Genomic DNA, 113701 nt, shown 5'->3' with positions numbered 1-113701 from the left:
GCTTCAAGCTCAGTCACGTGACAAGGGTACCACTGTCACGTGTCATGAGTATGTAACACCTCCCTCCAAAAAAAACATTTCTGGTCTGACAAGAACAAAAATTTCAAAAATTATTTACAAGAAAAACAAATCTATAAAGTTTATAACATACACAATATACAATATCATCATATAACATCTTACAACTCACAATACAGTAGGAGTGTTACAATTGTAAAATAAAATTCCATTAAAAAAATTACATTGTACATTCAACATCAAGATAGACAATCACCCACATTATCTTTACCTTTAATATGAGTTATCACAATATTGTACTCTTGTAACATCAAACTCCAATTTAATAATATTCTGTTTTTGTTTTTCATCTTACTACTCAGAAAAACTAACGGATTATGATCAGTGTAAACAATAAATGGTTTTTGGGTTGTACTAACATATAAGTCCAAATATTCCAAAGCTAAAACAAGAGATAACAATTCCTTCTCTATTGTCGAATAGTTTCTTTGATGCTTATTAACTTCCTTAGAAAAGTAAGCTACTGCATGATCAACCTCATCACCCTCATTCCTTTGCATTAATACTGCTCCTGCAGCCTCATCACTAGCATCTACAGCTAATGAAAAAGGTTTTCCAAAGTCAGGTGCCTTGAGCACAGGTTGTTGACATATCATTGTTTTCAATTTTTCAAATGCTTCTTGACAAGGCACTGTTCACACAAACTTCACATTCTTCTGCAAAAGGTTAGTTAATGGAAGGGCAACATTAGCAAAATTCTTACAAAATTTTCGATAATATTCTAACATTCACAAGAATCTTCTGAGAGTATTTTTCCCCGTTGGAGTGGGAATCTCTAAAATTGCCCAAACTTTTGTCTGAACAGGAGCTACCTTACCTTGACCCACAACATAACCAAGGTAAGTCACAGTGGCATGTCCAAATTCACTCTTAGCTAAATTAATAGTTAAGTTAGCTTTTGAAAGCCTTTTAAACAATTTCTCCACCACAATAATGTGTGCTTCCCAAGTATCATTTCCTGTCACTAAATCATTAATATAAGCATCAGTATCTTTCAATCCCTGAATCACAGAGTTAATCATCCTCTGGAAAATACCTGGGGCATTCTTCATCCCAAATGGAAGAACATTATACTCATATAACCCAGATGGAGTTACAAATGCAGAAATCTCTCTACCTCTGTCCGTTAATGGAACACACCAATACCCTTTCAATAAATCAATCTTTGTAAGGAACTTTGCCTTTCCAACTTTATCCACACAATCATCTACTCTAGGAATTGGATAGGCATCTGTTTTCATTACAGCATTCACCTTCCTATAGTCCAGACAAAACCTAATACTTCCATCTGGTTTTGGCACCCTAACACATGGTGAACTCCAATTCGAGTTAGAATATCTAATAATATTATTCCCTAACATATATTCAATTTCTTTCTCAGCAAGTTCACATTTTTCTATGATCATCCTGTATGGGTGTTGTTTGATAGGTTTGGCATCCCCAACATCTACATCATGTGAAGCTATAGTAGTCCTTCTCGGAACATCTGGAAACAAATCCTTATATTTAAAAATTAATTCCTTCATCTGTTGTTTCTGCTCTAGCTGTAAATGTACTCATTTCTCATCAATATTTTCCAGAATGGTTGAATTTGGTAACCTAACAGAAACAATGTTGGATTTAGAATGAAAGTCAGATGAATCATCTATTATGTTCCTGGTTAAATCAAACTCATTCTCACTAACCACAACAGTCACAGTATCAGATTGTTTCCCAAAATATGGTTTTATCATATTTCTATGGCAAAGTTGTGTTGACCTTCTACGATCTGGAGTTTTAATCACATAATCCACATCATTGATTTTAGACACAATTTCATAAGGACAATGTAATCTAGCTTGTAAAGGATTTGTTTGCATTGGGAAAAGAACCAACACCTTATCTCCAGGCTTAAACATCCTCATCCTAGCTTCTTTATCATACCAAGTTTTCATTTTCTCCTGAGCCAATTTTAAATTTTCCTTGGCTAAGCTACAAGCTTTATGTAACCTGTCCTTAAATTTCAAAAAATAGTCCAACGAATTAGTGTGTATTTCCTTACTAGTCCACTGTTCTTTTAATAAAGCTAAAGGTCCTCTAACTCTATGCCCAAACACAAGTTCAGATGGACTGAAACCTAAAGATTCCTGTACCGATTCCCTTAGTGCAAATAAAAGTAAGTTTATACCCTCATCCCAATCACTTTCATTTTCCACACAATTTGTCCTAATCATATTCTTGAGGGTAGAATGAAACCTTTCCAAGGCACCTTGTGATTCTGGATGGTGAACAGATGAAGTGATTTGTTTAGCTCCCAATTTATAAACTATCTGTTGAAGCAATCCAGACATAAAATTACTGCCTTGATCAGTTTGTATTTCCTTAGGTAATCCAAAATAAGTGAAGAATTTTATAAGAGACTTTGGCACAGTTTTAGCTTTTATATTCCTAAGTGGTACTGCCTCTGGAAACCTAGATGAAGTACACATAATAGTCAACAAGTACTGATAACCAGTTTTTGTCTTCCGTAATGGACCAACACAATCTACAATAACTTTAGAAAATGGTTCACCAAATGCTGGAATAGGTTGTAATGGAGCTACTGGTGTAACTTGATTTGGTTTACCCACAATTTGACAAATATGGCATGTTTTACAAAACATCGCCACATCTTTTCTTAGACCAGGCCAGTAAAAAATGTTTTAAAATCTTGTCCACAGTTTTCCTTACCCCTTGATGTCCACCTAAGGGCACATTATGAGCTAAAGTCAAAATCTCATTTTGATAAACTTTAGGGACAACTACCTGGTAAACAACATTCCATTCCTCACTTGCAGGAATTGTAGGTGATCTCCACTTCCTCATCAACACTCCTTTTTCCAAGTAATATCCTACTGGCACCTTCTCAATTTCACTATCTAGTAAAGCTTGTTCTCTTAATTTTATAATCTCAGGGTTTCTATTCTGCTCTGCTATCATCTCCTTCCGAGACAGAGATAAATCTTCATAGTCAGACTTACTCCAAGAACCTTGTTCAAACAACGAATGTAAGAAAGTCTCTGACACATCCTCAAAACTCGAATCCTGAGTTGAACAGTCATGATTAACAACATCATTCTGCACATCAATTTTTTTAGCCATAGCTCCAGGCACAACACAGGAAGAATCTGTGTTAGAATTCATCTCTGGTTCCTCTGACTCCATTGTCAAATGCACTTCAGGAAAAACTTGTCCACCTGCCAAGTCATTACCTAACAATAAAGAAGTACCCTTCACAGATAAGCTAGGTTGTAATCCTACTTTAACAAATCCTGTAACTAACCCTGACTTTAAATTTACTTTATGTAAATGTACAGGCATAAAATCACTCCCAACACCTCTTATATACTTTACCTCACCTGTATCAGACTCTTCATTAAACTTCAATACACTGTCAAACATCAGTGATTGAGAAGCTCCAGTATTCCTAAGGGTTTTTATTGGCACCAGAGTAGATCCTTCTTTCAAGGATACAAACCCTTCAGTTATAAAATGATCATATCCCTTTCTAACTTGGTCAGACTCTAACAAAACCTCATTTGTGTTTATCAAACCCTGTAATTTTACAGGTGCTTCAGTATGTTGCACACAAGCATCTGGAACTGCTTCCTTCTCTTTCTTTTTCAATCTGAAACAGTTAGCTATTATATGGCCAGGTTTCTTACAATAGTTACAAATAAGATGAAACTGTCTTTCCTTCACTGGTTTTCCTTCCTCCTTACCTTTTTCATTAACTTCTGATTTAATTTCTGATTCACCTTGAGTCTCCGTGTTATTTCTCCTCTTAAAAACTCTGCCCTGAGGAAATTTATTTGTATGGATTAAAACATACTCATCAGCTAATCTAGCACAGTCCTGCAATTTATCAGTATCCCTCTCATTTAAGTAGATCCTTACTTCAACAGGAATGCTTCTTTTAATTTCCTTCATTAAAATCAGCTCTTTCAATGTATCATATTTACATTTTTAGAAGAAACCCATCTCTCAAAACACACAGTTTTATCATAGGCAAATTCCGCATAAGTTTTTTCCACAGACTTCTTCAGGAGTTCTCTATATGCTTCTGGGACTAATTTGTATGCCTTTAAAATATGCATTTTCACAATTTCATAATCAAATGCTTGCGCAGCAGTTAAAGCTATGTAAACTTGTTGTGCTTTGCCTTTAATTACACTCTGTAACAACACTGACCATTTATCTTTTGGCCACTCTGACATCCGAGCAATAGTTTCAAAATGTTGGAAATATCTTTCCACTTCTGTTTCACTAAATGGAGGGACCAATTTAATTTCTTGACTAGCAACAAACGGCTTTTTAGATCCAGAAGACTAATTCCCAGACCTTAATTCCGTCATTGCATATTCAAATTCCCTCTGTTTACTTTCAGCTTCTAACCTACAACTCTCCAATTCTGCTGTACTTTGTACCAACTTCATCTGTTCGATTTGCAACTGCATCTCCAGATTACTTATTGGAAATGACTCTAAAATCAATTCATCAAAAACACCCGAATCCACATAGTGTGACGTGATTTTTCTCTGTATTACAGCCTTTGATGTAGTCTGCAAAATACCTTTAAGTTGCAATTTACTAGCTATCTCATATACCTCAGTTTTTTTTCGCCTTCGCCAACAACTCCGCACCTGGTGAAACCAGAAACTCATCAATATTCATTGTAGCCGAATGCCACTCACAAGCCAATCAAACAAAAGAATCAAGTATTCCCCTCTTCCAAAACACCGATCCAAAAGTTAGCAAGCATTTAAACACAAACGATCCAATCAGGACACAGCCCCCATATTTATGTTACGAATTCAGGCAACTATAAATATATGAGTTAGGCAGGGGTTTTTATAACAAATAACACATTTATTAAACACTGAAAACAAACCCTCCAATAGTAAACAAATCAGTAACGGAACTGGAAATCAGCTGCTGTGCGGCAGCTTAAACTGTTCTTAAAGCAATGAAGCTTAAACAGTTCTTAAAGCGATGTTGCAAAAACAGTTCTTTTAAGTGGTATTGCCAAAAGTTAAAAATGCTCACAGTCCATTTAAGGGAGAGACTTTGTAAGACAATTTAAATTCTCTTTCACGACGTGTTGCTTCGGTTCCCAAGTAGAACTTTTTCCCACGAAGAATTTACGAAACGAAACGGCTTAAAGGCACTGACCTTTCCTTTACAACACTGTCCTCAATCCTTTCTGCTATTTCACAGGGATTAACACGAGAGCAGTCAACGAGATCTTTCCAAATAAGGATCAAACAAGGTCGATCCCGTTTCACCGTTAAAATCGATTCTCCTCGATCTTTAACTCCCGAACTCTGATCTTCACTCTCCACTGATTCTCAACTAGCAGTATTGTAACGAAACTGCTGGCAATGACCTTTTAAACTTTAGGCATTAGATAAAACTTCATCTTTCAACTAAACTGGGTCATAACATTAAATCACGCAGTAGCATGAAGTCAACATGGCAAATCCAGCCACGAACTACCCCTCCTCACAGGGAGGGGTCCTCCTTTTATACCCTGTAAAAAAAACCTGTCACATGACTTCTACTGGCGGGAAAATGATGTCACTCCACCATCACAAGACCATTACCTCAAGTCCAGTATAGCTTCAACACCTGTCACGTGACAAGGGTACCACTGTCACGTGTCACAAGTACGTAACAGTGGCTACGGGATGTTATGGCATGCTTAAATTTAGAAAAGATTTGTGTTTCAATTTCTGAATCTAACCAAGGTTTTCAAAATTTGTGGGGACTGTTTTTGAATTATTTTCAAAATCTTTCATTCCCGTTAAAGTACAGATGCTGGTTAATAGCATATTTCACTACCGGATAAGGTTTTCTCTTCCCTTTTTTTTCTTTACCAAACAGCTTTGGCTTTGGTAGTGGGTATAGATTTTTTGATATAAATATAAAAAATTATTCATATCTCAACATACAAATTAATCTACATGAATATAGGGTAAGGAGTTTGTTAATGTGATTCAAATATAATGTATTTGGTATTATATCTTTCTTTTGTTGTATAATATGTATTTTCTTGAACTCTGTATTCTTCTATGTAAAAGCATGACATAGCACGCCAAAGGTTTAAAAAGGAGAGGAATTTTTCAATGGTTATTTAAATCACAGCAAGAGGCGAAGAGGGAGAGGTAAAAGGAGCTGTGTTTTTTAACTGATCAGGGCAAAGAGGCTAGACTGCACAGGTGCATGATGTAGCACGCCAAAGGTTTAAAAAGGAAGACCGCCATATACAGCAGCCATCGGCGTAGCGACCATTGTCAGAGTGGACTGAGGCAGAGTGGGTTGGCTTTGGCTCAACCAGGCTTCGGCGAGAACAGGCAGAGGCGAGGTCTGAACGGGGCATGACTTCACAAGCGTGTGAAAGTCGGCCCGTGAGGCAGCGTGAGAATTTTAAAAGTGAGCAGAGGCTGAGTACGAGCTTCACTCCAGGTGAGGTGAGGCCGGGTAAGCTCCTTTAATTAATCTAATTAGCTTAGGAGTAGGTAATGGAGGCAGCAGTTAGGGCAGTTGAGTGCTCCGTTTGCAGTATGTGGGAAATCAGGGCGAGCACAGTTGTCCCTGATGACTACACCTGTAAAAGGTGCATCCAGCTGCAGATCCTGACAAACCACGTTAGGGAACTGGAGCTGGAGCTGGATGAACTTCGGATCATTCGGGAGGCAGAGGCAGAAATAGACAGGAGTTTCAGGGAGATAGTCACCCCTAAGAGTTAGGAGACAGGTAGCTGGGTGACTGTCAGGAAAGGGAAGGGGAATAGACAGGAAGAGCAGAGCACCCCTGTGGCCGTTCCCATCAACAATAAGTATACCGTTTTGGATACTGTTGGTGGGGACGACCTGCCAGGGACAAGTTGCAGTGGTTGCGTCTCTGGCACTGAGACTGGACCCTCAGCTCAGAAGGGAAGGAGGGAAAAGAGGAGAGCAGTAGTGATAGGGGGTTCGATAGTTAGGGGGACAGATAGGAGGTTCTGTGGAAGAGATCGAGAATCCTGGATGGTCTGTTGCCTTCCTGGTGCCAGGGTCCACGATATCTCGGATCGAGTTCTCAGTATCCTCAAGAGGGAGGGTGAGCAGCCGGATGTCGTGGTTCATGTAGGGACCAATGATGTGGGTAGGAAGAGTGAGGAGGTCCTGAAAGGTGAGTTTAGGGAGCTAGGTGCCAAGTTAAAGGACAGGACTTCCAGGATAGCAATCTCAGGATTGCTTCCAGTGCCACGTGTAGGTGGGTTTAGAAATAGTAAGATAGTGCAGATCAACACATGGCTGAAGACATGGTGCAGGAGGGAGGGCTTCAGATTTATAGATAAATGGGCAGTTTTCCAGGGAAGGTGGGACCTGTTCCGGTGGGACGGTTTTCATCTGAACTGGAGGGGGACAAATATTCTTGCAAGTAGGTTTGCTAGAGAGGCTCCAGTGGATTTAAACTAGATACGAGGGGGGAGCGGAACCAGAGTGTAGGAAAAGATCTTTTGGAGAAGGAAGAAAAAGAAGACAGTAAAATTCTTTGTACTGTTAGAGATAAACAGAGAGAAAGAGGCGGAGAATTTCTTAAATGCATTTATTTTAATGCTAGGAGCATTGTAAGAAAGGTGGATGAGCTTAGAGCATGGATTGATACCTGGAAATATGATGTTGTAGCTATTAGTGAAACATGGTTGCAGGAGGAGTGTGATTGGCAACTAAATATTCTTGGATTTCGCTGCTTCAGGTGTGATAGAATCGGAGGGACAAGAGGCGGAGGTGTTGCATTGCTTGTCAGAGAAAATATTACAGTGGTGTTTTGGCAGGATAGATTAGAGTGCTCATCTAGGGAGTCTATTTGGATGGAATTGGGGAATGGGAAAGGTGTAGTAACACTTATAGGGGTGTATTATAGACCACCTAATGGGGAGCGAGAATTGGAGGAGCAAATTTGTAAGGAGATAGAATATTTGTAGTAAGCACAGGGTTGTGATTGTGGGAGATTTTAATTTTCCACACATAGACTGGGAAGCCCATTCTGTAAAAGGGATGGATGGTTTGTAGTTTGTAAAATGGGTGCAGGATAGTTTTTTGCAGCAATACATAGAGGTACTGACTAGAGAAGGGGCAGTGTTGGATCTTCTGTTAGGGAATGAAATAGGTCAGGTGACGGAGGTATGTGTTGGGGAGCACTTCAGGTCCAGTGATCACAATGCCATTAGTTTCAATATAATTATGGAGAAGGATAGGACTGGGCCCAGGGTTGAGATTTTTGGTTGGAGGAAGGCTAACTTTGAGGAGATGTGAAAGGATTTAGAAGGAGTGAATTGGGACAATTTGTTTTATGGGAAGGATGTAATAGAGAAATGGCAGTCATTTAAAGGTGAAATTTTGAGGGTACAGAATCATTATGTTCCTGTTAGGTTGAAAGAAAAGGTTAAAAGTTTGAGAGAGCCATGGTTTTGAAGGGATATTGGAAACTTGGTTAGGAAAAAGAGAGATATCTACAATAAATATAGGCAGCATGGAGTAAATGAGGTGGTCAAGGAATATAAAGAATGTAAGAAGAATCTTAAGAAAGAAATTAGAAAAGCTAAAAGAAGATACGAGATTGTTTTGGCAAGTAAGGTGAAAATAAATCCGAAGTGTTTCTACAGTTATATTAATAGCAAAAGGATTATAAGGGAAAAAATTGGTCCCTTAGAGAATCAGAGTGGACAGCTATGTGTGGAGCCAAAAGAGATGGGGGAGATTTTGAACAATTTCTTTTCTTCAGTATTCACTAAGGAGAAGGATATTGAATTGTGTAAGGTAAGGGAAACAAGTAGGGTAGTTATGGAAACCATGACAATTAATGAGGAGGAAGTACTGGCGTTTTTAAGGAATATAAAAGTGGATAAATCTCAGGGTCCTAACAGGATATTCCCTAGGACCTTGAGGGAAGTTAGTGTAGAAATAGTAGGGGCTCTGACAGAAATATTTCAAATGTCATTAGAAATGGGGATGGTGCCAGAGGATTGACGTATTGCTCATGTGGTTTCATTGTTTAAAAAGGGTTCTAAGAGTAAACCTAGCAATTATAAGCCTGTCAGTTTGACGTCAGTGGTGGGTAAATTAATGGAAAGTATTCTTAGAGATGGTATATATAATTATCTGGATAGACAGGGTCTGATTAGGAACATTCAACATGTATTTGTGCATGGAAGGTCATGTTTGACAAATCTTATTGAATTTTTTGACGAGTTTACAAGGAAAGTTGACGAGGGTAAAGCAGTGGATGTTGTCTATATGGACTTCAGTTAGGCCTTTGACAATGTTCCGCATGGAACATTAGTTAGGAAGGTTCAATCGTTAGGTATTAATATTGAAGGAGTAAAATGGATTCAACAATGGCTGGATGGGAGATGCCAGAGAGTAGTGGTGGATAACTGTTTGTCAGGTTGGAGGCCAGTGACTAGTGGTGTGCCTCAGGGATCTGTACTGGGTCCAAAGTTGTTTGTCATATACATTAATGATCTGGATGATGGGGTGGTAAATTGGATTAGTAAGTATGCAGATGACATTAAGGTAGGTGGTGTTGTGGATAATGAAGTAGGTCTCCAAAGCTTGCAGAGAGATTTAGGCCAGTTAGAAGAGTGAGCCAAAAGATGGCAGGTGAGGTTTAATGCTGATAAGTGTGAGGTGCTACATTTTGGTATGAATAATCCAAATAGGACATACATGGTAAATGGTAGGGCATTGAGGAATGCAGTAGAACAGAGTGATCTTGGAATAATGGTGCATAGTTCCCTGAAGGTGGAATCTCATGTGGATAAGGTGGTGAAGAAAGCTTTTGGTATGCTGGCCTTTATAAATCAGAGCATTGAGTATAGGAGTTGGGATGTAATGTTAAAATTGTACAAGGTATTGGTGAGGCTAAATTTGGAGTATTGTGTAGAGTTCTGGTCACTGAATTATAGGAAAGATGTCAACAAAATAGAGAGAGTACGGAAAAGATTTACTAGAATGTTACCTGGGTTTCAGCACCTAAATTACAAATTAGGTCTTTATTCTTTAGAGCGGGGGTCGGCAACCTGCGGCTCCCGAGCCATTTGTGGCTCTTTCACCTCTGTGCTGCGGCTCCCTGTGGCTTTGGGAAATAATTGGTCAGTATTTAATTAAAATGTATTTTATGTTAGTTTGTTAGCTTTTGAAATGTAATTCTAAATTTGAAGATTATGGTGATCTTGTACAATCTAAGTGTGGCGACATCCGAAACGGCTCACAATTAGCCAGCATTCCGGCTAAGGGAGATAGCCTACGGGGGTTTGTGAGTACGCGTCTTTTGCAGCATCTGCGTCCATGGGGGCTGGGTTGAGAGAGGCTTAAAAGCAAGGCTGTTTAGTTCGAATAAAGCTATCTTTGACTGCAGTTTACTGACACCGCTACAACGTGTTTTTATCGCTGGCTGTCCAGACGGAAGGTGCTGAAACGCTTTGTCGCGTGTCTGGAAGAAGTGAAAACTTTCCTGGGCAGCAAAGGGCTCACCTTTCCTGAGCTGGAACAGCCAGAGTGGCTGGAAAAGCTACACTTCATGGTAGACATGACAGCGCACCTGAACACGCTGAACACAGCTCTTCAGGGGTAAGGACGTACAGCCCTGCACATGTTGGAGGATGTTTTGGCATTCGAGCGCAAGTTGACAGTGCTTGCCAGAGATTTACAGAAAGGCACTTTGTCTCACTTCCCCAATTTGAGAGAGTTCAAACAAGGTCACGACATGATAATTTCGGAGTATTTACATTCTGCAATCATCGCAATGCAAACATCGTTTGGGAAACGCTTCTCTGAGTTCAGAGAGGAAAAAAACACATTATCCTTCCCGGTCACTCCCTTAAGCATCGATCCTTCCCTACTGAATACGACTGCATTGGCAGGTGTGAGTCAACCTGATCTTGAGATGGAACTGGCCGACATAGCCGACAAAGACATATGGGTGTCCAAGTTTAGACGCTTGACAGCAGACCTTGAAGATGTTGCCCGTTCTTGCTCAGAAACACAAATGGAGTGATATTGAAAACCTTCCAAAACCGGACAAACTTGTGTTCGAAACATTTATGTAAACATTAAAAAGTATGCGCTTTGAGTCCTGTCGATCTTTGGATCCACATATGTAAGTGAGCAGGTGTTCTCCAACATGAACTTTATTAAAAACAAACATCGCGCACGCCTCACAGATGACAGCTTGCGATCCTGTGTAAAGATGAAGGTGACGTCATACAGCCCTGATGTGCAGACGCTGTGCGCTGAGGTCCAGGAGCAGAAATCCCATTAACCAAGTATGATAAATATTTTAATTGCCTATTATTTTATGTGTATTCATATTTTTTTCATTGTTCAGTGAAATAGTCCTTTTATTTTTCAGGCTGACAGCTGGCTGATGTTATTTTTGGTTTGCTGCTGGCGGAAAATTTAAGTTCGGCGTTTTTCATAAATACAAGAAGGACTCAAATAGACATTGAGTATTTTACTTTAAAGTAACTTTCAACCCAACGTCTTTTTTTCGGAGTTCAAAATGTTTTTGTTGCATGCAGAAATGTAATTTCGTTTTCTCTACAGGAGTTCATCAATTTCATAAATGCAACACATTATAGTTTGTTTATACATAGCATAAAGGCAAAACAAAACGTTGTATGCAGTGTTATTTCATTTTAAATGTCAAACGGGTTTTGCGGCTCCCAGTGTTTTCTTTTCTGTGGGAAACGGGTCCAAGTGGCTCTTTCAGTGGTAAAGGTTGCTGACCCCTGCTTTAGAGTGTAGAAGGTTGAGGGGGGACATGGTAGAGGTATTTAAAATTATAAGGGGATAGATAGAGTGGACATGGATAGGCTTTTTCCATTGAGAGTAGGGGAGATTCAAAGAAGAGAACATGAGTTGAGAGTTAGGGGGCAAAAGTTTAAGGGTAACAAGAGGGGGGGATTTCTTTACTCAGAGAGTGGTAGCTGTGTGGAACGAGCTTCCAGTAGAAGTAGTAGAGGCAGGTTTCATTTGGCATTTTTAAAAAATTGGATAGGTATATGGACCGGAAAGGAATGGAGGGTTATGGGCTGAGTGCAGGTTGGTGGGACTAGCTGAGAGTAAGCGTTCAGCACAGACTAGAAGGGCCAAGATGGCCTGTTTCCATGTTATAATTGTTATATGGTTATAAATTAATAAAAATATTGAAAAAGAAAGAAGAGCTTGATCAGGAGCTAGAGGAGAGCCAAGATCTCCATGTTCTCCAGAGCGAACGGGCAGTAAACAAATTGCATGCCATCCACGAAGGGCGGGTGGGGAGGAGCTGTTGGAGACTACACTGACCCTCTCTCTCATGCAAATACATGAAGCTCCGTACACAGCCACCAGATGGCGCATGCTGCCTACACACTTCAACTCCTCCATGTGGAACTTCTGTAACTAAGAAAATAGTTGAACTCTAATCATTCCTTTATATTTGAAAACATTTCCATTCCCAACCCCAGGTAATCAAGTTTTCCAAATCTTTGGAAGGTGGAGAACAGGTCCAGAGTTGGGGGCGGGAAGAGATAGCAATGTAAATGTTTTGAAATGCTTCACTTAAGGCACAGTGATTCAGACTCAGATTAGATTACTGTCATTACACACCAGACCGCAACAACATTCTTTGCTCATGTGAGATTTGCAGAGTAAATTGAATACAAAATAATAATAAATAAATGGGAACTTCACTGTAAGGTGATCGGTGTAGAGACGAGTTGTTTAAAGGAAAATTCTTTACACAGTGAGTGGTGGGTGTTGTGTTCTTTATATTCATATGTACCATGGGTTACTAATAAAGAAACATCTTCTGGAAGAAAAAGAACTTTTACTTAACAACAACCACCATGTTCTTACAATGCATGCTTCTTGAATTTTGTATCATTTCTGAGCATACTCAAAACTCTCTCCAATCACATTCTTACACGTCATATCACCACGTCTGACTTTCCTTAGCAACATTGACCAGAGCAAATGCATGATCTAACATGTCTCTATCAGTCTCTTTGGAGGTTTACGAACACGAGTAAACCTTCTAAGTGGTTCACACAGTTCTTGTGTTTTGTTGAAATTTCCATGGTTTGTCTAGTTTGCATCAGTTAACTGAATCTCCGAAGCTGGCTCTTTCTTGAGGTCTTTGCAATTTCTTCTTAACACTGATCCTTCTTCTGTTTGGACCATGTATGATCTGGGTTGTACTTCTTCAAATACTGTAGCTTTCTGTGTCTAGGTGTTCATTTTGTCTTGTATCCTTACTTCATCTTCTTGGTGTAGTTGAGGTAATGGACGAGAGCATCTGTCAAAGTATGTTTTCTGATTTGATTTGTGTTCATCGTTCCATTTTTTCACGTGTTCACCTCCCTCTGTTCTCAGAAGGCTCTCATCTATTGGCAGATTGGATCTCAAACGGCATCCCATCAAGAGCTGAGCAGGTGAAAATCCACATTCAAGTGGAGTACTACAATAGGCTAATGAAGCTTTATAAAAATCACCTCCACTATATTTTGCTTTGTGCATCAGTTTCTTGATAATTCCTACCGACTTCTCAACTAATCCATTGGACTGAAGGAAAATGGATTAGATGTTGTATGAACAAAGCTCCATTCATGAGCAAAATGTCCCTTGCATTCACCATTGATTTGTAGACCATTGTGAAAACTTCATCAGGTACACCATGTCTGGAAAAAACTGATTTCATGCATGGAATTACATTCTCTGCTGTTGTTCTGCTCAAACCACACACTTCGGGATACAATGAGTAGTAATCTGCTATTAATAGATAATCTTTGTTGTCAGTTACAAGAAGATCAATGCCTACCTCCTGATAAGGTCTCTGAGGACTAGGATGTGGATGAAGGGGCTCCTTAGGGTTGCTAGGTTGGTATTTAAGGCATATTTGACAAAAAGACACCAATTCTGCAATTTCTTGATTCATCCTGAGCTAACACATCACTTCTTGCGTCCTCTCTTACATTTTTCAATACCTATGTGGCCTTCATGAATTTTCCCAGGCATTTCTTTTCTGAGACTTTTAGGAATCACAATTCTGCTACCTTGGTACAATATCCCATCCACAACAGAAAGTTCTGATCTGTGGTTCCAATATTCCAGTACTTCTGAGGTACAGTCATGCTTATTATCTGACCATCCATCCATCACCACTTGTATTATCTGACTGAGAATTTTGTCCTTCTCTGTCTCAAGATGCAGCAGTTCCAACTTTTCGGGAGCAACAGGTACTGGCTCTATCATCATATCAACAAATGCCTAAAGAACATCAACAGTGTCCCTGTAACTGTCTTTTGTTGTTGGATCCACAGCTCTGGAATGTGTGTCAGCCATGTACATGAATTTTCCAGGTGTGTATGTCACATTCAATGCTTATCTTTGCAATTTGATCATCATTTCCTGAATTCACAAAGGACATTCGCATAAGGGTTTGTGAAATGATGCAATCAGAGGATTATGATCGGTTTCAACATTAATAGATTGCCCTGACACAAACTGATGAAATCTCTTGCAAGCAAACATAATGCTGAGCAATTCTTTTTCAATTTGAGCATACCTTGTTTCTGGATCGGATAATGCACAAGATGCATATGCCACTGGTAGCCATTCCTTATCATGTTTCTGAATTAATACTGCCCCTAAGCCTGCTTGAGATGCATCACATGAGATTTTGATGGGTCTCTCAGCATCATAGAATTTCAACACAGGTTCTTTAGTGAGCACTTCCTTGAGATTTTTCCATGCCTTCTCCTGTTCATGATTCCAGCTCCATTCGTTTTTTTTTCCCCATTAGCTGCCTCAATGGAGCAAGCTGTTTGGAAAGATTGGATATGAATCTTCCCATGTAGTTGACCATTCCCATGAACCTTTGAACATCCTTTTTACATTGCGGTCTTGGCATGTTCTCAATAGCAGAAACCTCCAATGGATCAGGACGCACACCCTCTTTGCTGATGATATCACCCACAAAGGTAAGTTCAGTCACTCCTACCTGACATTTGTCTTTATTCAATTTCAGGTTTGCCTTGCGTGTTGCCTCGAAGACTTGTCTGAGTCTGGTGTCACGCTCTTGTTTAGATGATCCCCAAACAATAATATTGACCATGGAAGTATCCACGCCCTCAATGTGCTCATATAGCATGTGAATGGTTTTATGGTACACTTCAGGAGCTGATGCAATTCCAAACGGAAGCCATTATCTGGGAAAAAGTGTGTTAAAGGTACACAACTTTGAACTCGGTTAATCTAGTTTAAGTTTCCAGAATCCAGAGGATGCATCTAATTTACTAAAGTTCTTTGCATTAACAAACTGTGATATAATTTCTTCATGAGTAGGCAATTTGAAATGCTCTCTTTTAACGGCTCGATTCAAGTCTCTTGAATCTAAGCAAATCCTCAGTTTTCCATTTTTCTTATCAACAATGACAAGCAATTTGACCCATTCAGTCGGTTCATCAATTTTTTTATGACTCCTGGCCATTCCATTCTGTCAATCTCTGTTTTCAGTTGATGACATAATGCAAAAGGCACTTTTCTACATGGATGTACTAAGGGTGGCACTGTGTTGTCAACTTTAATCGTGCACTCTCCTGGAAGACAACCAAGCCCTTTGAACAAGTCCTCATACTCTTTCATCAAGTTACTGTCCAGGACTAATACTCTTTTCACCAAATTCACTCTCTCACAGACAGATAAACCCAGTATTGAATGTACTTTCCTTGGCACCACCACAAATGAAAGCATGTGCAGAATATTTTGTGTGATACTTTTGCCACACATGTTCCTTTATCTGGAATGTCTGCACCTGAATACCCAGTCACTTTTATATTTGTCTGATGTAACCTGGGTCTTGGCTTTAATGCATTAAACTCAGATACTGTAAGATACTCAGATACTTGTGCTCCAGTATCCAGTTTAAACAGAATATTGTTTTGGTTCGCTTGCAATGGAATAGTCCAGTCATTCTTACCTTATTTTCACAAAGCACGTCGATATAAAACTCCTCAAGTTCATTTCCGAGCACTGGATTTACTTGTTTTATTTTCTTTCTACTTCTGCAACAGCGTGAAAAATGATTACTCTTACCGTAGTCACTGCACATTTTCCCATACGCTGGACACTGTTCTGGCCGATGCTGCTGCCCACAGTGATCACATAGCTTTTTTCTCTCAGATGACATCTTGCCCTCTGTCAGTTTAGTTGTTGTTTTATTATTTTTTAAAATATGTTCGCACTTTCTCACAGTGTCTACGTCGCAGTTCTCAATGAAAAGTTCTTCAGCATGTAATGCCATGGTTTCTGAAGCTTTGCACAGCATCGAAGCTTCTTCCAAGTCTAAGTCTTGTTCTCTTAACAGTCTTTCTCTCAGACCATTATCCAGAATGCCACAAACAATTCTGTCTTTAATGAGAGAGTCTGTCAGTTCTCCAAACTCACATGTTTTATTCCGGTGTCTCAAGTCAGTAAAATATTGATCAATAATTTCACCAGCTCTCTGCGTACATGTAAAAAATCTATCACATTACACTTCGGTAAACAAAACGCTTTAAATTTGTCCATTATCGATTTTAACTTTGAAATATCTCCCATTTTCAAAAATAAAGTAATTATATATCTCAATTGCGTCGTCACCTATTACGTGGAGTAGAAGTGCAGCTTTCATTTTTTCCGGTTTTCTATCCACTTCCATCACTGATAAATACGATTCAAAACATTGCTTAAATTTTCTCCAGTTCAAGGCTACATTCCAACACAACTGAAGTGTCAGTGAAGGCTGCAGACCTTCCATTTGTAAAATTGTTAGCAACACCAAAACAGTTTGAAATATTTTTTCAGAAAATTATCTTCAATTCTTCTGTATCAGGAAACATATTATTTTTCCAGACGAACTTCTGACACCATGTGGTGTTCTTTATATTCATACATAACGTGGGTTACTGAAAAGAAACACCTTCTGGAAGATTTTCTGAACATCTTCTAAAACAACTTTTATTTAACAACAACCACCATGTTCTTACAATGCATGTTTCTCGATTTTTCTTTCATTTCTGCGCATGCTCAGTACTCTCTCCAATCACATTCTTACACGTCATATCACTACAGTGGGTTCATGGAACGTCCTGCCAGGAGTGGTGTTAGAGGCAGGTGCATTAGGGATATTTATGAAAGTCTTAGATAGGTACATAAATGATGGAAAATGGAGGGCAATGTAGGAGGGAAGGGTTTGATTGATCTTCAGGTATTTTAAAAGGATGGCACAACATTGTGGGCCAAAGGGCCTGTACTATGTTTAAATGTTCCATGTTTTACGACACTGAGTGCAAACCTACAGAATGGTGGAAAGATTGTAATGCAATCTGAAACAGTGCAAAGAGAAGTGTTCAAAGTAATAACCCAGAGAGGTAGAGTTTAGAGTTTCACAACATAGGAACACCACATTATAAATTAGTTAAAAACTTCAGTAAAACCCCAGGAACTATTTACGTTAAGTTTTTAAATAGAATGATAACTGGTTAATGTCAAGTAAAGGAATGACACTACTGCAGAATTTAGGAACTTCAGGGTAAGCTGATAGAGTTATGCAAGATCATAAGGGTGTAGACAAGATGAAAGCATGTTGTCTTTTCCTGGGGTTGGGGCTAAAAACAAGAGGGCATAGAGTTAAGATCAGAGGTCAGACATTTAAAAGGAACATTGCGGCAGCTTCTTCCTGCAAATATGATGCAGAGTTGGAATGAGCTGCCAGAAACAGTGGATAAGCGTACACATCACCAATATTGAAAAGTCATCATGATAGATACATGGATAGGAGAGGTTTAGAGAGCTCTGGGCCAAACGCGAGCAGATGGACCAGCATCTCGGGAAAGACAGTCGGTGTGGACTAGTTGGGCAAGGAACCTGTTTCTATGCTGCATGGCTCTTTGACTCTATGACACCAGGAAGGGGGTTTCAAAGGGGTGATTAGTTCAGAAGTCAGATAGCAGTGTGGTACTGGGGTAGAAGATGTTCTTGTGTCTGGCCTATTGGGCTTTTCAATTTCCTGTAACTTCTAGAAGAGAACAAAGGGAATGGTAAGGGAGCAGGAATCCTTGACAATACTGTGAGCCTTCTTGAAGCAATACGTTATGAAGATGGATTGGATGGAGGTCTCTCTCATGTTTCAATCTCTGCCCATCAACAAAGTTCAGGAGGTTTCAAAAATGCACCAGGTTATATAACATGGTGAGGCAAAGCCTGGAATTCCTCCTTACAGAGCAACTCCAAAATAAAGGGAAATTTGACGGAGTGTGTGAGTGTGTGTCCTAGTCATGGAAAGATTCAGCATGAAACTCCCTTTCATCGAGTCTGCACCAACACATTTACATTAATCCCATATTTTATTCTCCCCACATTCCTATCAACTCCTCCCAGATTCTCCACCCCAGGGACAATTTCCAGTAACCAATTAACTAAAACTCCCCTGGTTTTGGGATTGTGGCAGAAAACCGACATTTGTGGGGAACGTGCAAACTCCCCACAGACAGCACCAGAGGTCAGGATTGAACCGGAGTCTCTGGAGCCGGGGGCAGCAGTTCTGCCTCCTGCACCACAGCGCTGCCCTGGAAAGCAACTGCCTGGGGAAGCAGTTCTGCCATGGAGGTGAGAGAGATTGCAGTGGGCAGAGAGAGAGATACAGAAAGGGAAATTGAGTTGTTCACCAGTCACAGACATGCAGGTAAGACAGAAACCCATGAGGAGAAGGAATTCTCTCCTTCAGGAATGAGAATCCTTGCTGCATTAAACAATCCTTTCAGGAATTTCATGATCTCCCCAGGGATGCCAAGGTGAGATAGACACCAACAGAAATATTCCTGCCTCACACACACTTACTTGCACCAAGTGTTAATCACAAATTATGATTCCATCCACACCATCCAATGCCCCTTCTCACCGATGGTCTTCTCTCACTCCCCCTCCACAAGACGATGCATCCTGCAAGGATCATTCAGAGCCCCTCACCTTCTCCATATATAATAAAGCAGTGAACTGACTCTGACGGTGGTGTCTGAAAAGAGGATTCTGTCCAAGTTGCATGCCATCTTGGACAATGACTCCCATCCACTCCATAATGTACTGGTTAGGCACAGGAGTACGTTCAGCCAGAGACTCATTCCACCAAGATGCAACACTGAGCATCATAGGAAGTCATTCCTGCCTGTGGCCATCAAACTTTACAACTCCTCCCTCGGAGTGTCAGACACCCTGAGCCAATAGGCTGGTCCTGGACTTATTTCCACTTGGAATAATTTACTTATTATTATTTATGGTTTTATATTGCTATCTTTCTACACTATTCTTGGTTGCTGCGACTGTAACAAAACCCAGTTTCCCTCGGGATCAATGAAGTATGTCTGTCTGTCTCTCTGTCTGTCTGTCTGTCTGTCTAGCTAGAAGGGAGGCCACTCCAGTGGGAGGGGGTCTCCCCAGGCTGAAGGAGGCATGGGTGGGGGCACCGAGGTACAAACTTCATCTGGAGCAAAGCCCATCAGCACTACATCATTGTGAGTACAATATCCTATCGATGAACAGCACATATCGTCGCTACCCTGTGCACTGAGGCGTCACCATCGGCGGAGGTTTGCGTGAAGTTTACGTGCATAGCTGCCTGTTGTTTTGCCTTTGCAGGGAATGAGGAGAGGCTCCCTGTTTCCCACTTGGTGGAACAGCAGGACAGGCGGGACCAGATGCTGTCGGATAAGGAGCAGGAGGGAGAGGAAACTGTAAAGCCTGTAGGTAAATAAATCTCTCTGACCAGACAGACCATACCCCAAGGTTCTGAAAGAGTTAGCTGAAGAGATTTTGGAGGCACAGGTAATAGACTTTCAAGAATCATTAGATTCTGGAATGGTTCTGGAGGAATGGTAATTTCCAAATGTTCCACTCTATAGGAAGTGGGGGGGTGGAGACAAAAGACAGGAAGTTACAGGCTAGTTGGACAAAGTCAGCATGGTTTTCTTCAGGGGAAATCTGTTGGGATTCTTTGAGGAATTAATGGGCAGAATTGGATGTTTATTTGAATTTTCTGAAGCCCTTTGACAAGGTGCCACACCTCAGGCTACTGAACAAGATAAAAGCTCATGGTATTACAGGAAAGATACTAACATGGATAAAAGAATGGCAGACTGACTGGAGGCAAAGAGTGGGAATAAAGGGGGCCTTTTCTGGTAGACTGACAGTAACTAGTGGTATTCTACAGAGGTCAGTGCTGGGACTGCTTCTTTTCACCTTATACAGTATGTCAATGATTGAAATGAAGGAATTGATGCTTTGTGGCCAGGTTTGCGGACAATATGAAGATAGGTGGAGGGGCATGTAATATTGATGAAGAAAACTGTCTGTGGGACAGAAACATTGGGAGAATGGACAAAGAATTGACAGCCGGAATGTAGTTTAAGGAAGCTAGGGAAGTGTATAGTCATGCACCTTGGCAGAAAGAATAAAGGCATAGACTATAGAGGAATAGAATTTATAAGCAAGGGTGTAATGCTGAGGCTTTATCAGGCATTGGTCAGACCACAAGTGGCATATTATGAGCAGTTTTGGGCCCCTTATCTAAGAAAAGATGTGCTGGTATTGGAGACGGTCCAGAGGAGGTTTGTAAGAATAATCCCAGGAATGAAAGGGTCAACATATGAGAAGTGTTTGATGGCTCCGGGCCTGTACTCACTGGAGTTTTTCAGAGGGGGGATATATAAAATATCAATATCAAATATTGAAAGGCTAGATAGAGTGGATACAGAGAGGATGTTTCCTATAGTGGGGGAAGTCTAGCACCAGAAGACACAGTCTTAGGAAAAGGGATAGCCATTTCGAACAGAGATGAGGAAAAATTTATTTAGCCAGATTATGGTGAACCTATGGAATTCTTTGCTGCAGATAGCTGTGTAGGCCAAGTCATTGGGTATATTTAAGGCAGGGATTGATAGTTTCTTGATTAATCAGGGATCAAAGGTTACGGACAGAATTCAGGAGAATGGGTTTGAGAGGGATACAAATCAGCCATGACTGATTGGCAGATAAGACTCGATGGGGTGAATGGCCTAACTCTACTTCTATATCTTATGATCTTATGGACGAATGGTATCTCAAAGTCAAAGTCAAGTTTATTGTCAAATGCACACGTCCATTTGTATGTTCAGATGCAATGAAAAACCGACTTGTAGCAGCATTGTTGGTACATAGCATCATATACATCGCAATCACAAGAAAAACATAAATTAAACATAAGCTTACTAAAATCTTACAAACGTAAAAGATAGGACTCAAGTAAAACAAAATAAAACAAAGTCCATTTTAGTACCATGTGATTGAAGTGGTCATAATGTGGCCAAACTTTCATGAATAGTGTGGTGTTCGTTGGTTCAAGAACCAAATATTTGAAGTATACATCCTTGAAACTGATGATGTGGGAATTCAGGCTTCTGTACCTCCTGCCTGATGGTAGCTGGGAGAAGATGGCGTGGCCCAGATGGTGGGGATCTTTGAGGATGGAAGTTGGTTCTTGAGGCAGCGCCTCCTGTAGATATTACCGCCGGTGGGAAGAATGTGCCCAAGATGTATTGGGCTGAGTGCACTGCAGGTACTTTTGATAGCTTCTCACATTCCTGCACATTCGATTGGTTCAGTGACATTGATGTGGAGGCACTGATAGAGGCTCCACTCAGTCTTACCCTGCCCCAGCCACAGGTCTTGCCTCTGCCACACTGGAGCAACCTGAAGCTCTAAGTCACCAGGGAGCAGGTTGCTGTGCTAACTGAGCAGAGAGATACCATTTGTCCCAGGTTCCCTCTCTCTATGGATATACTCTCTCCAGGAGCTGATGACAGAATTTAGCTCTACTCTATCGGGGAGATAGAACGGAGAACTTCAGACCATGATGTGGTGTCGACGTTCCTAACCCCTCCCTCCCACATAGCCCTCCGTTTCCTTTCATCCACTGAAGAGTCTCTTAAACATCCCTGATGTATCCGCCTCTCCCACTCCCTCTGACAGTGCATTCCATTGCCTACCACTCTGTGTAAAATACCTATGTACCTCTGACACCCCCCGCTATACTTTCCTCCAATCACATGAAAAGTACGTCATCTCATATTAGCCATTTCCATCACGGTAAAAAGGTGCTGGCTGTCCTCTCTATCTATGCCTCTTATCATCTAACAAGTCACCTCTCGTTTTCCATCTCTCCAAAAAGACCTAGCTAAACACAGCACAATCAGAACTAAACACAACAGCCCAAGTATAGTCTATTTTGGGCTTTATAGAGCTGCAACATTACCTCACAGCTCTTGAACCGAAACCCCAGATTAATAAAGGCTAGGCTAATGCATCCTATCTTCTTAATTACCCTATCAATGGGTGGCAAATTTGTTATGATATGAGGCTTGAGATGATCACTCTTCTACACGAGCAGAGTTAACTTGAGACACAATAAATTCTGCAGATGCTGGAGATCTTGAGCAACACACACAAAATGCTGGAGGAAGTCAGCAGGACATGTAGCATCTATGGAGGGAAATGAACAGTCCATGTGTTGGGCTGAGATCCTTCATCAGAACTGATTGACCATCTTTCCTGTGGTAGAGCAGGGAGTAGGATTTCTTCAGATCATACACCCCCTGAGTTCTGTGTGGAGAGAGACAGATGGGTGACTCGGGTGAAGAGGAAGAAGGCAGGGAGCAGGATGCTAAGATCCGGGGTCTATCAGAGCTTCAGCCCAGGACTGAGGATTGAAATAATGGTGGGGCAGTTGGAGTGCTGGATAATCATTGTCTAGCCGGCCCCCAGGAGATCACCTGGTGTACAGGTTCAGCACGTTGAGGCTCCCAGTTCATCACTCCAAGCCCTCTCAGGCAGTGAACCTACTCAAACTAAAAGAAGAACATCTGCAGACACTGGAAACCAAAGCAACACACAAAGTGCTGAAGGAACCCAGCAAGTCAGGCAGCATCCATGGAAAAGAGGAAACTGTCAATGTTTTGGGCTGAGCCCCTTCATCAGGACTGGAATAAAGAGAGGAGAAGTCAGAGTTAGAAGGTGTGGGGAGGGGAGGAAGAAGTGCAAGGTAGTAGGTGATAGGTGAAACCGTAAGGCGGAGGGGTGAAGTAACGAGCTGGGAAGTCAATTGGTGAAAGAGAGTGGGAATCTGATAGGAGAGGACAGAAGCCATGAAAGAAAGGGAAGGGGGAGGAGCACCAGAGGGAGGTGATGGGCAGGTAAGGAGATAAGGTGAGAGAGGGAAATGGGAATGGGGAATGCTGAAGGAGAGGTGTGGTGGGTTGCAATTATCAGAAGTATGAGAAACCATGCCGTCAGGTTGGAGACTACCCAGATGGAATATAAGGTGGTCCTCCAACCTGACCTGAGTGAGGCCTTATTGCAGCAGTAGAGGAGGCCATGGAGTGACATGTCGGAATGGGAATGGGAAGTAGAATTGAACTGAGTGGCCACCTGGAGATCCTGCTTTTTCTGGCAGATGGAATGTTGGTGGTTGGCGAAGCGGTTTCCCAGTCTACAGAGGGTGACGGATTCTTCGGGGCACTATAGACATCAATGTGTGGATTCAAAGTGAAAGGGACACTGTAGACACACAAGTGAGACTGTGACATGGTGTGAGGATATCAGTACCCACCTGCCAAATCAGGAAAGGCACTTCAACACGCAATTGTTAATGATGTTTTGATTTGGAGGTGGTGATGCAGCTACTAGTTTTGCCAAAAGTGATTCCATTTAATGTAATAATATGTAATTATGTAGAGATAAGTTATAATGGTGTGCTTTTCTCATCACTGGAGCCTCTGACAGGACTCCCCAGGAAGATAGCGTGTTCAAAGCAAACCTTGATCTGGGCATTCAGTGAAGTGAACTCATCAACAACACAGTTGTGAAATATCTTGGCAATTTTTCTATGACCTCCCCTGTCCCCGCACCCAAGGTCCTGCAATGTTTATGTTATGCGCAATGTGAAGCTGATAACTATCTTATGATAAGTATCCCAAGTCCCTTCAGTCCACAGTTCTTGGCAATTGATGGCTCCGATGAGATAAACTGACCAGACAACCTTGTTTGCTGCTTTTCCCCGTGGTCACCCCAGTTTTGTGCTACAGTTATGAGGTGCAAAAATACAAGGATTATGCACTCCTAGATAAAGCATCGGCCATATTTAATGAAGTTGTCTACTTTCTTGGAAACACCTAATCTGCTGCTTCCAATGTGAGATGTCAATGTTTGATTTAACTGAACAAATGGTTGCAAACTACTTTTTGTAAAGTACTATTCTAAATCACTCAGATGTATCTGTAGAACCTGACCCTGCTTACTTACACGCACAACAGTATCACAAAGCTGGGGTAACCATGGGGATAAACTGTAAACTAAGTGATCTGGTCAGTGAGTAATTGGGAGCAGTTAGTGAGTGAGAACAGAGAGAAAATAAGTAAGAGTTGTGAATTGTAGACCAGGAAAACAAGACTGACAGGCCTTTCTGGGTGTGTCCTGCTCTCCCAATGAGGGAAAAGAACGTGAAGACTGAGACAAAATCGCAGATCAACACACACAGAATGAGGGAGGAGCTCGGCAAGTTAGCCGGCAGCTCGGGTGTCCTGATGACTCACTTCACTTGGCCCGAACCATCAACTGTTCAATTCCCTCCATACATACTGTCTGGATTGATGGGTTCCTCCCACTTTGTGTGCTTTGATCCATATTTCTAGCACCTGCACTCTCTCTTGTGTCTCTGTGAAATCACAGATGGTTGGCTGATAAGTTGAGATATCAACTTGCCTGAAATTGTAGAATTCAGTATTGACTCCAGAACACTGCAATGTGCTGTCCCAGTGTTCTCACTCTGAAAGGTGCTCAACTCGCCCCTTCCCATTTCCCAGAACACTGCAATGTGCTGTCCCAGTGTTCTCACTCTGAAAGGTGCTCAACTCGCCCCTTCCCATTTCCCAGAACACTGCAATGTGCTGTCCCAGTGTTCTCACTCTGAAAGGTGCTCAACTCGCCCCTTCCCATTTCCCAGAACACTGCAATGTGCTGTCCCAGTGTTCTCACTCTGAAAGGTGCTCAACTCGCCCCTTCCCATTTCCCAGAACAAAGCCAAGAAGTGCCTCCTTCCTCATTGGTCTACTCTAACCAAATGCTGATCACATTAATATAGTTCAGAAACTCTTCCCTTAGCTACAACATTATTCTAATCCATAGTGTAGGAGCTGAGGACCCTCAGTATCACAGGTCCTTACAATCTGGCGATGTCCTTGCAGGTTCCCTCCTTTCCCTCACTCAGTCTGTGGTGGCCTCGGGAACCTCCGCAGTCATGTATTACCTCATTCACACCTAAGCAGGTGGCTTCACTCGTTGATCTCTTAAAGCAATTCGAAGGAGATTTTCCTGAATCAGTACTGTCACTTCCCTCTGCCTTTTTTTTCTGTCAAAGTTCAAAGTAAATTTGTTTTCAAAGTACATATATGTTACCAGAAATAACCCCCAGATTTGTTTTCTTGTGGGCATACCCAGTAAATCAAATAATGACAACAGAATCAATGAAATGCTGCACCCAACAGGGTGGACAACCAGTGTTCAAAAGACAACAAACTGTGCAAATAAAAAATGAAAAATGTGAAATATAAAATTAAAAAATTAATAAGCAATAAATATTTAGAACACAAGAGAAAAAGTTCTTGAAAATGGTCCATACAGTGTGGAAATATTTCAGTGATGGGGCAAGTGAAGTTGAGTGAAGTTATCCCCACTGGTTCCTGAGCCTGATGGTGTGAATCCTGAGGCTCCTGTACCTTCTTCCTGAGGGCAACAGTGAGAGGAGTGCATGACCTGGGTGGTGCACCAGAGAGAGGTGAAGGGCGGGCAAGGAAATCAGGTGAGAGAGGGAAAAAGGGATGGAGGATGGTGAAGGAGAGGGGGTGGGCATTACCGGAACTTTGAGAATCGATGTTCATGCCATCAGGTTGGAGGCTACCCAGACACAGTATAAGGTGTTGTTCCTCCAATCTAACTGTGGGCTCATCACAACAGTGGAGGAGGCCATATATAGACATATTGGAAAAGGATTGGGAGGTGGAATTAAAATGGGTGGCCACTGGGAGATGCTGCTTTGTTTTGCGCAAAGAGCGTAGGTGCTTGGAGAAGCAGACTCCCAATCTACGTCAGGTCTCACTGATATACCGGACCCAGTACACGACCCCAACAGACTCACAGCTAAGAGTCACCTCACCTGGAAGGGCTGTTTAGGGCCCTGAATGGTAGTGAGGGAGGAGGTGTAGGGGCAGGTGTAGCACTTGTTCCACTTGCAAGGGTAAGTGCCAGGAGGGATGAGTGACAAGGGAGTTGCTGAGGGAGTAATCCCTGCAGAAAGCAGAATGTGGCTGGGGAGGGGGGGAGTGGGGATGTGCTTGGTGGTGGGATTCCATTGGAGATGGTGGAAGTTATGGAGAATTATGTGCTAGATGCAGAGACTACTGGGTGGTAGGTGAGGACAAGAGGAACCCTATCCCTGGTAGGGTGGTGGCAGGATGGAGTGACAGTAGACATGTGTGAAATGGAAGAGATGCGGTTGGACACATCATTTCTTGAACTTCCCATAATGCCCACCCCATCTCCTGCAGCATTCCCCACCCCCTCTCAACTTCAGATTCAGATTCAGTTTATTGTCATTTAGAAACCGCAAATGCAATGCAGTTAAAAAATGAGACAACGTTCTCCGGAATGATATCACAAAAGCACATGACAAAACAGACTACACCAGAAAATCCACATAACATTTGGCAATCCCCAATCCAGAGTCCGGAGAGGCTGCTGCGTATTAATATCACACTACCGTCTTAGCACGTTCCCCGGAAAGGAGCTCCAAATCCACCAGACAAACAAGACCAAAAACTAAAGCTACAAGACCTGCACAAAACCACATAATTACAACATATAGTTACAACAATGCAAATAATAGCATAATTGATAAAAAAAAACAGACTATGGGCGCAATAAAAATAGTCCAAAGATGTTAAAGGGCTATAAGTTTAAAAGAAATCACCAGACAGTTTCCACAAGTCCCCAGGGTCCCAACAGACACGCCATCCCACACCTGCGGCAGAAGGGAATACCCCCGCTATGGACTTCCACGGCGCCGCCTGACTCAGTCTCGCAGAGTCAGCACATAACAAAAGCTCCGTGAACCCAGCCTCACAGACGCAGCACACAGTGAAAGCGACCTGACCGCAGCGGACTCCGTCCGTCGAATCTCCGAGCCGATGACCATCCCCTCCAGCACAGCTTCTCCGAGCACCATCCTCTGCCGAGCGTATTAAGACGGCCCCACCAATGGCCTTTGGCAACGTGACCCCGAGGACTGGGGGCCTGTTCTTCGCAGCAGAGTCCCGGACCTCACAGCAGCAGCAGCAACGAAGAAGGTCTTCCTGGAGATTTCCCGATGTTCCTCCATGCTCCCAAGTCTGTTTTCAATCGATTATGATTGCGCACAGCACCCCACTTCACAAATAACAGATAACCAGCTCCGGAGTGGCCGCTGCCAGCTGCGTCGCACCGCCATCTTGGAACTTGCTATGAACTCTGCTGTAAATTAGGGTTGCTCAGGAGTCAGCAGAACATACACGGGTGTAATCAAATCAAATTCAGACTTTATTCTTTCTTCAGGCTGTTTGGCCAAGCTCAGGAACTCATTCTTCCATTCCTGCTCCTCAGTGAGACAGCGGACATAATCAAAGACCCTCACACTCCAGTCATTCTCTCTTCTCCCACTTCCCATCGGGCCAAAGATGCAAAAGCCTGAAAGCACTTGCCACCAGACTCAAGGACAGCTTCAGTCCAGCTGCTAGAACATTACTCAATTGTCCTATTTTATAATAACGTGGACTTTTGACTTTGCAATCGTCACGGCCCTTGCACCTTGTTGTCTGCCTGCACTGCACTTCCTCTGTCACTGTAACACTGCATTCTGCAATCTCTTACTGCTTTTCTCTTGTACTGCTTTGATCAAGTGACCTGTAGGAATGGAACAGAAAGCCAAGTTCTTTGTGGTTCCTCGGTACAAAGGACAACAATAAACCAATTTACTGTATGAAATGAGATTTATTCTGATTAGAGTTACTATCTCAGCTCATCGGCAATTGCACTTCAGATTCAGACTCCGATGGATTTGCTTTACACGTCCTTTATTTTATATCTTCAAACAAGTTTGGAAACCAATATATAAGGTGACAACAATCCATTGTATAATTAAGCCATCACTCAGCTATATAACAGAATATGCAAATTAACACAATATTCAGAACGATTGGTCAAAACTAAACAATATGCTAAAAGAAATTGATTAGCTTTCAGTAAAAGTTTGTTCTGCTTGATTGCTGTAAGTTAAAAATCAGTTGGTGAATGAATACACTGACAGAATAATTGTCTAGGACCTACTTGGTAATTCTGAAGGCATTGCTTAGAGAGGAAATCTCATGGTTTGGTAGGTCCAAAGCATGATTGAATAATGTGCCCACTGGTGAAATTGGTGATGGGACAAGCCAAGTCATTGGGAATGGAGCCACCTTCATCCCACCTATGACTTTAAGGGATAGGAGCAGAATTAGGCCATTCAGGTCATCAAGTCTTCTGAACCATTTGAACATGGCTGATTTATTGTCTCTCTCAACCCCATTCCCCTTTTTTCCCCCTGTAACCATTAACCTGCCAACTAATCAAGAACCTATCAACCTTTGCTTTAAATACATCCAATGACTTGTTGTATACAGTTGTCTGTGGCAATGAAATCTGACTTGAGAAATTTCTCCTCGTGTCTTTTCTAAGGCGACGTTCTTGTATTCTGAGCCCGTGCCCTCTGGTTCTAGACTCCATCACCATTGGAAAGATCCTCTCAATATCCATTCTATGTAGGCCTTTCAATATTCGATAGGATCCTCTCATTTTTCTGTGACACTGAATTCCACAGATTCACCACCCTCCGGCTAAAAAATTCTCCTCATCTCTGTTGCAATGGAATGTCCTTCTGTTCTGAGGCCTTGTCCTCTGGTCCTAGGTTTTTCCACTGTTGAATTTCCTGCATGTCCAACCTATCTGCTCCTTTCAATATCTGGTAGGTTTAAAATGAGATTCCCTTCTCATTCTTGTAAAAACTCCAGTACATAGAGGCCCAGAATCATGAAATGCTCCTCATATGTTAACCCTTTCAACCCTGACATCATTCTCCTGAACCTTCTCTAGGCTCTTTCTATTGCCAACACATCCTTTCTTAAATAAGGGGTCCAGAACTGCTCACAATACTCCCAGTGTGGATACACCAGTACACTAATGCTTTTATATTCAAGTCCTCTTGAAGTGAATGCTAACATTGCATTAGCTTACCTTACTACCAACTCATCCTGCAAGCTAACATTTTGGAAATCCTGATCCACAGCAACTAGAATGAATTCCTACCCAATGGATGCTCAGAACACTCAACCAACACAAATCCTGCTTCACTATTAGCAAAAAGAAGAACCATCTTCAGTGATTTTTCCCCAAATCTTGGCAGATGGTTCCTGCTGAACCAGAGTTTGGATGCCAGAAGCTGTGGGGTCTTGCTCTGGAGCATCACCCAAAATATAACCATGAAAGTACGTTTGGAAGACTGTGCATCAGTAAGGATTTCACTCTTAAAAAATAATTACTACCTTGTTCACTTTCTAGTTCAAGAGTATCACTCCCTGTTTCTTCTGCATAAATTATATCTTGTGATGATAATGAGTGTGTCCATTCTGAAGTAAAGACATAGAAATCAGACATCAGGGAGATTATACTGTATCATTCTATAATGCAAAGAATAATTAACTACTTTATCTCTTTTCTGAAGGATCGTAGCTGCCAATAATTACTCTTTTGAGTGATGAGATCCCCCTCCCAACTAATGAAAACATGGTTTCAGCTACCAAAAAAGATTAAACAAGTAGAACACATTTATTTTGAGGAGTAGTTGTAATAGAGATTATGGATCAATAAAGGATTTCCAAACATAAGCATAATTCTTCACAAACGAGATGAGTTGCAGATGAGTAAGTTGCCTGTCAATGAAAGACTGGTCTGCGAAGAGATCCCTCTCAGATCGGGGATGAGGAATGGTCACTACACTTTCATGTTTGTAACTTCACTCCTTTACTGCTTTCTAATGTTTTTATTGGGGGTTTTTGCCCATCATCTAGTGATGCCCACATCTACATTTGTTAATTTCAGAACTACATCCATCAGGATGGACTGTTGGAGCCTCAGTTTAACACAGACAATAACAGGGAACCACGGTAGTGAAGTGGTTAGCACGATGTTATTACAGCTCAGGATGTTCTGGAGTTTGGACCTCATTTCCGGCCCCTTTCTGTAAGGAATTGCTGTATGGCCTCCCCTATGGAAAGTGTGGGTTTCTCCGGATCCAAAGACATACCCTGTTGGGTAGGATAATGGGTTATTGTAAATGTGATTAGGTTAGGGCTAATTGGGTTTGTCAGTGGTTGCTGGGGATCGAAAAGCTGGAAAGGCCTACTCCATGCTGTATGAATAAAGAAGTATTGTTTCTTCTGATTAGGTCATAGTCCCAATTAATTCAATGATAGGTTTCCTAACCTTGGACTGGATTGTTTCTCAAGAGGACTGGTAAATTAGTACGAGTTAATGATTAACAATAAAGATCTTTAATAAAAAAATCAGCATTTTGAATCTGAGTTTAGCAAAAAGCCTCCTGACCCCAGATGGTGAATATCCATCCCTATCTGGTTTTAACACAGAGTCGATATGGCAGTGGGCAGAGGGTAATTCCGAATCGAGCTTCCTTGTAGCTTGGTCTTGGCTCATTTTCCGGGAGAAACAACGTGAATCTTTGGAGCATGGACGTGAAGAAGATGAAGAGCTCTGTCTTTGCCAGTTGCTCCCCCAAACACGCACGATGACCTGTAGGGTGAAGGATAGGACAGGCTAGTATCACAGAAAAAGACTGAGAATCACCGCAGGGTCACGCTGAACAGAAACGACTACCTATTATAGTCTTGAAGTCCGAATATAATTCTGCCTTATCCAAACCCATCTCATCTCTTAGAGAAGTAGTACACTTCCAGACTTTATCATAGTTAAACAAGTGTTCATTCTATTCATTGTAGTTAGCTAATGCATGAAGTTCTCTTTCAGCACTGGGGTGGCGGGAAAGACTTTTGGGAGTTAACTTAAATTTAGAAGTTAATGAAGAGAATGCTACAAATGCAGGAATCAGCCAGCAGCCTCCCTCTCCAGAGCACGGGAGATTGAAGCTTGGATATCCACAATCACAGCTGCAAACGTTGCTACATTTGATGATCCACAAACCCTACATTACCTGCCGAGAATGGGATGAAAGCTTCTGGCCTCACAAACTTCCCATCGGAATCGAGGAAGTGTCCTGGATTAAACTGATGTGGAGTCAACCAAGTATCTTCATCAAACAAGGCAGAGGAAATGTTTGGAATAATCATTGTTCCCTAAATATTAATCGAAGAGATACATTAGGGAAACATTAGTAACAGACCCACAGAGCAATGAAGAGAATTATTTTCTGGTCTTTGGACTGAGATCTATGCCTTGTAGCCCAGTGATTGTAAGTCATCACAGACAGAAGATATTCAATCTAATTCCACAATATGCTTCACCTTCACTACTACTATGTTGGCAATGTTTTGAGAGGTTTGTTGGCTCAAAGTGAATAGAGCAGTCTTCACTCAGAATGTCATAAAGCACAGCAAAGGACCCTTTGGTCCAACTGGCCTGTACTAACCGAGGTTCTCATCTGAACTAGTCCCATTCATCCACATTTGGCCCAAATCCCTCTGAACCTTTTCCTATCCATGTACCTCTCCAAGTGCTGGTCAAGTATACATCACAGTGACCTGCATTACAGCTTAATTTCTCCAGTTATGAGGATAATTTCCAAGCAAATGCACTGATTTCATCATCACCTGCCCAGTGACTTCTTTAGGACCATGCCTATGAGAACAATAGTCTGTCTAGAGCCAGATCCCACTGTTGCAGACAATGAGCCTGGACCAAGAGGCCAGCAAGGTCAACTTGGACAGAGGAGGTATGAAGGTCCAAGAGGATTTCCTGGTTCACCTGGTCCAATTGATGTCCAGGGGGACATCTGATGTGGAATAACAAGGCAGGGAAATAAGTGATGACATGCCTGAGGATGTGGTGATGAAATGGGATTGTTCTGGATTGGGGTGTAATGGAGATTGAAGGTGAGCAGGTGGGGGTTCAAAGTAGGCATCTGGCAGAGCAGACCTCTTTACAGGAGATGGGGAGGGTGTAATTTGCAATGCTGGGTGGCAGAGGAAGGAAATTGGGATGGACTCCAAAGAGGAATGATTAAACATAGAACTTAGAACATAGAAAGCCTACAGCACAATACAGGCCCTTCGGCCCACAAAGCTGTGTCGAACATGTCCTTACCGAAAACATGACCAAGGGTTACACATAGCACTCTATTTTTCTGAGCACCATATATCTGTCCAGGAGTCTCTTAAAAGACCCTATCGTTTCAGCCTCCACCACCGCTGCCCTGGGTAAAAGCTTCTGACTATCCACATGATCAATTCCTCTCATCATCTTATACACCTCTGTCAGGTTGCATCTCATCATCTATCGGTCATAGGAAAAAAGGTCGAGTTTATTCAACCTATTCCCATAAGGCATGCTCCCCAATCCAGGCAACATCCATGTAAACCCCCTTTCTATGGTTTCCACATCCTTCCTGTAGTGAGGTGAACAGAACTGAGCACAGTACTCCAAGTGGGGTCTGACCAGGGTCCTACATAGTTGCAACATTACCTCTGGGCATTCTAAACTCTGTCCCATGATTGATGAAGGTCAATGCACCATGTGCCTTCTTAACCACAAAGTCAACCTGAGCAGCAGCTTTGAATGTCCTATGGACTCGGACCCCAAGATCCCGCTGATCCTCCACGCTGCCAAGAGTCCTACCATTAATACTATTGTAAGGGGATTTCTTCTTTTCCTTTGTTACTGCGTATGTTAATCAAAATGGCTTCTTTGTTTTGTTAAAAGTAGGAATGCTTCTTCGTCATAAGTGATTTTCTCGCAGTTTTGTTTGGGTTAAAATTACCGATAACGAGAATTATATTCATTTGTTAACCAATTGGGATTAATGTTATTCTCTCTCTTCTGTAAGCTATTGTTGGCGGGCTTTTGGGGAGTCGGCGCAAGGGGTTGAGAGAGAGAGGACGCGATGCTGTAAGCTGGGCGACAGAACGGACCCCGAGCGGGGGTCCGAGGCCAGGAGGTTCGGCGAGGAGAGGAGATGAAGACAGACGTGTTCGGTTGATCATTTTGGGTGGTCCTGAGCTGAGAGTCGAGGAGGTCTGAGGGGATCGAATGGTGGCAAGAAGAATTCGATATTTGAGCTCCCAACGGCTGTGCACGAAGTGGTTGGACTTTGATAAGTTTTGGTGCCTTTTCTTTATTTCATATATACTTTTATACTTTTCATATATACTTTATATTCCTTCATATGTACTGTATCATTATTAATCACTTAGTTCTAGTAATCTCTATAAAGTGTAATCATTTAATCGCATATGCTGTACTGTCTTTTACTTGGCGGGATTCGGACATCACACAGCATCCACACAAGCTGATTATCCAGTCTGGCGGGGCTGAAGGCTGCTCCCCCTAGACGGAAGCGAGTTGAGCGAGCTTGAGGCTAGCCAGGGGCTACATTATATTCTGTCATCACATTTCACCTGCCAAAATGAACTACCTCATACTTATCCGGTTTGAACTCCATCTGCCACTTCTCTGCCCATTTTTGCATCCTATCAATGTTCCACTGTAATCTCTGACAGCCCTCCACACTATCCACAACACCTCCAGCCTTTGCCTCATCACATTTACTAACCCATCCCTCCACTTCTACATCCAGGTCATTTATAAAAATCACCAAGAGTAAGGGTCCCAGAACAGATCCCTGAGGCACACCACTGGCGACCGACCTCCATGCAGAATATCACCCGTCTACAACCACTCTTTGCCTTCTGTGGGCAAACAGGTTCTGGATCCACAAAACAATTTCTCCTTGGATACCATGTCTCCTTACTTTCTCAATAAGCCTTGCATAGGGTACCTTGTCAAAAGCCTTGATGAAATCCATTTACAGTCGGCCCTCCTTATCCGCGGGGGATTGGTTCCGGGCCCCCCCCCCCCGTGGTTACCAAAATTCGCGGATGCTAAATTCCCTTATTTAACATGTATCAGTTCTGTGGTCTTTAGGACCCAGCGGAACCCTGGACTTTATTTAACATGTTTCCGTGCAGTGGACATTTGGACCTAGCGGCGCAGCTCTGAATCTGCAGTGTTTCTGTTCATGAAAATAATTATAATCGCGATTGAAAATAAGGTGGAAGTAATTAAGCAATCAGAAAGAAGTGAAATGCCTTCGGTCATTGGTAAAGCGTTAGGCTTCAGTCGGTCAACAAAAGGGACAATTTTAATGGATCATGTGAAAGGCTCTACCCCGATGAAAGTTACAATTAATACTAAGCAACGCAGTGGTTAAATTATTGAAATATGTATGTTTCTTAAGTGGTTTATATGCATAGAAAGGTACAATATGTACTATATACTAAGAAAAACGTCTGACTGACGCTAATTAATACCGGATGTACCTGTTCCGACTTCAAATCCGACTTACAGAAAAACTCAGGAATGGAACTCATTCATAACCTGGGGACTGCCTGTACTTTTAAGTCATTTCTAGGTTACTTATAATACCTAATACAATGTAAATGCTATGTAAATAGTTATTAGACTGTATTGTTTCGGGAATAATGACAAGAAAAAAATAGCCTGTACGTGCTCAAGCAACCGGTGCTGCAGAGAGAACTTTCGAGTTTTCCCAATCCACAGTTGGTTGAATCTGCGCATACGAAATCCACGGATAAGGAGGACTGACTGTACACTACATCTACTACTCCACCATCATCAATGCGTTTAGTCACATCCTCGATAAATTCAGTCAGGTTCATCAGACATGACCTGCTTCACAAAGCCATGCTGACAATTCCTAATCATATTATGCCTCTCCAAATGTTCATAAATTCTGCTTCTCAGGATCTTCTCCATTAACTTAGCAACCACTGAAGTAAGACTCACTGGTCTATAATTTCCTGGGCTATCTCTACTCTCTTTCTTAAATAAGGGAACAACATCCGCAACCCTCCAATCCTCCGGAATGTATTCCGTCCCCATCAATAATGCAAGGAGCATTGCCAGAGGCTCAGCAATCTTCTCCCTCACCTCCCACAGTAGCCTGGGATACATCTCATCCGGTCCCAGTGACTTATCCAACTTGATGCTTTCCAAAAACTCCAGCTTTTGAAGTAATAGCTCCTGCACATCTTCTTTCTTAATATCTACACGCACAAGCTTTTCAGTCCGCTGTAAGTCATCCATACAATCACCAAGATCCTTTTCCGTAGTGAATACTGGAACAAAGTACATATTAAGGACCTCTTCTTTCTCCTCCAGTTCCATACACACTTTTCCATTGTCACACTTGATTGGTCCTGATCTCTCACATCTTATCCTCATGCTCTTAACATACTTGTAGAATGCCTTGGGGTTTTCCTCAGTCCTGTCTGCCAAGACCTTCTCATGGCCCCTTCTGGCTCTCCTAACTTCATTCTTAAGCTTCTTCCTGCTAGCCTTATAATCTTCCAGCTCTCCATCATTACCTAGATTTTTGAACCTTTTGTAAGCTCTTCTTTTCTTCTTGACTACATTTACAACAGCCTTTGTACACCATGGTTCCTGTACCCTACCATCCTTTCCCTGTCACATTGGAACATGCCTATGCAGAACTCCAGAGAAAGATCCCCTGAACATTTGCCACATTCCTTCCATACTTTTCCCTGACAACAACTGTTTCCAATTTATGCTTCCTGATAGCCTCATATGTCCCCTTACTATCAGCTTTCCTAACTTGTCTGTTCCTATCCCTCTGCAATGCTATGATAAAGAAGATAGAGTTGTGATCACTATCTCCAGAATGCTCTCCCACTGAGAGATCTGACACCTGACCAGGTTCATTTCCCAATACCAGATCAAGTAGAGCCTCTCCTCTTGTAGGCTTATCTACATATTGCGTCAAGAAACATTCCTGAACACACTTAAACTCCACCCCATCTAAACCCCTCGCTCTAGGGAGATGCCAATCTATATTTTGGAAATTAAAATCCCCCACCATGACAACCCTGTTATGATTGCACCTTTCCAGAATCTCTGTCTCCCTATCTCCTCCTCGATGTCCCTGTTAACATCGGATGGTCTATAAAAACACCAAGTAGAGTTATTGATCCCTTTCACCCACAGAGATTCGTAGACAATCCTTCCATGGCTTTCTCCTTTTCTGTAGCTGTGACACTATCTCTGATCAGCAGTGCCACGCCCCCACCTCTTTCGCGTCCCATTCTGAAACATCTGAAGCCTGGCACTCGAAGTAACCATTCCTGCCCCTGAGCCATCCAAGTCTCTGTAATGGCCACCACATCATATCTCCAAGTACTGATCCACGCTCTAAGCTCATCGCTTTATTCATCATACTCCTTTCATTAAAATAGACACATCTCAATCCATCGGTCTGAGCACGTCCCTTCTCTATCACCTGCCTATCCTCCCTCATACACTGTCTCCAAGCTTTCTCTATTTGTGAGCCAACAACCTCTTCCTCCTTCTCTTCAGTTAGGCTCACACCCCCCAGCAATCCTAGTTTAATCCTATGGCCTTAGAAAACCTCCCTGCCAGTATATTGGTCCCACTGGGATCCAAGAGCAACCCGTCCTTTTTGTACAGGTCACTCCTGCCCCAAAAGAGCTCCCAATGATCCAGAAATCTGAATCCCTGTCCCCTGCTCCAATCCCTCAGCCACGCATTTATCTTCCACCTCACTCTATTCCTACACTCACTGTCCGAGGCACAGGCAGTAATCCGAGATTACTACCTTTGTGGTCCTGCTTCTCTACTTCCTTCCTAACTCCCTGTAGTCTGCTTTCAGGACCTCCTCCCTTTTCCTGCTTATGTCATGGGTACCAATATGTACCATGACCTCTGGCTGTTCTCCTTCCCACTTCAGGATATCTTGGACCCTGGCACCTGGGAGGCAAACTACCATCCGTGCTTCTTTCCTGTGTCCACAGAATCGCCTGTCTGACCCCCTAACTATAGAGTCCCCTATCACTGCTGCCATCCTCTTCCTTTCCCTACCCTTCTGAGCCATCAGGCCAGACTCCATACCAGATGCACAGCCACTGTTGCTTCCCCCAGGTAGACCGTCTCCCCCAACAGTACTCAAGCAGGAGTACTTATTATCAAGGGGTACAGCCACGTGGGTGCTCTCTAGCCTCTGACTCCTGCCCTTCCCTCTCCTGACTGTTACCCACTTATCTGTCTCCTGAGGCCCCGGTGTGACCACCTGCCTATAGCTCCTCTCTATCACCTCCTCACTCTCCCTGACCAGACGAAGGTCATCGGGCTGCATCTCCAGTTCCCTAACACGTCCCTAAGGAGCTGCAGCTCGACGCACCTGGTGCAGATGTGACTGTCAAGGAGGCTGGGAGTCTCCCGGACCTCCCACATCTAACACTAAGCACAAAACACAGGCCTCACACACATACTTCCTGTCTGTATTCTACACAGGCAACCTACCTCACCTCAAAGCGTTATCGCCTAAGCCCCGTTGAGCCAAAGCCTTCCTACTCTGTCTCCCTCTACTCTGTCACCCACTCCTCTGACCCCGCTCTATAAGGCTGTCTCCTTTTAAACTCTTCTCGCTGTTCTCACTGCCTGGAGGAGTAGTGGGATTCCTAACTAGACAGGCTAAGAGAAGTGAGATCAGAACACCAGCTGGGGAAGGGGAAAGTTGTACATGATCCAGAGGGAGTAAATGGGATTTCCAGTGAGCAAGTGGGAGATCCAGAATGAAATATGGAATAAAAATGTTTACTGACAAACATAAGGATGCAGGAAAATAGGAGTGGGAGTAGGCTACTCACTCTCTCAAGCCTTCTCTGCCATTCAGTTTGATTGTGACAGATCGACCCCAGGTCTTATCTCACCTCCTGCACAAATTCCTTGATTATCTCAATTATTTCCAATATTTACCTATCCCCAACTGAAAGTGAAGACTGTCCAACACTGTCCAATAAGCCTCCAGAAGCTCATTTATGGGGATTAAATTCCATCCTCCATTCTCTTCCCACCTTAGCAACTCATCAGCCTGACACTGTGGCCTGTGACGCTGCTGTAGGGTGAGAGGAAGGAGGGTTAAACGGGATCTGCAGGGGACATTTATCACCGTATCTGGAATAAGCTGCCAGAGACAGGAACTGTAATTACATTTGAGAGACCTTTTGCCAGTTAGTTGAATGGATAGGATTAGAGGGGTAAGCCATTTGTATTGCCTCATTATTTACTTTTGCACTTATATATTTTGTTAGTTATAGTATTGTTTTTGTCTTCCACTGCCACAGAACGACAAACTTCACAGTAAATGTCAGTGATTAAAGACCTTAAACTGAAGTACCTCCCCCATACCACTGACTCGTCCTGTCACTACGTACGGGCGCTGTTTCTGCTTACTGGGAAAGTGTCTTTGAGGGCTGATGTTCTCGTGGGTTTGATGTGTAGCAGAGTGGATATCATTCCTCTTAGTGGGTTGTGTGCCTTGTGAAATAGTTCACATTTTACTGCATAGTTCTCTGTGAACCACACAGATACTTTTCAGGTACTTCACGATAACCTCACAATTGTTTGTAGAAACTCCTTTGGGTATTATTTCCCACTTTGCACATGAACAACATCTGAAGCCCAATTTTTAGGTAACTGCTTTCAGATCATTCAGAGAATTGAAGGTCAGAAAGGGAACGATTAAGATTAGCTCCAGATTGTACCTTTGGGATGGTGTAACCCATGACTGTGGTATCTCTGTACGTTTCATGTGCCACTGAGATCGGAACAATATTCCCTAAGCGTAGTGTTTCATGGATAACAGCGTTAGTGAATGGCATCTCCTCCCGGTCTTCCAACCTTGGCCTTCGACCCTTCCCAATCACTCTGTCAATCTCCTCGTGAACCTGAGCTGCAGGAACAAAACAAGAACAGTTTTCAAGCTTTCACTGAAAGGAGGAACTCGTGTTTTACTCATATCTTTCATCCACTCAAAAGTCCCAATGTGTCCTATTACTGAGGGAAACTTTGGCAATGTCGTCACTGTTGTATGTTAGGATGTACAGCAACCAATCCATATGTAGAAAAGTCATAGAAATGCCAGGTGAGTAGCACTTAAACAATGGGTTTTCATTAACTTAGAGATTCAAATGCTGTTGTTAATATTTGGATCTTTAGCCTGAAAATTAATAGTTTTACTAATAACATTCTTCACCCTCTCTGGTACTGTTGCACCCTTTCTCCACACCTTCCATTCACACCAATGCATGGCTGGTAATGGGCCTGGCAGAGACGTTGTTCTACTTACACTGCACATCTGGATGTAACACCATGAAGAGCAAGCCCCAGCTTAGGGTGGTGGACGTGGTCTCTGTACCTGCAGCAAAGAGGCTTAGTAATGTCCCAATCATCTTGTTCTCCAGGAAGCTTGTGTTCGGTGTGTTCCTCACCTAAGATGCAGTTAGGGAAAGTAGTGTTAATGGATAGAACTGAAGGATTATTTTGCAGGAATAGTGCTGAAGTCAGTCAACCTGCTTTAAAGAGTTTCACATTGTGGTGACATATCAATGAGCGTGCAGTTCTGGTCAGGAATCTCTAGGAAAGGAAGGCAAGGAGAGATTGGATAGGCTTCCCAGATAACAGGATGCTGAGGGGTGATATTATAGAGTTTTATCAGGGCATTGATAAGGCGGATAGTCACAATGCTCCCCCCAGAGTTAGGAGCATAAAACTAGGGGACATTGGTTTAAGATGAGAGGGGAAAATTTGCAAGAGATTTTCTACACAAAGGATAGTGAGAATATAGAACGATCTGCCAGAGGAAGTGGTAGAGGTGGGTGGAATTACAGCATTATTTGGAAGTACAAGGAAGGAAAGGAATAAGGGATTGGGATTAGCAGAGTTGGGCATCTCGATCAGAATGGGTGAGTTGAGCAGAGAGGCAGCCTCTGTACTGTAGGACTCTGAAAGGTGAGTATGTCCTGGGGAGCTCACAAGGATGATTTCTTGTGGGTTTTCAGCCACAAAGTTTAGACAAGTGAGAACCTGAGGAAAGCTGATGTGGTCTTGCTACCTAAACAAGTACTGAGTGTGGGATGCTGCAGTGACGTTTCCTGCTAAGGACCAGCAATGGGAGAAAGGTGGGAAATACAAGGACACAAAACACTGCCTCTCGGATGCTTCAGTAATTACCACCTACCTTCTCCTGTTGTGTTAAGAAAGCATCAATAAAGTCCCTGGTATAATTTGGATCCCATGATTCCTTGTGACTTGTGATTATTTCTTGCAAAAATTGAGCCATTTTGTCCTGATTTTGAAATATTTTATTTTGCGGTCCTGGGAGGTAATACAGGAAGGGGAACGTATTCACCAACTGCAACAGAGACAGAGTTAGAAATTAAATACATCATCTTCAGCTCTCTGACGTTCCTTAAAATAATGAACAGAAATTTCAATTTTGACAGAAATACAGAATCAAGGCAGGATAAGATGAGCTGGATTGGGGAAGCCAGATACAATAATCTATCTGACTATTTGAAAAACTGACAGCTTAGCCTCTAGCAGATTCTCACAGCCCCTCTACATTCACTGGGCCCCAGTTCCCACCACACCTCTGACACATTGTGTCCCAGTTCCAACTGTCCCTCTAATACTTTAGGTCCTGGTTCACACTGCACCTCTGATATGTTGTGGCCCCAGATTTTACTACCCCCTGATATTTGGGGCTCCAGGTCTCACTGTCCCCCTCCCAGCCCCCAGATGCATTGGGACCCTGGTTTCACACTTCATTCCACACACAGAAGCTCCAAAATCCCACTTGTCTGTTAAACTCTCTGGAGCCCAGATTCATTTTCTCCCTTAAAGCACAAATCACAAGAGACTGCAGGTGCTGGAGTGCGGACTGAAGAACAAACTGCTGCGGGAACTCAACACGTCGTGCAGCATCCGTGAGGCAAATGGACAGTTGAGGCTTCCGGTCGTGACCTTCAGCTAAATTCAGCAAATGTCAGTGGATAGTTTGCCTCCCGAAGTGGAGACGGAGGGGCAAAGAAAAGGTAGAGAGGAGTGGGAAATAATTCCAGTTAATTTGAGGATAGGCTGGAAGTTGGTAGGAAAGTTGAAGTTAACAAGTTCTGCATAGGTGCAGGAAACAAACCGATACAGTTGATAACATAGCAGAGAAAGAGTTGGGTGGAGGTGCTTTGTGAAGTGTCTCGACTTGAAATATCAGTTACCATATTCCCTCCACAGATGCTGCCTGGCCCACAGGGTTCATTTATCAGCCTTTTGTTCCATTGAAACTCTTCCTCAGTTCTGAAGCCGGGTCTCGGTCCAAAACTTTGACTGTTTATTCACTTTCATACGTGCTGCCTGACCTGCTGAGTCCCTCCAGCTTTATGTGTGTATTGCTTTCCTGAATCCACTTCCTGCTCTCAGACAGACAGACAGACAGACAGACAGACATACTTTAATGATCCCAAGGGAAATTGGGTTTTGTTACAGCCGCGCCAACCAAGAATAGTGTAGAAATATAGCAATATAAAACCATAAATAATTAAATAATAATAAGATAATCATGCCAAGTGGAAGTAAGTCCAGGACCAGCCTATTGGCTCAGGGTGTCTGACACTCCGAGGGAGGAGTTATAAAGTTTGATGGCCACGGGCAGGAATGACTTCCTATGACGCTCAGTGTTGCATCTCAGTGGAATGAGTCTCTGGTTGAATGTACTCCTGTGCCTAACTGTGCCTCTCCCTTTAATCTTCACTGGACAAGTTATTGTGCCACATATATTTTTTGCAATACCCGAAGACTGGGAAAATCAATTAATCTGGCACCAAAGTCCCAGTGTGAGAGATGAAGGGAACTTTCTGCAAGTACAGCATCTTACCTCTGTGCTTGCATGGCAACATTTGTTGTATCTAGCTTAGGACAGTACAAACTTTGACCAACTGTCCAAAGGGTGAGTGCAAGTGGTGACCAACAGTGTGGACATTAAACTGAAATCTCCTTCAATATTTGTGTCAATCGGCAGAATACAGGCAGCTTGGAAGACGGCTCATTGAGGCAGCTGACTACAATCTTACTACAACAGTCTGGTGCTTCCCCTGGAGGGAGGATCCAGCTTTGAGTGACAGTTGGCACATCTAAAAAAAAGGCTGTTATTCAGTATACATTGAAAAGGCCATACTGCCTGTCCAAGTGACTGGAGCCCAAAATGGATAAACATAAAGAAAAATCCGGAAATGGGACGGGGTGGGTGGGTCCCATCAGCAAATCCAGCTCGGGGAGAAGGTCAGAGTAGATAAGGCTCCAACACCTCCAGTATGTGGAGAAAATGAAGTTTCAATTGACAGACAGAAACAACAGCAATGTTGGGAGAGGGATATCTCGTGTGTGGGTTGATATTGAGACCCTGCACTTGGACTGAAAGATTGAAGAGAAAAGGCTAGTAAAAGAGATGAACGGATGGTGTGGAGCAAGAGCAGGCAAATGTGAGGTGGATTTAGGTGAGGGATGTGGGTTTGGGTTGGTGTACGCAGATGGAGGAATAGGAAGTGGAGGTAACTCCCTTCATACAGTTTCTTTCCCTTCCTCCAACCAGTCCAACTACCCATATCTTGGGTCCTCTCCTCTTCTCTCCTCCCTCACTTGACTTTCCCATCAGATTCAATCATCTGTCACTTCCACTTCTCACCTCCCAGCCTCTGTGCATATTCCTACTCTTCCCTCCTCCAGCTGCCTACCTCACCACACTTCGATCTTTTCAGTGATGAGACTGATCTGAAATTTCCTACAACTGACAGCCATCTTCACAAAAAAAACTAACCCAGAGGCTTTACTAACGGACATCCATTTCATTGCCAACCATCTAAATATTAACTACAATCATCAATCTAATAGTGAATTGCAACATGTTCCTTTCAGCTACCAAGTTTTATGGCTTTTTAAAAATACATTAATTAGCTAACATGGATGAATTTATTACCATATAACAATTACAGCACGGAAACAGCCCATCTCGGCCCTTCTAGTCCATGTCGAATGCTTACTGTCACCTAGTCCCACCTAGTCCCACTGACCTGCACTCAGCCCATGACCCTCCATTCCTTTCCTGTCCATATAACTATCCATTTTTACTTTAAATGACAATACCGAACTTGCCTCTGCCACTTCTACTGGAAGCTCGTTCCACACAGCTACCACTCTCTGAGTAAGGAAGTTCCCCTTCATGTTACCCCTAAACTTTTGCCCCTCAACTCTCAACTCATGTCCTCTTGTTTGAATCTCCCCTACTCTCAATGGAAAAAGCCCATCCACGTCAACTCTACCTATCCCCCTCATAATTTTAAATACCTCTATCAAGTCCCCCCTCAACCTTCTACATTCCAAAAAATAAAGACCTAACTTGTCCAACCTTTCTCTGTAACTTGGGTGCTGAAACCCAGGTAACATTCTAGTAAATCTTCTCTGTACTCTCTCTATTTTGTTGACACCTTTCCTATAATTCAGTGACCAGAACTCTACACAATACTCCAAATTTAGCCTCACCAATACCTTGTACAATTTTAACATTACATTCCAGCTCATATTCTCAATGCTCTGATTTATAAAGGCCAGCATACCAAAAGCTTTCTTCACCACCCTATCCACATTAGATTCCACCTTCAGGGAACTATGCACCATTATTCCAAGATCACTCTGTTCGACTGCATTCCTCAATGCCCTACCATTTACCATGTATGTCCTATTTTGATTATTCCTACCACCTCACACTTATCAGCATTAAACATCATCTGCCATCTTTCAGCCCACTCTTCTAACTGGCCTAAATCTCTCCGTAAGCTTTGAAAGCCTACTTCATTATCCATAACGCCACCTATCTTCGTATCATCTGCAGACTTACTAATCCAATTTACCACCCCATCATCCAGATCATTAATGTATATGACAGATCCTTGAGGCACACCACTAATCACCGGCCTCCAACCTGACAAACAGTTATCCACCACTACTCTCTGGCATCTCCCATCTAGCCACTGTTGAATCCATTTTACTACTTCAATATTAACACCTAAAGATTGAACCTTCCTAACTAACCTTCAATGCGGAACCTTGTCAAGGGCCTAACTGAAGTCCATATAGACAACATCCACTGCTTTACCCTCATCAACTTTCCTAGTAACCTCTTCAAAAAATTCAATAAGATTTGTCAAAACATGACCTTCCACACACAAATCCATGTTGACTGTTCCTAATCAGACCCTGTCTATCCAGAGAATTATATATACCATCTCTAAGAATACTTTCCATTACTTTACCCACCACAGACATCAAACTTGCAGGCCTATAATTGCTAGGTTTACTCTTAGAACCCTTTTTAAACAATGGAACAACGTGACCAATACACCAATCCCCTGGCACCATTCCTGTTTCTAATGGCATTTGAAATATTTCTGTCAGAGCCTCTGCTATTTCTACACTAACTTCCCTCAAGGTCCTGGGGAATATCCTGTCACGACCCAGAGATTTATCCACTTTTATATTCCTTAAAAGCGCCAGTACTTCCTCCTCTTTAATCGTCATAGTTTTCATAACTTCCCTACTTATTTCCCTTACTTTACACAATTCAATATCCTTCTCCTCAGTGAATACCAAAGAAAAGAAATTGTTCAAAATCTCCCCCATCTCTCTTGGCTCCACACATAGCTGTCCACTCTGATTCTCTAAGGGACCAATTTTATCCCTCACTATCCTTTTGCTATTAATATAACTGTAAAAACCCTTTGGATTTATTTTCACCTTACTTGCCAAAGCTACCCCACATCTTCTTTTAGCTTTTCTAATTTCTTTCTTAAGATTCTTCTTACATTCTTTATATTCCTCAAGCACCTCATCTGCTCCATGCTGCCTATATTTATTGTAGATCTCTCTCTTTTTCTGAAACAAGTTCCAATATCCCTTGAAAACCATGGCTCTCTCAAACTTTTAACCTTTCCTTTCAACCTAACAGGAACATAAAAATTCTGTACCCTCAAAATTTCACCTTTAAGTGACCTCCATTTCTCTATTACATCCTTCCCATAAAACAAATTGTCCCAATCCACTCCTTCTAAATCCTTTTGCATCTCCTCAAAGTTAGCCTCTCTCTAATCAAAAATCTCAACTCTGGGTCCAGTCCTATCCTTTTCCATAATTGTATTGAAACTTATCACTGGACCCGAAGTGCTGCACAACACGTACCTCCGTCACCTGACATATCTCATTCCCTAACAGGAGATCAAAACATTGCACATTCTCTAGTTGGTATCTCTATGCATTGCTGCAAAAAACTATCCTGCACACAATTTACAAACTCCAAACATTCCAGCCCTTTCCCAGTATGGGCTTCCCAGTCTATGTGTGGAAAACTAAAATCTCCCACAATCACAACACTGTGCATACTACAAATATCTGCTACCTCCTTACAAATTTGCACATTAACACAAGTAACTCATTGCCTCATTAGAATTATAAAGGTCAAATTTTAAATGATTTACTGAATTTCTTTATTCAGAATAAATATTGATTGTCTGAATATCATTAAGATTCACAGGGTTGTCACAATAATTCCACAGACGGTGACACATTTCTCACACTCTGATCTCACATATGTTTGGGCTTCAACATATCAGCTAGTTTTGGATGTTTCTTGAGCGGTCGATCAAGTAATTAAGGGCAAGAGGCCTACAACAGTAACTATCACGTTAGTGGTAGCAGTACTTTCTTTATCTGGGGCAGACACCCCACGATCTGGACTGGATTATACCTGGACTGCTTTCACTGGAGCATCAGAGGCTGAGAGGAGAACTGACTGAAGTTTATAAAATTATGAGCAGATATGAGATTATGAGTATGTTTTCCTAGGGTAAAGATGTTGAAGGGCCTGTATCTAAGCTGAGAGGAGGAAAAGTTTAAAGATGTGCAGGATATGTTTAGTTTACAAAGAGTGGAGGGAGCCTGGAATGTACTGCTGGGGGAGGTGGGTGGGCAGTGTGGATCTGTTCCTTTGCCAAACTGTTCTATGTGTGCCAAGCAAACTATTCTCCTCTTTTGATGGGTGCCAGTTTGGAAGCTCGCCCCCCTGCTTGTAGTGCAGGTATCTTCTGAAAGCTGAACCTGAGGACAGCTCACCCCAGATAATTTGTGTTATCACCATCCTTCCCACCCCAACACCTTCAGGACACAGTAATGCATTTCTTCATTCCCCTCAGCTGTGAGCAGCACAAGTACAAGGACCGAGTCTCTTTACTCAGAAACCCAATTCTAACCCTGATGTCTTTCCTTTAAGGTATCCTTTCCTGACTTCTGCTCTATTTCCACCACTTGCTAATATTTCACAAGATATCTGTCTTCAGAACTTTGGAAAACTCAAAGTAAAACCTCCAGACGCTAGACATCCGAAATAAAAACAGATAATGCTGGAAACATTCAGCAGGCCGGGGTACTTTCAGAAAGGTAGACTTTGTCTGGAACTTAGAGTTGTGAAAGAGAGAAAACTTTGGTTTAAAATTGCAGATTGCAGAAATGATGTATGTACAGGTGGATTAATTGGGCAAAAGAAATAAGGTGAACTTGTCAACTGATGGTTTTATTGACTGTCATCAAAGCCAACTGATTATCAAGGATGGAGAGATGGAGAGAGACAGAGGGAGGAACATGTACAAATAGGAAATATCCAGCATATCAGACAGTGTTAGTGGTGTCAGAGAGAGAAAAATCATAAGTTTAGTCTTCCATTCTGAACAATCTGTCTGTGGCCTCCAACACTGATACATCAGCTTAAGGAATATCACCTCAACTTCCATCCAGTCCTGTTCCTACCTTCTGGAACCAACATCAAAGACAACAGTTTCAGATAACTTGCTTCTTCTGTTTGTATCAGAACTGGTGGGCTCAGCTGCAGGTTGTCCACCTGCATTAATGACTCCATTCTTTTCTCTGCACCACTACAGACTGATGGAAATTTAAGGCTGACTAATAAGGCAGAAGCCTACACTGTCCACAAGTGTTTGTGAATTATTGAATGAACAGTCCTTACCTGACCCCAAAATCCACCATCCAACACAAAGCTTTCTTCAAGTATGTGCAAAAGTCTACGGAACTTCTTATCACTGTATTCAAAGCGTTCACCAAAGACAATTGAGCAGATGATATTCGAGGTCGCATAAGTTAAATGGAAATGTGGATCAAAAGGGAGACCTGAATAAATGATAAGAAATTAGTTCTTTCAGCCTCTTTCAACTTTTGCAATCTCTGCCACTTTCTCCTGCACTATAACTCACTGGGAACTGTTCTTCTGCCCAATCTCCAGAGCCTTCTGCCATTTTCCTTATTACAACATAAGCTGCACCTTCCACTGCCTCAGTTCTATATTCACTTGGGCTACAGGAGAATCAAGAGTTAAGGGGATGCCTTATGAGTAAAACCCAACATTGAAATCAACTATAAGGGAGGGATATTCAGTTCCCTCTCTGTGTGTCCATTCACCCAGGTCATTTCCAGCTCTGAACCTCTGGAAACCTTTGATCCAGTGTTTGCTCACATTGCGTAATGTTCCTCTGTTGACTAATTTGGTGCTTTTGATCTGGGTACTCTCCTATGAAGCAATTTGGAGCTACTTCACTTTGATGGAAGGGCAACATCAATAGAAATAGTTGCCAGTTGCTTCTGAACACCAACAGAAGCAGCTGACAGAGCTTCATTCCTCTACAGGAGGGCCTGTTACACCTTAAAGGGACAGATTAAACATTAACACATCCTCCACCCTGGGTGATAGCTCTGATTCCAAAGCCCCTCTTTCCATTGGCAAAAACATTAGGAAACTGGAGATGATTTGAGCTGAAATGGTCAATCCCTTTGAAATGCCCATGTAGAGGACAGTGGAGAAGGCAACATTCCCTCTTGTCTCCCCTCCCACTGGGCAGATCTAACAGCCTGAAGGTACATACCTCCGGACTCCAGGACAGCCTCTATCTCACTGTTGTGTGTCTATTGAACGGGCCTCTCGTATCATCGGATGATTTCTTCATCTCACAATCTACCTTATTGCCTACCTGCACTGCACTCTCTGACACAGTAACACTACATTCTGCATTGCTGTATTTTCCCTTGGTGTGATGAAATGGTCTGTATGGATGGATGCAAGAAAGCAAAGTATTAGACTGTATCTTCGTACATCCCATAGAGAACTACAACACCCAAACAGGGCATTCAGCCCATCTAACCCATAGAAACCTGGCCTTCTGTCTAGTCCATCTACCTGCATCAGACCTCTGCCCTCCACACCCCTCTCATCAATTGATCTGTGCAAATGTCTCTTAAAAGTTGCAATTGAAACTACTTCTTTCGGTTTTCTGGTGACGTCATCATTAAGAATGGCAACTTAAGTCACTAGCTCCTCCGGAAAAACATGTATTAAGCCCCGTTAACTGATCAAATATAATATTTTTCAAAAATATATCAACTGATAAGAGGGGCAAGAATGAGGAAAAAGAACGGAAATAAAAAAGCGACACTGTGGAGCCTGCGGCCGAGAGGAGAGCAGCGAGTGGCTCTCCTACCCGACCGCGTGCTAGTGAGGGGACGCTGGGCCTCGTTCAGGCGAAGCAGCAAATATGATTGAAATTTTGAAAGAGATAAAGATGTTCCAGAAAGATATACAACAGCAGCTACATGATATTAAGTCAGAACTCACCAACATCAATCAAAAATTAGCAGTGGCAGAGATTCGAATTGAGAAGGTGGAAGATTGCGTTCAAAACTTGGAATGGATACTAAGTAAGACGATAAAAATATTACATCAACAAGAAGGCAAACTGCTTGACCTGGAGGGAAGATCACGATGGAAAAATATCAGAATATGCAACGTTCCCAAAGGAGCAGAGGGCTTGTCTATGACGGAGTTTCTTGGAAAGTTGCTGCGGGACATGCTGGAGCTTCCCTCGACTATGGAGCTGGAAATTGAGAGCGCGCATCGTGCACTCATCCTGAAGCCTACCCGAGATAGAGCAGATAAGCCACGCTCAATAAAAATTAAATTCCTTTGATACAGTACAAAGGCGGATATTCTACGAACGGCCTGGGGAAAGAAGAGGGTGTTTTTAGATGATAAATTAATATATTTCAACCTAGATTATCCCCACCCCGTGGACCTGCAGAAACGTAAAGAATACTCTGAAGTCAAGCAAATACTAAAACAAGAAAGGATTAGATTTCAAACTCCGTACCCTGCTAAACTTTGAGTGTTTTATCAAGATGGGATCCAACTGTACCAGACAGTGGAAGAGGTGACTCCAGACATGAAGTCCAGAGGATTGCCTGTCAGCGTGATCAAACCGAGGGAAAGCCTGGCAGCGGAATTAATGGCCTGCGGCCATTCCCATTAACAATCAGTATACCATACTGGATACTGTTGATGGGGATGACCTACCAGGAATGAGTTGTAGTGGTCCTGCCTCTGGCACAGAGGTTGAACCCTCAACTAGGAAGGGGAGGAGGGAAGAGAAGAGAGCGATAGTTTTAGGGGATTCTATAGTCAGGGGGGCAGATAGGAGATTTTGTGGGGCAGATCGGGAGTCTCAGATGGTATGTTGCCTCCCTGGTGCCAGGATCCGGGACATCTCAGATCGGGTGCAGGCTATTCTTGAGAACGAGGGCATGAACCCAGATGTAGTGGTCCATGTAGGGACCAACGATGTAGGTAAGGTGAGTGAGGGGGTCCTGCTTAGAGAGTTCAGGGAGTTAGGAGTGAAGCTGAAAGTCAGGACCTCCAGGGTGACAATCTCGGGATTGCTACCTGTGCCACGTGTGAGTGAGGCAAAGAATAGAATGATTATGCACATTAATACGAGGCTGAGAGCATGGTGCAGGAAGGAAGGATTCAGGTTTTTGGATAATTGGTCTTTGTTCCAGGGACGTTGGGATCTGTTTCGAAGGGACGGTCTACATCTGAACTGGAGGGGTACTAACATTCTTGCAGGAGTGTATGCCAGTGCTGCTCGGGGGGGTTTAAACTAGATGTGCAGGGGGCAGGGATCCAGAATACGAGAGAAGATGATATGATGAAGGATAAGGGACAGGTGGGGAATACACGTTTCCCAAATATTAATTGTGTAAAGGAGAAAGGTGAGACAGAACATGTGTTGGAAAAGTTACATGTACAGAGGGTTGGTCAGAAGGAGCATGGGGTTAAATGTGTAGAAGGTTTGGGTGATCTTGAGAAGGTCATCAAAATTCAAGGCGCAATTAGCCGGATGGAAGTTCTGGCTGCAAGGGGATCAGGCCTGGGAATTGAGTGTACCAGGGTATACGTGCTATCGTAGAGACAGAAATATGGGAAGAGGGGGTGGGGTGGCCCTGTTGGTGAGGAATGAGATTCAGTCCTTAGCAAGGGGTGACTTAGGAACAGGGGAAGTAGAGTCTGTGTGGATTGAGCTGAGGAACAGTAAGGGTAAAAAGACCCTAATGGGTGTTGTGTACAGGCCCCCAAACAGTAGCGTGGATATTGGGTACAAGTTGATTAGGGAGTTAACATTGGCATGTGCTAAAGGTAATGCAGTCGTTATGGGAGATTTCAACATGCAGGAGAACCCCAGGATAGGGAGTTTGTGGAGTGTCTAAGGGATGTATTTTTGGAACAGCTTGTGCTTGAGCCAACCAGGAACGAGGCTATTTTGGACTTGGTGATGTGTAATGAACAGGAATTGATAAGTGATCTTGAAATAAAGGAGCCATTAGGAAGTAGTGATCATAACATGATAAGTTTTTATCTACAATTTGAGAGGGATAAGGGCAGATCAGAGGTGTCAGTGTTGCAATTAAATAAAGGAGACTACGGAGCCATGAGGGAAGAGCTGGCCAAAGTTAAATGGGCGGATGCCCTGGCAGGAAAGACAGTAGATCAGCAGTGGCAGATATTCTTGGGGATAATACAAAAGATGCAAAAGCAGTTCATTCCAATGAGAAGGAAGGATTCAAAGAGGGGGAAGGGGCCACAGTGGTTGACAAAGGAAGTCAGAGATTGTATAGCATTAAAGAAAAAGAAGTATGCCAGGGCTAAGATGAGTGGGAATACAGATGATTGGGCAAGTTTTAAGGAACAGCAGATCTTAACTAAAAAAGCAATATGAAACAGATTGACATTAGGAAAGAAACTGTGATGAGTAGACTGATAGGACTGAAGGCTAATAAATTCCCGGGTCCAGATGGTCTGCATCCGAGGGTTCTAAAAGAGGTTGCTCAGGAAATTGCGGATGCATTGGTGATCATTTTCCAATGTTCCTTAGATTCAGAATCAGTTCCTGAAGATTGGAGAGTGGCTAATGTTATCCCACTTTTCCAGAAGGGAGGGAAGGAGAAAACGGAGAACTATCGCCCTGTTAGCCTAACGTCAGTCGTGGGGAAGATGCTTGAGTCCATTATTAAGGACGAAATAGTGGCACATCTTGATGGCAGTAATAGGATTAGGCCGAGCCAGCATGGATTTACCAAGGGCAAATCATGCTTGACTAATCTGTTGGAGTTTTTTGAGGGTGTAACAAGGATGTTAGACGAGGGTAAGCCAGTGGATGTAGTGTACCTAGATTTTCAGAAGGCATTTGATAAGGTGCCACATAGTAGATTGGTGAGTAAAATCAGAGCTCATGGCATTGGGGGCAGGGTTTCAACATGGATAGAAAACTGGTTGGCAGATAGAAAGCAAAGGGTAGCAGTGAATGGGTGTTTCTCGGACTGGCTGGAGGTGACTAGTGGGGTACCACAGGGCTCTGTATTGGGACCACAGCTCTTTACGATTTATGTCAACGATTTAGATGAGGGCATTGAAAACTATATCAGCAAGTTTGCTGATGATACTAAACTGGGCGGCAGTGTGACATGCGAAGAGGACGTTAGGAGAATACAGGGAGACTTGGATAGGCTGGGTGAGTGGGCAGATACTTGGCAGATGTCATTCAATGTGAATAAATGTGAAGTTATCCACTTTGGAAGCAGGAACAAGAGGGCAGAGTATTGTCTGAACGGTGTAGAGTTAGGTAAGGGAGAAATGCAAAGAGACCTAGGAGTCCTAGTTCATCAGTCAATGAAGGTGAATGAGCAAGTGCAACAGGCAGTGAAGAGGGCAAATGGAATGTTGGCCTTTATTACATGGGGAATTGAGTACAAGAGCAAGGATGTCCTTTTGCATTTGTACAGGGCCCTGGTGAGACCACACCTGGAATATTGTGTACAGTTTTGGTCTCCAGGTTTAAGGAAGGACATTCTGGCAATTGAGGAAGTGCAGCATAGATTCACTAGGTTGATTCCTGGGATGGCAGGGCTGTCTTACGCAGTGAGATTGGAGAGATTGGGCTTGTACACGCTGGAATTGAGGAGATTGAGAGGGGATCTGATTGAATTGTTTAAGATAATTAAAGGATTTGATAGGATTGAGGCAGGAAATATGTTCCAGATGTTGGGAGAGTCCAGTACCAGAGGGCATGGATTGAGAATAAGAGGTCAGTTATTTAAAACAGAGTTGAGGAAAAACTCCTTCTCCCAGAGAGTTGTGGAGGTATGGAATGCTCTGCCTCGGAAGACGGTGGAGGCCAATTCTCTGGATGCTTTCAAGAAGGAGCTAGATAGATATCTGATGGATAGGGGAATCAAGGGATATGGGGACAAGGCAGGGACTGGGTATTGATAGTGAATGATCAGCCATGATCTCAGAATGGTGGTGCAGAATCGAGGGGCCAAATGGTCTACTTCTGCACCTATTGTCTATTGTCTGTCCCGTTCCGCTTGGGAAATAGTACGAAAATCGAGATGGCAGGAGACGGGAGGAGGCCGAGAGAAGTATATCAGAAAGAGACCGGGGGTTTTCCAAAGACAGCCCTCACCCCCTCCAGAAGAGCCATAAGGTTTGGCTAACTTTAAAAACGTTGAGAAGCTAAACGGAAACAAACGTAGATGGTGATATACCTATCTCGAGAAATACTAATTATAATGTGGATTTTATATTACTTAGTTGTTATTCTTTATTCGCCCGCTTACTCCTTTTTCCCCACCAAAATGAGAATATATATATATATATATATATGTTTATGTATGTAATATATGTGTGTGTGTGTGTGTGTGTGTGTGTGCACGCGCGCGCGTGCGTGTATAGGAGGAGTACACAGGGAAATCTTTTCTGTGTAATGGATTTGTTCACTGACTTTTATGAATACTGCAATGGGGGCACTCAACTCACAAGTAGGAGGGGATATCCCCCACGGCTAGACATTTCCTCTAACTCAGCGCAGGGTCATCTACTAGAGACCTCAGCCTTGGAATCACAAGTTCGTTGCCATTTTTGCCATTATTTGCGTTTCTTGGTTCTTATTTGTTCAGGGAGTAGTTTTATTTCGCTAATTTCAATGATACATTGACGGATAAATACAGGTGGCTAAGGACAAAGTAAAATTCATTTCTTTTAATGTCCATGGGTACTTAATCAAACATAATAGAATTTTATCCAAAATTAAAAAAAAGAACAAGCCCATGTAGTATATTTACAGGAAGCTCGTTTCAGTGATAATGAGCAGAGAAAACTAAAGAGAATGGGCTTCACTAATTTGTTTTTCTCCACATATGAATCAGGACATAGGAGAGGGGTTGCTATTCTTATCTCACATAAACTAAATTTTGAAAATTTAAATGGGAGATAAAGAGGGCAGATATATTCTGGTAAGGGGGAATATAGACGGAAATTCAGTTACTCTATTGAATATATACGCACCCCCGGGAAGTGATATTGGTCTCTTTCAGAAAATTACTGATATTATGGTAGTGGAAACAGAAGGTCTCCTGATATGTGGGAGAGACTTAAATTTACAATTACAACCAAACAGACTCTTTGAATAGAAAAATCTATGAAACAAAATCTTTACATAAGAAAATTAATACACTTTTTGATGATGTTGGAGGGACCTTTTCCCCGACAGAAGGGTTTACACTCATTATTCTGCTCCACATTCGGTATATACAAGAATAGACTATTTCATAACATTTGGAAAAGACAAAATAAACACCTGTGGAATTGGGACAATAGATGTAAGTGACCATGCACCTATATATTTATCTGTTGATTTTGACCTACAACTAAAGAATACTATTTGGAAACTGAATTCAAGTCTACTCAATGATCCGTACTTTAAGGAACAAATTAAAAAAGAAATTGGTCTCTACTTAGAACTTAATGATAATGGAGAGGTTTCACCCCCCATTTTATGGGACACTCTGAAGGCTGTCTTAAGAGGGAAAATTATAGTGATATCTTCATATAAGAAAAAAATAAGGAATAAAACATTAGAGGAATTACAAAATAGGCTGAAGGAACTAGAGAAAAAACACAAATTGAATTTGGCACAGGATACTTTAGGGGAAATTTTAAAAAATAGGAATGAAATTAATAGTTTGGCTACACAAGAACTCAGGAAAAATTTAATGTTTCTGAAAGAGACAATATGAAAGTGGATCAAAATCTATGAAAATACTGGTGTGGAAACTGAAAAAAAAGATAGCAGAAAACACAATTCATAGAATTAGGGATCCTTAAGGAAGATATGGCAAGATGGAACCTGATTCCTTTTTTCAGTCTCAGTTCAAGGATTGAGTCTATTAATATGAATATACTGCCCAGACTGTTATATCTCTTTCAGACCCTACCAATAGAAATTAATCAATATCAATTCAATGAATGGAACAAGATGTTAGCAAGGTATATTTAGCAAGGTAAAAGGCCTAGAGTTCATCTCAAAACTTTGCAATTAGTAAAGGAAAAGGGGGGATGGGGTCTACCTTCTCTCAGAGATTATTATTTTGCAGCACAGTTGAGAGCTGTGATATGTTGGTGCAACCCATCATATGATGCTCAATGGAAAAACTTTGAGGAGTGGGTACTTCCCATCCCCATACAAGCAATTTTGGCTGATAACAACCTGCAAAGGTACATAAATACTATTGATAACCCATGGGTGAAATTGACTCTTAAAATAAGGAAAACTACTAGAAAAGAATATAATCTACTATAAAAGAAATTAATATAATATATTGCGTGCAGTTTTGGTCTCCAAATTTGAGGAAGGACATTCTTGCTATTGAGGAAGTGCAGCATAGGTTCACAAGGTTAATTCCCGGAATGGCTGGACTGTCATATGTTGAAAGATTGGAGCGACTGGACTTGTATACACTGGAATTTAGAAGGATGAGAGCGGATCTGATTAAAACATATAAGTTTATTAAGGCATTGGACACGCTGGAGGCAGGAAGCATGTTCCTGCTGATGGGTGAGTCCAGAACTAGAGGCCACAGTTTAAGAATAAGGGGTAGGCCTTTTAGAGCTGAGATGTGGAAAAACTTTTTCACCCAGAGAGTGGTGGATATGTGGAATGCTCTGCCCCAGAAGGCAGTGGAGGCCAAGTCTCTGGATGCTTTCAAGAGAGAGTTAGATAGAGCTCTTATAGATAGCGGGGTCAAGGGATATGGGGAGAGGGCAGGAATAGGGTACTGATTGTGTATGATCAGCTGTGATGACAGTGAATGGCTAGAAGGGCAGAATGGCCTACTCCTGCACCTACTGTCTATTGGCTATTGTCTATAATCTAGAGGGAGACATTGCAATTCTTAAATGGTGTGCATCTGACTCGGATTTTACACCAAATAAATTGGATGCTAGATTTAAGGACTGGACAGCTAAAGGAATAGCAGTTCTTTGCAACATAATGAAAGAAGGAACACTGTTCAGTTTTGAAATGCTTAAAGAGAAACACCTAGTAGAAAACAATATTTTTATCGGTATTTATAGATGCGACAATATGTTAATAAGATGCCTAAAAATGTAACCAAGGCAAGTACATGCTTGATAGAGCTATTTAGAAAAGCATATAATTCAGATAACAGTAGTAGAATCATTTCAAGCATGTATAAGGGGTTGTCAAATCTTAAAACACATTCAACTTCATACATTAAAACAAACTGGGAGAAGAAAGGAGGGATAATTATATCTGAGAAAGAATGGACAATAATATGGAGGTATCAATGGAAGTGTACTAGATCACAGAAATGGAGGGAGTTTGGATGGAAAAACTTGATATTTTATTACACCCTCTCAGAAAACCCATTTTGATAATAACCTCCCTGTTTGTTGGAGAAATTGTGGAAATCAAAATGCAAATCTTTATCATATTTTTGGGACTGCCCTATTATCAAAATCTATTGGAGGGGGATACACAATGCCCTGCAAGACATCTTTAAATGTGAAATACCCTTAGAGAGCAAGACCATATATTTTGGATATATACCTCAAGAATGGTTGTAAAGAGATAAATATTTAATGAATGTACTGTTGGTGGCTGGTAAAAAGACTCTTACTAGGAAATGGTTATCACAGGAGAGCCCAACTTTAAATACATGGATGGAAATTACAATGGACATTTACAAAATGGAGAAGATAACAGCATCTGTTAATCATAAACTGGAACAATTTGATTCATACTGGGGAAAATGGTTTAACTACATAATGCCTCATAGGCCTGATTTTATTCTCACAAATCAATGAATATGTTGTTAAAAAAAAAAGATCACTCCCTACTTGTACATAGTTTTTTCCTTTTGCTTGTTTTTTTCTTTTCGCTCTTTTCTACAAGTGTCTCCCTCAGATAAATACTTTGTGGAGATTTGTGACATATATGATTATATGATATATATGTACAATATCTGAAATACATCTTATACAAATACTTGTTTGATGATGAACTTCAATAAAAAGATAAATTACCAAAAAAAAGAAACTACATTTTTCACTTCTGCTAGCAGATCATTCCACACTCACACCATCATCTGAGTGTGACAATAATAAACCAATTACCCGAACTGCAGGTGCTTGCCCCTGCCCTGTTGTCCTTCTGTGACACACAGGGTTTACCAAGGTGCCAGACACCAACAGTAGCAGAGGACCGAAGAACAGCTGCTGCTTCCTCAGGATCACCCACCTTGTTCACTTTCAAAACCTTGAATTAAAAATTCAGCCTCTTCCACAATTCTCAATTCAAGGGACTTCTTTCCGAGCCCAAAGTTCTTCAGGGTCAAGAGTGAAAATTTCCTTTGCTGCTTCCACCAGTCTCCGTACTTTGCAAGCACGATACCTGGATGGGTGTAGCAGGAATGTCATTTATTCATCTTCATTTTCAAACAGTCCTTCAACAAGTATCTAAATGAGCACTTGAAATAGCAAGATAGAGGCTACAGACTAAGAACTGGGACATTGATGGTCACCATGGAGATGGTGGGCTGAGGATATAAGAAAGGGCGGAGCTACAATGGTGCTTAACCACGACTCCTTCGAGTTCATGTGCAGAAACAGCTTAATTTCGACCTTTGAGGCCTCTCTCTTTTTCCTTTTCAGGTTTGATGGGGTTCTGTCGGAGACCCTGACCTGGATTTATCCTCAGAATTTGGTTCTTTGTGTTGGTGAGACCCTCTACTGGGGGCTCACAACCGGATGGCTTCTGAAATCCCAAGGACGCGGCTTAGAAGACATGTGCACCTTCGAGATTTCAAGGGTTCAGGGCCCTGTGGACGAGCCAACTCTATGCCAGTGCCACAGACTGAAGTATCATGGGAGAAAATGGAATATTAGGAACAACTGAACAGCAGTTAGGGGCCCTATACTCGACAAATTGCATGCTCTCATTAAAACTATCATTAAAAAAGAAATACCAAGGCAACTGGGGAGAAATGATCCATTAGGCAGACACAGCATGGATTCAGCAAAGACAGGTTCTGTTTGACAAACTTACTGGAGTTCTTTGAGGATATAATGAGCGCAGTGGATAGAGGGGAACAGGTGGACATTATTTACTTGGATTTTCAGAAGGTATTTGATAAGGTGCCACAGAAAAGACTTATCCATAAGATAAGGACGCATAATATTGGGGGTGATGCATCAGCATGGATAGAGGATTGGTTAACTAATAGAAAGCAGAGAGTTGGGATCCATGGGTGATACACTGGTTGGCAATCAGTGGTGAGTGGTGTGCTGCAGTGGTCAATGCTGGGTCCATGACTTTTCATGATGTACATGAACAATCTTGAAGAGGGTACCAAATGTGGTGCTTATGTTACTAAAATGAGAGGTGAAGCATATTCTGCAGAAGATACGGAGAGTGTGCAGAGAGATATAGATAGGTTAAATGAGTGGGCAAGGGTGAAGCAGATGGAGTACAAAGTTGGTAAATGCAAGGTCAGCCATTTTGGAAGAAAAAATGAAAGAGCAGATTATTATTTAAATAGTAAAAAATTGCAGCATGCTGCTGTGGAGAGGACTTGGGAGTGCTTGTGCATGAATCACAAAAGGTTGGTTTGCAGGTGCAGCAGGCTGTCAGGAAGGCAAATGGGATGTTGGGCTGCATTGCTGGAGGGATTGAATTTAAGAGCAGGGAGAGTATGCTGCAACTGTACAGGGTACTGGTGAGGACACACCTAGAGTTTTTGCTGCACTACAGATCATGGTCTTTATAGGGGGTTTGCTATTGTTTGCTTGGTGGGTGGAGGTTGCTGATGTTTTTTTTTGCTGAAGTAAGTGGGGGTGGGGGAGCATTGTTGCTTTGCTGCTACTGGTGTGTGGGAGGGGGGACTAGTGGGGTTCTCTGGGGTTCCAGCAGTTTTACTGTCATTTATTCTTTGGGGAACTCCTCTGCTTTTATAGATATCTGTGAAGAACAAGAATTTCATGATGTATATGGTATACATTTCTCTGATATTAAATGGAACTATTGAACAATTGAAGGGCATCTTTCTCTGTTCATTGACTTCTAGAACTGGTTCATTTTAATTTACAATTAGATTATTTACCCAGATCCTAAAGAATCAGTGCAATATTTTGAGCTATCTGGGTTAGCATGCAAAAGACCCACCATAATCTATTGTAATATATCATCACCAGAAAATCAAGTGCACACAGGCAGCACTTGTTCAAGATCCCCCAGCTCTCAGCCCCTCTGGGCCACAGTATCTGGTGTATCCTGGGAGACTGGAGCCAGTGCATCCAGGGGAAATTCAGCTGGAAATCCAGAGACCGCAGTACCCGCAGCGGTACTGAACTCACTGTATCTGGTGACTGGTGTGTCCAGAGAGAAAGGGAGACAATATTCCGGGACCAATTGCCATTTCAATAATTTTTCATCATCCTGAGGACACAGCTGCTGATCCCCTCGAGAGCCACTGGCTGCATTTCCCTGGGCACAGTGACATTCCCCCAAAATGTTGGTGAGGTTTTGGGCTCATTACTCATTCACAAAGAACATTGAAAGTTCAACAGTTCCCAATCCCTCCCACCTGGTACCCAGAATAGTCTTTCACCCAGCCTCACACTCACCTTCCCCGTGCTGCTCAAAGAACTTTTCATAGATTCGAAAGTTGGGCCGGTCCGCAAAGTCTTCCGATTTCTTCACCAGAGCCTCTTTCAGGGCCTTGTAGCCACTCAACACCACCAGGTTTGTCCATCCAAACTCTAAACTCACCACATCGCCGTACTTCTTCCACAGCTGAAAGAGAAAGCAAGAGGACATTACAGTAACTCTCAGAGTCTGAACTAAGAAAGGAACAGAAACTGCACCAATGCTGAGTTCTCAGTCAGACCCAACCCCTATTCACTCTGCACCATTGCTGTTCTCAGTCAGACCCAGCACCTATTCACTCTGCACCATCACTGAGTTCTCAGTCAGACCCAGCACCTATTCACTCTGCACCATCGCTGAGTTCTCAGTCAGACCCAGCACCTATTCACTCTGCACCATCGCTGTTCTCAGTCAGACCCAGCACGTATTCACTCTGCACCATTGCTGTAATCAGTCAGACCCAGCACCTATTCACTCTGCACCATCGCTGTGTTCTCAGTCAGACCCTGCACCTATTCACTCTGCACCATCGCTGAGTTCTCAGTCAGACCCAGCACCTATTCACTCTGCACCATCACTGAGTTCTCACTCAGACCCAGCACCTATTCACTCTGCACCATCGCTGAGTTCTCAGTCAGACCCAGCACCTATTCACTCTGCACCATCGCTGTTCTCAGTCAGACCCAGCACGTATTCACTCTGCACCATCGCTGAGTTCTCAGTCAGACCCAGCACCTATTCACTCTGCACCATCGCTGAGTTCTCAGTCACACCCAGCACCAATTCACTCTGCACCATCGCAGAGTTCTCAGTCAGACCCAGCACCTATTCACTCTGCACCATCGCTGAGTTCTCAGTCACACCCAGCACCTATTCACTCTGCACCATTGCTGTAATCAGTCAGACCCAACACCTATTCACTCTGCACCATCGCTGAGTTCTCAGTCAGACCCAGCACCTATTCACTCTGCACCATCGCTGAGTTCTCAGTCAGACCCAGCACCTATTCACTCTGCACCATCACTGAGTTCTCAGTCAGACCCAGCACCTATTCACTCTGCACCATCGCTGAGTTCTCAGTCAGACCCAGCACCTATTCACTCTGCACCATCGCTGTTCTCAGTCAGACCCAGCATGTATTCACTCTGCACCATCGCTGAGTTCTCAGTCAGACCCAGCACCTATTCACTCTGCACCATCGCTGAGTTCTCAGTCACACACAGCACCTGTTCACTCTGCACCATTGCTGAGTTCTCAGTCAGACCCAGCACCTATTCACTCTGCACCATCGCTGAGTTCTCAGTCAGACCCAACACCTATTCACTCTGCACCATCGCTGAGTTCTCAGTCAGACCCAGCACCTATTCACTCTGCACCATCGCTGAGTTCTCAGTCAGACCCAGCACCTATTCACTCTGCACCATCACTGTTCTCAGTCAGACCCAGCACCTATTCACTCTGCACCATCGCTGAGTTCTCAGTCAGACCCAGCACCTATTCACTCTGCACCATCGCTGAGTTCTCAGTCACACCCAGCACCAATTCACTCTGCACCATTGCTGAGTTCTCAGTCAGACCCAGCACCTATTCACTCTGCACCATCGCTGTTCTCAGTCAGACCCAGCACCTATTCACTCTGCACCATTGCTGTAATCAGTCAGACACAGCACCTGTTCACTCTGCACCATCGCTGAGTTCTCAGTCACACCCAGCAACTATTCTCTCTGCACCATCGCTGAGTTCTCAGTCAGACCCAGCACCTATTCACTCTGCACCATCGCTGAGTTCTCAGTCAGACCCAGCACCTATTCACTCTGCACCATCGCTGAGTTCTCAGTCACACCCAGCACCTATTCACTCTGCACCATCGCTGAGTTGTCAGTCACACCCAGCACCTATTCTCTCTGCACCATCGCTGAGTTCTCAGTCAGACCCAGCACCTATTCACTCTGCACCATCACTGAGTTCTCAGTCAGACCCAGCACCTATTCAGTCTGCACCATCACTGAGTTCTCAGTCAGACCCAGCACCTATTCACTCTGCACCATCGCTGTTCTCAGTCAGACCCAGCACCTATTCACTCTGCACCATCGCTGCTGTAGGATTCCCGGCCCCATTTTCATTGAACTCAATGGGCCATTGTTTCCCCGCTCATTATTCATCCCTAAATGGGCCAATAACAAATCCTGCCACAAAGGCTGTGCTTCAAAGTCAAATTTATTGTCATGTAAAAAAAAATACAGGTGTATTGATAAACCTATTGCAGCAGCATCACTGGCAGCCTGCTTTTGGGAAATGTTCTCAACGCCAACATTCTGTGCACACTAGATATGCTGATCAGCCCCAAAGGTTTCTCGATTCACAGGATGGACCAAACTGCCGGTTCAGAAACGCCAAAAGGAGGAGGCGTGTGTTTTACCATACACTCCCATTGGTGTTCCGATGTGGTGGTTTTGTCAAACTCATGCTCCCCCCAGCCTTTAACAGCTAACGATCCAACACCATCAGTTCTGTTTATCCAGGGAGTTCATCCGTCATCCTCACCGGAGTTCTCATACCACCAGAGGCCTACTATAGTCAAGTGTTTGAGAGACTGCACGATGCCATCTCCAAACAAGAAACAGTCTGTCCCAGCACATTTCAAGTCATAGTTAGGGACTTCAATTTGTTTGAAGAAATCCCTGCCCTGTACCATCCGTATATAACCTGTATCACCAGAGGACCCAACACTCTACACCACTGTTTCCCTAAGATAACAAATGCCTACCATTCCATGCCCAGACCACATTCCAAGAAATCCGGTCACTTGGCTGTCCTTCCCCTACCTGCATACAGGCAGAGGCTAAAGAACAAAGTTTCCGAGATTAGCGCAACAAAGAGGTGGTTGCGCGATGCAGAGGAGCAACTACCAGATTTTATTGAATCGGTAGACTGGACTGTGTTCAAGGATTCATCTGTGGATCTGAATGAAAACACCACGGTTGTTACAAACACTATTAAAACAGTTGTAGATGAGTTTGCCCCACAGAATTATTCAGAGTCTTCCCCAACTGGAAGCCTTGGATGAACCATGAGTTCCGCAATCCTCTGAGGGTCAGATCAGAGGCATTTCAGTCTGGTGGCCAAGGAGGTTACAAGAGGTCAAGGTATGATCTCTGTAAAGCCACCTCAAAGTTCAAAGTTAAATTTGTTATCAGAGTGCACACACATCACCACATCCAACACTGAGATTCCTTTTCTGCAGGCATACTTAGTGGAAATTCTGGACTAAACTTAAATCAACAAGGGATGCTCCACAGTTGTGGCAGGCCTTGAATGCTCTCACCACTTATAAAGTAAAATCAAGTGACATAGGTGACAATAGGACTTCACTTCTAAATGAGCTCAATGCCTTCTAAGCTTGCTTTGACAGTTAAAACATGAAGGATCCGTCACAAACTCCCACAACCTTTGATGATCCTAAGATTTCAGACTCTGAAGCCTCTGAAGTGTGAGCATTCTTCAGGAAGATGAACCCCCAAAAAGCATACAACCCAGGCAGAGTAACTCGCCAAGTACTAAAGACCTGTTCTCATCAACTGGCTGGAGTGTTCACTCAGATCTTTAACCTCTCGCTTTGGCAGTCAGAGATACCTACCTGCTTCAAGCAAACTTCACCTACACTGGTGCCTAAGAAGAACGTGGTAACCTGCCTCTATGATTATTGTCCAGTAGCACTTATATCCACTGTGATGAAGTGCTTTGAGAGGCCGGCAATGAAACATATCAGCTCCTGACTGAGAAGTAACTTGGATCCACTCCAATTTGCCTGCCAGCATATCAAATTCACAGTAGATGCCATCTGATTGTTTATTCACTCAACCCTGGAACCTTTGGACAGCTAAGATACATACACCAGGGTACGCAGATGCTGCGAAAAAGTACGCAGATGCTGGAAATCCAAAACAACACACTAAATGTTGGAGGAACTCAGCAAGTCAGGCAGTGTCTATGGAAATGAATAGATAGTCAATGTTTAATGCCAAGACTCTTCTTCAAGAATGCGAAGGAAGGGGGGAGATGCCAGAGATGGAGACCCAGAGATCAAAAAAGGGGTGGGAGGTGTCAGAGGTGGAATTTAAGTGTGGGGGTGGAAGTTGATAAAATCGATCAGCTTAGCATAGGTGCATGAAGCAGCACCAATGCAGTCTTCAATGTAGTGGAGGAAGAGTTGGGGAACGCTTCAAACATGGACTGTTCTACGTAGCCAATGAAGAGGTAGGCAGAGCTGGGGCCCACGTGTGTTCCCATGGCTACCCTCAACCAAACATTCTAACAAACTTATACAGATTGTTACGTACCCCGTAACTGGGTCATTTACCAGCAAAGATAGAGAGGTCCGTTGAAGTCTGATGGTACTATTTTTAACAGTATTTATTGATAAAAATACACAAAAATATCAATGCAAACATACAGATGATATACGTCGTCAATACTAAATCTAAAAGCGCAGGTATAATAATAATCAATAAGAAAAAGCTCTATCATTGTCAAGGGGATAATGTATTGTCCGATGGAAATATAAAAGTCACTTTAGTTCATTCAAGCTGCAGCTTTTTTGGTTGGAGAGAAAGACGGGTTAAAACTTGCCCATTTCTTTTAAGAGATTAATCCCTCGAGAGTCGTTGGGAGTTGATTTCCCCGTTGTTAGCTAAAAACCATTCTTCCGTGGTAAAGGCCCACTGATTCCGGGGCAAATGGAAACGGACGCACATGGCCTTCCCACCGGCTTCCGCTATTACGGGATCGCTAGCGTTTCTTCTGGTGTGTCTGAGGGGCTGTTCCCACAGACCCTCTTTTATCCTGACTCACAGGGTCTCAGATGTCAATCAGGTTGGGATGATGCAATCCCTCCACCAACCTCCCCCTCGGTTCATTGCCTGGGGGCTTCGATGCATCGTACAGGATTCAATACACAAGTCCGTCTCCAAGAGACAATAGCCGGTATCAATGGGTCCGCCTTTCGGAGGCCAGGACACATTCCAACTCTTCGTGGATTCTGCATGTCTTTCTCTCATTTCCTGAGTCTCCCGAACTGACTCAATAGTGATCTTGCAATTCTCACAAAGGAGGGGGCTACCCCGCACCCTTCGGCCCCTCAGAGCTGTGGTACATTCCTAACAAGATAAACTGTTGAAAGTGTTCTGAATGGTTACATTGTGGTCTGGTACAGCAATTCGAATAAGCTGGAACAATGAAGCTGCAGAGAGTAGTGGACTTTAACCTTATAAGAAAGTAAAGACGTTGCAGAAATGTAGGGGACATGCAAAGGGCATGTGGAAATGCAAGCCAGAATCTTACTTAATTTTCAATGGATATTGTTTGATTTAAGGCATTGTTTTAATATTGATTTCATCATAGGAGTGTTCCACTCCTTATCTGAAGCAGAGAAACCAGCTGGCTGCACCTGGAGTGCTGGTGCATTTCTGGTCTCATTACTTGAGGAAGGATATATTGGTTTTGGAGAAGGTTCACCAGGTTGATTCCAGAGATGTGGGGGGGGGGGGGTGGGGGTGGTGGTTAGACTATGAAAGATTGAGTCACCTGGGACTGTACTCACAGGAATTCTGAAGAATGAGAGGAGATCTTACAGAAACATAAAATTATGAAAGGGAAAGATAAGACAGAGGCAGGAAAGTTGTTTCCACTGATAGTTGAGACTAGAACTAGGGGACATAGTGTCAAGATTTGGGGGAATAGATGTAGGACGGAGATAAGGAGGAATTGCTTTTCCCAGAGGTGGTGAATCCGTGGAATTCTCAGCCCAATGAAGCAGTGGTGGCTACCTCAGTAGATATATTTAAGACAAGTCTGGATAGATCTTTGCATAGTAGAGGAACTAAGGGTTATGGGGGAAAGGCAGGTAGGTGGAGGTGAGTCCTTGGCCAGATCATAGATGATCTTATTGAATGACAGAGCAGGTTATACAGACCATATGGCCTACTGCTGCTCCTATTTCTTATGTTCTTATGTATGGTTGTCACAAAGAAGAAAGAAATACAGAAATGCAAATTGAAAGAGGGCAATGAAACAATTAAATGAACTTCGAAATTCAATTATACAGGGAGCACAAAAGCATCTGACTGGAGGGTTGGTGTTGAAATTAGGAGGAGGATTGGGATTGCGAAATGCATGTTTGAGTGTTTAAGCAGGATACTAAAGAATAACATCATTTCTATGGGTACAAAGCTCAGTGTTGTGGTGTTACATTCATTCCACACTAACATATCGAAGCAGACTTTGGACAATATCAAATCAAAGTGAGGAAGTCTCAAAGGTGCAAAAATGTGTTTTTGAGAAGAATGATGAAAATGTCATGGACGGTCGGAGTAACAAATGAGGAAGTGTTGCAGACAGCTGGAATAAGAAGAGAGCTGATATCATCAATCAGGAAATGGCAGGCGGGATTTCTGGGACATGTACTGAGGAAAGAGAACCTGGAACATCTTGAAGTGATGCGAAAAAATGAGGGGAAAAAAAGTTGCAGTTGACAGCAATGACATTCATGAGCCACATCAAGGGATGGACAAGCAAAGGTTTTGAAAAGCTTATTAGAACTTTTCAGGTTTACAAAAAACAGATGGAAGACCGTGATCGCCCATGTCATGTCACACGGCACATGTTGATGGTGATGATTTAGGATCTGAGACAAACCTGGTTAAACAGGCTTGCGCACCATCGAACTGAACAATAGTATTTTGATCCTATTTAAATGAATAAAAGGAACTGTGGGCGAGTTCTCTAATTGCCAGAATTGTATTCCTGTGCAATTTATTCTCTGTACAATAATTTAAGCTGCGTTAACAACTGTGGGTTTGGAAATTCCAGATCAAGCTCTCTGCAGCGCACAATGGACCTTTGTAAGATCGATTGTCACCGGAGAGCGGCTGTGCGCCTCCATTCCCTGAGTACATTGAAGTCAGAGATTGCAGATGTTAAAGGAATGAAGCGCAAGACAGTGCTGCTGAAATAAAAGATCACCCATGACTTAATGAATGGTGCAGCAGGTAAAAGGCGCCAAATGGCCGACTTTGCTTTAAATTGACAATTCATATGATCTGTGAGGAAGCAACAGGAAGCCCACGGTCCTCAGCCCGGGTTACTTTAATGCCTGAGCCCTGATATTTTCCTCCTTTACCAAAGTGATTAGTGATTCAGCTCTAAATTATTCACGTCCCTTTCAGAATCCCCGTGCACGCGAATGGCGATGATGTTCTTGTACACGGGTACACGCATTCCCCCACTTTGCAGCGTGCAGCCGCGCTCTGCGGGGACCCAACAGGTTGCCCAGTAGTGACGGAGACGGCCAGGAAGGGTTAATAATTAGGATTAAAATTGTAAAGCTGGCTACGTATCCCATTACCTGGACGGACCGATAGCTTCACAACATTTACGGAATGTCGCGTAAGGAAAAGGTACAACAAATATGGAAATGGGGAAGAACGCACCCCAGATAAATATCGGAATAAAAAACAGAAAGAGAGTTGATTAATTGATTCAGAGATAACCAACAGAGACAGATTCTGACGAGAACTTAATGTTTTTAATCCAATTCGCTGCCTGACCAGCTAAATATTTCCAAAGTTCAGTTTTTACTTTCAGGTATCCGGTATCTGCAGCTTTTTAGGAGCAAACACACAAAATGCTGGAGGAACTCAGCGGGTCTGGCAACATCAATGGAAATGAATAAACATTGGCGTTTCGGGTCGAACCCCTTCTTCAGGACGGTAATCAATTGTGCGTTAATGCATATTATTTGGATTTTCTAAATAAATAAACCTTTGCTTTGAAACATTGTACGATGTTTGACCCGAAACAGGAGAGTGTGGGCCAAGGCAGTCAGAGCTCAGACTGGTATGGCACCCGGTGATGATGATGAAATAAATAAACATACCAAAGCCTTTCCTTTGAAACATTGTACGACGTATTTATATTGTGACTTGAACGCTGACAAACTGTAACAATAAACAATAGAAGTCGGCAGCACTTTGTTAATAAACCGCCAGCCAGCTTCTAGTGCGGACTGTGAACGTGCAGTCAGTCTTATGAATTCAAATGTAAGTCCAGAAACAGACTAGAGGTGGACCATTTTTCTTACTAATCTTTTATTGAAACATCAACAAATTACATTCAATACAACCAATTGCCAATTACATTTTGACTGTTTAACCCAGCCATCCCCCAACCTTCTTCACCAACCCTCCTCCACCCCTCATCCCCACCCCCGTCTTCCCCCCATCCCTCTCCCCTCCACCCACCAACTGAATAGTTGTGCATACACAGACAAAGCATTCCTATTTTAACAAAAGATCTTTTAAGTTAGATATCAAATTTGTCCACATCAAGATTGAGTTTGGTCGTGCATCATTTACTCTTGCTGATGGTAATTCCAGGTAAGAAATGTCCAGAATGCTCTGAAGCCAGTGAGTACTTGAAATATCATGGGGAGGTTTCCATCGCTGGACTACAATCTTCTTGGCTGCAGTGAGGCCTGCCAGCCAGACTTCGCGTGCTTTTCCCGTAAGGGAGAGTTGTAGCGATATCAGTTCTTGAAAGCTAAGGATAGTACTTGCCACATTAATACCTTGAAGAGTAGCAATACCTTTATCCTCCCAAGTTCTGTCAGTGAATCGTTTCCCCCAGATAGAAAATGATTATTGTTCCATAATGGAGATGATTTGCACCATATGCTTTTAAATTTTAGGAATTTTTCTGCTGCTCTAAACATTTGTAGCATATGGGTTAAAATTGGACCGTAATACAAATCACATTTTTTGGTAGACATACCTATAAGGAGAAAGTCCTTCAACCTTATTGGTGCTATTAGCTCTAGTTCCATATTTTTCCATAATGAAACTTTAGCCTGCTCCATCCAATAGCTAAGACTTTTTAATACAAATGCCCAGTGATACAAATTAAAATTTGAACATGCCAATCCCCCATTAGACTTTTTGAATTGTAGAGTTGATCACTTTATATTGGGTCGTTTACCATTCCAAACATAGCATTGTAGTAAGGAGTCCAGTTATTACCAATATCCTGCTGGAGGTGCAAGTGGGATCAGTGAGCTGATAAAATTAATGTGGGGTAAGATGTTCATTTTAATGATCGATATACAGGCTGGGACTGATGCTGGCAGGTGTCTCCGTCTATTAATATCTTTTTCTGTTTTTTTTTAAATTGAAGAGTAATTTGTTTTAGCCACAGATGATAGGGAAGTATTAACTTTAATACCCAAGCAGCGGACCTCATTTGTAACCATAATTTGGGGAGGGAGAGACACCTTACTTTTATCCGTATTAATCAGCATCAGTGCTGATTTTGACAAATTAACTTTGTATCCTGAAAGAAATCCAAATTGCTCCAGTGTTTTTAAAACATAGGGGAGAATTTGTTGAACATTTGCCATATAAAATAGCGTGTCGTCCGCATAAAGTGACATCGAACGTGAAGTTGTACCTATTGTAATAGGGGAGATCTGAGGACAGTTTCTAATTAACTGTGCAAGTGGTTCAATAGATATAGTAAAAATTAAAGGGGACAAAGGGACCCCTTGTCGTGTGCCCCGTCCTATGTCAAATAACTCCGAGAAACCTCCTCCTACATATACCCGGGCTGAAGGATTAGCATACAATGTTTGAATCGTATTGACAAATTTATCGCTGAACTTAAATTCTTTAAGAACTCTCCAAAGACATGGCCATTCAAGAGGATCGAACACATTTTCAGCATCAAGAAACAGCAGGCCACAGGCAGGTGAGATTTTATGTGTTGCACTCAGTATGTGTAAGAGCCGGCGAATATTATCAGATGCGAGACGTCCCCTGATAAAGCCCATTTTATCTGGGTTAATTATTTTCCCAACTACTGTCTCATGTCTACTGGCTAAAACTTTGGAAAATATCTTGAGGTCAGCATTTATCAAGGAGATTGGACGGTGATTGGCACTCTCCAATGGGTCCTTACCGGGCTTAGGTATAACTGTGATCAGGGCTGTGTTTAGATCTCTATGGAAAGTGCCATTTCCAAAAGCATAATTTAATGTTTCTAACCATACTGGTCCGAGAATATCCCAAGGTGCTAGGTAAAGTTCCACAGGTATGCCATCTATACATCTATTTGTAGCTTTGACTGCTTTAAGTAGCTCATCCAGTATAATAGGAGAGTCTAGAGTTTTGGTGTCCTCTAATGACAACGTAGGGAGGTCTAATCCACTAAAAAAAATCAGTGAAGTCAGTCTCAGAAGGAACTGATCCACTTGTATACAATTCTTTAAAGTGATTCTTGAATGTCTCATTTATTTCCTCTGTTGAAGATACTACTCCACGTTTAGCACATCTAATTGCTGGTATAAACCTTTTAGCTTCCTGTTGTTTGAGCGTTAGTGCCACAAGATGGCACGGTCTGCTGTCTTCTGCATAATACTTATGCTTGGTTATATGGATCATATATTCTGCCCTGCTTCTTAATAAGTCATTTAATTCTGCTTTTGTTTTGAGCTTGTTTTCTTTTGTTATGCTGTATCTCCTTTTGAGATCATTCTCCAAAACCTTACATTGTTCTTCTAGGGTGGAAATCTTTTGAAGCCGGCTTTTATGTAGCATATGGCATTATTTCGTAAGAAACCCTTGATGGAGGCCCAAATCACTGTCACATCTGAGACACTATTTTTATTTAAATTTCTAAATTTGTTCTCAGTTGTGATAGAAATTCGTTGTTTTTTAGAAGAGTGGAGTTAAACCTCCACCTAGCAGCCTTATTTTAAATTTTGCCTTAATTAAAAGTAGATATGACTGGGTTGTGATCAGATATGAGTGTACTAAAGGCAGCAGACTGGAGGATACAAGAATGTAATCTATCCAAGAGAAAGCTTTATGTCTTAAGAAGGTATAGTCTTTAACAGATGGAATATGCACCCTCCACACATCAGTTAAACTTAAATCCGTCAGAAAAAGGTTAAGTGCTTTGGAAGCAGATTCTTGAGAGCTTGATATAGTTGAAGAAGATTTATCGAGGTTAATGTTTACCAAAGCGTTCATGTCCGAACCAACATATCGTTGCTAGTCACTTAACTTCAGTAATTGTGAGGTAATTGAGGGAAAAATTCAACTTCGAATATAGTTGGGGCATATAGGCTAATGAATGCAACTTTTTTACTCTGAATGGATGTACAGCAAAAAGCTAGACGACCTTTATTGTTGTCAATTCCTACATTAATATTACGTCTCATTAATACCATAACTCCTTTGGTACGAGTACCATCAGCTGATGCCACAACGGGTTTATAAAAGCGGTTTTGAACCCTGGGAATGTCATTAGGTTTAAGATATGTTTCCTGTAACAGCGTGATATCTATTTTCTTCCTGCGTAAGAAATCCAAAACCTTTGAACGCTTGTAGGGACAGTTCAATCCTCTAACGTAAAATGATACAATGGTAAGATTTTCTAATTTATCTGTGTTGTTCATCTTCCCCTGGATCTGTTGTTGTAAGTTGCTGGTGGAGCCCTGAGTTACCCCCTTCCCACCACCCCTCACATTCAACCCTTTACTTTGTAACATCTGTGAGTGTCACTTAGCAATGTCAGACTCCGAACACTGACATTAACTGCCCCCCTCTAGCAACAACAAATTAGAAAGGTAAAGCAGTTCTCATAGACAATCATATCAAAGAGCCAAGAAAAAAACCTGGACAAACCTGTTAACCTATATAATTAAAACCATTTCCTTCTCAAATATAGTTTAACACTTTATCAAGACCCCAACAGCTGTCTCCCGAGAAACTGTCACTCTGACAGATCGTCGCTTGGCGATGGCTCCAGTGCTATCTTATCTGGTGCCCAGGATTGTGAACAAGTCTACTGGAAACATAACATTCTAAAGTTATTCAGAATAGACTGCTGTTTTTCAGCTTCATTCTTGATGAAGTATGACAATTGGGTATATTGAATATCACCTTAAAACTCTGACCTGCAATACTCAGAAACAAAATTGGCCCCTTAATTAACTAAATACAAAAGTGGTAAATACAAAATACAGTGCTAAAAGTGCTAAATACAAAAATTAACTAAATAGAAAAGCTGTGTTGGCACATGGCCTAGTGGGCAAGGCATCAAAGGTGCAACGAATGACTTTCCAGTAAAAGAATAACCAGAGAACGTCATATCTATAACGTTAACTTGCCCGTGCCTGTTAGATTGCGCAAACACGCTAGTCCAAGCTCTTAATGCAGTTCCATCTCCTCCTGAGGGGCATGTGGACTTTGCCCATGGTCTTCTTCCATATCTCCCAGCACCGATAATTTCAGAGCTTCTTTCGCTTCCTCTGTCGAGTTAAACGACATCTTCATGCCCTTGATATTCACTTTCAAAATCGCCGGGTATAAGAGGAATGAGTCGATCCCCTTCTGTCGAAGCTTAGCGCGCATCTCCTTGTATCCCTGCCATTCCTGCATCATGCCGGGGCTGTAGTTGGCAAAGAACTGCAGCTGAGTGCCACCAGAGAGAGTAGTGTAAAAAGGGTTTCTTCTTTTTTGTTAACGAGCAGGAATGCTAATTTACTGATAACGAGAATGGTATTCCTTTGTAAACCAAATGGGGATTAATGTTCTTCTGAGTCTGTAAGCTTTTGTTGACGGGCTTTTGGGGAGATCGGCGCGAGGGGGTCGAGAGAGAGGACGCAATGCTCTAAGCTGGGCGAGGATCGGACCCCAAAGGGGGGTCCGAGGCCGGGAGGTTCTCCGAGGAGGGGGGGGGGGATGAAGCTAGATGTGCTTGGTTGACCACTCGGAGGGTCCTGAGCTGTTTGGAGAGTCCAAGGAGTTCGGAGGGTCCTGAGCTGCGAGTCGAGGAGTTCGGAGGGGATCGAATGGTGGCCAGAAGACTTCAGAAATTGAGCTCCAACGGCTGTGCACGAAGTGGTTTGGACTTTGATAAGTTTGGCGCCTTTTCTTTAATTTTCTCTTCATATATACTGTATCGTTATTAATCACTTAGTTATAGTAACCTTTATAAATTGTACTCATTTAATCGCATATGGTGTACTGTCTGTTTTTGGGCGAGGTGGGGACATCACACAGCATCCACACCAGCTGATTACCCAGTTTGGCGGGGCCGAAGGCTGCTCCCCCTAGACGAGAACGAGCTGAGCGAGCCTGAGGTGACCCAGGGGGGTTACATTGTGGGGGCTCGTCCGGGGTTGATTTCTGTGGAAGCTGTGTGATCACCCTCTTTAAATTGTGTCTGCGGCGAAGAGCTGGTGTGCCTTTGTGGGTGTTCGATTGCTGGTTATCGCTGCGTGTGTGTTGGGTGGGGTGGCTGCTGTTGGTAGCCTCGAGGTCATTGTTCGAGTTCCAACTAGTGCTGACGAAATGGTGGTGGGACCATGGGCTGTCCATACTGTTTGGAGAGTGAGGAGTGACAGGTTGGGATGTTTCAGCAGTGGTGGGCTCCGCCCGGTTATTGGAATAATGTCCAGCCCTAAAGGGGCGGAAGCGTGGGCGGAGCGGACCCCTCAGTTGTTGGGTGAGTGGCAGTGCTTGGCTGAGGGAAAGCGACAGGGACGGGTTGAAAGTTTGAGTAGGCAGGCTGGTGACTTTGTTAGAACTGTCGGGCGCAATTACCTCGAAGTGACCGCTGCCAGTTCTGGGAAAGTGTGGGAAAATGCGTGTGGTTCGACTGGAAGTCAAATGCCGCAGCTGGGGGGCTTATCATATCCGTGGCAGGAGATTGGTGGGAAGTTTTTAGGGTATCCTTTTTTGCCTAGGGGGGCAGATAAATTGCTTGTGGTGCCAAGGGGATCTGTCAAGGGGATCAGTTGTTCCGTTGATTCGAGAGGTGTCGGGAAACTTAGAGGAGGCCCAGTGGGGGAAACGGCTTGGGGTCTCTGGGGGAGCACGTTCCCGGCAATGTACCAAGGAACTCCCGAAAGGAGCAGACCCTATTCCTGAAGGCTTAGAGGGGCCATGCGCACAGGTGTTGTTACGGATGGATGGAAGTCAAGTTAAAGCCATCCTCGGCACCGGGGCGCCGGTGAAGTTGCTGTACAGTTTGTTTCATAACCGTTATTGGCAGCATTTACCCTTGGCGACATTGAGGACACTGGAGATTCGGGGTACCAGTGCCGGTGATTATCCAGACGACGGTTGTTGGTCAGTGAAAATGGAGTTCTTAGAGGCAAATGTGGAGGAGACTGAGGTTCAGGAATCGTTAATGCTGATGTGTCCGGACCCTGTTGAGACGGGCAGCGTTTCTGTTCTAGAGAGAACCAATATCCTGTTGGTGCGCTTGGGGGCCTGCCCGGAGGAGGTGGGTGAGCGCTGTTTGGAGACATTGTCGATGCACCCAGGGTTTCGAGCTGCTTGTGCGGACGTGTGTAGCAGCATTGGGCCGATACCGAATTCAAACAAGAGCCAGTGGTGGTACGGCCTGGGGGAAGTATCTGAGGGTGAGACCCTCTTAGTGGACGCTGCGAAATACCACGAGGGAGCGGAGTTGACTGCTGAAGACACCTCGGAGAGAGAGAGGTTGCGGCGACTGGCCCCTGAAGCCGTGGAAGACGTAGGCAGCGTGTGTGTGGATTATATTGCGTTGAAGAGGCGCACTGTCAGTGACCAGAATATGGCCCTGAGGGCCGAAGAGGCGATGGCCTGTCTGAGTGGTGCGATGTGGTTTAAGGTGCTGGATCGGAGGAGTGGATGTTGCCAGATCCCGATGAGTGGGGCCGACAAGGAGAAGACGGCCGTTATAAATTCCCTAGGAGTCTTCGGGTCTGAAAAGATGCCACAGGGCATATCTGGAGCCCTTGCAACCTTCCTGTGGGGCAGGTGGAAGACCATAGGGGATGTGGAGGCGTTTGGAGTTTTGGTGTATGTGGATGATCTCTTGGTGTTTGGATTTGCCTCAGGAGAATATGAAGTGAGGTCGTTGCAGGAGCAGCTGAGAACTACCGAGTTAAAGTGTTTTCTGGACACGTGCCAGGGCTGGCGAAGGTCGCAGCTCGTGAGTGACTGTCTCTACGGAATCAAGTTTGAAATGAAGACGGAGAGACTGGAGAAAGTGATCTGGAACCATTCGGAAGACTTACAAGTTGGAGAGAATGAAGAAAGTTGTCTGACTGAGGGTAATAGCAAACTGAGAACCCGGAGAGGGGAGTTTGCGGAGGTGAAGAAATTACAGACGAATCTCAGCAGAGAGAAGCGGAAGCTTGAAGGGAACCTGAAGATGACCATCGACAGTTCAAATGAAGTGCAAAACCTGAAAGTTGATCTGGAAGAAGTCATGAGGAAGAAAAAGCTGGAGAGAAGTGCAGTGAATACTGAACAGGAGGCTGAAGAGACTGCGGGAGCAGTGCAGGCCACGTGTTTCCGTTTGGAGAAGATCAAACAGCAGCTACCGATCACAGGAATGTGGAAGAATACAGATTCGATGGATGATGTGCTGGATGTGTGGTACATGCTGCCTTTTGCTGACTTTCCCTTGATTGAGGAAGAGACCTTTGGCCCTTCTCCCATTGAGTCAGGTGTAGCGGGGAGGGTTAGCTCTGTGCAGTGTGGGGCATGAGTGAGAGGTTGAGAGAGGAGTTGGTAGTGGGCCCAAGGTATCCCCAGTTGTGTCCGAGCCTGAAGGGTTTAGGTGAGGGATACGGAGGCCTCAGAAGGGTTAGGGAACTCCCAGATAGTTGGCCTAAGTAGCGCCTGAGGAACAGGGCGTGTGGGTTACTGTGTGGGGAGGAGATGTCACTGTTTGTGCTTGGGTTCCGGTGTGTTGGCAGGAAAGGTGGCGAGTTATTTAGTAGTCATGAGGACATGACTTTTATTTGGTGGAGGGAGAGTGTAAAGAGGGTTTCTTCTTTTTTGTTAACGAGCAGGAATGCTAATTTACTGATAACGAGAATGGTATTCCTTTGTAAACCAAATGGGGATTAATGTTCTTCTGAGTCTGTAAGCTTTTGTTGACGGGCTTTTGGGGAGATCGGCGCGAGGGGGTCGAGAGAGAGGACGCAATGCTCTAAGCTGGGCGAGGATCGGACCCCAAAGGGGGGTCCGAGGCCGGGAGGTTCTCCGTGGAGGGGGGGGGGATGAAGCTAGATGTGCTTGGTTGACCACTCGGAGGGTCCTGAGCTGTTTGGAGAGTCCAAGGAGTTCGGAGGGTCCTGAGCTGCGAGTCGAGGAGTTCGGAGGGGATCGAATGGTGGCCAGAAGACTTCAGAAATTGAGCTCCAACGGCTGTGCACGAAGTGGTTTGGACTTTGATAAGTTTGGCGCCTTTTCTTTAATTTTCTCTTCATATATACTGTATCGTTATTAATCACTTAGTTATAGTAACCTTTATAAATTGTACTCATTTAATCGCATATGGTGTACTGTCTGTTTTTGGGCGAGGTGGGGACATCACACAGCATCCACACCAGCTGATTACCCAGTTTGGCGGGGCCGGAGGCTGCTCCCCCTAGACGAGAACGAGCTGAGCGAGCCTGAGGCGACCCAGGGGGTTGCATTGGGTTTGGCTTTCCTTGCACCCTCCAGGATAGCCTGCCGGTCAGTGTACCGTAGAAGCCTAAAAATTATGGTCCGCGGTCTTGAAGTGTTGTTGGAAAAGATCCTATGTGCTCTATCGATCTCCAATGGAGTGCTGTGGGAATTCTTGAGTGCCGGAATCCAATTAGGGAGATCCTTCTGGAGGTAACCTCTTGGATCGTCACCCTCAGCGCCTGTCGGTAGGTTGACCAACCGCACATTGTTTCTCCTGGATCTGTCCTCCAAGTCGTTTAACTTTTTCCATATCTTAGTCACCTCCGCGAGACAGGAAATAGTAACTTTCTCATTCTTGAGTAAGCAAACCTGAATGTTGTCTAGTTTGTTGAAGACCGTGCTAAATTTTTTAGCATGAATGTCCGCTTGCTCCTTTAACGACCAGAGAATGTTACCGTTCTCTGCCATATGCTTCTGTATGGGGTCGAGAGCCTTTTCCAGCGACTCCTTTAGCATGTGAGCTACCGTTTCTTGCAACAATTCCATCTCCGTTGTCATTGTTTGCTTAATTAGCATAGCTATTTCCTCGGATGAATCGCTAGCTTGGTGTCGTCTGCTGGTATCTTGTTTCCTGGTTGAGATAGAATCTTTTTTTGAGACCGTGTCTTTAGTAAGATCTTTCTGCAACTCAACCTTGTATTAAGACCATCTATGAGCCCTAAAGAACTTGGAAAAGGAGGGCTATACGTTAGCGCTCAGTGCCGTGCTGCCATCTTGCCTCGTGCCTCACCGGAAGTCCCGAGGTGGACCATTTTGATGATCTAACGAGGATGAAGATGTATATTTCATCTCGATGCCAAATGAATCTGGACAATGTTAATAAACAGTGGATTTATAAAAAAGACAGATGAGGTAAAGTTTATAAAACCTGAAAGATTTTCTTTGTTGTATTTCACTATACCCTTCAATTAATAAATAACAACGTGATTAAAAATGCAAATGAGGAAATCTGCAGATGCTGGAAATTGGAACAACAGACACAAAATGCTGGTGGAACACAGCAGGCCAGGCAGCATCTATGGGGAGAGGCACTCTCGACATTTCGGGCCAAGGCCCTTCATCCGGACTAACTGAAAGAAAAGATAGTAAGAGATTTGAAAGTGGGAGGAGGAGGGGGAAATCAGAAATAATAAAAGACAGGAGGGGTGGGATGAAGCTAAGAGCTGGAAAGGTGAGTGGTGAAAGTGATACAGAGCTGGAGAAGGGAAAGGATCATGGGACGGGAGGCCTCGGGAGAAAGAAAGGGGGAGGGGAGCACCAGAGGGAGATGGAGAATAGGCAAAGAGGGATGGGCAGAGAGAGGAAAAATAGGGAGGGAAATAAATAAATCAGGGAGGGGGTAAGAAGGGGAGGATGGGCATTAACAGAAAAAATCAATGTTCATGCCATCAGGTTGGAGGCTAGCCAAACGGAATATAAGGTGTTGTTCCTCCAACCCTCCTCCCCTTCTTAGCCCATCCCAGATTTATTTATTCCCCTCCCTTTTCTCTCTCTCTCTACTCATCACTCTGCCTGTTCTCCGTCTCACTCTGGTGCTCCTCCCTCCCCCTTTCTTTCTCCTTAGGCCTCCGGTCCCATGATCCTTTCCCTTCTCCAGCTCTGTATCCCTTTTGCCAATCACCATTCCAGCTCTTAGCTTCATCCCTCCCCCTCCGGTCTTCTATCATTTCGCATATTAGCCTCCCCCTCTAACTTTCAAATCTCTTACTATCTTTTCTTTCAGTTAGTCCTGACGAAGGGTCTCGGCCCGAAACGTCGACAGCGCTTCTCCTTGTAGATGCTGCCTGGCCTGCTGCGTTCCACAAACATTTTATGTGCGTTACAACGAGATTCTGTGACTTTCATTCTAAATATTCATATTGTGTCTATTACAGAAAAACACACACACACATTTAAATTACCGCACAGCTTTCAGGTTCCTCGGTATGTGGCTGGGAACGTGTTCCCCAGAGACACCAGGCCATTCCCTCACTGGGTCTTCACTAAACTTTCCCAACTATTCTCTCTGCTTAGGTGCCCGGGGCTCCCTCTCCTCGGCTGCCGGCAGCCCTCCACATTGTTCGTCCCCTTAGGGAATCCGCCCCTCCCCATCAGCTCCATCATATGGTGGGGGGGGGGGGGCTCACACCCGCTGGTAACAACCGGGACATCTCAATTCTCAACTCGGCCACAGTTCCCTCTACCACTCCCCGGGGCAACTATCCGTGGTCCCTTCACCGCAGGGGACCACTACCGAGGACTGTACCCTGCTGACGGAGGCCTCCCGCGCCTCCGGCTCATTCTTCTCCTCTCGCACTTCTCTGATCAGTTTAGCAAAAGAGGAAGGGGGCGCGTTTTCCGACTTCGCCGGAGACCCCAAGCCATCAGGTCCTGGGACTGGGCGCCCTTTGAGATCTGGTCCACAATCAACTGATCCACCTGAGCCGCCTGAGTGACCCCTGTGCGCCGCAAGTAATTTAGCTGCCTCTCCAGCCGAAAAATGTGGGGAGAAAGCTTCTCCCCCGCTCCTGCCGCATGTTCCGAAACTCCGTCATGAGCTCCCTGTAGTGCCAAATGCCTTTTCCAATGCCCCCATAGAATCAACGGCTTCAGTTACGGGGTACCGGAGCTTCACGGCAGCCCGCCCACTCAAACTTTCAACCAATCGCAATCGCTCACGTCATCAGTGCTCTGCCACTCATCTCACAATTTAGAGGCCCGCTCCGCCCAAGTCTCATACTCCTCCCCTTTCGGGGTGGGTGTTATTCCAGAGAATAGGTGGAGCCTACCGTAGCTGGGACTGGACACGGGCATTTTTTCATTTAATCGCCAGAGAAGTCAGGGCGCATACTAACTCAGAATTCTCACTCTTCCCTGGGAAACGGGGACTAATTAGACATTCCAAGTCGGACCGCTCCTTCCCCGCACTCCTCAGAAAAGAAAGAACCGTCTTTAAGTCTCCGTCCCCAGCTACGGGAAACTGGTTGAAGAAGAATTTAATGTAAAATGCTGTAATAATAAATGGAGCTCTGAAACATTCGATCACAGCCCAGGGAAAGATATGGAGAACTAAAACATGTATATGAAGGAAAATACGGAGCAAAGGAAAACTGGAGATAAAATTGAACGGGTGTAAAGGAGACAAAATTAACAGGATAGAAGTATGGGAGTGATGGTCATTCAATGGCAGATAAGAAACGGCAAGGGCTAATGGTGTCCTGGGATCTGGGAGCCACGATCTTAACACTACCTCATTCTCTCTCGATCTTTACCTTTGCGAATGACAGGTGAGGGTTGCTCAGATCCACCTGCAGGATGTTCCCGACGAAGGGTAAGCCCCGGGGTCCGGGAGGGTAGTTCCCACACGTCTTGCGCCTCTTCATGAAGTCAAAGACCAGGCAAAAGACCGTGCAGAACACGGCCAGCGCCGTGAACCTGTCGAAGAGTTTGAGCAGGAGCTGCGGGAAAGCGAAGATGTCCATGTTCTCCAGAGCAAACGAGCAGTAAACAAACTGCGCGCAGAGCACGAGAGGAAGGTGAATTGGGGGTGTTGGAGAGGTCTACACTGCCAGTCCACACTCACACTTAATGGAACGAGTGTGTCCCGGAGACCAGAGACTGTAATTACTGGATTCTGGATCAGGAGGGAAATCACCAGAGGAAGTCAGACAGCATTTCTATTTCTGGAGGGGAATTCAGGCGTGCGGGGAGCTGGCAAGCGGTTGGTGGAGCCAGCAGAGGAGGGGTGATTGGCAGATGGAGGAGGAAAGAGCAGAAACAGTAACAGGAACTGATTGGTGGAACTGGCTGGTGTGGAACCTGATAGTAGAGGAAAAAGTGGAGCGTCTGGCCAAATCAGAGAGTTGGGTGGATGGAAACAGCGGCAGGAGGGTGGGGACCTAATGGGAGGATTGTTTGTGGAGTTACGTACCCGTGACACGTGACAGTGGTGTGCTCGTCACGTGACAGGTGTTGAAGCTATACTGGACTTGAGGTAATGGTCTTGTGATGGTGAAGTGACGTCATTTTCCCGCCAGTAGTGGTCGTGTGACAGGTGTTTTTTACAGGGTATAAAAGGAGGACCCCCCCCCCCCCCCCCCGCTCTCTGTGAGGAGGGGCAGTTCGTGGCTGGATTTGCCATGTTGACTTCATGCTACTACGTGATTTAATGTTATGACCCAGTTTAGTTGAAGGATGAAGTTTTATCTAATGCCTATAGTTTAAAAGGTCATTGCCAGCAGTTTCTTTATAACACTGCTGGTTGAGAATCAGTGGAGAGTGAAGATCAGAGTTCGGGAGTTAAAAGATCGAGGAGAATCGATTTCGACGGTGAAACAGGTTCGACCTTGTTTGATCCTCATTCGGAAGGAATTCGTTGACTGTTCTCGTGTTAATCCCTGTGAATAATAGCAGGAAGGATTGGGAACAGTTTTGTAAAGGAAAGGTCAGTGCCTTTAAGCCGTTACATATCATCTTCGTAAAATTCTTCGTGGGAAAAGTAGTTCGACTGGGAATTGCAACAACACGATGTGAAAGAGAATTTAAATCGTCTTAAAAAGTCTCTCCCTTAAATGGACTGTAAGAATTTTGAACTTTTGCAATACTACTTTGAAGAACTGTTTTTGCAACATCGCTTTAAGAACTGTTTAAGCTGCCGCACAGCAGCTGATTTCCGGTTACATTAGAGATTAGTTTACTTTTGGGGGGTTTGTTTTCAGTGTTTAATAAGCATGTTATTTGTTATCAAAACCCCTGCCTAACTCATATTTATTGTTGCTTGAATCCGTAACATAAATATGGGGGATGTGTCCGGATTGGATCATTTGAGTTTAAATGCTTGTTAACTTTTGAATCGGTGTTTTGGAAAAGGGGAATACTTGATTCTTTTGTTTGATTGGCTTGTGAGTGGCATTCAGCAACAATGAATATTGATGAGTTTCTGGCTTCGCCAAATGCGGAGTTGTTGGCGAAGGTGAAAAAAACTGAGGTGTCTGAGATAGCTAGTAGATTGCAACTTAAGGGTAGTTTGAAGACTACATCAAAGGCTGTAATACAGGGAAAAATCGCGTCACACTATGTGGATTCGGGTGATTTAGATGAATCGATCTTAGAGTCATTTCCAATAAGTAATCTGGAGATGCAGTTGCAAATCGAACAAATGAAGTTGGAGCATTGTAGATTAGAAGCTGATCAGAAAAAAAGGGATTTTGAATATACAATGACGGAATTAAGGTCTGGGAATCAGTCTTCTGGTTCTAGAAAACCGTTTGTTGCTAGTCAAGAAATTAAATTGGTCCCACCATTTAGTGAAACAGAAGTGGAAAGATATTTCCAATATTTTGAAACGATTGCTCAGATTTCAGAATGGCTGAAAGATAAATGGTCAGTGTTGTTAAAGAGTGTAATTGAAGGCAAAGCACAACAAGTTTATGCAGCTTTAACTGCTGCGCAAGCACTTGATTATGATATTGTGAAAAAGCATATTTTAAAATCATATGAATTGGTCCCAGAAGCATATAGAGAAAGATTCAGAAGTTTGAAGAAGTCTGTGGAAAAAACTTGTGTGGAATTTGCCTATGATAAAGCTGTGTGTTTTGAGAGATGGGTTTCTTCTAAAAATGTAAATGAGGACTATGATACTTTGAAAGAGCTGATTTTAATGGAGGAATTTAAAAGAAGCATTCCTGTTGAAGTAAGGACCTACTTAAATGAGAGGGATACTGATACATTGCAGGACTCTGCTAGGTTAGCTGATGAGTATGTTTTAATCCATAAGGATAAATTTCCTCAGGGCAGAATTTTTAAGAGAAAAAATAACACGGAGACTCAAGGTAAATCAGAAATTAAATCAGAAGTTAATGAGAAAGGTAAGGAGGAAGGAAAACCTGTGAAGGAAAGACAGTTTAGTCTTATTTGTAACTATTGTAAGAAACCTGGCCATGTAATAGCTAACTGTTTCAGATTGAAAAAGAAAGAGAAGGAAGCAGTTCCAGATGCTTGTGTGCAACATACTGAAGCACCTGTAAAATTACAGGGTTCGACAAACACAAATGGGGTTTTGTTAGAGTCTGACCAAGATAGAAAGGGATATGATCATTTTATAACTGAAGGGTTTGTATCCTTGAAAGAAGGATCTACTATGGTGCCAATAAAATTCCTTAGGGATACTGGAACTTCTCAATCACTGATGTTAGACAGTGTGTTGAAGTTTAATGAAGAGTCTGATACTGGTGAGGTAAATTATATAAGAGGTGTTGGAAGTGATTTTATGCCTGTACATTTGCATAAAGTAAATTTAAAGTCAGGGTTAGTTACAGGATTTGTTAAAGTAGGATTACAGCATAGCTTACCAGTGAAGGGTATTTCTTTATTGTTCAGTAATGACTTGGCAGGTGGACAAGTTTTTCCTGAAGTGCATTTGACAGTGGAGTCAGAGGAACCAGAGATGAATTCTAACAAAAAATTCTTCCTGTGTTGTGACTAGAGCTATGGCTAAAAAGATTGATGTGCAGAATGAGGTTGTTAATCATGACTGTTCAATTATAAAATTGTACAAGGCATTGGTAAGGCCAAATTTGGAATATTGTGTGCAGTTCTGGTCACCGAATTATAGGAAAGATATCAATAAATTAGAGAGAGTGCAGAGACAATTTACTAGGATGTTACCTGGGTTTCAGCACTTAAGTTACAGAGAAAGGATGAACAAGTTAGGTCTCTATTCATTGGAGCGTAGAAGGTTGAGGGGGGATTTGATCGAGGTATTTAAAATTTTGAGAGGGATAGATAGAGTTAACGTGAATAGGCTGTTTCCATTGGGAGTAGGGGAGATTCAAACGAGAGGACATGATTTGAGAGTTAGGGGGCAGAAGTTTAAGGGAAACACGAGGGGGTATTTCTTTACTCAGAGAGTGATAGTTGTGTGGAATGAGCTTCCTGTAGAAGTAGTAGAGGCCAGTTCAGTTGTGTCATTTAAGGTAAAATTGGATAGGTATATGGACAGGAAAGGAGTGGAGGGTTATGGGCTGAGTGCGGGTAGGTGGGACTAGGTGAGATTAAGGGTTCGGCACGGACTAGGAGGGCCGAGATGGCCTGTTTCTGTGCTGTGATGGTTATATGGTTATATATGGTTCAACTCAGGATTCGAGTTTTGAGGATGTGTCAGAGACTTTCTTACCTTCGTTGTTTGAACAAGATTCTTGGAGTAAGTCTGGCTATGAAGATTTATCTCTGTCTTGGAAGGAAATGATAGCAGAGCAGAATAGAGACCCTGAGATTATAAAATTAAGAGAACAAGCTCCACTAGATAGTGAAATTGAGAAGGTGCCAGTGGGATATTATTTGGAAAAAGGAGTGTTGATGAGGAAGTGGAGATCACCTACAATTCCTGCAGGTGAGGAATGGAATATTGTTTACCAGGTAGTTGTCCCTAAAGTTTATCGAAATGAGATTTTGACTTTAGCTCATAGTGTGCCCTTAGGTGGACATCAAGGGGTAAGGAAAACTGTGGACAAGATTTTAAAACATTTTTACTGGCCTGGTCTAAGAAAAGATGTGGCAATGTTTTGTAAAACGTGCCATACTTGTCAAATTGTGGGTAAACCAAAACAAGTTACACCAGTGGCTCCATTACAACCTATTCCAGCATTTGGTGAACCGTTTTCTAAAGTTATTGTAGATTGTGTTGGTCCATTACCAAAGACAAAAACTGGTTATCAGTACTTGTTGACTATCATGTGTACTTTGTCTAGGTTTCCAGAGGCAGTACCACTTAGGAATATAAAAGCTAAAACTGTGACAAAGGCTCTTATAAAATTCTTACTTATTTTGGATTACCTAGGGAAATACAAACTGATCAAGGCAGTAATTTTGTGTCTAGATTGTTTCAACAGATAGTTTATAAATTGGGAGCTAAACAAATCACTTCATCTGTTCACCATCCAGAATCACAAGGTGCCTTGGAAAGGTTTCATTCTACCCTCAAGAATATGATTAGGACAAATTGTGTGGGAAATGAAAGTGATTGGGATGAGGGTATAAAATTAATTTTATTTGCACTAAGGGAATCGGTACAAGAATCTTTAGGTTTCAGTCCATTTGAACTTGTATTTGGGCATAGAGTTAGATGACTTTTAGCTTTATTAAAAGAACAGTGGATTAGTAAGGAAATACACACTAAATTGTTGGAATATGTTTTGAAATTTAAGGACAGGTTACATAAAGCTTGTAGCTTAGCCAAGGAAAATTTAAAATTGGCTCAGGAGAAAATGAAAACTTGGTATGATAAAGAAGCTAGGATGAGAATGTTTAAGCCTGGAGATAAGGTGTTGGTTCTTTTCCCAGTGCAAATGAATCCTTTACAAGCTAGATTACATGGTCCTTATGAAATTGTGTGTAAAATCAATGATGTGGATTACGTGATAAAAACTCCAGATCATAGAAGGACAACACAACTTTGCCATATAAATATGATAAAACCATATTTTGAGAAACAATCTGATACTGTGACTGTTGTGGTTAGTGAGAATGAGTTTGATTTAACTAGGAACATGATAGATGATTCATCTGAATTTCATTTTAAATCCAACATTGTTTCTGTTAGGTTACCAAATTCAACCATTCTGGAAAATGTTGATGAGAAACTAGCACATTTATGGCTAGAGCAGAAACAACAGATGAAGGAATTAATTTTTAAATATAAGGATTTGTTTCCAGATGTTCCGAGAAGGACTACTATAGCTTCACATGATGTAGATGTTGGAGATGCCAAACCTATTAAACAACACCCATATAGGATGAACATAGAAAAATGTGAACTTGCTGAGAAAGAAATTAAATATATGTTAGGGAATAATATTATTAGACCTTCTAACTCGAATTGGAGTTCACCCTGTGTTATGGTGCCAAAACCAGATGGTAGTATTAGGTTTTGTACGGACTATAGGAAGGTGAATGCTGTAATGATAACAGATGCATATCCAGTTTCTAGAGTAGATGATTGTGTAAATAAAGTTGGAAAAGCAAAGTTCCTTACAAAGATTGATTTATTGAAAGGGTATTGGTGTGTTCCATTAACAGACAGAGGTAGAGAGATTTCTGCATTTGTAACTCCATCTGGGCTATATGAATATAATATTCTTCCATTTGGGATGAAGAATGCCCCAGGTACTTTCCAGAGGATGATTAACTTTGTGATTCAGGGATTGAAAGATACTGATGCATATATTGATGATTTAGTGACAGGAAATGATACTTAGGAAGCACACATTATTGCGGTGGAGAAGTTGTTTGAAAGGCTTTCAAAAGCTAACTTAACTATTAATTTAGCTAAGAGTGAATTTGGACATGCCACTGTGACTTACCTTGGGTATGTTGTGGGTCAAGGTAAGGTAGCTCCTGCACAGGCAAAGGTTTGGGCAATTTTTGAGATTCCCACTCCAACAGGGGGAAAAAACTCTCAGAAGATTCTTGGGAATGGTAGGATATTATCAAAAATTTTGTAAGAATTTTGCTAATGTTGCCCTTCCATTAACTAACCTTTTGCAGAAGAATGTGAAGTTTGTGTGGACAGTGCCTTGTCAAGAAGCATTTGAAAAATTGAAAACAATGATATGACAACAACCTGTGCTCAAGGCCCCTGACTTTGAAAAACCTTTTTCATTAGCTGTAGATGCTAGTGATGAGGCTGCAGGAGCAGTATTAATGCAAAGGAATGAGGGTGATGAGGTTGATCATCCAGTAGCTTATTTTTCTAAGAAAGTTAATAAGCATCAAAGAAACTATTCGACATTAGAGAAGGAATTGTTATCTCTGTTTTAGCTTCAGAACATTTTGACGTATATATTGGTACAACTCAAAAACCACTTATTGTTTACACTGATCTTAATCTTAGTTTTTCTGAGTAAGATGAAAAACAAAAACAGAAGATTATTAAATTGGAGTTTGATGTTACAAGTGTACAATATTGTGATAACTCATATTAAAGGTAAAGATAATGTGGTTGCTGATTGTCTATCTCGATGTTGAATGTACAATGTAATTTTTTATGGAACTTTTTTTTACAATTATAACACTCCTACTGTATTGTAAGATGTTATATGATGATACTGTATTGTATATTGTGTATGTTATAAAATTTATACATTTGTTTTTCTTGTAACTAATCGTTGAAATTTTTGTTCTTGTCAGACCAAACATTTTTTTTTTTGGAGGGAGGTGTTACGTACCCGTGACACGTGACAGTGGTGTACTTGTCACGTGACAGGTGTTGAAGCTATACTGGACTTGAGGTAATGGTCTTGTGATGGTGGATTTATGTCATTTTCCCGCAAGTAGAGGTCATGTGACAGGTTTTTTTTTACAACGTATAAAAGGAGGACCCCTCCCTGTGAGAAGGGGCAGTTCATGGCTGGATTTGCCATATTGACTTCATGCCACTGCGTGATTTAATGTTATGATGCAGTTTAGTTGAAAGATGAAGTTTTATCTAATGCCTAAAGTTTAAAAGGTCATTGCCAGCAGTTTCTTTATAACACTGCTAGTTGAGAATCAGTGGAGAGTGAAGATCAGAGTTCGGGAGTTAAAAGATCGAGGAGAATCAATTTCGACGGTGAAACTGGTTCGACCTTGTTTGATCCTCATTCAGAAGGAATTCGCTGACTGTTCTCGTGTTAATCCCTGTGAATAATAGCAGGAAGGATTGGGAACAGTTTTGTAAAGGAAAGGTCAGTGCCTTTAAGCCGTTGCATATCATCTTCATAAAATTCTTCGTGGGAAAAGTAGTTCGACTGGGAATTGCAACAACACGACGTGAAAGAGAATTTAAATCGTCTTAAAAAGTCTCTCCCTTAAATGGACTGTAAGAATTTTGAACTTTTGCAATACTACTTTGAAGAACTGTTTTTGCAACATCGCTTTAAGAACTGTTTACAGTGAATTTCAGGCTATGTTAGAGATTTGTATACTTTTGGGGGGTTTGTTTTCAGTGTTTAATAAACATTTTATTTGTTATCAAAACCCCTGCCTAACTCATATTTATTGTTGCTTGAATCCGTAACCGTGGACGACGGGCAGATGGAGTGGACGGGGCAGGTGAAAATTAAAATTGGTAACAAAGGTCAGGTGTATTGGTTGAGTGGGTGTTGGAGGAACTGTGAAGTTCAGTGTGAGAGAGAAAAGGGGGCAGAGGAGAAAGCATTTTATCTAAAATTGGAGAGTTCAGTGTTCTTGATAGAACACCCTGGTGTAACAGGTGGCACTGTTCCTCTCGCTTGTATTTAGTTGGTGTCTTGACACAATGTTGTACACAGCCGGTACTGCAGCAGATGTGAGATCAATCACCGCTTCACTACTTTTCTTCAGAGTTCCTGATCAGGAGTCACGGGGATGTGTAAATGGCTGAGTGTGGTCTGAATCATGGGAATGCACACATGGATGACCGTGCTCTGGAGTCAAGAGGATGCGAAATGGCTGACCGTGGTCTGGAGTTAATGGGATGCGTATGTAACCCTCAGGTTCGGTCGACTGCGTTAGTCTAGGGGAAGACTCTCTCCGGCCCGCCAAGCTTGTGAAATCTCATTTGTGTGGATGCTGCGTGATGTTTTCCTGTTACAAATCAGTACCACGAAATAACAAACAGTGCACTGTATGCAATTAAACAATTGGGCTCTATAATTCTTACTTTGATAGAGGGTTAGTGAAGAAAACAAATAGAAAGGGCCCATTTTAATGAAACGGTCTAATTCGCACATTGGTCATTCTCCATTGATTTCCCCCGAACGTCGTCGACTCCCAACCCCATTCCACGCCCACTCAGTCCTGCGGTCTACCACCTCTCCGTTTTGGCGTCTTCTCTCTGCATCCTCCGCCAAACCAAATAACCCGTGAATACCTTCTTTCAGACACAAGAAAAAAACAACACACCTCTCATTGGATGGCGCACATCCGAGAGCCCCCGTTATCTCTAGTCATTACCCAAACACCACTGCTACAGAGAAACTATAACATTAGGAGTGAAAACTTACAGATAAACCTTTACATTAGCAGTGAAACCTAACCGAGAGCTATCACGATCTTGAGTCACGGGAGAACAGCTCGTCTCACCTGGTTTGGAGATCAATGCATCATTGATAAGGATGGGAATATTTGAATTTAATTTGTGTTAGTTATTGTTATTGTTTCTAGTGTTTTTATAGTAGTGTTGTAAATTTTAAAGATCTTGAAATAAACTTATTTGAAGAGACACAGAATATTACGTAAAACCCAGAACAATGCACCATGGGAACAGAGTCATCGATGTCTTAGCCAAGCACAATGGCAAACGAAACGAATTCGCTTTTGCATACGACTAATCCACATCCCTCTATTCCCCATATATTCCAGTGTTTACCTTATGAATGCCTCCATAGTATCTGTTTCAACCAAATCTCCTGGCAGTCCGTTCCAAGCACCTGCCACTCAGTGTTTATATAAAAAAAAATCCTGCACATCCCCTTTAAACTCCACCCCCTTACCTTAAACTTCTGCCCCTTTGTATGGAAACTCTAAAATAATCCTGGTAATCCTTATCCCAATGGTAACGCATGGAACAGATGAACATAGTGACAGCAGGGACCAATTGGTTAGAAGTGCATAAGATCATTTCCACCAATGCTGGAAAGCGGAGCATCAAGAAGGTGACGCCCATCATTAATGACCCACAGAGAGGAGGCACAGGAGTCTAAAAACTCACTCACAATTTTAGAAACAGCTTATTCCTCTCCTCCATCAGATCTCTGTACAGTCAGTAAACTCACAAACATTACCTCACTATTCACTGTTTATTTACGGAATGTAGAATGAAGACTAATGGCTGAAGTCATTTATTTAAGTATAAGTGAATTGTCTGATGATCGGTAAGAATTGATAAGAATAGAAACGAATAGATAAGACTGCTGAACGGATCCTGACCTGCATCTGGGCCGTACCTTCCCAATATCTGGACCTGACTTGCACTACCTTACATTCCCTTTTCTATATTCTAATCATGATTTTAAATTTAAATTTTTATTATATTTATTTCGATTTGTGCTTCAGGGAGCGCGACACACAGAAATAAATATCACTGTGTTGATTGTACGCTCTAGTATCAATTGTTTGGTGACAATGAAGTGTAAAGTCTACCCAAAACTCACTCTAACAATTGTGAGAATCTGGTGAGAATGCCAATTTCACCAGTCTGCAGCTTCCAAGCATTCAGTGCGGGAGGGGCCCTCGAAAATGTAGGGCCTGAGGCATATGCTACTAGGCTAATCCGGTCCTGCTCCTCCTGTGTGTGTGTTTGTATGCGTTTGTGTGTGTGCCAGCACACCCCCCGGGACAGGATGATGTCCTGGAGCCAGTGCGATCCCAGGACGTGGGCTCATTGACGGAGCTTGTAGGCTTGGCTGACACGGTGTCCATGGCCAGTGGAAGACTGGAGAGCATGGAGTTTACAATCTGGCCCTGCCTCATCCCAGCTGCCCTTCATCACATCTTTGTCATTCTTTATAACGTGCGGGGGGGCTGAATTTGCCCCTCCTTCTTCCCTTGGTTTTCTTAATCCAGAATTCCAGTAAACAGAGCTGCCCAGAGTTACACAAGCTATGGGGGACAAAAGAAAGAGAAGTTGTCATGGCCCTCCAATTCACCACTTACCTATACGCTGGGGCCAAATAAAGCGAGACAATTAAAAAACGTGCACTGGCCAACTGACCTATCACTCCTGTGTTTCTGGAGTGTGGAAGGAAACCAGAGGACCCGGGAGGGGGTGGAAACCATGCGGTTACAGGGATTCCAGAAAGCAGCTGAGGTTGGGGTTGAACCTCCCTCTGCAATTCGCTCCTCGACTTCCTAACCGGAAGCCCACAATCTGTACGGATTTGTGATAACATCTCCTCCTTGCTGACGATCAACACTGGTGCATCTCAGGGGTGTGTTCTTAGCCCACTGCTCTAGTCTGTATATACCTATGCCGGTGTGGCTAGGCATAGAAAGAGCTGATTGTGGACTTCAGGAAGGGTAAGACGAAGGAACACATACCAATCCTCACAGAGGAATCAGAAGTGGAGAGAGTGAGCAGTTTCAAGTTTCAGGGTGTCAAGATCTCTGCGGATATAACCTGATCCTAATATATCAATGCAGTTCTAAAGAAGGCAAGACACTAGCTAGGAGTTTGAAGAGATTTAGCATGTCAACAAGTACTGTGAAAAACTTGTTTAGATGTACCGTGGAGAGCATTCTGACAGACTGCTGGTATGGGGAGGGGGTGGGGCTACTACAGAAGCCCAAAAGAAGCTGCTGAGGGTTATAAATCTAGTCAGTTCCATCTTGGGGACTAGCCTACAAAGTACTGAGGACATCTTCAAGGAGAAGTGTCTCAGAAAGGCAGTGTCCATTATTAAGGACCTCCAGCACCCAGGACATGCCCTTTTCCCTCTGTTACCAGCAGGTAGGTGATACAGAAGCTCAAAGGCACACAGTCAAGATTCAGGAACAGCTTCTTCCCCTCTGCCATCCGATTCCTAAATGGACATTGAAACCGTGAACACTACCTCACTTTTTTTATATTCAGTATTTCTGTTTTTACACAATTTTTAATCCATTCAATATACATATATTGTAATTGAGTTATTTATCATTGTTATTTTAGTTTGTTTTTTTCCTTCTATATTAGGTATTGCATTGAACTGCTGCTGCTAAGTTAACAAATTTTACGCCATATGCCGGTGATAATAAACCTGATTCTGATTCAGAGGTGTGTGGTGGCAGCTCTACCTGCTGTGCCACTCTCCTGCCCAGGGAATGAAACCTGGGGGTGATTACTACTGATGGATCCTGGTGATCCTGGTGTCAAACCTTCCCTCCCCCCGATAAGTTATAGACCTAGATCACTTAATCTGCACTTGTTTGTATTTCTAGGTTGCAAACAAAATTGTTGTATCACTAAATCCATGTAGCCAAACTCCACACCAACAGTACCCAGTCAAATTAATGAATATTCTGTGCAGCATCACACAAATATTACTCAGTCAGCTTGTATGATCAAACAATAATGATCCTAATGCACGTTAAATTTCACCAAAACAGCAGGGTAAAGAAGAATAGTTTTCCTTTCACTCCACGACTTCCTTTAGATCAGGGGTTCCCAGCCTTGTTTATGAGATTAAGCAAGGGGTCCATGGACCCCAGGTTTGGAACCACTGTTTCAGATGGCTGTGTTGAAGCAAGAGCTATTTGGAAGGTCTTATCTCTTTTTAAACATACACACTCAAGATTTCCCCTTTGTCTGGGATATTTCCACGTCCTGAAATAATTGTAATCATCTGCCACCTCTGCCATGTTTTTCTATCTTGACGATTTTGCGATCCAGAGGTTTGGAAGTCAAGTAAAACTTGTTGCTCGCAGCTGCTTATTGAATGTAACAAAGAAGTCTTGGTCCTCTTATCTATTAAAATCTAGTTTCATCTAAAAAAAAACAACATTCTGGTGATAACAAAATAGCCACATTCAGGTAGCAAGAAGGTTCTAGAAAAATTCACAGAACAACTACTTTACACTTATTAAACCATGAGAAAAAGAACAATTCTATAGACCGATCCGACACTGGGCTGATACAGCAGCTTCTCTGGTCACCTCATGATAAGAAGGAAGTAAAAGCTTTAGAGAGGGTGCAGAGACTGCAGCCTGGATTAGAGACCATGCTTTTTCAGGATAACTTGAGTGAGCTAGGACTTTTCTTTTTGCAGCAAAGGAGGATGAGAGCCGGCTTGATAGAGGTGTACAAGGTGAAAGGACGCATAAATGAAGTAAATAACCAGAGAACACACACAAAATGCTGGTGGAACACAGCAGGCCAGGCAGCATCTATAGGGAGAAGCGCTGTCGACGTTTCAGGCTGAGACCCTTCGTCAGGACTAACCGAAAGGAAAGATAGTAAGAGATATCAAAGTAGTGGGGGGAGGGGGAAATGCGAAATGATAGGAGAAGACCGGAGGGGGTGGGATGAAGCTAAGAGCTGGAAAGGTGATTGGGGAAAGTGATACAGAGCTGGAGAAGGGATAGGATCATGAGAGGCCTCAGGAGAAAGGAAGGAGGGGGGGAGCACCAGAGGGAGATAGAGAACAGGCAAACAACTAACTATGTCAGGGATGGGGTAAGAAGAGGAGGAAAGGCATTAACGGAAGTTAGGGAAGTCAATGTTCAAGGTAGAAACGGGAAGTGCGGGGTGTGGGAACTATGAGGTTGGTGGCAGTGGATGGGAGATCCCCAGAGCTGATAAGGTTGGTGATGGTATAGCAGACAGTGGCCTGGTGCTCCTTAGTGGGGTCATGATCAAGGGGTAAATAAGAGGAGGTATCAGAGTTGTCCCTGTGCCTCGGCCAGGTAGAGGTCAGTACGCCAGACAACAACAGCTCCCCCCTTATCAGCAGGTTTTATAGTGAGGTTGGGATTGGTGCGGAGAGCAGAGCGGAGAGCAGAGCGTTCGGAAGGAGTGAGGTTGGAATTGGAACAGGGTGTGGTGAAGTCAAGATGGTTGATGTCCCGTCGGCAATTAGCAATAAAGAGATCCAGAGCAGGCAGAAGACCAGAGCGGGGTGTCTATGAAGAGGAGGAGGGTTGAAGACGGGAGAAGGGGTCATCAGTGGGGGTAGGAGAGTCCTTGTCAAAGAAGTAAGCTGGGAGACGGAGCCGGCAGAAGAAGAGTTCAGCGTCATGGCGTACGCGGAACTTGCTGGGGTGTGGGTGAAGGGGGACAAAGCTGAGGCCCTTACTGAGGACAGAGCGCTCTGACTCAGAGAGTTGAAGGTCGGAGGGAATGATAAAGACCCGGCATGAATGAGAGATGGGGTCAGAGGGGGGAGGGAGGCTGGTAGTGTCAGTGGAGAGGGAAGGGTTGGGGTGAGAGGAAGATGGAGCCTCTGGGATTGCAGAGATTGTTCCCCACCTACACTCAATAGCCACAGACTTTGTTTTCTCAGGGTGGAAATGGCTAATCCCAGGAGGCATAACATTTCAATGGGATTGGAGTAAAGTATGGAGGTCATGTCAGATATAGTTTCTTGCACAGGCAGTGATGAGTGTGTGGAACTCTCTTCCAGGGTAGTGATAGAAGTAGAAAACTTAGAGGCATTTAAGAGACGATGGTATTACACCCATTTGTCGGCACCTATCACCTACCCAGGAAGAAGAAGACGCGGACCGATGACTCCCAAGGTGGGTGTGGGAGTGCATGATCACCGGCCTGGTCCATTCTGTTTTGGACACACAAGGGAAAGGGTGATCATTTCAAGAATTAAACCGAGGGGTTCAAGTTAGCCTCCCTCCTTAATTTTCATTATCCACTGGACGTTTCTATCCCCCAACCCCACAGTAGGATCATCGCCTCACGGTATCACGGCTCGAACATTAACAGAGTCAGGCTGCGAGCGGCATCTAAGAAATGTAACTTCATTAGCTGACAAGCCGTCTGTATATTCCTATCCTCAGCCCTACTCTGAGACGTCAGTAGTGAATATCTCAGATACAGTGCTGACTGATATTTTCCAATTCATTCCAAATAAGGCCTTTGACAAGGTTCTACACAGAAGATAAGTTAGGAAGGTTCAATTGTTAGGTATTAATATTGAAGGAGTAAAATGGATTCAACAGCAGCTGGATGGGAGATGCCAGAGGGTAGTGGTGGATATCTGTTTGTCAGATTGGAGGCCGGTGACTAGTGGTGTGCCTCAGGGATCTGTACTGGGTCCAATGTTGTTTGTCGTATACATTAATGATCTGGATGATGGGGTGGTAAATTGGATTAGTAAGTATGCAGATGATACTAAGATAGGTGGCGTTGTGGATAATGAAGTAGGTTTTCAAAGCTTGCAGAGAGATTTAGGCCAGTTAGAAGAGTGGGCTAAACGATGGCAGATGGAGTTTAATGCTGATAAGTGTGAGGTGCTACATTTTGGTAGGAATAATCCAAATAGGACTTACATGGTAAATGGTAGGGCATTGAGGAATGCAGTAGAACAGAGTAATCTTGGAATAATGGTGCATAGTTCCCTGAAGGTGGAATCTCATGTGGATAAGGTGGTGAAGAAAGCTTTTGGTATGCTGGCCTTTATAAATCAGAGCATTGAGTATAGGAGTTGGGATGTAATGTTAAAATTGTACAAGGTATTGGTGAGGCTAAATTTGGAGTATTGTGTAGAGTTCTGGTCACTGAATTATAGGAAAGATGTCTACAAATTAGAGAGAGTACAGAGGAGATTTACTAGAATGTTACATTGGGTTCAGCACCTAAGTTACAGAGAAAGGTCGAACAAGTCCGTTCCTCTTGGTCCTCATTACTGGTGCTGCAGTGCTCAGTCTCTGCCTACACTCAGGGAGTCAGCCAGCTTATCAGACTTTCCAAAGCGTGGATGTGGGAAGGCATGGTAAGCACGGTTGTATAACTGTGATCCAGTGTATTGGCTCCTCTGATGTGGCAAGTGATACCTTGGTAATAATTATTTAAAGACTTTTTCAAGCTGGCGTGGCTACAATCTCCCCAAAATGGCATCAGGATGCACGGTTTCATGCCTGTGCATTCCATTGCTCAATTCTAGAGTCGGCCTGACACTGCCAGAGGTGGGTTATCTGCCTCCAAAAGCTGAAAACTCCCACGGCAGATAAAATGAACGACACTAGATCGCGGGTTGTTCCAGGCCAGGCGAGCAGAACTGGGACAGCAACACCACGTCTGTACGCCACAAGGAGTTCATCATAAAGAACACTCCACCTCCTCTGCCTTTGAAAGACTCAGCAGTCCTAATCTTGGTGGTGTATTGTGAAGCCAGCGAGCAGTATCGCTGTGACTCGGATGGTGGGGGATATCCAAGAATCCGGGAAACACATAGAAACACACCTGGTCCTAATGTTCCTCTGGTACGGCAATCCACGACAATCGATTTTATTTACCAGAGACTGTACGCGCGGCAGCAAGGTAGTTGGCATTGTTAGCCAGAACCAGAGGTACCCAATCAGGGGCCCTAAGACCCATTGCTGAATGGTATTTGGTCCAAGACATGAACAAATGGTTGGGAACATCCTTACTCGGTGACAGTCAAAAGCTCAAAGTAAATAGTTCAGCGCGGTGTCGCCATGTTCTGAAACTCTTTGCCTCTCTCAGTACTTCAACATTTCTTTGTGAGCCACTTCAGTCGGCACAACAATCCCGGCGCCATTCTGCTGTTTTGCGTTCGACGTCGTATTTACCGTTTATTCATTATTTATTATTAACATGTACTCGCGTCTCAGGCGAGCAAAGGATTTCACTGCAGCCTGCTGTATAAAGTCAGTAAACTAATCTGAATGGCTGTGCCTGAATGGAAGGAGTTCAAAACATTTCGATTGTTGTTTCCTCATCTCGCGACCTGTCCCCCGGTTTCAAAAATCTTCAATACCTTGGAGAAGATTTAGAGCGCAAAGGAATGGCTGAAGTAGAACTATTTCCTTCTGTTCTGACAGGATTGGTTGAGCGGGGCTGGCCACACGAACAATCTTCGTGCCAACATACCGGGGTTTGGATGTGAGCAGAGGTCAATGCCGGCGTCTCATTGCCTTTTACTGACTGTTTACAGCCCACTCGCTCTGGACAACATGGAGTTCTCGGCTCTCCCCCTGCCCTTGTTCAAACTCTTCGACAGGTTCACGGCGCTGGCCGTGTTCTGCACCGTCTTTTGCCTGGTCTTTGACTTCATGAAGAGGCGCAAGACATGTGGGAACTACCCTCCCGGGCCCCGGGGCTTACCCTTCGTCGGGAACATCCTGCAGGTGGATCTGAGCAACCCTCACCTGTCATTCGCAAAGGTAAAGGCTGAGAGAGAGTGAGACTGTGTGAAGGAGGTGGCTCCCTCGGCCCGGGACACCTTTAACCGTTCAGTTTCTTGTATGTTGTTGAATTCACTTCCACGCTGCCGCCCTGTTAGTTGTGTCTCCATTGCACCTTGTTCCCTTTTATCATCCAGATTTCCTTTGCTCCCCTTTTCCCTTCATACCTGTTTTTAGTTCTCTATTTCTTCCTCTGGGATGGGATAGACTCTGAGGTGAAACGGAAATGTAAAAAACTACTGACGTTGGATCCCCGATTTAAAAAAAACACCGCTGGAGAGAGTAGTTTTAATTTCTCTACTGTTCAGGAACATCCACACTATTAGATGTATCTCCTGCATTTTTATAGTTTCCCCTTTTATAGACAGCAACACACAAAAACATGTTAGCAGCATCTGCAGACCTTCCTGTGCTCCCCCTTTTATAACAGTTTCTTTCTGTCTTTGTCTTTCTTTTTTCTCTGAGTAAGTGAAGCATGTGTTTGTAGCTGTCATATTGATTGAGTGAGAATCCTAGAAATAGGAAAAACTGCTCACTTACTGAAGTAGTCCAGCCACCTTACCAGAGCACGGAGGGAATGTGGCAGTACTGTGGGAGAGGATCACAGTGGAGGTCATCCCGATATTGTACATAAATTAGTTAGAAGTTCTCTTACAACTCCATGAATTAGGCAAGTTTGTAAATGGATGATAATCCCTAATGTATTAATGTCAAATAAAGAAGTGACATTACCTTAAGTTATGGAGTCACATCCATCATTTTTATTAGCATCCTGCTGCAGTTAGACCTCACTTGGTTTGCTTTGGTGTTAATTTTCTAGATGTAAACTTTGTAATTCTGACCCCAGACTCTCACTCCTGCCTCATTGTAATGCTAGTAGAAAAAAAAAGTTGGTCTAATTTTAAATGGTGACAGATTAGATGTTGGTGGCCCAGAGACAAATCACTGAAGGTTAACGTACACCTTGGACCGTCTTTAGAATGGAAATTTCCCTCCAATTTTCTACTACACCAGTGGAGTTTGTTTGCTCCCATCAGTGAGTCAGTGACGCGTAAAGGGAAGTTAGGGGAGGTAATTCAGGAGGGAGAGGCTGACATCACAGCCTAAATTGGGCAAGTCCATTCAATATTTCGGAAATCGCACTTCATGCACCTCATCAGCCTACCATTCTCCCCTCCATGCAACACAGCCCTCACCAATTATCAGCCTACCATCCTCCCCTCCGTGCAATACAGCACTCACCAATTATCAGCCTTTTGTCCTCCCCTCCATGCAAAACAGCACTCACCAATTATCAGCCTAACATCCTCCCCTTCGTGCAATACAGCCTCACCAATTATCAGCCTACCATCCTCCCCTCTGTGCAAGACAGTGCTCACCAATTATCAGCCTACCATCATCCCCTCTGTGCAATACAGCACTCACCAATTATCAGCCTACCATCATCCCCTCTGTGCAATACAGCACTCACCAATTATCAGCCTACCATCCTCCCCTCCGTGCAATACAGCACTCACCAAATATCAGCCTACCATCCTCCCCTCCGTGCAATACAGCACTCACCAATTATCAGCCTAACATCCTCCCTGTGCAATACAGCCCTCACCAATTATCAGCCTACCATCCTCCCCTCCCTGCAATACAGCACTCACCAATTATCAGCCTTTTGTCCTCCCCTCCATGCAAAACAGCACTCACCAATTATCAACCTAACATCCTCCCCTTCATGCAATACAGCCCTCACCAATTATCAGCCTACCATCCTCCCCTCTGTGCAAGACAGTGCTCACCAATTATCAGCCTACCATCCTCCCCTCCGTGCAATACAGCACTCACCAAATATCAGCCTACCATCCTCCCCTCCGTGCAATACAGCACTCACCAAATATCAGCCTACCATCCTCCCCTCCGTGCAATACAGCACTCACCAATTATCAGCCTACCATCCTCCCCTCCGTGCAATACAGCCCTCACCAATTATCAGCCTACCATCCTCCCCTCCGTGCAATACAGCCCTCACCAATTATCAGCCTACCATTCTCCCCTCTGTGCAATGCAGCACTCACCAATCATCAGCCTACCATCCTCCCCTCTGTACAATACAGTACTCACCAATTATCAACGACCTTTCCTATCTCGTGTCAAAAATCGAGAATGGACTCAAGCAAATAAACAGGCCCCTATTGCGCACTACCATACTGGGCTGAAAGACCTCCAAAGAGATTGCTAACGGGGCTGCTTGGTCACTGCCCACCACAGTGAGAGCCCGCATCATGCGTTGCGCAAAGGTTGAAAGGCAATGATTATTTCTTTTTAATCACAATTTCTCACGGAATCCAGGTTGAAAAACCCTGACCTAGAGGTTTGATGGTTAAAATATATCTGCCCATGCAAGAACTTTGTCTTGGTCTTGCTGCATGCAGGCATCGGTGGCCTGGCTTGCTGAGGATTGTGGATGAATTGATCACCGTGGAATCATTAGCGAATATCCCCGCTTCTCATGATGGAAGGTAGGTGAAGCAGATAAAGATAGATAGGCCCAGGACACTGCCCTATGGCGATGGAATACCAGCTCTGGGATGACTGGACTTTGACGAGTACAACCCTTTTCCTAAGTGTGGATCATGACTGCAGCTGCTGGAATGTAACTGACCTGGTTTATCAGGCTCCTCAATGACACAATTGGTCAAAAGTTGCCTTGATATCAAAGGCAGTCATTAAGTTCACCTCTTGAGTTCAGGTCTTTGTTCCGTGATTGAAGTCTGGAGACGAGCGATCGCACTGAAACACAATCTGAGCATAGCTGACTAGGTTATTGGTGAGGGAGTGTTACTTGATGGCCTTGTTAGTGGATTAACATTAACAAGAAACTGCAAGGGTAAAAAGGCCACAATGGGAGTTATATACAGGCCTCCGGACAGTAGGCAGGATGTGGGACACAAATTCTGATGAAGATACAAAAGATGTGTAAAAATGAGCAGTGTTACGAGAGTGATGGGGATTTTCAAGCTGTAGGTAGATTGGGAAAAGCAGGTTGGTGCTGGATCCCAGGATATGGAAATTGTTGGATGCCTATGAGATGGGTTGAGCCCCCTAAGGGAAAAGGCAATTCTGAATAGTGTTCTGTAATGAAATAGATTTGCTATGTGCCCCTCCACCTATTTTCCACAAACTCGTCCACAAACCTATCAAGTCAATCATCCAAATCATTGACATATAATGTGAAAAGAAGCAGTCCCAACACTGACCCCTGCAAAAAAATCACTAGACACCGGCAGCCAACCAGAATAGACCCCTTTTATTCCAACTCTTTGCCTCCTGTCAGTCTGCCAATCTTCTATCCATGTTAGTATCTTTCCTGCAATTCTGTTGACTCTCATCTTGTTAAGCAGCCTCTGTGCTGCAGCTGGTCAAAGGCCTTCTAAAAATCCAAGTAATCAACATCCGCTGACCCTCCTTTATCTATCCTGCCTGTTATTTCTTCAAATGTCTCCAAGTCCCCCAAAGCTTCATCCTTAATAATGGACCTCAACATATTCCCAACCACTGAAGTCAGACTTACTAGCCCACAATTTCCTTTCTTCAGCACCCCTCCCTTCTTAAAGTGGAATGACATTTGCAATTTTCCTGTCCGCTGGAATCATTCCAGAAGCTGATGATTCTTAAAATATCACTATTATTGCCTCCACAGTCTCTTCAACCTTCTCCTTCAGAACCCTGGGACGTTGTCCATCCAATCCAGGTGACTTACTTGCCTTCAGACCTTCCAGCTTCCCAAGCAGCTTCTCCTTAGTTATAGCAACTACAAACACTTCTGCCCCCTGACACTCTCTTATTTATAGCATAGTGCTAGTGTCTCCCCTAGTGGGAGTTTATGCAAAATACATATTGAATCTATCCGCCATTTCTTAGTTCCCCTTTACTACCTTTTTCAGCGTCATATTCCAGTGGTCCGATATCCACTCTTGCCTTTCTTTTACTACTGTATATGTGAAAAAACCTCAGATCCAAAAACCTCAGATCCATCCTGAGAATCGCCACAACAAAACTAAATCCAGACTTTGATGCGCTGGCTAAAAAGGGAGACCAACAACACTGTTCCCACTGAAATTAAAAATAAGTTTCTTCGTTGTGTTATGTAAAAAATGCATTTGAAAATATTTTTTTCAATTAGCCTTACATGTTACATGTCATTTCTGTTAAGTGATGGACATGAGTAGTACGCAGGTGCACGTACGTTCTCAAAATAAAAAATGCGCTCCAGATCAAATAACGTGCTCCGCATACTGGCGCGCTGTCATTGTTCTGTCTTTGTGCTGGTCGTTGTTGAGTTTTGGCACAGGGGACAATTGAATAAGAAGGAGCAGGACAAGTAGACCTGCATCTCCTACCGTTTTTGAAATAAAGACAGTCAGGAGGAGAGTGATGATGATAATATCTTGAAGGATAACAGAATTTTCAGTGCTTTAAAATAATGACTGTTACTATTAAAAAAAGCTGTATTTTATTCATTTAATTTTCAGTGTTTTAAAAGTCATTTCAATAAATAGCTAAATACCATGGGACTTCAAAGACAGATATTTTGTTGTAATGCATTTGTTCATTTTCAATTGAAATTAAAGCACATGTTTTCTACATATCCCATGATATTTTATTTTCTCTTATGAGGTGTATTACCAAAGCACTCCGTCCATCTGCTCCTGGTCCGGCCCCCCTGTCAAATTTTAGAACCCTTTGTGGCCCACAAGTCAAAAAGTTTGCCCACCCCTGCCTTAGACAGAGTCAGGAACCAACAGGTTGAGCATGGTGAGACTAATGTCCAGAGCTGCGTATATTCCAAAGCAAGAAATATTGTAGGCAAGGTAGATGAGCTCAGGGCATGGATCAACGCCTGGAATTATGATATTGTAGCCATTAGTGAGACTTTCTGGGCAGGACTGGCAGCTCAATATTCTGTTCAGTTATTTCAGACGTCACAGAGCAGGAGGGATTAAAGGAGGAGGGGTGGCATTACCAGTCAGGGAAGATGTCACAGCAGTGCTCACTCAGAACAGACTGGAGAACTGGTCAAGTGAGGCACTATGGGTGCAACTGAGAAATAAGGAAGATATGACCACGTTAATGGGGCTATGTATTACAGAACATCCAACAGTCTGAGGTATTCAGAGCAACAAATTTGCAGAGAGATTGCAGACTGTTGCAAGAAACATACGGTTGTTATCGTGGGTAATTTTAATTTTCTACATATTGACTGGGACTCCCATACTGTAAAAGGACTTGAGTTTGTCAAATGTGTTCAGGAAAGTTTCCTTACGCTGTACGTAGAGTCCCAACGTAACAGTATGTGATTCTTGATCTGCTATATAAAGAATGAGACAGGTCAGGTGACAGAGGTTTGTGTAGGGGTACACTTTGCATCTAGTGATCACAATGCCATTAGTTTCAAAACGATAGGCCTGGTCCACAGGTTGAGATTCTAAATTGGAGAAGGTCAATATTGATGGTATCAAAAAGGATCTGGCAAGTGTGGATTGGGACAGGCAGTTTTCTGGGAAGTGTGTACTTGGTAATTGGGAGGCCTTCGATAGTGAAATTTTCAGAGTACAAAGCTTGTACATGCCTGTCAGAATAGAGAATACAAGTGCAGGGAATCTTGGTTTTCAAGAGATATTGAGGCCCTGGTTAAGAAAAAGGGAGGTGCATAGCAGGTGTAGGCAGGTAGGAGCAAATGAGGTAGTTATGGAGTACAAGAAATGCAAGAGAACACATAAGAAAGAATTCAGGAGGGCTAAAGAAAGGCATGAGGTTGCCTTAGCAGACAAGGTGAAGGAGAATCCGAAGGGATTCTACAGATATGTTAAGAGCAAAAGGATTGCAAGGGAGAAAACGGATCCTCCGGAAGTTCAGAATGGTAATCCAAGATGGAGCCAAAAGAGATGGGGAGATCATAAATAAATTTTGCATCAATATATACTCAGGAGGCAGTCACAGAATCTAAAGGAAGTGAGGCAAAGTGATATCAACTTCTTGGACCCTGTACAGATGACAGAGAAGGAGGTTGCTGTCCTGAGGAAAATTAGTGTGGATGAATCCCTGGGGCCTGACGAAGTGTTCCCTCGAATCCTGTGGGAGACAAGTGCAGAAATTATCGGGCCCCTAATAGACATACTTGAATCATCCTTAGCAACAGGTGAGGTACCAGAGCACTGGAGAATAGCCAATATTGTTCTGCTGTTCAGAAAAGGCCCTAATAAATCATGAAATTATAGGCTGGTGACAGGAGCGTATCTACGGAAAATACTGCCCATGGCAAGCACTGAAATTGTGCCCCTATCCAAACATCTGACACCCAACTTTTAGATAACTTTACCATTATATCAGCTCAAAAATACAAGTCAAGCTCATTAATCTTTTAATTGACAAATTATGGTATTACATGAAAATTATAACTGCACCTTCCTTGCTCTCACTGATGCAAATTCATCTATGATGTGATCAAAGTCAGTTTTTTCAGTGTCTTCTCTCTCTACACTCAGCAGAGCAAGATCAGAGTCTGCCTTGACCATGGAGGCTCTCAAAAACAAAAATATTAGTTTTAACTTGCTGAATAATCTCTCACAGCTGGCAATGGAAACTGCAATGGTTAGCATTATCTGAATAGCAATGCGAAGACTGGGGAAGATCCTCTCATCTCCATACTGAACAATAAATTCAAGAAGCTCTTCAGGTCTTGATATTTTCATGTTGACCCACTTTAATAGCAACATTCTGCAATTCAAAATTTCTTCATATAGCTGCTGTCCATCAACATCAGAGCTGTACAATTCGCCCAAATTTTCGCACTTTTTCTTTAGGTTGTTACTTTTCAAATCATTTTATTATTATTATTATTCAAAAGTAGCACAAGTACATCAAAGTAACAACACCTACAATGCCTCAAAAAAGAAGAAATTATCTTAAAGATTGAAAACTTTGTGAATGAAAAAAAACCTCTACTAAGCAAGAAAAGTGAGGGGAGAAAAAAAAAGAAACCCTTTGGAGAAACAACCCCGGAGCCATGCGTCATACAAAAAGTAAAAAGGATGGTACCCTGGCTCAGGAATATGAAGAAATTAATAAGATTTTTCAAGATTTTTATACTGAACTTTATAATTTTCAATGTCCGCTAGACTCTTCTGAAATGAATGCTTTTTTACAAAAGATTGCTTTTCCTAAAATTTCTGCTGAGGATCAAAAAGCTCTTGATGCCCAAATTAACTGAATCTGAAATTCATAAAGCTATTTTGTCAATGCAATCTGGTAAGGCCCTGGGACTTGATGGTTATCCTGTACAATTTTATAAAAAATTTGGAAAATTGCTTTCTCCATATATGTTGGAGATGTTTAAAGATTCTTTTGTGAGAAGTGATTTACCCTCTACTTTTTATTAGGCTTCTATTTCTTTAATTCTCAAAAAGGATAAAGATCCTACTGATTGTGCCTCATACAGACCTATTTCATTATTGAATATTAATGCTAAGATTCTCTCAAAGGTAATGGCCAATCGGTTGGAGAGTATTTTGGGTAAAATCATTTTTAAAGATCGAACAGGATTTATAAAGGGTCGTTATTCTTTTTCAAATGTTCAGAAATTATTTAACATCATATAATCACCTTCTTCTAAAACTCCACAATGTGTTATATCTTTGGATGCTGAAAAAGCATTTGATCAAGTCAAATCAAAATATTTATTTAATGTTTTAGAAAAATTTGGTTTTGGTATTAATTTTAATAATTGGATTAAAATGATATATAAAGCTCCTATTGTTACTGTTGTCACTAACTGTAGGTATCTTTTTTTTCAGCTATCACGGGGGACAAGACAAGGTTGTCCATTAAGTCCTTTGCTATTTTACCAAAATTTTTATATTTATTTCAGAAGATTCCTGTTTTTGACTAAGAAGTTTTTTGATTGGATTGACTCTATTATTCTATCTTTTATTTGGGATAATAAAAGACCAAGAATTGGTAAATGTCATTTGCAAAAGTTGAAAAAGGACAGAGGTCTCGCTTTGCCTAATCTAAGAATGTATTATTGGGCTGTTAATTTGCGGTATATGTCCTTTTGTTATATTGGGGTGATAGGAATGATCGGCCAATTTGGGTAGACCTGGAACTGAGAGCTGTGAAGCAGTTTTATTTAACCTCGTTATTAGGAATTGCTCTACCTATACAATTAGCTAAAGTTGCTAATTTAAACATATATCCTATGGTTAAGCACTCTTTACAAATTTGGCTCCAGTTCCGCAATTTTTTAAATTTTAAACAATTTAAACTTTGTAGCATAATTTATCGTAATTATTTTTTTAAACCTTCTTGGAGTGATTCAATTTTTTTTTACTTTGGAAAAATAAAGGTATTAATTCTTTAAACAACACACACAAAATGCTGGTGGAATACAGCAGGCCAGGCAGCATCTATGGGGAGAAGCGCTGTCGACGTTTCGGGCCCAGACCCTTCGTCAGGACTAACTGAAAGGAGAGATATTAAGAGATTTGAAAGTAGTGGGGGGAGGAGGAAATGTGAAATGATAGGGAAGTCCGGAGGGGGTGGGATGAAGCCAGGAGCTGGAAAGGTGATTGGCGAAAGTGATACAGAACTGGAGACGGGAAAGGATCACGGGACGGGAGGCCTGGGGAAAAAGGAGGGGGGGGTAAGCACCAGAGGGAGATGGAGAACACGCAGTGTGATTGGCAGAGAGAGAGAGAAAAAAACAACTAAATATGTCAGGGATGGGGTAAGAAGGGGAGGAGGAGCATTAATGGAAATTAGAGAAGTGAATGTTCATGCCGTCAGGTTGGAGGCTACCCAACCGGTATATAAGGTGTTTTCCCTCCTACCTGAGTTTGGATTCATCTTGACAGTAGAGGAGGCCATGGATAGACATATCAGAATGGGAATGGGACGTGGAATTAAAATGTGTGGCCACTGGGAGATCCTGCTTTCTCTGGCAGACCAAGCATAGGTGTTCAGCGAAATGGTCTCCCAGTCTGCGTCGGGTCTCACCAATATATAAAAGGCCACACCGGGAGCACCAGACACAGTATATCACACCAGCCAACTCACAGGTGAAGTGTTGCCTCACCTGGATGGACTGTCTGGGGCCCTGAATGGTGGTGAGGGAGGAAGTGTAAGGCCAGGTGTAGCACTTGTTCTGTTTACAAGGATAAGTGCCAGCAGGGAGATCGGTGGGAAGGGATGGGGAGACGAGTGGACAAGGGAGTCACATAGGGAGCGATCCCTGTGGAAAGCAGAAAGAGGTGGGGAGGGAAAGATGTGCTGGGTAGTGGGATCCCGTTGAAGGTGGCTGAAGTTACGGAGAATTATACGTTGGACCTAGAGGCTGGTGGGATGGTAGGTGAGGACAAGGGGAACCCTATCCCGAGTGGAGTGGCGGGTGGATGGGGTGAGGGCAGATGTGCGGGAAATGGGAGAGATGCGTTTGACAGCAGAGTTGATGGTGGAAGGAGGGAAGCCCCTTTGTTTAAAAAAGGAAGACAACTCCTTCGTCCTGGAATGAAAAGCCTCATCCTGAGAGCAGATGCGGTGGAGACGGAGGAATTGCGAGAAGGGGATAGCAATTTTGCAAGAGACAGGGTGGGAAGAGTCCAGGTAGCTGTGAGCTGTGTATTAATACTGTTTTGGATTTATTTAAAGAAGGCAGATTGATGTCTTTTGAACAATTAGTCGATAAGTAGTCTCTCTCATATTCACACTTTTTACAATATCTTCAAGTTAGACACTTTTTAGAAAAATATTTGTAATTTTCCTTACATATTGGAGGCTGACTTGTTAGATACTATTATGAATATGAACCCCTCGATGAAAGGTTCTATTGGAAGAATTTATAATTTATTATTACAATGGGATAAGCATCCTTTACTTAAGATTAAACAGGATTGGGAGAAGGAACTCAATTTGACTTTTATAAGGGAGGATTGGACATGGATTCTGAAGCTGGTTAACTCTTCTTCGATCTGTGCTAGTCATTCACTGATCCAATTTAAAATTGTACATTGTTACCATTTGACGAAGGAGAGACTTTCTAAAATACTTCCCAATGTTGACAAGTATTGTGATAGATGTAAAACTGAGATAGCTACACTGACACATATGTTCTGGTCATGTTCTATATTAAAACAGTTTTGGAAGTCAGTCTTTTCGACAATTTCTAAAGCACTCAGAATCAACTTACAACCTAATAAACTGACTGTGCTTTTTGGAATAATTGCTCAAAATATCCATGGTATCTCTGTGTCTGACCAACATGTTATTGCATTTGTTACATTGATAGCTAGGAGGGCCATCTTGTTGAAATGGAAGAATATATCAGCTCCTACTTTGTCACAATGGTTCTGGCAAGTGATGCTTGGAGAAAATTAGAAGTCGAACCTTTGAACCTTTATTTGATTTTGAGAAGAGATGGTGCTCATTTGCTCGTTATTATCATTTCAATTAACTGATAGATTTCCTCCACGATCTAAATGTAAATTTTTTTTTTCATTTATCTTTTTCTCTTGTTGGCAGTTTGATGTTTATTTTTAGAAGCTATTTGTAAGTCGTTACTGTCAGTGCCATAACACAGTCCCTCGACATCGAGAAGGAACCCAAATTCAGCATCAGTGTTGTGCAAATGAGCGAACCTTTCGTCCATTTCTCTGTGAAGATGGTTGAGTAGTCCCTTCATGACTCTTTCCATTTCCTCCTTAGCTGTTAACCCAGCATCTCTCGAGTTCTCATCAGCCATTCATTTCTTTCGTCTCTGATGTCTTTCAACTTCAATATTCCATTCTTGACAGAGACCGACTCCTTCTTCGAGTGACTCACTGACCAACACTTCTCTTTCATCATAAAACTGATCTCGGAGGGCTTCCAGATCCAGAGCAGCATCGTGGAAGTTCATGCTAGGATCTGCAGTCTCTTTTGAATACGGTCAATGCGAATGAGTATTTGTTCCAATATCCTAGCAAAATCAGAAAATCATAACTCAACATGTGGTTGTACAGCTGCCTTGTGTCACTTCTTGTTTCACTGGTCTTGTTTTCATTGTCTATCATGTCCTGGGGATCTTGAAGTATTTCCTCAAGCTACTTGTTGACGGGCTTCACTGCTTCTGTCCTTGCACTCCACCTGGTTTCAGACTCCGACTTAACAACCACAGGCACGGCGTTTTTGAGTTTTTCCCAGCACTGCGTTGAATGAGAGAAAAACACGTAGGGACCTTCAATGATTACAAAAAACGTGACCATCATTGTATCCTGCTTGGCTGCATGTACACCCACCAAGTTGAGTGAGTGATTGTCACAATTCACAAATACTGCCAGGTTGTTTTTCTCACCTACTCTTTGATGAAGAACACTTCTGTGTCCAGCCATCACAGCAGCATTGTCATAGCACTGTGACCAACAATCTTATAGCTCCATTTCGTCCTTCCCTAGCTGTTTCAAGATGTCTTCAACCAAGCTCTCAGCATCCTTCCGGCTTACTTGGATAAAACCAAGGAAGGACTCTAACATGGACTGTTTTCCTTTCAAAATCAACTTCCACATACCTCACTACTTCTGACATCTGCTCACAGTGTGCCTGATCAGGAGTCGAGTCAAACATGAGACCATAGTACTTGGCTTTACGAATGCTTCTCAGTAAACTCTGCTGAACAGTGGATGCCATCATGTGGATGAATTCATTCTGGACACCCGGTGAAAGGTAAGACATGGTAAGACATGATCCACCTTCGGATTTTAACAGACTTGCAGCAGGTGCAGGCGACTCCATGGAACATGTTGAACTACTTGTGCTTTTCAAAGAAGGGCAAGAAGAACTTGCTCGACTTCTTGGCTTCCTCCGCCTCCAACTTTCGTCTCTTCCGTCCTTCAGCTCCACTTTCCTTCTTCTTCGTGAAGAAACGTTTCATGGTCTTCTTACACAATGCCTTGAATTAAAGCCATCCTAGTGCTTCTGACCCATGATAATCAAAGACAGATCATACATCTGAAGAAAATTCTTTTTTCAATATCTGAGGATGGCTTATCTGACTTTAATAGAATCTGCTCAGTGGCACCCAGGGCACGTGCCATACCTGCCATACCTTAGTTACGCAACTGGTCGGTGAGCCTGACATCTCTAGTGGGAAAGTAATTGGAAGCTATTCTGAGGAATCGGATATATAAGAATTTGGATAAACATGGACTGATTAACAATAGTCAGCATGGCTTTGTACGTGGTAGGTCATGTCTAATCAATCTTATAGAATTTTTCAAGGAAGTTACCAGAAAAGTTGTCTGTAAGAACTTTAGTAAAACATTTGACAAGGTCCCACGCAGGAGGTTGGTCGAAATGTTTCAGACACTCAGCGTTCAAGATGAAGTAGTAAATTGGATTAGAGACTGGCTTTGTGGGAGAAGCCAGAGATAGTTGTGTCTCTGATTGGAGGCCTGTGACTAGTGGCATCCCACAGGGAGTGGGCTGCATCCTTTGTTTGTCATCTATATCAATGACCTGAATGATAATGTGATTAACTGGATCAGCAGATTTGTAGATGACACCAAGACTGGAGGTGCCGTAACTTGTTGTAGAATTTGGACCAACTGGAAAAATGGGCTGAAAAAAGGACAATAGAATTTAATGCAGACAAGTGAGAGGTTTTTCACTTCAGTAGAACCATCCAGGGTAGACCTTACACTGAAGAGTAGGGCACTGAGGAGTCTGGTAGAGCAGGCTGTGGAGGTAATATCAGTGCAGATATCTATAGGAGAATTAGACATAATTTTGATAGATAAGGAATCTGAGGCCTGTGGCAGATGTACAAAAATAATATTTGAATAGCTGAGCAGGCTTGTGGGATAAGGTGACCTATCCTACTCCTATTTTCTTGCCCTGTCTATCATCCACCTGCCTCTGTCCCTCAAATCCAACCTCCCCATCACTTGCAGCACAGACAACACACTGGAGGAAGGACATGTTCCTCTCCTATCAGATTCCTTCCTTTCCACTCTGTTACATTTCCCACCCTCCTGGCTTCACCTCTCACCTTCTAGCTATTCTCCTTCCCGGAGGAGCTATTAGTGCTCCAAGTTTATCAATACTTGCAGTAGGTTACTCACCTCAAACACAGAAAGGAAAAGCAAATCTGAAAATCTGAAATAAAAACAGAAAGGCCAGAAATACTCAGCAGGTCGGGCAGTGGAAAGAGGAACCAAGATGAGATTTCATCAAAAAGAGAATGTTTGAGCTATCCTGAGTCCAACTTTCTTACCACAGAAACTGAGAGTAACAGTGATGTTTGCAGTCCTTTCCAACTAATAATCAAAGGAAATAGAAAGTGAAGTAGTGAAATTCCAATCCATCTACCAAGCTTCTCTCTGGACTTCTCATTACTGCATCTAATATCCAACTCAAGTAAAATTAGATTAGATTATGAGGATACTCGGTCCTCATTTATTGTCATTTAGTAATGCACGTATTAAGAAATGATACAACGTTCCTCCAGTATGATATCACAGAAACTCAAGACAGACCAAGACTAACTGACAAAAACCACATAATTATAACATATAGTTACAACAGTGCAAAGCAATACCATAATCTGATAAAGAGCAGACCATGGAACAGTAAAAAAAAGTCTCAAAGTCCCCGATAGCTCATCATCTCACGCAGACAGTAGAAGGAAGAAAAACTCTTCCTGCCATGAACCTCCAGCGCCGCAAACTTGCCAGTGCGGCACCCTGGAAGCACCCGACCACAGCCAACTCTGAGTCCGTCCGAAAACTTCGAGCCTCCAACACCAAGCACCGAGCACCATCTCTGCCGAGTTCTTCGGCCCCAGCCCCGGCCGCCAAGCAACAGGCAAAGCCGAGGATTCGGGGCCCTCCTCCCGGAGATTTTTCGATCGCACAGTAGCAGTAGCAGCGAAACAGGCATTTCAAAAGTTTCACCAGATGTTCCTCCGTGCTTCTCACATCCCTCCATCAGATCAGGATTGTACACAGCATCCTACATGACAGATAACAGATATTCATCCTGGAGTGGCTGCTGCGCCATGTGTATTATTCTTCATGTGTCAGCTTAGCATTGTTTAAATGAGCTTAAATGCTCACACTCACCAGTGATGGAGAAAAGAAAAGCAGGGATTTAAGGGAATGCAGAGATCTATGGATTGTGTGAGTATAGCTGGCAAATACAGAGAGGGGTTTCAACATGAACAATTTGTTAGTGCAACATTCAGAATGCTGGTGTTCAGCAGTGTGACTCAAACCACAGTCAACATGATTAATTACCTTAATTACAAAATTAATCATGTTTAATTCTTTTATTTGCTCAACAGCCCCACAAAATGCCCATTATGTGGTGATTTGTTTCACGGATACAACTCTGTGTGATTATCTCCTGTGATTCCCTGCGTTGCATCAGTGATGACAATTCACAGGTAACACAGGGACTGTCTCTGCAAGGGTCAGAGAAAATGCACATTCTGTATTTGGGTGTATCTGTGATGGGTGTAGTGAGTGAACTGCTACATTCTGTATTCTCAGAAAATTCAGATATAGGTTGTGAAGGAATGTTTCAAACGTCTTTATTGCAGTTGCTGAGAGCATTTCCCTTTATTCGTCATCTCCTGGGCCTGCAGCATATAATATTTGAAAATCAAATCAAAGTGGTCCATCTTTTTACAAGACATAGTCGCAGCGCATAAAGAATCGTGGGATCCAAACACACCCAGGGACTTCATTGATGCTTTCTTAGCAGAGCAGGAGAAGGTGTGTAATGGAAAAGTTACATGTTTCAAAGAGACTTTGACCTGAAATATTAATTTGGTGTATCTCCCCACAGATGTTGCCTGACCTGCTGAGTGTCTCTGAGATGTTCTGTCTTTATCCCTAAGTAATAAATAAATACATTTCCAGCAAGTGCAGTTTTATTCTGGTTTTCATTGTAAGCTTCAAAGTTTTGCAACAGTGAATGCCTGTTGGGAAATAACTGCTAAATATCGGGTGGAATGCTTAGCTGCTGATCAGTATTAGGCACTTCGATTTTGTTGCCCCAACTTCTTTCCTGTCTGAGAAACAGTGAACGGACTCGTTTAGAGATTGAATCTGAACTGTCTCTGGTCTCTACTGAGTACGACAATAATGCACTGAGTCAGCAGGGGGAGCAACCAGCCAAGCCAAGTCCAACTCCAGGTTGAGTTTATTGTCATATGCACAAGTATATGGAAAGAGAAAAGCAAAACAGGCTGGCAGCGTTCACAAGAAGGGCATTAATTACACTAATTTTTACAGCAAAGAACGCAATTAGCACAAAGGAAACAAAGTCCATTGTAGTATAAAGTGGTAAAAGTAGTAGTGATAGCCCTGGCAAGCCTTCTCCCTGACGGGAGTGGGTCAAACGGTCCATGAGCAGGGTGGGTGGGGTCCTTCATGATGTTACTGGCCCTTTTCCAGCACCTTTCTGTACATATGTCTTTGAAGGCGCGTGTGTCCGCTGGTGCTGGTGATACGTTGGGCAGTTTGGAGCCTTCCTGTCCGCCTCGGTGCAGAAGAGCACGCTAAGATGCTTTCTAGTACGCATCTGTAGAAGGACATGTGCATTGTCCAGCTCTCCTCAGAAATTAGAAGAGTTGGTGAGCTTTCCTGATTGTGTAGAATGTGCTTTGGGACCATGAGAGTCTGTGCAAGATGTGATCTCTGAGGAATTCGAAACTGCTCGCAGTTTCCACTGCTGTGCCACTGATGTAAAGAGTGGTGCGAGTTCTCCTGAAGTCAATCATCTCCTTTGTCTTGTTGAAGAAGTCATTTGCCTTGAGCTCTTCCACCTCCCCTCTGTTAGCTGTCTCATCATTGTTGATGATGAGCCCCACGACCGCTGTGTCATCGGCGAACTTGACAATGTGTTTACTCGGGTGTTTGGTCGTGGTGTCATGTGTGAGCAGAGTGTACAGAAGTGGGAAAGGCACGCAGCCCTGGGGGTAGTGGGGGGCAGCAGTGTTTACCAATAAAGCCACCCCAGCCCCTCTGCCCAATTGCCTGTCCATTTAATCCCAAGTGTGATCTGACCACAACTCTGGAATGCCCACAAAATCATGCCTGCCAACTTAGTTCCTCCCTGTTCAAATTCCCTCAGCAGAATCTTTTTCCTTGTTTTTCCTATGTCATTGGCACCCACTTGGACCATGTCAACTGAACCCTTCACCTCCCACTGCCGGTCAGGTAAGGTGTCCCGAACACAGGCACCAGGCAGACAACACAGCTTTTGGGCATCTCAGTCCCGGTGAAAGAGAATTGTGTCTATTCACCTGACTATACTGTGCCTAATCACAACTATTTATCTCTTCTCTCCACCTGCTCACCAATCTCTCCTCATAGGATAACCACCTACATATTGGGAATTAATATGGTAAACCGTCTATCACAGGAATGGCTTTCCTTCAGTAGGCACAATGGTCTGGACACAGTCTCACCTGAGTCTCACCTTTATATGAGACCATAAGGCCATAAGATATAGGGGCTGAATTAGGCCATTTGGCCCATTGAGTCTGCTCCACCATGGCTGATCCATTTCCCTCCTGGCCCCAGTCTCCTGCCTTCTCCCCGTATCCCTTCATGCCCTGAATAATCAAGAATCTATCAACCTCTGCCTGAAATACACCCTATGACTTGGCCTCCACAGCCGCCTATGGCAAGGAATTCCACAGATTGGGGCAGAACTGTAGCCTCGTGGTTAGCACAATGCTTTACATTACAGGCAACTCGGGTTCAATTCCCACCACTGCCTGTAAGGGGTTTGCACATTCTCCCCAAGACCGTGTGCTTTGGTTTCCTCCCGCAGTCCAAAGACGTACCTGTAGGTAGATTAATTGGTCATTGTAAATTGTCCTGTGATTAGGCTAGGACTAAATCAGGGGAATGCTGGCTCAAAGGAACTATTCTACAGTATATCTCAACAAACAGATAGATTCACCACCATCTGGCTACAGAAATTCTTCCTCATTTCCTTTCTAAATTGACGTCTTTCTAACCTGAGGCAGTGCCCTCTGGCCATGGACTCCCAACCAGAGAAAATATCCTCTCTTCATTCACTCCATTGAGGCCTTTCAACATTTGATAGGTTTTAATGAGAGCCCCCTCATTCTTCTAAGTGAGTGCAGGCACAAAGCCATCAAATGCTCCTCATATGACAAGCCTTTCATATGCAAAACCATTTTCATGAACCTCCTTTGAACCCTCTCCGATGTAACCACATCCTTTCTTCAATAAGGGGCCCAAAATGACTTGCATTTCTCCAAGTGAGGCCTTACCAATGCCTTATGAAGCCTCAACATCACATCATTGCTTTTGTATTCGAGTCCTCTGGA

General features: G+C 43.0%; 1 protein-coding gene across 1 annotated transcript; it reads right to left on the bottom strand.

Moving 5' to 3' along the window:
- Positions 1-29977: 29977 nt before the first annotated feature.
- On the bottom strand, positions 29978-80390 carry LOC132395869 (cytochrome P450 2J2-like). The gene is made up of 9 exons (XM_059972990.1): positions 79713-80390; positions 59872-60040; positions 57488-57640; positions 47518-47678; positions 40636-40809; positions 39745-39886; positions 39161-39348; positions 31540-31681; positions 29978-31121 (listed from the first exon to the last, which is right to left on the bottom strand). The coding sequence occupies exons 1-9, from the start codon at positions 79920-79922 to the stop codon at positions 30940-30942; spliced, it is 1521 nt and encodes a 506-aa protein (XP_059828973.1). The 5' UTR covers positions 79923-80390; the 3' UTR covers positions 29978-30939.
- Between the last annotated feature and the right edge of the window lie 33311 nt (positions 80391-113701).

The sequence above is a fragment of the Hypanus sabinus genome, chromosome 6 (assembly GCF_030144855.1).
Source record: "Hypanus sabinus isolate sHypSab1 chromosome 6, sHypSab1.hap1, whole genome shotgun sequence".
Classification (NCBI taxonomy): domain Eukaryota; kingdom Metazoa; phylum Chordata; class Chondrichthyes; order Myliobatiformes; family Dasyatidae; genus Hypanus; species Hypanus sabinus.
The sequence above is the reverse complement of the archived record's forward strand: the minus strand, read 5'-3'. Positions and strand labels throughout refer to the sequence as shown.

Bases quoted from the DNA above. Each gene is read 5' to 3' on its own strand.
- LOC132395869 (XM_059972990.1), bottom strand. From the start codon at position 79,922: ATGGACATCTTCGCTTTCCCGCAGCTCCTGCTCAAACTCTTCGACAGG. The intron at 57,641-59,871 runs GTGAGTGTGAGG...ACACCCATCCAG, and splicing joins CTTTGAGCAGCACGGGGAAG to GTATCGTGCTTGCAAAGTAC. The intron at 31,682-39,160 runs GTACAATCTGGA...ATTAATATTTAG, and splicing joins TGGGTTACACCATCCCAAAG to GGAACAATGATTATTCCAAA.